Genomic DNA, 144,179 nt, shown 5'->3' on the forward strand with positions numbered 1-144,179 from the left:
AAAGTAAATATTGTAAGTCCAACTAACAAAGATTAGAGAAAGCATGAGAGGGGGGAGATCAAATTTACAATTCTAATTACAATCTAATAAATATTTAGAAAATTGCATACATTGGGATGTGAGGCTGGGGTCAGATTTAGGGCCTCATTAAGAGGCTGGCGGTCCAAGGACTGCCAGCCTCGTGGTGAAGGTTGGACGGCCGCAACTGTGGCGATCTGACTGCCACATTGCAACTCTGGCGGGCGGACCTGCCAGGGCACTGCCGTCCCCGTCGGAAACATGGTTCTCGATGGGTCGCAGCGGCCGGAGTTGTAACCAGCCAAGGCGGTGCCGAAATCAGCCCCACCTGACTGATTACAACCCCACTTTCCGCTAGCCTTTCCATAACGGGGACAATGGCATGGGCAGTGCAAATGCCCCCCTGCCGACCACCGTCGGAATGTGTACAGTATAACAAACATTGTGGAAAGTGCATACATTGTGGTGGGTGACTACAGAAACTCTGTTGGGAACCTTCAGGATCTCAGTAGGATACCTGCAGAGTCTCTGTTGAGTACCAATCTAAATTCTTCTGGGTGCATGCAGGAACTCAATTGGGTACCTGCGGCAGATTATGAGTTTGGTGGTCCGAGAACTGCCAAACCCACAGTGGCAGTCAGATGACTGCACTCCTGGCAGTCCGACGGCCAGATTACAACCCAGGCAGTCGGACTGCCAGGGGACCGCCACCACCGCCAGGATCATGGATCCCGATGGGTTGGTGGCGGTCAGAGTCATGATCAGAAGGTGACTTCTCTACCTGCTCCTATCAGATGCTGAACATGAGTGAAAGAATTCAGGTAACATTACCACTTGAAAAAACACATATGTTCATTGCCCTAAATCAAGAGGCTTTTCTGATAACCCTGCCAACAGACCATAACACCATAACCCACAACCTGGCCCAGTGCGCCTACACTAATTTGGGAAAAATAAAATCTGACCGAAAGACCACCAATAAAAGGTTTGGTGCAAAACTGGCAAAACTTTAAAAAGAATGTTGTCTGCTGGACAAAAGTGCCAGTAATTACTGATGGAGGAGGATAACACACGCTGTAAACTATAAAGAAGGGGCTACCTCAAAGTTATTAAAGTCATCAAAAGGGCATATGTTGCCAAATATAGCCACAAAGTTCCAAACCAAACAAAACAACTCTTAATATTTATCATAAGATGACCAACCTCATTACTCTAAAGCCATCACATTTCACCGGCTATCAACAATATAACTACGTTATGATACTTCTTGAAAACAAAAATGTGGCGTAATGGATCCTATGCGGCGGAAGTAGGGAAAGCCATTGTCACACGCAGTGGTGCCGATGAGGCCACTGCCATGCTGATCATGACCTGATTTTCTGCTAAGCTTTTCATGGCGAGGACCCTGCCGTGAAAAGCTTGGCAGAAAGGCAGGGAAGGGGCCCCAAACAGGGCCCCAGGGTGATTTTGCCCATTGGGCCCTGTGGCTGGGCGCACATATAGTGGCCCCCTATGCCTGCACTGTCGGTGCACACTGTTTGCCATGTACAACATTGTGCATGGCAACAGTGTGCCTGAGGTGTATCTGGCACTGCAGTGCGGCAGCATGTGCTTCAGGCTCACTTTATGAGCCAAAGCATACCGCCACAGACACTACTGCCAGCCCGGCGGTAGTGTTGTAATGCGTGGGTTGGGAGGCCACTAACTTAGCAGCGTCTTCCTGACCGCCAAACTCAAAATTGGGCCCTTAATCTCCCCATGCCTATCAAAAAAATGGATGTGTCCTTCTGTAACGTAACTGGTGCTCGTGTACCTTTGATACCTTTGGGTCGAGTTCACGTTATATAAAACCGCAAAATAAAATCCCTCAAAATTCCTACCTCCCACAAGGGCTTCTTTCACTGCATTCCACTCCCTGGACAATGCCCAGGTGTTAGCACTAGCATAAGAGATCAAAGCATCTACCATGGCAAACTGAGCCATGCCCTGTAGCAGATATAAAGCATGTCTTCTGAAACGTCAGTTCCTAGTACCAAAGGTATTAAATACTTCCCTGACAAAGATAATACTCCTTAGTTAGTTGAAGTATGATAGTATTATGCATCTCTTGGAAAAAACAACTGCAGACCTGCACGACATCTCCCATCTCCAACCCACCCTTACCAAAAGAAATCTTAGAGAAGAATGTAATAGGCCAGTTGCAAGACAACTGTGAGAAAAGACATCCCTTACAAGTGAACAGAAACTGCACTTGCGTTTCAGGCTCCTTAAGATGCTCACTGATAAACTACCAAGGGTGCAAACTCAGGCAGCCAAACTATGCATCAAATAGTGGAAAAAGTGATCAAGCTAAAACAACCCTAAAAATTCTTCATGGAATGCAGGTTAAATAGAGGATACAATGCCACAATCTCTGTAACTTCCAAAATCCCCTATATCCTTATCAGGAATCTACAATCAGTCAATGAGCACCTTTTCCAACCACACACCTAAAATTCACAGAAACAAACAGGCAAATCACCAGGTGTCCACAGTCTAAAATTCTGGAACTTCTTAAATCCAACCTACAGAGCAGAACTCAATCAGCTTTGTTTCAATTAGCTTTTAAAAATAAAACCATTAAATACAGTACATATGCTGGGATCAACAAGCAGCTCACTAGAAGACTACAAATCATCCAGAACTCGGCTGCCAGAGTCATCCTCAACCTCCCACATACAATGCACATCATACCACATCTCAAGGAACTCCACTGGCTCCTGATACAAAAACATCTTCAATTCAAACTCCTCCCACAAAAATTCAAGGCACTAGACAACTTAGGACCCACCTACCTGAACAGTTGCATCTCCTTCCACCAACCACCCCAGACATCACCACTCCGCAGGACTCCTACTCGCACACAGCCCATGCATACACAGAACCAGATAAGTAGGACAGGTGTTCTGTTACATCTCTACTAAAGAATGAACAGCCTTCTAGTCCACATCAGAGCATCCTTCTCTCTTCTTACACTTTACAAGAAGCGCAAGACCCGACTTTTCAAATAACCAACCTACCCTAAGCAGTGCTAGGCACACACCTGCTCAGAGCCAGGATACCCTTAATGGGAGATAGTGAGCTTTACAAATACACATTGCAAAACATAACAAAATAATATTTGACTAACATTTTGTTAATCCTTAAGACTTTGTTCTTTCCAGACTCCTACTTCTCTCTCTCTCTCTCTGACTCCACTATGTTGACATGGATAGCCCTTGCTCTTTTACTTAATACCTCGCTTTACAACCCTTCTCAGGGCATCCAGCCGACATCCAGGTAAAGGGTGGCAAGTTAAAAGTATCTTCCTCTGTTGTCTTCCATGTTTGAGTCTGGACTGGGCCTTGGGTTATAACCCCTGTCCTTTTGCCCAGATCAATATCTCCTGCCCCTTCCTCTTCACTTAATCAATTACTTTCCTCCCACAGGCATTTGGAGACTGCAGCACTATCAACAACAGTGTATCTAAATAAATTAATAATCTTAGAAGCCCCACTGAACCACCAACTTAACATCAAGACCGTATATAGTATTTTCTGGTGACTGTACAACTCCTCAGGATTGGGATCTCAATCCCCCCCTGAGAAGATTCTATACATTATGAATTGGTGAAATATCAATACCTGGGCCAGTAATTGCAAAATCAGAAAGTTTAGCATCCACTGCCACCAATTGTCTTGGGTGCCAACTTGCGGGAACCGTAGTCATATAATCAACACAGATTTATCTTTCCCTGTAATGAAATCTTCTATTTTTCAAGAGAATTTACCTATGAATTCACAATGATCGCCAATCGAATGGTATGTATTTAACAATGAATTGGTGTGTTGTTTGCGTTTGCCTCGATGCCTAGTGACTGTATATATTTGGTGTAATGCTCTGAAGCTAACAAGAGGGTGTACTGGGATAGTTCTCTTTCTCCCATTTTTATTTTCTCACACAGACGGTCTCCTGGGCCTGATAGGCCTTCTCTGACCCTCCAGCCTCACGACCCGCTGCAAGGCATCATGGACTCCAGGGTAGAATCCATCCAACACTTGCTGCTAGTATAAGAGTGCCTCTAGCTGATTGCTCGTCTCTCAGTGCTTGGTAGACTCCACAACATACTCTTTAGTGGTTTAACAATGCTTCCAATGAGTTGCATATCTCTGCTGCTTGGCAGACTCACTTCATGTTCCTTGATAGTTTAACAGTGCCGCTGTGGGTTGCTAAACTTTAACCCCTGGGTATGCTACATATAATACTCCCTTGTGGTTTAACAGTATGTCCAGTGGGTCTGCCATCTCTTGCTTCTTGGTGAATTAAGCTTATTTCTTGGTAGTTTAACAGGGGTATGCTCATCTTTCACCCATAGGTAGACCCCCCATAATACGCCCTGCTAGTTTAACGGTGCTTCGAATGGGTTGTTCATGTCTTACTGCTTGGTAGATTGCACGTAATGCTCCTAGGTGGTTTAACAGTGCATCTGGTAGTTTAAGAGTGCCTACAAAGGAGTGAGTGCCTTCCACCCCACATAATACTCCCTAGTGGCTTAACAGTGCCTCCTGTGGGTTGCTCACTTGTTCCCTATTAGGTAAACTCCAGTTAATACTACCATATGGTTTAAAAGTGCTTCCAACAGGTTGTTCCTTTTTGTCAACACCAGGGCAGTGCGCGCTCTACGGGCGACTAGAATGCAAAAACACAGCACTCTCAAGATAACGTAATGTATGCATTGTTGTTGTTGTTTAACCTTTTGCATTGCAGAGTTCAATCCTGAAGACTTATTTTTAAGGTGCTTATGAATACTGTTCATTTGCAATGTATTGCTGCAGGCTTTCAGAGTGTGTCAGGGTGTGGTCCCTTTCCAGGGCCTTCTAGAAGCTTTCCCTGCAGCATGCCTGGGTGTGGTTGTGGGCTAGGCCAAGACTCTATAAAAGGGAGCCAGCCCAGCTCCACGTGCTCACTATTCAGAGGTCCCGGTGCAGCGCAGCACCAACTTCCTGAGCTCCTGTTCTGGTGGCCTATTCTGATCTTCCAGGCCTCTGCCCTTCATTCTTCATTGGTGATCCTTGTTCAGGGCGGTAAGACGGAGGTTGGGCTGGGCCCCCGACTCCGTTATCGAGGACGCTCGAATTCTTGGGCCTAATTCTTGCATGATTAACAAATTACTCTTGTGCGTGTGAATGTGCGCTTGGGCGTTTTGTGGCATTTGCATGCTGTTACTCGAATCGGCAAGACGCGCAATTCTTTCTCCGTGTTTAATTCATGTTAATCATTGTGCGCTACCATTTCTTGACAATTACATGGTGGCCTTCGAATCGGCAAGACACGCGATTCGTTCTCTAGTGATTTAACCCTTTGTATTCATTGCACGCTACCATTCCTTGGCATTTACATGGTGGCATTCGAATCGGCAAGACGCGCAATTCTTTCCTCGTGCTTAATTCATGTAATTCATTGTGCGCTACCATTCCTTGGCAGTTACATGGTGGCATTCGAATCGGCAAGACGCACGATTCTTTCCTCGTGCTTAATTCATGTTGTTCATTGTGCGCTACCATTCTAAGGCATTTACTTGGTAGTACTCGAGTTGACAAGTCGTGTGATTTATTTCTGAATTTATGTTATGTTATTCTTGGTGCAGAATCTTTCTATGGTGTTTACTACCGATGTAAAAATCTGCAATGTGAGCAATTCATGTTCCAACATTTTGAGAGAACAAAAAAGACCAGAGTTTTAGATGTAATGTTGTGTGTTACTAGTATGTATTCTCAAAAAGGATTCATGTGATGGTTCAGAACTTATTCAGATTGTTTTCCTGATTCTCATTGCAAGAGAAAGTACTTGAATTTGAAAGTTTCTTTTAACCCCTCTTGATTCCCTCACAGGTATCCAGTCATTTTGAAGCCTAGTCATTTTAAGTCTAATTCTTAGGTTGCTCATGTTTTCAGAATGACAATGCTTAGAGTCATAGCCTAGTATTGATTTCATGAGATTTAATTTTAATGTTGTGTGTTTTAACCTTTTGCTTCCTACAGGTCTCCTTCCCAGCTGTTCCCTTCCTAATCCCCTTTTCCCCACTTGGACTCTCTTAGACTCTGTGACAAATCTAATCATAGTATTGGAGCTGTCTTCTGGTGGAAGTGTTGGGAACGTGCACAGACCCCGAGGATCTGGTAACTCTGACAGAATAGTGAGCCCACAAATTATTATCCTCCTGCTTTGTGTATGTTCTCAACATGGCCACACTGGACGAGCTAGTCAAGGCTATCACCCAGCTCCAGGCAGAGGTGGTATCATCAAAAGATTTGGCAACTAGCCTAGCTGAGAGAGGGAGTCAGTTTCAGGATAAGGTAGAGAAGAAGGAACAAAGTCCCACAGGTGTGTCTTGACCAGGTACTTCTCCTCAGACTTCTGGAAGTAATCCGACAAACATTTCCATCAATGTTCCTTCAGCCATTCCTTTAGCTCCCCCAGAACGTTTCTCAGGTGACCCCTTGAAAGCACAATCTTTCCTGGTTCAAGTGGAACTGCACTTCACCTGCAGACCACATACTTTCCCCGATGGCCAGTCCAAAGTAGCTTTCTTGTTATCATATCTGTCTGGAGATGCAGCTACCTGGGCAATTCCTCTTGTGAGTAAAGATAGTCCCCTGTTGTACAACTGGAGAAATTTTGTTTGTGAATTTGAGCAAGTTTTTGATCGTAGAACTGTAACACTGTCAGCAGATCGTGAATTATTAGACTTACGCCAAGGGAATCAGGACTTTGGGGGTCATTCTGACCCTGGCGGTCCGAGACCGCCAGGGCAAAAATGACTAAAGCACCGCCAACAGGCTGGCGGTGCTTTTTTCCCTATTCTGACCGCGGAGGTACCTCCGCGGTCGCACCACCGGGGCCGGCGGTTTCCCGCCGTTTATGCCCCGGCGGGGATAATCCGCCAGGGCAGCGCTGCAAGCAGAGCTGCCCTGGGGATTATGACCCCCTTACCGCCAGCCTGTTTCTGGCGGTTTGCACCGCCAGGAAGAGGCTGGCGGTAAGGGGTGTCCTGGGGCGCCTGGGGGCCCCTGCACTGCCCATACCACTGGCATGGGCAGTGCAGGGGCCCCCTAACAGGGCCCCGGCCAGCTTTTCACTGTCTGCATAGCAGACAGTGAAAAGCGCGACGGGTGCAACTGCACCCGTCGCACGGCCGCAACACCGCCGGCTCCATTAGGAGCCGGCTCCTGTGTTGCGGCCTCATTCCCGCTGGGCCGGCAGGAATGTCGGAATGGGGGTCGTGTGAGTGCGGCCGCATTGGCGGCCGCATGGCGGTTTCCACCTGGCGGGCGGCGGTAGCTGCCCGCCAAGGTCGGAATGACCCCCTTAGTGTCATATTTAGCCAACTTTAATCGGCTGGTCGCTGAGACATCCTGGCCTGAAGAAAAACAAGCGGCCTTGTTTTAAAAGGGACTCAAAGAGGAGCTAAAAGATATCTTAGCGCAAATCGACCCGCAACCTACAGACTGTTAAGAATTAATGAACCTTGTCTTGAGGCTTGATCATTGTTTAACAGAACGAAAAGGATCGCGCAAAAGGACTGAAAAATATTATTGGCATGTTCATGATAACAGAGACTCAAGAACTCTGAAAGAAAGAACGCCAGAACCGATGGAAATTGGAATCATCAGGAGACCTTTGACCAAAGATGAAAAGGACCTACGCAGAAAGAATGGGCAATGTCTCTATTGTGGGCGCAAGGGTCATTTTGCCAAAATTTGTCCCATCAAACCAAAGAGCAAGCGAGGTCCAGTACAGAAGGTTGCAGCCAATTCACCAGTCGAGTCGGAAAACTAAAGCACCCAAGATGCAGAGAAGGGTTGCTCTTGGGTGTCACCATGGACCCTTCACAATCTAGACATCTTAAACTGGGAATAAGAGTTCAGGTTAAGAAAAATACCTATCTCAAGAAGGCTCTAGTCGATTCTGGGGCTACCGGGAATTTTGTTGACGCCCAATTGGTTCGTGCATGGGGAATCCCATGTATTGAAAAGAAGACCCCAGAAATCATCCAGGCAGTCGATGGAAAACTGTTGACTGGAGGTCCGGTACCTCTTCAGACTGTCCCCTTGTCAGTGATTTGTGAAGATAAGAATCAAAGAAAGAAACATAAAGAGAAAATCATCCTTGAGGTGATCCATGCTCCCCAATATGGGATCATCCTTGTTTTACCATGGTTAACTCATCACAATCCAGAGATTAATTGGTCAGAACGAAAGGTCGTGTTCTCATCTGCGCTATGTAAAGAACAATGCCTCCAAAAGATTCAAGTATCAAAAGTTTGCAACTCTTACATAGCTACTTCCGCGGAGAAAGAAGTTCAGCTGCCCAAACAGTATTCATCTTACAAAGATGAATTTGATGAGAAAGAAGCAGAGACCCTACCTCCTCATAGATCCTATGACTGTCAAATTGATCTAGTCCCAGATGCGATACTTCCCAATTGTCATGTGTATGCCCTGCCAGAACATGAAAATCAACATTTACGAAAATACCTAGATCAATTTTTGGAGAATGGTTTCATTCGCCCCTCTAAGTCTCCCGCAGCTTCTCCTTTGTTTTTTGTTCCGAAGGCGAATGGAGAACTTCGAACTTGTATCAACTATAGGGGATTGAACAAAGTCACCATCAAGAATAAGTATCCTTTGCCCCTAATTCCCGTCTTACTGGAACAAGTAAAGAAAGCAAAAATCTACACAAAGCTTGACCTTCGAGGTGCTTATCATTTGGTCAGAATGAGAGAGGGTGATGAATGGAAAACAGCGTTCAAACAAGATATGGCCTTTTTGAATACACCATCATACCTTTTGGTCTGTGTAATGCTCCAGCAGCATTTAAATTTTTCTTGAATGACGTTCTTAGAGAGTACCTTGACATATTTGCCATAGTCTACATCAATGTCATTTTGATCTACTCAGACAATGAAAATGAACATGTCCATCATGTCAAGAAAATTCTTGCAGCCCTTCGAAAGCACCATTTATATTGCAAACTATCCAAGTGTGAATTTCATGTTACCACAGTTGAGTTTTTAGGTGTTATCCTTACCCCTCAAGGTATGGTGATGGCAGAAAAGAAAGTAAAAGCCGTATCTGATTGGCCCACCCCAAAGACTGTTTGTGATGTACAATGTTTCCTGGGGTTCGCAAATTTTTACCGGAGGTTCATCAATCATTTCTCCCAGACAGTGGCTCCAATTACAAGGCTATTAAGAAATAAAGAAAAATGTGGATGGTCTCCAGAAGCTGACCAAGCCTTTTCAACTTTGAAGGAAGCTTTCTCCACTGCCCCAGTCTTGACTCATCCTGATGTGGATCGACCTTTCATAGTGGAAGCTGATGCTTCAGATGTGGCTATAGGAGCAGTCTTGTCGCAACGAAACAAAGACACTGGTCAACTTCATCCTGTAGCTTACATGTCTCGGAAGTTGAACAAAACCGAACAGAACTATGTCATTGCGGAAAAAGAGCTTCTGGTGATTTGTGACGCCTTTAAAGAATGGAGACATCATCTGCTGGGTGCCAAATATACTGTCACAGTATATACTGATCATCGCAATCTTCAATTCATAAGTTCCGCCAGACTTTTGACTCCTCTGCAATTACGCTGGATGCTGTTTTTTGCCGAATTTGATTTTGTGGTAATCTTCCGGCCTGGTAAAGATAATTGCAAAGCTGACGCCTTGTCCCGCCAAGAGTCTACCACGTTGCCTGCAATTCAAGCCTCCAGAGCTATCATTGCTCCTGACAAGGTCCTATGTATCATAAAAACTGAAGATTTCTTTGAAGACATCCGCAATTCTTTCACTGTTGAGAAATGGCAACCATGGGCACAAGCAGACCCCAAAAGGTCAATCAAGCAAGGACTACCCTTTCATGACGCTCGTTTGTTCGTGCCCACTACCAAACTTCGCAAGATAGTGTTTCATTGGTTGCATGTTATACCTACGGCAGGTCACTGAGGAACCAGGAAAGATAGAATCCCCACCCGGAGTCTCCTTCCCAGCGGTGGAGGGACACCCTAGTCCTCAGGGTCCGTTTAGCAGAGAGTACACAAATCAAGCGGAGTCACTAACTGGAGGAATAAAGAGAAGTTTATTACATGGATTATAGCTCGAGCTAATACAGAGTCCCAGGACAGTCAAGTGACTATCCTACGGAGGCTGCCCCTTCACTCTGGGGCACCCAACCTTATATACACACAAAACTGCTTAGTCAGAGGACAACTCCACCCCTAGCGTATTCAAGGTCCTCTGCAGCCTTCAGAATATTTCAGGGATACACATGTGCTGGGAGAAGGTACAGATGCAGCTGGCAGGAGGTGGCAACGACCTGTACGAACCTGTTCTGGCAGTTACTGATTAAGCACAAAAATTCTCGTAACTACGGTTAGAACAAGTAAATTACAGCGATAAGCAGATTGCAGCCCAAGGCTGCGAGCACAAGGTCAATCATCAAAGTTCAGGAGGTTTGTCGAGCACATGGCAACATAATAAAGATAAACAGATGCCTAGCAGCTATGGTGTATGATTAAGTTTATATACATTTTCTCATCACCCCGGTACTCCTGAAACTCTTGAATTAGTCCAACGCTATTTCTGGTGGCCTACCCTAACAAAAGATGTAAAAGCAATGGTAAACAACTGCGAAGTCTCTGCTCGCACTACAACAAGTCATTCAAAACCGAAAGGGTTGTTACACCCACTCCCAACCCCAAGTCGTCCGTGGGAGCACATTTCTTTAGACTTTATTACCGGTCTGCCAGTGGTTCAACAGCAGTCAGTAATTCTGGTGGTAGTAGATGGTCTCACGAAATATGGACATTTCATTGCCTGTAAGAAATTGCCCACCTCTAGTGAACTGGCAACTATTTTACTGAATAGAGTGGTTCCTTATCATGGACTACCAAAAGTGATCCTCTCCGATCGGGGGTCGCAATTTGCCTCCAATTTCTGGAAAACATGGTGTAAAACACTCCAAGTGACATCTACGCTATCTACTAGCCACCATCCTCAAACAGATGGTCAAACGGAGAGAATAAATCAGACCTTGAAGCAATACCTACGTGCTTACGCTGAAAAAGCACTTCATTCTTGGACATCAATGCTCTGGTTAGCTGAGTTAGCCTACAATAACTCATTCCACACTTCTACTGGCGTCACACCCTTTTTTGGTTTGTTTGGCTATCATCCTGACACCTTGCCCATCACAATCCAGCAAGAAAGTTCTCTTACTCCAGCTGTGTCAGAAACCATTCAACATCTGCATCAAACCCAGAAACTGATTCAACAGCATTTAGAAAAAGCCAAACAAAAATACAAAAAGCATTATGACAAGAAACATTGTGAGGGACCGCAGTATCAACCAGGTGACAAAGTGTGGCTTTCCACAAAACATATAGACTTCAAGAAAAAGCACATGTTCAACCCCAAATGTATAGGTCCTTACACTGTCCTTCAGCAAATCAATCCTGTGACCTATAAACTCCAATTGCCAAGATCATTACGGATTCATCCAGTGTTCCACACTTCCCTCTTAAAAAAGGCAGTCCAGAAGGTCCGCCCTCATCCAGCTCCTGTTCTAGTAATGGGGGAAGAAGAATACAAAGTCAAGAAAGTGTTGGATTCTAACCTGAGAGGGCGTAACCTATGGTACTTAATTTCATGGAAAGGTTATGGCCCTGAAAGTAACTCATTAGTTTCCGCATCTGATATTCATGCTCCAGTACTTATGAGGCGCTTCCATTATCTCAATCCAGACAAACAAGGCCCTAGAGCGCGTCTGGGAGAGGGGAGTACTGTCAACACCAGGGCAGTGCGCGCTCTACGGGCGGCGAGAATCCAAAAACCCAGCACTCTCAAGATAACGTAATTTATGCATTGTGTTGATATGTTGTTGTTTAACCTTTTGCATTGCAGAGTTCAATCCTGAAGACTTATTTTTAAGGTGCTTATAAATGCTGTTCATTTGCAATGTATTGCTGCAGGCTTTCAGAGTGTGTCAGGGTGTGGTCCCTTTCCAGGGCCTTCTAGAAGCTTTCCCTGCAGCATGCCTGGGTGTGGTTGTGGGCTGGGCCAAGACTCTATAAAAGGGAGCCAGCCCAGCTCCACGTGCTCACTATTCAGAGGTCCCGGTGCAGAGCAGCAGCAACTTCCTGAGCTCCTCTTCCGGTGGCCTATTCTGATCTTCCAGGCCTCTGCCCTTCATTCTTCATTGGTGATCCTTGTTCAGGGCGGTAAGACGGAGGTTGGGCTGGGCCCCCGACTCCGTTATCGAGGACGCTTGAATTCTTGGGCCTAATTCTTGCATGACTAACGAATTACTCTTGTGCGTGTCAATGTGCTTGGGCGTTTTGTGGCATTTGCATCCTGTTACTCGAATCGGCAAGACACGCGATTCTTTCTCTGTGTTTAGTTCATGTTAATCATTGTGCGCTACGATTTCTTGACAATTACATGGTGGCCTTCGAATCGGCAAGACGCGCGATTCCTTTTTCCTGTGATTTAACCCTTGATAATTATTGTACGCTACCATTCCTTGACAGTTACATGGTGGCCTTCGAATCTGCAAGGCGCGCAATTCATTTTCGTGTGCTTAACCCTTGATATTCATTGTGCGCTACCATTTCTTGACAGTTACATGGTGGCCTTCGAATCGGCAAGATGCACGATTCGTTCTCTAGTGATTTAACCCTTTCTATTCATTGCACGCTGCCATTCCTTGGCATTTATATGATGGCATTCGAATCGGCAAGACGCGCGATTCTTTTCTCGTGCTTAATTCATGTTATTCATTGTGCGCTACCATTCCTTGGCAGTTACATAGTGGCATTTGAATCAGCAAGACGCGAGATTCTTTCCTCGTGTTTAATTAATGTTATTCATTGTGCGCTACCATTCCTTGGCAGTCACATGGTGTAGGAGGCTGGCCAGGCTTGTAGTGGGTACCAGAGGTACTTACACCTTGTGCCAGGTCCAGTTATCCCTTATTAGTGTAGAAGAGGTGTTTCTAGCAGCTTAGGCTGATAGAAGGTAGCTATGGCAAAGCAACTTAGGCTGAACTAGGAGACATGTAACGCTCCTACTATACCAATGGTGTCATATGTACAAGATCATAAGAAAACACAATTCACAGATATACTAAAAATAAAGGTACTTTATTTTTATGACAATATGCCAAAAGTATCTCAGTGAGTACCCTCAGTATGAGGATGAAAAATATACACAAGATATATGTACACAATACCAAAATTATGCAGTAATAGCAAAAGGAAGTAGTGCAAGCAGTGTAAAATTACAATAGATTGCAATAGGAGCACATAGGTATAGGGGCAACACAAACCATATACTCCAAAAGTGGAATGCGAACCACGAATGGACCCCAAACCTATGTGAGCTTGTAGAGGGTCGCTGGGACTGTAAGAAAACAGTGAGGGTTAGAAAAATAGCCCACCCCAAGACCCTTTAAGGTAGGTGTAAAGTGCACCTAAAACCCCCAGAGAGCACAGAAGTCGTGATAGGGGGATTCTGCAAGGAAAACCAACACCAGCAATGCAACAACAGTGGATTTCCGGACCTGAGTGCCTGTAAGACAAGGGGACCAAGTCCAAGAGTCGCGACAGTGTCGAGAGTGGGCAGGAGCCCAGGAAATGCCAGCTGAGGGTGCAAGGAAGCTGCCACCGGATGGAAGAAGCTTGGTGTTTTGCAAGAAAGAAGAGGACTAGGACCTTTCCCTTTGGAGGATGGATGTCCCACGTCGTGAAGAAGCTTGCAGAGGTGTTCCCACCAAGAAAGACCGCAAACAAGCCTTGCTAGCTGCAAGGGTCACAGTTAGGGTTTTTGGATACTGCTGTGGCCCAAGAGGGACCAGGATGTTGCCACTTGGATGAGGAGACAGAGGGGGCGCCCAGCAAGTCAGGGAGCCCTCACAGAAGCAGGCAGCACCCGCAGAAGTACCGGAACAGGCACTTAGAAGAGGAGTGAACTGGAGTCCACCCGAAGTCACAAAAGGGAGTCCCACGACGCCGGAGGACAACTCAGAAGGTTGTGCACTGCAGGTTAGAGTGTCGGGGACCCAGGCTTGGCTGTGCGCAAAGGAAATCCTGGAAGAGTGCACAGGAGCCGGAGCAGCTGCAAATCACGCGCTACCCAGCAATGCAGTCTAGCGTGGGGAGGCAAGGACTTACCTCCACCAAACTTGGACTGAAGAGTCACTGGACTGTGTAAGTCACTTGGACAGAGTTGCTGAGTTCCAGGGACCACGCTCGTCGTGCTGAGAGGGGACTCAGGGGACCGGTGATGCAGTCTTTTGTTGCCTGCGGTTGCAGGGGGAAGATTCCGTCGACCCACGGGAGATTTCTTCAGAGCTCCTGGTGCAAGAAGGAGGCAGACTACCCCCAGAGCATGCACCACCTGGAAACAATCGAGAAAGCCGGCAGTATGAAGCGATACAAGGTTGCTAGCAGTCGTCTGGCTACTTTGTTGCGGTTTTGCAAGCGTCCTGAGCAGTCAGCGGTCGATCCTTTGGCAGAAGTTGAAGAGGGAGATGCAGAGGAACTCTGGTGAGCTCTTGCATTCGTTATCTGAAGAATTCCCCAAAGCAGAGACCCTAAATAGCCAGAAAAGGAGGTTTGGCTACCTAGGAAGGAGGATTGGCTACTAACAGAGGTAAGAGCCTATCAGAAGGAGTCTCTGACGTCACCTGCTGGCACTGGCCACTCAGAGCAGTCCAGTGTGCCAGCAACACCTCTGAATCCAAGATGGCAGAGGTCTGGGGCACACTGGAGGAGCTCTGGGCACCTCCCCTGGGAGGTGCAGGTCAGGGGAGTGGTCACTCCCCTTTCCTTTGTCCAGTTTTGCGCTAGAGCAGGGCTGGGGGATCCCAGAACCGGTGTAGACTGGCTTATGCAGAGATGGGCACCATCTGTGCCCATCAAAGCATTTCCAGAGGCTGGGGGAGGCTACTCCTCCCCAGCCCATCACAACTATTTCCAAAGGGAGAGGGTGTAACACCCTCTCTCAGAGGAAATCCTTTGTTCTGCCTTCCTGGGCCTGGGCTGCCTGGACCCCAGGGGGGGCAGAAACCTGTCTGAGGGGTTGGCAGCAGCTGCAGTGCAAACCCTGAAAAGGCAGTTTGGCAGTACCCGGGTTCTGTGCTAGAGACCCGGGGGATCATGGAATTGTCAGGGTGACAATTCCATGATCTTAGACATGTTACATGGCCATGTTCGGAGTTACCATTGTGACGCTATACATAGGTAGTTACCTATGTATAGTGCACGCGTGTAATGGTGTCCCCGCACTCACAAAGTCCGGGGAATTTGCCCTGAACAATGTGGGGGCACCTTGGCTAGTGCCAGGGTGCCCACACACTAAGTAACTTTGCACCCAACCTTCACCAGGTGAAGGTTAGACATTTAGGTGACTTATAAATTACTTAAGTGCAGTGGTAAATAGCTGTGAAATAACGTGAACGTTATTTCACTCAGGCTGCACTGGCAGTCCCGTGTAAGAATAGTCAGATCTCCCTATGGGTGGCAAAAGAAATGCTGCAGCCAATAGGGATCTCCTGGAACCCCAATACCCTGGGCACCTCAGTACCATATACTAGGGAATTATATGGGTGTACCAGTATGCCAATGTGAATTGGTGAAATTGGTCACTAGCCTGTTAGTGACAATTTGGAAAGCAGAGAGAGCATAACCACTGAGGTTCTGGTTAGCAGAGCCTCAGTGAGACAGTTAGGCATCACACAGGGAACACATACTATAGGTCACAAACTTATGAGCACTGGGGTCCTGGCTAGCAGGATCCCAGTGACACATAACAACCACACTTACAACATAGGGTTTTCACTATGAGCACTGGGCCCTGGCTAGCAGGATCCCAGTGAGACAGTGAAAACACCCTGACATATACTCACAAACAGGCCAAAAGTGGGGGTAACAAGGCTAGAAAGAGGCTACTTTCTCACACAACCCCCCCAAACGAAGGACAATAAGGCTAACCTTGGCCAGCTGAGTCTTTATTGTCTAAGTGGTGATAAGTGGAGAGTAGCTCTGCAATAGACTGGTTACTCCCTTTATCATCCACTATATGGTTACTTCCCTGTGGGGATGTAAACCACCCTGTTTGAAGTTTTTTAGCTAACCAACAATGTGAAGATATATTTTCAGAGTTCCTATCAGTAAGTTTTAGTTTAGAACAGTGGGAATTGTCCACTGGACCTATTTCTAGTGGTGAGAATGCCAGACAGGGATGCTGTCTCAGTAAAGCCATAGCTGGGCAAAAACTTTGTCCATATGGCTGTAAGAGAGAACAGGGATTCTGTTTCTCTTTAGTTGGAGCAGGGCAGGGATGCTGTCCTATGAGCTCCACACTAGGGCAGGGCTGCTGTCCTACGTGTTGTGAGGCAGTGCAGGGTTTCTGCACTAAAGTTTCTCTGGGAGGGTTGGAGGGATGCTCCATGTTAACTAAAATGGTGCCCTTTTTCTCACCAATATTAGTTATCCCACAGAGAGGTACTTTCACCTCAGGGAGTACAGCTGTGCCAGCTGATGATTCCCTTGGTACAGGTGCCACCCCAGGGCAGGTTTCTCCCACCACAGGAATGGTATCCTGAATGGCAGGGTGGTTAGGGGATACTGTGATACCCTTTTTACCTGTTGTTGGAGAGGGATCCTGAGTTTTCAGGCCTTTTTCTCTCCTTTGCTTTTTCCTTTCAATAGAAATGAGAGGAAGCAATTCCTCAGGGATACCCAGCATGGCTGCATGGGTATAAAACTCTACCTCAGCCCAACCTGAGGTCTCTAGGTCATTACCTAAGAGACAGTCTACAGGTAAGCTAGGTGACACTACCACCTGCTTAGGGACAGTAACTCCACCCCAACTAAGCTGAACTATAGCTAAGGGAAGAAACTTAGTGGAGTTATGGACATCAATAATCTTGTACTGTTGTCCAATGATGTGTTGTTCAGGGGGCACTAGGTTTTCAGTCACCAAAGTGATACTGGCACCTGTGTCCCTGTAGGCATGGGCCTCAACACCATTTATTGAAACTGTCTGCCTGTACTTATCCATTGTAAGGGGACAAGCAGTCAGTGTGGCAAGGCCAATGCCACTAGGTGTGACAGAAACTGCCTTGGGACTAACTACCCCAGTTTCTATGATGGACCCATAAGTGAACCCAACTACACCCTTAGTTTGACTGTTGCCAGCAGTCCCACCACTATTACCACTACTGCTAGGGGCATTAGAGTTTGATGTATTAGTGGTGGTTGACTCAGGGGGTTTACCTAGACAGGACTTATCCCCTGGCCTATGGCCTTTATTTTTACACACAAAGCACCAAGGCTTTTTAATGTGTGTATGTTGTGAAGAAGAGGAGGAATTTGATTTATCCCCACCCCCCGAAGAGTGTTTAGGATTTGAAGAAGGATCTTTGGTTTTACCCTTATCCCCATGCTTATCTTGAGATTTCTCACCATCTTTCTTCTTGCCATCCTTGTCACCCCCTACATGAACTTTTCTGTTCACTCTTGTTCTGACCCATTTGTCTGCCTTCTTTCCCAATTCTTGGGGAAAGGTCAGATCTGAGTCCACTAGATATTGGTGTAACAAGTCAGACACACAGTTATTCAGAATATGCTCTCTCAGAATAAGATTATACAGGCTTTCATAGTCAGAAACTTTACTGCCATGTAACCACCCCTCCAAGGCCTTCACTGAACAGTCAGCAAAGTATATCCAGTCTTGTGAGGACTCTTTTCTGGTGTCTCTGAACTTAATCCTGTATTGTTCAGTGGTTAAGCCAAATCCATCCAAGAGTGCATCCTTCAAAACTGCCAAATTGTTAGCATCACTTTCTCTAACAATAAGGAGCCTATCCCTACCGTTTCCATTGAAAGATAGCCACAATATAGCAGCCCACTGCATTTGAGGGGCCCCCTGTACCATACAGGCCCTCTCAAGTGCAGCAAACCACTTGTTGATGTCATCCCCCTCCTTGTAAGGGGGAACTATCTTGTGCAGATTCCTGGAATCATGCTCTCTCACAGGATTACTATCAGGAATACTGCTGCTGCCACCATGGGGTCCTAACCCCAATCTCTGTCTCTCCTTCTCCAGGTCTAGGGATTCCCTGTCTAGAGCCAGCTGTTGCTGTTTAAGCTTCTGCCTGGTCTCTTCCACTCTCAACTTTTTAAGTTCCCTTTCTAACATGTTGTCTTCAGGGTGGGTGGGTTGGGAATGCTTGAACACTGAGGATAAATTGGAACCAACAGAGGGAGATCTGTCCCTAACAGCTTGGACTCTGACAACCTGGCCTCCAGGAATAAAAACATCCCTACTATGATGGGAGTTCCTATTACTACCAGCATTGCTCTGAGGTCTGCTGAGGGGCAGATTTGGAATAGAACCCTCTATACCTCCCTCAAGGGGTTCCCCTGAGTCAGAGTGTGAGCTATCTACTAACTTCCCAGTTGAAGTGCCAGCTAGGGACTTATCATTCTCAATGAGCAGGTTAAATAGAAATTCTCTTGAAGGGTTCTTTCCTATCACTAAACCTCTATCAATGCAGAGACTCCTTAGGCCAGAGGTCTTTAAACTGGGGGGCGGGCCCCCCAAGGGGGGCCCCAAGTGATCCTAGGGGGGCCGCCAGACTCCGGCCAAAAGAAGCATTATACAGATAACAGGCCTTTGTTTTAAGCAGAAGCATGTTATTGCATTTAAAAAAGATAACAGTACTTAACAGCAATGTTTAAATAGGCTTAGACATATTCAAAAATTGCCATCTTTATAAAATAATTGTGAAAAATTCTGAGGTGGGGCCCAATGATTTTTATTTTCCAACTGGGGGGGCGCGGCATGAAAAAGTTTGGAGACCCCTGCCTTAGGCTCTTAAAGTTTAAATTGTCATAAGTTGTATTGACCATTTTAAGAGACGTTCCTACATCAGACATGATAGAAGAAGGTTTAGAGACAGTGAGAAGAGAGAAAAAGTTTCAGGACTCTTTAAAGAATAGAAAAAAAAACGTTTTTCAAACTTTTTGGAAACTTTTAGAAGCTTAGGAGTACTTTTCAGCACTTAGTAGAAAGTGTAAGAGGAGAAAAGCAAAACTTTTTGGTTAGGTGTACATACACTGAACTTGTTTTGTATATTATTCTCTTATGAAAAGTACAAAATGACAAAGTGGTAAGTAGTTACAAGTACTTATCCCATTGCTGCACAACCAATGTAGGAGGTTGGCCTGGCCTGTAGTGGGTACCAGAGGTACTTACACATTGTGCCAGGTCCAGTTATCCCTTATTAGTGTAGAAGAGGTGTTTCTAGCAGCTTAGGCTGATAGAAGGTAGCTATGGCAAAGAAGCTTAGGCTGAACTAGGAGACATGTAAAGCTCCTACTATACCACTGGTGTCATATGCACAATATCATAAGAAAACACAATACACAGATATACTAAAAATAAAGGTACTTTATTTTTATGACAATATGCCAAAAGTATCTCAGTGAGTACCCTCAGTATGAGGATGAAAAATATACACAAGATATATGTACACAATACCAAAATTATGCAGTAATAGCAAAAGGAAGTAGTGCAAGCAGTGTAAAATTACAATAGATTGCAATAGGAGCACATAGGTATAGGGGCAACACAAACCATATACTCCAAAAGTGGAATGCGAACCACAAATGGACCCCAAACCTATGTGAGATTGTAGAGGGTCGCTGGGACTGTAAGAAAACAGTGAGGGTTAAAAAAATAGCCCACCCCAAGACCCTGTAAGGGAGGTGTAAAGTGCACCTACAACCCCCAGAGAGCACAGAAGTCGTGATAGGGGGATTCTGCAAGGAAAACCAACACCAGCAATGCAACAACAGTGGATTTCCGGACCTGAGTACCTGTAAGACAAGGGGACCAAGTCCAAGAGTCGCGACAGTGTCGAGAGTGGGCAGGAGCCCAGGAAATGCCAGCTGAGGGTGCAAGGAAGCTGCCACCAGATGGAAGAAGCTTGGTGTTTTGCAAGAACGAAGAGGACTAGGAACTTCCCCTTTGGAGGATGGATGTCCCACGTCGTGAAGAAGCTTGTAGACGTGTTCCCACCCAGAAAGACCGCAAACAAGCCTTGCTAGCTGCAAGGGTCGCGGTTAGGGTTTTTGGATGCTGCTGAGGCCCAGGAGGGACCAGGATGTCGCCACTTGGATGAGGAGACAGAGGGGGCGCCCAGCAAGTCAGGGAGCCCTCACAGAAGCAGGCAGCACCCACAGAAGTACCGGAACAGGCACTTAGAAGAGGAGTGAACCGGAGTCCACCCGAAGTCACAAAAGGGAGTCCCACAACGCCGGAGGACAACTCAGAAGGTTGTGCACTGCAGGTTAGAGTGTCGGGCACCCAGGCTTGGCTGTGCACAAAGGAAATCCTGGAAGAGTGCACAGGAGCCGGAGCAGCTGCAAATCACGCAGTACCCAGCAATGCAGTCTAGCGTGGGGAGGCAAGGACTTACCTCCACCAAACTTGGACTGAAGAGTCACTGGACTGTGGGAGTCACTTGGACAGAGTTGCTGAGTTCCAGGGACCACGCTCGTCGTGCTGAGAGGGGACCCAGAGGACCGGTGATGCAGTCTTTTGTTGCCTGCGGTTGCAGGGGGAAGATTCCGTCGACCCACAGGAGATTTCTTCAGATCTCCTGGTGCAAGAAGGAGGCAGGCTACCCCCAGAGCATGCACCACCTGGAAACAGTCAAGAAAGCCAGCAGGATGAAGCGATACAAGGTTGCTAGTAGTCGTCTGGCTACTTTGTTGCAGTTTTGCAAGCGTCCTGAGCAGTCAGCGGTCGATCCTTTGGCAGAAGGTGAAGAGGGAGATGCAGAGAAACTCTGGTGAGCTCTTGCATTCGTTATCTGAAGAATTCCCCAAAGCAGAGACCCTAAATAGCCAGAAAAGGAGGTTTGGCTACTTAGGAAGGAGGATTGGCTACTAACAGAGGTAAGAGCCTATCACAAGGAGTCTCTGATGTCACCTGCTGGCACTGGCCACTCAGAGCAGTCCAGTGTGCCAGCAACACCTCTGAATCCAAGATGGCAGAGGTCTGGGGCCCACTGGAGGAGCTCTGAGCACCTCCCCTGGGAGGTGCAGGTCAGGGGAGTGGTCACTCCCCTTTCCTTTGTCCAGTTTCGCGCCAGAGCAGGGCTGGGGGATCCCTGAACCGGTGTATACTGGCTTATGCAGAGATGGGCACCATCTGTGCCCATCAAAGCATTTCCAGAGGCTGGGGGAGGCTACTCCTCCCCAGCCCATCACACCTATTTCCAAAGGGAGAGGGTGTAACACCCTCTCTCAGAGGAAATCCTTTGTTCTGCCTTCCTGGGCCAGGGCTGCCTGGACCCCAGGGGGGCAGAAACCTGTCTGAGGGGTTGGCAGCAACAGCAGCTGCAGTGCAAACCCTGAAAAGGCAGTTTGGCAGTACCCGGGTTCTGTGCTAGAGACCCGGGGGATCATGGAATTGTCCCCCCAATGCCAGAATGGCATTGGGAGGACAATTCCATGATCTTAGACATGTTACATGGCCATGTTCGGAGTTACCATTGTGACGCTATACATAGGTAGTGACCTATGTAAAGTGCACGCGTGTAATGGTGTCCCTGCACTCACAAAGTCTGGGGAATTTGCCCTGAACAATGTGGGGGCACCTTGGCTAGTGCCAGGGTGCCCACACACTAAGTAACTTTGCACCCAACCTTCACCAGGTGAAGGTTAGAAATATAGGTGACTTATAAGTTACTTAAGTGCAGTGGTAAATGTCTGTGAAATAACGTGGATGTTATTTCACTCAGGCTGCACTGGCAGGCCCGTGTACGAATAGTCAGATCTCCCTATGGGTGGCAAAAGAAATGCTGCAGCCCATAGGGATCTCCTGGAACCCCAATACCCTGGGTACCTCAGTACCATATACTAGGGAATTATATGGGTGTACCAGTATGCCAATGTGAATTGGTGAAATTGGTCACTAGCCTGTTAGTGACAATTTGGAAAGCAGAGAGAGCATAACCACTGAGGTTCTGGTTAGCAGAGCCTCAGTGAGACAGTTAGGCATCACACAGGGAACACATACATATAGGCCACAAACTTATGAGCACTGGGGTCCTGGCTAGCAGGATCCCAGTGACACATAACAACCATGTAGGAAGTTGGCTCTGTATGCACTATTTCAAAGTAAGGAATAGTATGCACAGAGTCCAAGGGTTCCCCTTAGAGGTAAGATAGTGGCAAAAAGAGATAATACTAATGCTCTATTTTGTGGTAGTGTGGTCGAGCAGTAGGCTTATCCAAGGAGTAGTGTTAAGCATTTGTTGTACATACACATAGACAATAAATGAGGTACACACTCAGAGACAAATCCAGCCAATAGGTTTTTGTATAGAAAAATATCTTTTCTTAGTTTATTTTAAGAACCACAGGTTCAAATTCTACATGTAATATCTCATTCGAAAGGTATTGCAGGTAAGTACTTTAGGAACTTCGAATCATCAAAATTGCATGTATACTTTTCAAGTTATTCACAAATAGCTGTTTTAAAAGTGGACACTTAGTGCAATTTTCACAGTTCCTAGGGGAGGTAAGTATTTGTTAGGTTAACCAGGTAAGTAAGACACTTACAGGGCTTAGTTCTTGGTCCAAGGTAGCCCACCGTTGGGGGTTCAGAGCAACCCCAAAGTCACCACACCAGCAGCTCAGGGCCGGTCAGGTGCAGAGTTCAAAGTGGTGCCCAAAACACATAGGCTAGAATGGAGAGAAGGGGGTGCCCCGGTTCCGGTCTGCTTGCAGGTAAGTACCCGCGTCTTCGGAGGGCAGACCAGGGGGGTTTTGTAGGGCACCGGGGGGGACACAAGTCCACACAGAAATTTCACCCTCAGCGGCGCGGGGGCGGCCGGGTGCAGTGTAGAAACAAGCGTCGGGTTCGCAGTGTTAGTCTATGAGAGATCTCGGGATCTCTTCAGCGCTGCAGGCAGGCAAGGGGGGGATTCCTCGGGGAAACCTCCACTTGGGCAAGGGAGAGGGACTCCTGGGGGTCACTTCTCCAGTGAAAGTCCGGTCCTTCAGGTCCTGGGGGCTGCGGGTGCAGGGTCTCTCCCAGGTGTCGGGACTTTAGGTTCAAAGAGTCGCGGTCAGGGGAAGCCTCGGGATTCCCTCTGCAGGCGGCGCTGTGGGGGCTCAGGGGGGACAGGTTTTGGTACTCACAGTATCAGAGTAGTCCTGGGGTCCCTCCTGAGGTGTTGGATCGCCACCAGCCGAGTCGGGGTCGCCGGGTGCAGTGTTGCAAGTCTCACGCTTCTTGCGGGGAGCTTGCAGGGATCTTTAAAGCTGCTGGAAACAAAGTTGCAGCTTTTCTTGGAGCAGGTCCGCTGTCCTCGGGAGTTTCTTGTCTTTTCGAAGCAGGGGCAGTCCTCAGAGGATGTCGAGGTCGCTGGTCCCTTCGGAAGGCGTCGCTGGAGCAGGATCTTTGGAAGGCAGGAGACAGGCCGGTGAGTTTCTGGAGCCAAGGCAGTTGTCGTCTTCTGGTCTTCCTCTGCAGGGTTTTTTCAGCTAGGCAGTCCTTCTTCTTGTAGTTGCAGGAATCTAATCTTCTAGGGTTCAGGGTAGCCCTTAAATACTAAATTTAAGGGCGTGTTTAGGTCTGGGGGGTTAGTAGCCAATGGCTACTAGCCCTGAGGGTGGGTACACCCTCTTTGTGCCTCCTCCCAAGGGGAGGGGGTCACAATCCTAACCCTATTGGGGGAATCCTCCATCTGCAAGATGGAGGATCTCTAAAAGTCAGAGTCACCTCAGTTCAGGACACCTTAGGGGCTGTCCTGACTGGCCAGTGACTCCTCCTTGTTTTTCTCATTATTTTCTCCGGCCTTGCCGCCAAAAGTGGGGCCTGGCCGGAGGGGGCGGGCAACTCCACTAGCTGGAGTGTCCTGCTGGGTTGGCACAAAGGAGGTGAGCCTTTGAGGCTCACCGCCAGGTGTGACAATTCCTGCCTGGGGGAGGTGTTAGCATCTCCACCCAGTGCAGGCTTTGTTACTGGCCTCAGAGTGACAAAGGCACTCTCCCCATGGGGCCAGCAACATGTCTCGGTTTGTGGCAGGCTGCTAAAACTAGTCAGCCTACACAGATAGTCGGTTAAGTTTCAGGGGGCACCTCTAAGGTGCCCTCTGGGGTGTATTTTACAATAAAATGTACACTGGCATCAGTGTGCATTTATTGTGCTGAGAAGTTTGGTACCAAACTTCCCAGTTTTCAGTGTAGCCATTATGGTGCTGTGGAGTTCGTGTTTGCCAGACTCCCAGACCATATACTCTTATGGCTACCCTGCACTTACAATGTCTAAGGTTTTGTTTAGACACTGTAGGGGTACCATGCTCATGCACTGGTACCCTCACCTATGGTATAGTGCACCCTGCCTTAGGGCTGTAAGGCCTGCTAGAGGGGTGTCTTACCTATACTGCATAGGCAGTGAGAGGCTGGCATGGCACCCTGAGGGGAGTGCCATGTCGACTTACTCGTTTTGTCCTCACTAGCACACACAAGCTGGCAAGCAGGGTGTCTGTGCTGAGTGAGAGGTCTCCAGGGTGGCATAAGACATGCTGCAGCCCTTAGAGACCTTCCTTGGCATCAGGGCCCTTGGTACTAGAAGTACCAGTTACAAGGGACTTATCTGGATGCCAGGGTCTGCCAATTGTGGATACAAAAGTACAGGTTAGGGAAAGAACACTGGTGCTGGGGCCTGGTTAGCAGGCCTCAGCACACTTTCAATTGTAAACATAGCATCAGCAAAGGCAAAAAGTCAGGGGGCAACCATGCCAAGGAGGCATTTCCTTACACAACCCCCCCCCAAACGAAAGAGGATGAGACTAACCTTTCCCAAGAGAGTCTTCATTTTCTAAGTGGAAGAACCTGGAAAGGCCATCTGCATTGGCATGGGCAGTCCCAGGTCTGTGTTCCACTATAAAGTCCATTCCCTGTAGGGAGATGGACCACCTCAACAGTTTAGGATTTTCACCTTTCATTTGCATCAGCCATTTGAGAGGTCTGTGGTCAGTTTGAACTAGGAAGTGAGTCCCAAAGAGGTATGGTCTCAGCTTCTTCAGGGACCAAACCACAGCAAAGGCCTCCCTCTCAATGGCACTCCAACGCTGCTCCCTGGGGAGTAACCTCCTGCTAATGAAAGCAACAGGCTGGTCAAGGCCATCATCATTTGTTTGGGACAAAACTGCCCCTATCCCATGTTCAGAGGCATCAGTCTGCACAATGAACTGCTTAGAATAATCTGGAGCTTTTAGAACTGGTGCTGAGCACATTGCCTGTTTCAGGGTGTCAAAGGCCTGTTGGCATTCCACAGTCCAGTTCACTTTCTTGGGCATTTTCTTGGAGGTGAGTTCAGTGAGGGCTGTCACAATGGATCCATATCCCTTCACAAACCTCCTGTAATACCCAGTCAAGCCAAGGAATGCCCTGACTTGAGTCTGGGTTTTTGGAGCTACCCAGTCCAGAATAGTCTGGATCTTGGGTTGGAGTGGCTGAACTTGGCCTCCACCTACAAGGTGGCCCAAGTAAACCACAGTTCCCTGCCCTATCTGGCATTTGGATGCCTTGATAGAGAGGCCTGCAGATTGCAGAGCCTTCAAAACCTTCTTCAGGTGGACCAGGTGATCCTGCCAGGTGGAGCTAAAGACAGCAATATCATCAAGATAAGCTGTGCTAAAGGACTCCAAGCCAGCAAGGACTTGATTCACCAACCTTTGGAAGGTGGCAGGGGCATTCTTTAAACCAAAGGGCATAACAGTAAACTGATAATGCCCATCAGGTGTGGAGAATGCGGTTTTCTCTTTTGCTCCAGGTGCCATTTTTATTTGCCAGTACCCTGCTGTCAAGTCAAAGGTACTTAAGAATTTGGCAGCACCTAATTTATCTATGAGCTCATCAGCTCTTGGGATTGGATGAGCATCTGTCTTGGTGACAGAATTGAGCCCTCTGTAGTCCACACAAAACCTCATCTCTTTCTTTCCATCTTTGGTGTGAGGTTTGGGGACTAAGACCACTGGGCTAGCCCAGGGGCTGTCAGAGCGCTCAATTACTCCCAATTCCAGCATCTTGTGGACTTCCACCTTGATGCTTTCCTTAACATGGTCAGACTGTCTAAAGATTTTGTTTTTGACAGGCATGCTGTCTCCTGTGTCCACATCATGGGTACACAGGTGTGTCTGACCAGGGGTTAAGGAGAAGAGTTCAGAAAACTGTTGTAGGACTCTCCTACAATCAGCTTGCTGTTGGCCAGAGAGGGTGTCTGAGTAGATCACTCCATCTACTGTGCCATCTTTTGGGTCTGATGGCAGAAGATCAGGGAGAGGTTCACTCTCTGCCTCCTGATCCTCATCTGTTACCATCAACAGATTGACATCAGCCCTGTCGTGGAAGAGCTTAAGGCGGTTTACATGGATCACCCTCTTGGGGCTCCTGCTTGTGCCCAGGTCCACCAGGTAGGTGACCTGACTCTTCCTTTCTAGTACTGGGTAAGGGCCACTCCATTTGTCCTGGAGTGCCCTGGGAGCCACAGGCTCCAGAACCCAGACTTTCTGCCCTGGTTGGAACTCAACCAGTGCAGCCTTTTGGTCATACCAAAACTTCTGGAGCTGTTGGCTGGCCTCAAGGTTTTTGGTTGCCTTTTCCATGTACTCTGCCATTCTAGAGCGAAGGCCAAGTACATAGTCCACTATGTCCTGTTTAGGCTCATGGAGAGGTCTCTCCCAGCCTTCTTTAACAAGGGCAAGTGGTCCCCTTACAGGATGACCAAACAGAAGTTCAAAGGGTGAGAATCCTACTCCCTTCTGTGGCACCTCTCTGTAAGCGAAAAGCAGACATGGCAAGAGGACATCCCATCTCCTTTTGAGCTTTTCTGGGAGCCCCATGATCATGCCTTTTAATGTCTTGTTGAATCTCTCAACCAAGCCATTAGTTTGTGGATGGTATGGTGTAGTGAATTTATAAGTCACTCCACACTCATTCCACATGTGCTTTAGGTATGCTGACATGAAGTTGGTACCTCTGTCAGACACCACCTCCTTAGGGAAACCCACTCTGGTAAAGATACCAATGAGGGCCTTGGCTACTGCAGGGGCAGTAGTCGACCTAAGGGGGATAGCTTCAGGATACCTGGTAGCATGATCCACTACTACCAGGATATACATATTTCCTGAGGCTGTGGGAGGTTCCAGTGGACCAACTATGTCCACACCCACTCTTTCAAAGGGAACCCCCACCACTGGAAGTGGAATGAGGGGGGCCTTTGGATGTCCACCTGTCTTACCACTGGCTTGACAGGTGGGGCAGGAGAGGCAAAACTCCTTAACCATGTTGGACATATTGGGCCAGTAGAAGTGGTTGACTAACCTCTCCCACGTCTTGGTTTGTCCCAAATGTCCAGCAAGGGGAATGTCATGGGCCAATGTTAGGATGAACTTCCTGAACAGCTGAGGCACTACCACTCTCCTAGTGGCACCAGGTTTGGGGTCTCTGGCCTCAGTGTACAGGAGTCCATCTTCCCAATAGACCCTATGCGTTCCATTTTTCTTGCCTTTGGACTCTTCAGCAGCTTGCTGCCTAAGGCCTTCAAGAGAGGGACAGGTTTCTTGTCCCTTACACAGCTCCTCCCTTGAGGGTCCCCCTGGGCCTAAGAGCTCAACCTGATAAGGTTCAAGCTCCAAAGGCTCAGTTCCCTCAGAGGGCAGAACTTCTTCCTGAGAAGAGAGGTTCCCTTTCTTTTGCTGTGTTGTAGTTGGTTTCCCAACTGACTTTCCTGTTCTCTTGGTAGGCTGGGCCATTCTTCCAGACTCCAGCTCTACTTGTTCACCCTGTGCCTTGCATTGTGCTCTTGTTTTCACACACACCAGTTCAGGGATACCCAGCATTGCTGCATGGGTTTTTAGTTCTACCTCAGCCCATGCTGAGGACTCCAGGTCATTTCCAAGCAGACAGTCCACTGGGATATTTGAGGAGACCACCACCTGTTTCAGGCCATTGACCCCTCCCCATTCTAAAGTAACCATTGCCATGGGATGTACTTTTCTCTGATTGTCAGCGTTGGTGACTGTGTAAGTTTTTCCAGTCAGGTATTGGCCAGGGGAAACCAGTTTCTCTGTCACCATGGTGACACTGGCACCTGTATCCCTCAGGCCCTCTATTCTAGTCCCATTAATTAAGAGTTGCTGTCTGTATTTTTGCATGTTAGGCGGCCAGACAGCTAGTGTGGCTAAATCCACCCCACCCTCAGAAACTAGAGTAGCTTCAGTGTGGACCCTGATTTGCTCTGGGCACACTGTTGATCCCACTTGGAGACTAGCCATACCAGTGTTACCTGGATGGGAGTTTGGAGTGGAACCTTTCTTGGGACAGGCCTTGTCTCCAGTTTGGTGTCCATGCTGTTTACAGCTATGACACCAGGCCTTTTTGGGATCAAAGTTTTTACCCTTGTACCCATTGTTTTGTGAAGAGGCTCTGGGCCCACCCTCCTGTGCAGGTTTTTGGGGGCCTGTAGAAGACTCTTTACTATTTTTAGTTTTGGCTGTCTCATCACCCTTCCCCTGGGGAGTCTTTGTGACCCCTTTCTTTTGGTCACCCCCTGTTGAAGTCTTGGACACCCTTGTCTTGACCCAATGGTCCGCCTTCTTTCCCAATTCTTGGGGAGAAATTGGTCCTAGGTCTACCAGATGCTGATGCAGTTTATCATTGAAACAATTACTTAACAGGTGTTCTTTCACAAATAAATTGTACAGCCCATCATAATTACTTACACCACTGCCTTGAATCCAACCATCTAGTGTTTTCACTGAGTAGTCAACAAAGTCAACCCAGGTCTGGCTCGAGGATTTTTGAGCCCCCCTGAACCTAATCCTGTACTCCTCAGTGGAGAATCCAAAGCCCTCAATCAGGGTACCCTTCATGAGGTCATAAGATTCTGCATCTTTTCCAGAGAGTGTGAGGAGTCTATCCCTACACTTTCCAGTGAACATTTCCCAAAGGAGAGCACCCCAGTGAGATCTGTTCACTTTTCTGGTTACACAAGCCCTCTCAAAAGCTGTGAACCATTTGGTGATGTCATCACCATCTTCATATTTTGTCACAATCCCTTTTGGGATTTTTAACATGTCAGGAGAATCTCTGACCCTATTTATATTGCTGCCACCATTGATTGGTCCTAGGCCCATCTCTTGTCTTTCCCTTTCTATGGCTAGGAGCTGTCTCTCTAAAGCCAATCTTTTGGCCATCCTGGCTAACAGGAGGTCATCTTCACTGAGAGCATCCTCAGTGATTTCAGAAATGTGGGACCCTCCTGTGAGGGACTCACTATTTCTGACTAACACAGTTGGAGACAGGACTTGAGGGGTCCTGTTCTCCCTATTTAGGACTGGAGGAGGGACATTGGCCTCCAAGTCACTAATTTCTTCCTCTGTGAGGTCATCATCAGAGGGGTTGGCTTTTTCAAACTCTGCCAACAGCTCCTGGAGCTGAATTTTGGTAGGTCTGGAGCCAATGGTTATTTTTTTGATATTACAGAGAGACCTTAGCTCCCTCATCTTAAGATGGAGGTAAGGTGTGGTGTCGAGTTCCACCACATTCATCTCTGTATCAGACATTATTTTGCTAAGAGTTGGAAGACTTTTTAAAGAATCTAAAACTGTTTCTAGAATCTAATTTCAAACTTTTAACAAACTTTTAAACTCTAAAAGACAATGCTAAACAGGGACTTAACACACAAGGCCCTAGCAGGACTTTTAAGAATTTAGAAAAATTTCAAATTGCAAAAATGAATTTCTAATGACAATTTTGGAATTTGTCGTGTGATCAGGTATTGGCTGAGTAGTCCAGCAAATGCAAAGTCTTGTACCCCACCGCTGATCCACCAATGTAGGAAGTTGGCTCTGTATGCACTATTTCAAAGTAAGGAATAGTATGCACAGAGTCCAAGGGTTCCCCTTAGAGGTAAGATAGTGGCAAAAAGAGATAATACTAATGCTCTATTTTGTGGTAGTGTGGTCGAGCAGTAGGCTTATCCAAGGAGTAGTGTTAAGCATTTGTTGTACATACACATAGACAATAAATGAGGTACACACTCAGAGACAAATCCAGCCAATAGGTTTTTGTATAGAAAAATATCTTTTCTTAGTTTATTTTAAGAACCACAGGTTCAAATTCTACATGTAATATCTCATTCGAAAGGTATTGCAGGTAAGTACTTTAGGAACTTCGAATCATCAAAATTGCATGTATACTTTTCAAGTTATTCACAAATAGCTGTTTTAAAAGTGGACACAGTGCAATTTTCACAGTTCCTAGGGGAGGTAAGTATTTGTTAGGTTAACCAGGTAAGTAAGACACTTACAGGGCTTAGTTCTTGGTCCAAGGTAGCCCACCGTTGGGGGTTCAGAGCAACCCCAAAGTCACCACACCAGCAGCTCAGGGCCGGTCAGGTGCAGAGTTCAAAGTGGTGCCCAAAACACATAGGCTAGAATGGAGAGAAGGGGGTGCCCCGGTTCCGGTCTGCTTGCAGGTAAGTACCCGCGTCTTCGGAGGGCAGACCAGGGGGGTTTTGTAGGGCACCAGGGGGGACACAAGTCCACACAGAAATTTCACCCTCAGCGGCGCGGGGGCGGCCGGGTGCAGTGTAGAAACAAGCGTCGGGTTCGCAGTGTTAGTCTATGAGAGATCTCGGGATCTCTTCAGCGCTGCAGGCAGGCAAGAGGGGATTCCTCGGGGAAACCTCCACTTGGGCAAGGGAGAGGGACTCCTGGGGGTCACTTCTCCAGTGAAAGTCCGGTCCTTCAGGTCCTGGGGGCTGCGGGTGCAGGGTCTCTCCCAGGTGTCGGGACTTTAGGTTCAAAGAGTCGCGGTCAGGGGAAGCCTCGGGATTCCCTCTGCAGGCGGCGCTGTGGGGGCTCAGGGGGGACAGGTTTTGGTACTCACAGTATCAGAGTAGTCCTGGGGTCCCTCCTGAGGTGTTGGATCGCCACCAGCCGAGTCGGGGTCGCCGGGTGCAGTGTTGCAAGTCTCACGCTTCTTGCGGGGAGCTTGCAGGGATCTTTAAAGCTGCTGGAAACAAAGTTGCAGCTTTTCTTGGAGCAGGTCCGCTGTCCTCGGGAGTTTCTTGTCTTTTCGAAGCAGGGGCAGTCCTCAGAGGATGTCGAGGTCGCTGGTCCCTTCGGAAGGCGTCGCTGGAGCAGGATCTTTGGAAGGCAGGAGACAGGCCGGTGAGTTTCTGGAGCCAAGGCAGTTGTCGTCTTCTGGTCTTCCTCTGCAGGGGTTTTTCAGCTAGGCAGTCCTTCTTCTTGTAGTTGCAGGAATCTAATCTTCTAGGGTTCAGGGTAGCCCTTAAATACTAAATTTAAGGGCGTGTTTAGGTCTGGGGGGTTAGTAGCCAATGGCTACTAGCCCTGAGGGTGGGTACACCCTCTTTGTGCCTCCTCCCAAGGGGAGGGGGTCACAATCCTAACCCTATTGGGGGAATCCTCCATCTGCAAGATGGAGGATCTCTAAAAGTCAGAGTCACCTCAGTTCAGGACACCTTAGGGGCTGTCCTGACTGGCCAGTGACTCCTCCTTGTTTTTCTCATTATTTTCTCCGGCCTTGCCGCCAAAAGTGGGGCCTGGCCGGAGGGGGCGGGCAACTCCACTAGCTGGAGTGTCCTGCTGGGTTGGCACAAAGGAGGTGAGCCTTTGAGGCTCACCGCCAGGTGTGACAATTCCTGCCTGGGGGAGGTGTTAGCATCTCCACCCAGTGCAGGCTTTGTTACTGGCCTCAGAGTGACAAAGGCACTCTCCCCATGGGGCCAGCAACATGTCTCGGTTTGTGGCAGGCTGCTAAAACTAGTCAGCCTACACAGATAGTCGGTTAAGTTTCAGGGGGCACCTCTAAGGTGCCCTCTGGGGTGTATTTTACAATAAAATGTACACTGGCATCAGTGTGCATTTATTGTGCTGAGAAGTTTGGTACCAAACTTCCCAGTTTTCAGTGTAGCCATTATGGTGCTGTGGAGTTCGTGTTTGCCAGACTCCCAGACCATATACTCTTATGGCTACCCTGCACTTACAATGTCTAAGGTTTTGTTTAGACACTGTAGGGGTACCATGCTCATGCACTGGTACCCTCACCTATGGTATAGTGCACCCTGCCTTAGGGCTGTAAGGCCTGCTAGAGGGGTGTCTTACCTATACTGCATAGGCAGTGAGAGGCTGGCATGGCACCCTGAGGGGAGTGCCATGTCGACTTACTCGTTTTGTCCTCACTAGCACACACAAGCTGGCAAGCAGGGTGTCTGTGCTGAGTGAGAGGTCTCCAGGGTGGCATAAGACATGCTGCAGCCCTTAGAGACCTTCCTTGGCATCAGGGCCCTTGGTACTAGAAGTACCAGTTACAAGGGACTTATCTGGATGCCAGGGTCTGCCAATTGTGGATACAAAAGTACAGGTTAGGGAAAGAACACTGGTGCTGGGGCCTGGTTAGCAGGCCTCAGCACACTTTCAATTGTAAACATAGCATCAGCAAAGGCAAAAAGTCAGGGGGCAACCATGCCAAGGAGGCATTTCCTTACAAACCACACTTACAACGTAGGGTTTTCACTATGAGCACTGGGCCCTGGCTAGCAGGATCCCAGTGAGACAGTGAAAACACCCTGACATATACTCACAAACAGGCCAAAAGTGGGGGTAACAAGGCTAGAAAGAGGTTACTTTCTCACACATGGTGGCATTTGAATCGGCAAGACGCGCAATTCTTTCCTCGTGCTTAATTCATGTTGTTCATTGTGCGCTACCATTCTAAGGCATTTACTTGGTAGTACTCGAGTTGACAAGTCGTGTGATTTATTTCTGAATTTATGTTGTGTTATTCTTGGTGCAGAATCTTTCTATGGTGTTTACTACCGATGTAAAAATCTGCAATGTGCGCAATTCATGTTCCAACATTTTGAGAGAACAAAAAAGGCCAGAGTTTTAGATGTAATGTTGTTTGTTCCTAGTATGTATTCTCAAAAAGGATTCATGTGATGGTTCAGAACTTATTCAGATTGTTTTCCTGATTCTCATTGCAAGAGAAAGTACTTGAATTTGAAAGTTTATTTTAACCCCTCTTGATTCCCTCACAGGTATCCAGTCATCTTGAAGCCTAGTCATTTTAGGTCTAATTCTTAGGTTGCTCGTGTTTTCAGAATGACGATGCTTGGAGTCATAGACTAGTATTGATTTCATGAGATGTAATTTTGATGTTGTGTGTTTTAACCTTTTGCTTCCTACAGGTCTCCTTCCCAGCTGTTCCCTTCCTAATCCCCTTCTCCCCACTTGGACTCTCTTAGACTCTGTGACAAATCTAATCAGCGTATTGGAGCTGTCTTGTGGTGGAAGTGTTGGGAACGTGCACAGGCCCCAAGGATCTGGTGACTCTGACACTTTTGGACTGTGCATAATACTACTAGGTGGTTTAACCGTGCATGTGGTGGTTTAAGAGTGCCTCGGAGAGAGTGGGCATCTTTAACCCTACATAATACTCCCTAGTGGCTTAACAGTGCCTCCAGTGAGTTTCTCACCTGTTCCTTCTTAGGTAAGCATCAATTAACACTCCCTTACGTTTCAAAAGTGCTTCGAACAGGTTGTTCATTTCTTGTTGCTTGGTAGACTCCATTTAATACTCTTAGGTGGTTTAACAGTGCCTCCTATGGGTTGCTCACTTGTACCCTATTATGTAAACTCTAGTTAACACTCCCTTATGGTTCTTGTTGCTTGGTAGACTCCACTTAATACTCCTAGGTGGTTTAACCATGCCTGTGGTGGTTTAAGAGTGACTTGAAGGGAGTGAGCGTCTTTCTCCCTACATAATACTCCCTGCTCCCTCTTAGGTAAATTCCACTTAATACTTTGCGGTGGATTAACAGGGCCTCCAATGTGTCGCTCACCTGTTCACTCTTGGGTGGTTCTAATTAATACTACTTGATGCCTTAATAGTGATGCAGTGGATTGCTCATCTGTTGCTCCTGGGTAGACTACATTTAATACCTCTTGATGGCTTAACAGTACCTCTAACGGGCTGCTCATCTGTCGCTCTTGGATAGGCTCCGTTTAATACTCCGCATGCACGTCAAAGTCAGTTTCTATGCATGATAGTGCCCATCCAAAGTAATGCCACTCCCTGCATGTTCATCTCACACTTTTCTGCAACACCTATGCTTGTGCCCAGCAACAGTGCACTGTGTGTCCACCATGCCATCAAGCGTCACACACCGCACTCAACATAGTCCATTTGGTCCTGTCCACAAACAATACCCTTTCAACCATGAACTCCAAAGTGCATCTAGGAACTCGATGAACAAGGGGGCACTTCATAACATCACCAGGGGTGTCAAGCTCTATGTAAATAATGCTATCGGACAACCCAGAAAAGTGCTTTAGGAAAGCACCTTCTATAGGCAAATACAATATAGTGCAATTGGACGGGCAAAAATATTCAACTTTTCTCACCAATGTCAAGTACAGCTCTATTTTTTATTCATTCACACACTAATTAATTCTGCTTCTGGGAAAACAAAGTGTGAAAGTGGAAAAGATAAGTGAAGATTGTGAGATACAATCTGTTCACCTGAAGTTACTTCACAGTTTGTGTCCAAGAAAGGCTTCCTTCTTTGGATGTCTTTAAAAAGAGCCACCCACATAAATAAGGCTCTTTAAAGGAAACAGATTGTTCGAGTGAAAATGGAACAAAGGCGCTTGGCAGAGCAGCTGTTTTGGGAGTAAAGAGCGCTTCCTGTTCCTCTGGAGCGCCTCATGTGCGCGGCCTCCTGGCTGTGTGAGGCGGCTCCCCTGTCACCGGCGGCCAGCCGACTGATCTCACTAACCGGGGCTTCTGTGTAAGCCGAGGCTAAACAAACACAGATGGGGCTCAGTGTGCCGGCACCAGCGAGGCTGCCGCAGCCCAGCGCACCCGGGGCTGCAGATGACACTGACTGCGCAGGGGGTGGGTGGGAGGCGCAGGGCTGGGACCGGCTCTTGTACAGCTGAACTGACGGACGGGCCTGGAACACACCTCTCCTGAGGGGCTGCCACAGACCACTGACTGCTCACAGAGTGGTGCTGGCACAGAGCTCTATCCCACTCCACCAGAGGACCAGGGTCCTGCCTCTCCTGGATACTGCCACAGTCCAGCCGGGACCACTGACTGCTTGGAGTGGTGGTGCCACAGAACTGTCACCACTGAACCAGAGGACGAGAGAGAGGGTCCTGCCTCTCCTGGATACTGCCCCAGTCCACCCGGGACCACTGCCTGCTTAGAGTGGGCAGAGCTGTACCCCACTGCACAGAGGACGAGTGAGAGGGTCCTGCCTCGTCAACACCTCTTCCAAGGGGCTGCCACAGTCCAACCCGGGCTGCAGGGGACGCTGGTTGTTCGGAGGGCAGGGACGCCGAGTGCCACAGGCAGGGCTCTTGGTCTGAACACTTCTCTAGGGGCCGCGGCCACAATTCCGCTGGGTTCAGGGGAGGTGCAAGGCACAAAATTGTGGCACTGCTCCAAAACAGGGCGAGGGACCCTGCACCCCTCTCTGGCGCGGCTGCCACAGGGGCTTCAGGGCGCCTCTCCACACGGGCTGCTGCGTTGGACGCTGAGAGATAGTTCAGGGGCTGGGAGGCACCGAACTCTATCTCTGCTGCAGGACGAGGCAGGGAGCCCGCAGCAGCTCTCCAGGGAGCCGGTAGCATGAGGAATCTGCAGGTGATGGAGGACGCGGCGTGGGGCAGCCTCGTCAAGGAGGTGAACGGCATCAAGAAACTCAAGCGGAAGAACAAGGAGGCAATGAAGCAGATGCACGGCTTGAAGCGCTGCAGGGCGGCCCTCAAGGTGGTCCCACCACCCGCCGAGAGACCCCCCACCTCGGACGAGGACGCTCCCCAGCTCAGGGTGGTGGCCAGCAGTGTCAGGACTGATGCTTCCTCGGCTGCGCTGGACCTAAGGAACGGGGCTTTCCCCCCGGCAGCGGGCATCCCCTCACGCCCCTCCGGCTGCCCTTCCCAGAGGAGGGAGCCCTTCATGAGCCCGGCTGCGCTGCACGGCTTCGAGCCGCGGGGCTTCGCGGAGCAGCAGCAGGCTCTCCAGTCCCGCATCGTCTTCTGTCCCCAGCGGCCCCCGGAGGGGTCCTACGCGCCTACATCCCACGCGCAGCATCAGCACCAGGTCATGTACAGCCCTCCCAGTCCGGACTCCAGCAGCAGCATCTCCCCGCGGAGAGGCGGGGACGCAGCCGCGGGGGCCCCCACCGAGGTCCGGGCCATACAGCAGACCCGACGGCTGCTGGCCAATGCCCGGGAGAGGACGCGGGTGCACACCATCAGCGCCGCCTTCGAGGCGCTACGGAAGCAGGTATGGAAACAAACAAACGAGAGTGTGCTAGCCTAAAACAAACCTGGGTAATGCACAGACGCACAGAGAGCACTCCTGAGTGTAACACACTGAGACCCTTAGCAAGCTCCACACCACAGCGAGCATCCTTGAGTACTAGGCACACAAAACCATAGCAAACTCCAGCTCACAGCGACCACAGGCGTACATAGCCACAGTGAGCTCAAGACCACAGCGAAGCATCCCTGTGCTATGGACAATGGACCATGGTGCCACAGAGAGCACTCATGGTTGTAACACACAGGCTCACAGTAAGCTACAGCGAGCATACCTGATAGATGGGCACACAAAACCACAGAAAACTCCAGAGGACAGGCGCATATAGCCACAGTGAGCTCCAGACCACAGCGAGCATCCTTGTGCCATGGACAGTGAGCCATGATGCAACAGCGCGCTCCAGACCACAGCGAGCATCCCTGAGAGATGGGCACACAAAACCACAGCAAACTCCAGAGGACAGGCGCACATAGCCACAGCGATGTCCAGACCACAGCGAACATCCATGCGCCATGGACTGTGGGCCATGGTGGCACAGCGAGTGTCTCTTGGTGATAATCACAATAGCCACAGCAAACTCCAGACTCTCAGAGAGAACCCCTAAGTAATAATGACACAGCAACCTCACCGCAGCGAGCATCCACACTTCATGAACACACTGAACCACAGCAAAACTAGACCACAGCGACCATTCGTGTACGACAGGCAGCGACACAAAGAACCACAGCAAGTATCCCTGAGTATACAGCAAACTCGAAGCCACAGCGAGTATCACTGAGCGATATTAAAATTAGCCGCAACGAAAGTCAGACCACATCGACCATCCCTTAGTTATTGACACACAAAGTCACAGCAGGCCAGGCCATGGCGTGTATCTCTTTGTAACAGGGACACAGATCCACAGCAAATATTTGACCACAGCGAAGATCCCTAAGCGATGGGAACACAGCCACAGCAAAAACTAGACAACAGTCAGCACATCTGTGTGGTAAACACACGTTGCCACGGAGCAACAGACCAATGCATGCATCCCTTGCTTAACATACATAACCATAGCGAGAACCTATGTGGGAGCCACAGAGAGCCACACGAATACTGGTTTCCATGCATTCACGTCTGTATTATACACATACAGTCCACGGCCAGCCTCTCTGCCCTTTACACAATGAGTCCACAATGTGAACGAGTTATAGTGAGCGACTGTAATGAGCGTGCTTTAATGATGTTTGAGCGAGTGAGCTATTGAAAGTGAATTCGATTGTGATCGTGCGTTAGTGAGTAAGCAACACAGAGCGAATGAACTGAACTATTTGTCGATTCACTCACTTCCTGAATGGGAAGGCTAATAGTTTGGAAGTGGTCGAGTTAGAGATCCTGCGAGTGAGTGAATGATCAGGTGGGTGAGGAGCGGCGAGTTAGTGTGAATGACAAAATGTACGATTTAGCATGGAAACAATTCAGTGAGTGAGTTCATCAAAGATAGTCCGAGTAAGAGAGCAAGTGAATGATTATATGAGAAAGAAAATACGCCAGTCAGTGACAGTGATGGCGTAAGTGACTAAAGGAGTGGGCTAATTAGTAAGTCGATGTGAGTGCAGAATAACGAGTGAGTGAATGAGTGAAGAAATGTGAGTTAACGAGCAAGTGAATGAGTCAGTGATCTGAGTGGAATTTGATACCCACTGCAAAGTGAACCACCCTAAACCTTCTATTGAAGTGGGCAATGCACGGGGACAACATTAAAAAGTGAACCATGATGAAAGAGGGTTTTGACTTTGGTCTGAGCAAGAACAACTGGAGCTACCAAGAAAAAACATGTGAGGCCATTCTTAGGGGACATGTTTCTCAGTTTCAAGTGTATCGCTCTCCAAAGAAACTGCGGAGCTGTGTGGCAGTGTGTCCCTCTGCATAGTATGTAGCGCTTCCCATGCCCCGTGGGAGGCCTTAAGCGCTTTCTTGACCGTTAAGTAACAACTTAATAATAAAAGAATAAAAACTATTACACAACTCTTTTTAGGCAGATGTTAAGGAGAATGCTGAACGAGTATCTCTGATTTTGTTTTACCCATATTCAGAACATGCTCAGATAATCAGGGCCACTGGAATTATGCGGCAGGTGAGGATCAAATTATGCGGCAGGGTTCACTAAATTATGCATCAAGAAAAGGCAAATTATGTGGCACAATGCGGCATGCTTTGTGATAGTATTACTTCATTGTATCGAAACAGTGTCTGAGCGAAGTTTTCGCTGTATCAGTACCAGTTTAACACCCAAATACAGTAATAAGCAAATAAAAGATGATCAGTCAACCATTGTGCAGGGCCTTCCACTGCGCGGTAACACGTCTTGCCACATTTTAGTAAACTTTGATCCCTATGAGCTAGAAACACTTTTTTTGTTAAAATCTGCAGATTATGCAGCGGGTGGTGGATTATGTGGCAAATGCGGTAAAACCATTTAAACGTAGTAAACGCATACTTCCAGTGGCCTTGCATTTAATAAGGTTTTTATGCCATACATGTAACATGATATACGGGCGGGTTTCTCCGTCACAAACGCGATGGATATCCCGTCCACCATATTGCGATCTCCATAGGCTATTATGGGCTCAAAATACGGCGGACAGGATATCCGTCACATTGGTGGGTTGAGTAACCCCATCTGCCAAACTCTAAATCAGGCCTGATTTTGAGTTTAATACAAAACTACAATGGTCCATTCGGAAGGACCTTTACTTTGAAAAGCCAGAGTAATCAGCTTGTACTACTCTTCAATTGTCGTCACACCTCCTTTCTAGCTAGAGGTTGATCAAAATATATCAATGCAGCTCAATATAAGATATCTTGAATCTCTATCATAACATATACACACAAAAATCATAGCAATGCAAACATTTCTTGATTATTATATTTGATTGAATAATACAAATAAATGATCAATACATTGTTAAACAAGGTTGCCCTGTGATAGAAAATATCAGAAAAAACAGTGTTTAAAAAAAAAGTGCTCATTAACAAAATGAAGAACAAAAAAAACCTTAGATATATTGAAATCAATATATAGAAGCCTGTTTGCAACAATTCTCATTTGACATAAATGTAATATCATCTATAAAGGGGTAAATATCTTAATCATCATTGCCCTTTGGTGGTCTAATTAGCCAAACCAGGCTTAATACATGCGTCAACGCTTCGACCCGGCTCAAAGGAAAAAAGGCCAGTGCTCGGCTCAATGGCGGGTACTACATTAGAAACTGAGGGTACCACGCCTCCATGACAGCAAAGTACCTGACAGCAGACACTAATTGGCCATAGCACCGGCAACAATGGAGCACTCAACAGCAGAAAATAAGGGGCAGATTTATGCACCCCTTAGTGTCCCCCTATCGGCACCATGTGTGCACCGTTATTAAAATACGGCGCACCATGGCGGTAGTCAGGGGGAATGGCATCATAATTTTTGACGCTAGTCTGGTGCTTTGCAGGATTAGCGTAAACAATTATGACGCTAATCCTGCAAAGCACTCAGAGGCCAATTGAAAACAATGGGAGCCTCTTTTTAATGCCTGTTTTTAGCAGCGTTAAAAATGGGGATAAAAATGACGCAAAGAAATCTCTTAAATTTCTTTGCACCATTTTTTCAGCCCCTCTAGCGCCGGAACCCCCCCATGAATACATTATGCCTGGCGCAGGCATAATATGGTGCAAGGGGTTAGAAAGTGGAAACATTGCCCCACTTTGTAAATATGCTGCTACATTTTTGACTTTCCAATGCCACATTAGAGTAAAAAAAATGACGCTAATGTGGCATTGGAATGGCGCTACGAGCTCATAAATCTGGGCCTAAGTGTTCAAAGACTCAGTGACAGCAAAGTACCTAATCACAGACACTAGGGGAGCAAGCCTTAGCAAAAGCAGAGCACTGTGAAACGGAAAGTGGGGTGCAGAGGCTCAGAAGCTGCAAAGTAAACAGCAGCACACCACATTTTGTGGTTGAAGAAAGCTGCAGTACTACTGTAACCTGAGTTCTCTTGTAGGACGTACTCACAGTTGCAGACTTTTTGACCAATAAGGAACCAGCTTTCTTCATAATCGTTTATGAACAAGCTCAGCAGAATGTTCCATCACAATTGGCTAACTGGGATATCTGTGGATTGAGATATGACCTGTGATATTATTACAATGTATGACCAAGCCGCAGACTCAGCTGTAAACCGAGAAGACAGCCATTGTTAATGAAGAAGCGGTTGTCATGCTTGTGTTCAGAGGCCAAGGCCCTGCTGCGGTATTCCTATAGCCACATCCGGTCAACAGTGGGGTCATTTCCTGCAGACGCAACTACTTTGTGACTTTTAAGAGTTTAGAAACTCTTCCTTCGTCTGAGGACAGTTTAGTCCATTTTGCAGTTGGTTGAGTATTTGGCAAATGTTGCAACTTCATAAAAGTTACAACTTCGAAAGTATTCACTTTACCACTCCCAAAGTTGTAGTTTTTCTCGATTATTCATTTCACTTATGTCCTTACTGATAGTGCTTAATTTGTAAAAAAATAAGTGCTGGTTCCCACGCTTTTCTCATAAGCCGACCGGTGTCACTGCCGAATGCTGGGGTTGGTGAATATGAAAGCCATCTACTCTTGATTCCACCTCATGCCTCCAACCACCACCCTACACTGCCTTCCCCGTTATCGTACTCCTGCAGGTTCTTTTTCGTCCATGTTTTTCCCCCTTTTTACTGTTTTGCTGTATTTTCTTACTCCTTGAGTTTTCCCTCTGCTGTCTTATCTTGGTCTGGGTGTACGTCTGATGTAAAAAAAAGTGCGGATGGGCCCCACCTGCTCGAATTAAGCACTGCTTAGTGAACACTAACAAAATGATTCTTCATAGGATATACAGAAAACAAGATAAGCCCTCATTCCAAGGGTCGAGGGAACCCCTATAAACCTGAAGCAGAGTTTCAGGACAAATCTGGAATTGTAAGTGTTAATACTCCACCTCCAGTGTTCTCCTCCTGTCACACCTAGCTCCCAAGCTTTCCATCAGTCAGAAGCTGGTGAATTTTCAAGTAGAAAACAGATGAAAAATGGTGATTTAACTCAGGAATATGGTGCATTAACTATGATTCTGTGCATATCAGCATATTTAGTTTTAAATATAATGCTACTAAAATGTGCAATGAAAACAATGACAACCAAAACACCATGGCAGTAAGTACATATTGGTAAGTATAGATGTACTTTTCTTAGCTCCATAGCTACTTACCTTGAATATATATATATATATTGTCAAGGTAGATACATTTGAAGCAAAGTAGAGTGAACCTATAGTTTTACCCATGTGTACTGACCGTGTCAATATTTTGATTATCAATATATTTGCTATTTAAATCTTAATACTCTGGTACCATAGCTAATCCCTTTAGTAGTTCCATCTTTCTAAAGGCAGACTCAGCAGACAACTCAGCATAAACCCACAGCAGTAATTCTAGCTGCGGGAAGCACAATGCGATATTGGGTCCTACCTTACTTTGGGATTCTGAGGGCCTCGTTTACAAGAATCTGACGCATCGTCATTGATGCGTCATATTTCTTAAGACTGCCGCTCATCTCCTAACAATGCTTTAATGTACTGTATTTACAAAACAGAGCTTCATGGCGCATGTTTTCACAGATGCGCCAGAACTTCTGACACATCTGTTGGTGCTAAACCTGACGCATTGCTGGAGTTGCTTCGGTAAACTGATGCAATTCCAGCAATGCAAGGAGAGTCCCATCAAAAAAAGCCCTGCTTCAATTTTACATCTGCTCTGAGCATGCAGTAACATTTTGATACAGTGAAGTTGTGGAATGATGCAGTGAAAAGTAAATTTCACTGAGTCAGTTCTACGTGGCTTTTTCCGTGGAACACCTGTCCTGCTTACATTATACCTGATGCAGGTAAAATACGACGCAGAGCTTTACAAACTGACACACTGGGGCCAATGCATCAGTTTGTAAATATGGAGCAGTGTAATGCACTGCTAGCGGTGGTGCAAAGGTCTTGTAAATGAGGCCCTGAGTGTTGTCCTTCAGTTCAATGCTGTTATGAACACAAAATCTCTGCAAAAGTTAAACTTGTAGTGGACATTTCTACAGAAGTTTACTATTGTGCATAGAATTATCTCATAATGCAGAAAAATCATTAGCTTGGGTGAAGGCAACCAGGAACCTTCACACAGTTCACAAAGAATGAAAATCAGTAACTTTGATAAAGTTTGCAGGTGAAATAAAAGTTGTTAGACGTATTCTGCTAACTTGGTGTCTTTTTGTAGTCTTAAGAACACAGCAGGGGTGGATGTAGACATTTGTTTTAAAAAAGTATCAGTATAAAGGTTTTTTGTTTAAAGAGGTCATCTGGTGAATTATGTCACAATAGGTACTATTGGGGTAACCCAAGAAGACGTCATCAAACAAAGGAACATTCTAAAATGCTTATTGCTGATGAAGACTCGGTAAATACCACTTATTTTGTCTTGGCTGGATGTCACCTTCAAGGGAATCCCCTTCTCTGACTTAGTGGGACACCTGTCACTGACCCTAGGGAAGTGCATCCCAGCTCTCTGCTGGGAGAGCTTTGGAGGTCATGTTGGGAAGCAGGCTTAGAAACAGGGGAACGCCCACTGCCTGCTTCTCGTCCTTTATCTGATTCATATGATTAACGAGCAACACAAATATTTGTGCAGAGGGGAGGACTAAAGCAAGGCCAGGGGTAGCCAAGATATTCACATATTCACAGACCAACTGCTGCGCTGTGCTGGCTGTAAAAAGTTTCCACGTGTTTCTGCCTCATACCCCAATATGACTTAATTTCTCCCAGAGCATGGATCCCTAGTAATGCAGACAATTTGAAAGCGTTACAAATGCTTGTAAAAGAACACAAGCTTCTGGGAGCACATTCGGCAACAGAATACACAACAAAGACTGAATTCAGGAATGATCAATGAGAATCTGAGCACTAACAGCCAATTCCCAGGGATTGCCCATATTCCATTAGGGGTGTCATGGTGTCCGAAGGTGATTCCACATCCTAAAGTTACTGACACCGTGGACTCTGTCAGTTTGGGTGCTAAACTGCTGCACCAGAACTTCCAACAAACATGGACTGAGGGTCCAGTGAAAGAATGATCTCACAAAAATTGGATCAACTGTAGGGATCTGTGCCTGACCCCAAAGTTACCTCTGCTGGGGCCATTCTGTCTCTCATTGTAATGAGGTTGATAAAATCACTCACACTGAGGAGGGTGATAATAAGCTACTGTGACATGGCGTCAAGAGACCCCTCAGTTCTTACTAGTAACGCTGAAAGCCTTGGCTTTGGAGTGGACTCCACTCACAGTTACCCACATTTCAAGCACTTTATGTCTCCCTGTCTCCACAGCAGGCAGCCGAGCCTTGTCTCCCAGGTGGCGACTGGTGCCATTGTTCCCTAGGATGGGGTTTCTTACCTGTGTGTGACTGTATTTTGCTTAAAACCTTGAAAGCGTCTCATGGTGTGTGAGATAACAGCTTAGGGTTGCAGAATAAGAGGGTAGGTCTTGTTTGCACCTATCACAGAAGATGATTCTGTGGAACGGCCAAACAATATGTGCTTTCCCTTGAGCTGTTAAGCACCTTGGGCCAATCGTCCTGACCAGTCGCGGTGCGCAGAAGGGGCAGGGTGGTGCACCGGGGGAGAGTTTAGGGGGCAGGGGAGGGGAATAAACATTAAAATAATGGGAAAAAAAACACTTACCTGCACACCACCGCTCCGCTCCTCCCTCTCCTCTGCCTCAGGCAGGCACAGGCTCCCAGCCTGCCCTACAGCCAATCCTGAGGCTGCTCAGAGCAGCGTCAGGATTGTCTGGTAGCGCCCAGCCAGGATGGTCCCAGGCAGACTGGGAGCCTGTGCAGCACACTGTGCATGTGTGCTTGGACAGCCCAAGACAGCAGGCCAAACACACACGCGCATTGAGAGGAGTGCACAGTGCACTCCCCTCATTCCACATGGCCCCACCCCTTTCACAGCAAAAGGATAATAACCGTAGTTTATTATCCTTTCGTTGTGAAAGGTTTGCAGCTTCTGCTGCTCATAGGGGGCGATGCTCCTCCACCTTAACGGAGGAGCCTCCTCTAATCCTGACACATTAAACTTTGGTTGAACATTTCTGCTACAGGTTAAGAGTGAAACACTCTAGTAACCCAGTGGCTTCCTTGACCTTCAACCCGCATCCAAAGGAACCAATTAGGATACACTATGGGACCAAAAGTCCAATTAATTTATAATTAATATTAATGTTATTCAGGTTAGTATGGGTGTAGATAAATGATCATCCATACAGATTTGCTGGTGGAAGATCTGTGATACAGGTTAGCATGGGTGTAGATGGCTATCCTGGATTACAGGTTAGCTTGTGAGGAGATGGCTGACCTGCAATACTGATTAGCTTGAGTGTAGAAGGCTGAGCTCGTATTCAGGTTAGCACAGGTGTAGATGGCTAACCTGCTATACAGGTTTCCATAGGTGTAGACGGCTGGCCTACGATTCATGTTAGCATGAGTGTAGATGGATGAGCCCATATACAGGTTACCATGAATGTAGATGGCTGACCTGCTGTACAGGTTACCATTATAGGAGATAGCTGACCTCGTAAACAGGTTAACATGAGTGTAGATGGTTGACCTGCTATATCGTTTCACATAGGTGTAGATGGCTAACCTATACAGGTTAGCATGAGTGGAGAAGGCTGAGCTCGAATACAGGTTACCATGAGAGTAGGTGGCTGACCACCCTGTTAGCATGATAGTAGAAGGCAGACCTCGTATACAGGTTAGCATGAGTGTAGATGGCTGACTTGCTATATATATTTGCAAAAGTGTAAGTTGCTGGCTTACACTGCAGGATAGAATGCGTGTAGATGGCTGACCTTGTATACAAGTTAGCATAAGTGCAGATGGCTGACCTTCTATAAAAGTTAGCAAGAAAGTAAATGGCTGACCTGCGATAAAGGTGGCATTATTCTGCATGGATGTCCTCCTATGTAGGCTACTCAGGATCTTGATAAATTATTTGCATTTGAGGGATGTACATCGATAATCCGTAGCACCTGTAATTAAATAAAAGATAGAGATTGGTGCATGACTTTATTGTTCATCAGTCTCTAGCCTCGTTATAACCTGAATTCTGGGTGTGTTGGGTACCAAATGTTTTGCCAGCTGTAGTTTTAAGCACAGGATGCACATACAATATCAGCAGCACATGATTTTTAAGCCTTTCTGGAATCCCAAGAAGTCTAATATGTAGAAAGGTATTCCGGTAAGCGAGGCCATGAGCTTGGAGGGTCCTCTCTCCAAACCCCTGGTAAATAATCGAGTGGAAGGGGAGTAGGTTCTGAGAGCCTAAAGTTAGGTGTCTATTCAGCAGAATAAATGATCATCTTGCATTGCCTTCACCCGTGAATTAATGAAACCACCCCAGAAAGTTGGTTCTGATTCCCTACGTGCAATTCAGATCAATTCCCATAGTCTTGCGCCATATTCCTGTGTCTGTCATTCTGGAACAGTCCGTCCATTTCTCTGCTGTCATCGCTGAACTGCTTCGCATGCAGCTGGGCGCCCTTGGCGTAGTGTTGAAACCGATACCGTTCTCCGGGGACTGGTCATCCACGAGCGCAAAGCAGCAGTCGTAGGCATGAACACAGATATAGAGTCCTCACTCTCGTCTCTCCCGCTTTGGAAAGGAATTCTGGTCCTGAACCCTAAGCCCAAAAATAGAGCACCACGGATCCAACAAGCATTTGCAATGCAATAGGTGTTGCATTTGTAAGAGTTAGAGCAATTAGTGTTGTAAATGACAATGTCTTTTACTTATGTGTTTTGGTTTGGAGTGTAGTGGATGCAAGCCAGGTGCCACGGCAACCCTCCCAGGCCTGTCACTGGAGGAGAGAGGACACAACAAGGTCGCCATCTTTGGAGTGTTTTTGTCTCATTCCTACAGACTGGCTGTGATATTATACACAGGACTCCAGAGGGTGATGTGGAAGCGCTCTGCGCCTGTAACAGCGACTGGGGGGGTATTCGAGGTGGGACCTCTTCAAACAGGAAGCAGTGCTATTCGTGCACTGTTTTAGACAGTGCCTCTGGAAGTGGCATCTGCAAAATTGCAGTATCTATTAGGGGGCTGATAAAGCCATGACACCAGTGAATTCTGAAAGGAGGAAGTAATGGAGGTTGCTCCACTTTTGTGCCATAAGATATGCTGTGCCTTGTTTTAGCTTCTTTGCGCTACAGGGTTAGGAAAATGTCTGCCTCTACTAACTGAACTCTATTTGAAGAGGCCCAATTTACAACCAAGGTTAGCATTTACCAACGACATCAAGTGATTTTGGAAAGGCAGGCCCAGGAATTAATGAAAGAGATGGGCGTAGTTAAAGCCAGCAGAATAGATTACAACATGTTAAGAAGAGCAGCGCTTGCGCGCTGTATGCTCCACCTAAATAGGAAATGATAATACAGCCCTGTTCTTTTGCTGACATTTATCCAAGGAGATGTGGCTAGATATGCAGGTCATGTTGTCTTCTGAAAGAGCTGCCAAAGGCATGGTATGCTATGTAAGGTCTCTCTTATATGGCAAAAAATTTGCACTACTGTGAATTTAGTCATGGATATTAGTTCCCTAAGGGATGAGGAACCCTCAACATGGTGGGTGAGGATTTGTTATGCCTTCGGTAACTGGTATCCCTATCAATAGTTTTTACAGACTACTAGGGATGGACTAAATTGTTTGAATTTCATACTATGGGGGGGGTGGTTCAGTCTACTTCTCTTTGCAGAAATTCATCTTGTTCTCTACCTTTTAGTATGATTATGGCATTCTGGTGCCACTTATGGGTGCTAACTGAATGTATGTATGTAACAGTGAAGTACAAACCTCGCTAGAGAGCAGCCGACTGCTGAACATGGTCAGGAGTCCAGAGATACTGTTCAAAATTAATTGCAGAGGCCGAATATGTGCGTATGATGATTTTAAGCGAGTTGGGATGTAGTGTTCTTTGAAAAGATGAGCTTTCAGCCCCGTCTAGAATTGCAGGAGAGGTTGATGGTGGTTGTGTTCCAGATGATTCTGGGCTAAAAAATGGGGAAGGCCTGTCTTCTGTATTTTTTGCATTTTTTTATTATCTGTTCAGGCAATGACCTGGCTTTTAGTGCATCACTCTCCTGTTGGAGTGGTTATCTTCCTGGGCAGGTAAGTAGGTGTGCTGTTTCTGGTGATTTTGTAGGTGATGCAGCTGGCTTTGATGTGGTGTGGGCTGTAAGTGGCCTGCATCATGGACCTGAAGTGCCCCGCAGATCCAATGCAGCACTTTCGGAGTTAAGAAGATACGGTGGAACCTCTGATGAGAGAGGATGCAATGAGCATGGTGTCTTTCAAGGGAGCCAGTGTAGCATAACAGAGGCTGGAAAGAAGGGCATTGCTTTCATCCAGGTGAAAAAGGACTATGGTCTGGATTAGTGCATCACCACAAACTGGCTGGTTATTCAAATACAGCAATAAAACTGATTTATTATTTTATAGCATAATGCTGCACACCAAGCAAAGTTGCTGTACTACTTTGTGCTAGGTAGAGGAAGCCTGACAGTGCCATCTTTACTAATGTATGGACCCGCTGCCCTCTTTCGCTGCACTGGTGCACAAACAGGCTTCCTTGCACCACACACGCACCTATGCACCTTAGTACAAAGGTGTGCGCATTTTGTCTAGTATAGGCTTTGAACTGGAAGTGTACCATGCCAGTAGAGAATACTATGCTTATACTAACTTTAAAACTTTTCACATATTGGATGTTTACGGTTCAGTGCAGCACATATGCACTTTTTGAAAAGTTAAGAGACATGAAAACAGTTCTGCTTGCTAATGCCTGCTTGCCTGCTGTTTTTCTGGGTGCAAAGCCCCGTACAACCATTTTATTAGATGGGGCTTTGCATCAGAGACCATGAGTGGTTGTGTGCTGTGTAACACAGTAAGGCAAAGCAGTGCAGCGCTTTGTGCCTCACTTTTACAGTAACTCTTGAAAGCAAATACTTTATCAAGACGTTACCTGGTTTGCATCGCTTTGCATGACTTTGCACCAGCACACAGTCTTGATAAATCTGCCCCTGAATTGGTTTCTGCCCAAATGCATTTTGTTCTAATTCGCGTTTAGACTCCATGTGGACGTGTATACAATAACACAATGGTCGTATTCAGAAATCATTTTCATACTTCCATGTGCCAGATATTTGCACACTCCATGAACAATGTATGTTGGTGTGTTTTATAAGGAAAAAGTCAGCTGCAAACGCATGTGGCACCACCTCCATGTAAAAATGCTCTGTCACCCCCTATCACTGTCAATTGGTTTGTAAATGTAGTGTCATGAGTGTCACATAGTTATGCAATAGGAGTAATGGATCAACTATTTTTCTAGTAAAAGAATGGTACCCTGCCTAGAGAGTCTTTCAGAGGAAACATGAAAACAATGGAAGCTATGGAAGGCTTCTGGAATCAAAATGTCTAACAAGGGCTGACCTGAAGTCCTGGCTGTGACCTTGCAATGCCAGTAAAGATAAGAGAATCTGAGAAAAACAGAATGCAGCTTCTTATCAGCACTAAAGTTAAAAATGCAACCCATCTGACTGTCCTGCACTTGGAAGAGTGTGACGTCCATTTCAACAAAGGCTCCCCCTGGGCTTCTCACTATGGACAATGGTTGCTGCCTGTCTGTGACAGTCTGATAGATGCTGACCCCATGGCAGCCTCAGTCCCCAGCATGCTATGGGTAGCAATGTGCCACCTGAGCCTCTCCAATCCTGGCTCTTCACCAACCTGGCATGTGGGCCTGCTGGAATGAAAACTTGGGACTCTTGGCAGGTCAGAGAGTGAAACCCAGCTCTCAGTGCCTCTCGCTTCAAGCAGTGGATCCTCTCCGTAACCTTACCCGCTCTTCTCTCCGCGAGGCCTGGTCGTCCAGCCTGCATGCCCTTAAATGCAGACAGGAATGTTTGCAGCGGGCGGTTGCGCAGCGGCCTTAGATCAGACCATCTGTCCAGTTAGTCCTTTGCCACCTGTTTTAACTCACCCCCTGTATGGAAGGTGACTCATTCCTGTGACATCAACGTATGTAGAGTGTGGTGGAGGTGTAAAAAGTGGGGATTGCAAGACACGCTTACATCAACCTTCTCCCGGGCATGTGCAAAAAGACAAAGGGCCTGATTCTAACTCTGGAGGACGGTGTTAAACCGTCCCAAAAGTGGCGGATATACCACCTACCGTATTACGAGTTCCATAGGATATAATGGACTCGTAATACGGTAGGTGGTATATCCGCCACTTTTGGGACGGTTTAACACCATCCTCCAAAGTTAGAATCAGGCCCAAAGTGTCAAACTTGGGTCTGGGGACACTGGGTGTAGTTCTCAAGCCAGTTTTGCAACTGAACATACCCATAACTCTGGCTTACAGTAGTTTCAATGTATCACTTATGGTATGCCTTTTGCATGTCTACTATCATCCACATGCAGTGAGGGTGCTGACATCAGTAGGAGATGCTCTAATCGACCGGAAGTAAAGTCATTCATGCCAGCTGTTGTTTTTGAAGGTAGAATATAGTACACCAGTCCGCTTTTTCTCTTAGCCACAATAATTTCAATTGGAAATGTCTGCTTTTATCCTCTATTTATAAATGTTTATAGCTCTGCATGCCTCCTTTTTAGTGACTTCAGAGCACTGGTTTAGGTACAGAAAAACAGAGGAAAAACTTAATGAAAAGAGGGAATGGGGGTTACAGAGTTATCAGTGAAGGGAGAGTTCTGGTTTGATATTCTTCAATCACTGCACATACAGAGAACCTTATTGCACGCCAGAGTAGAAGTCGGCTTGTGAAGACGTGCTATCAGTAGAATATGTGATACAGTCCTTCTGTAGGACGATTGGGTCAACCTTACAACAAGTTGTGGGTGAAAGTTCTTGGTCTCTGATGGTTGAGTCCTGAGAGGGCTGTACCAATCATTTGCACATCTTCTGACTTGGTAGGCAAGACCACTGAAACAAGTTAGTTCCACTTTCCTTGAAAAGGAGACCCTATACAAAAGATTTTTGGTAAATTTAATGTAAAACCTAATTTCTTCTTCTTACTTGTCAGGTTGCTTACTTCTTGAGGTGTGCACATAACCCAGACAGTTCCTATCAGGGTTGGAAAGCCAAAATCATCTTCAGATCTATACGCTTCCTTTTTCATTTTAAGCCTCTCCCCTTTAACACCTTATGTGGCTAAGTGTCCTTCTTTGTTTCTGTAACCAAGCTACAGACTTCTCCGACTCAATCACTGAGAGGAAGGAAGGGTTGCAAGCTATGTGCTGAGGAAGGAAAGATTTTATGTAATGAGTAAACTTACTTAGTGCTCCTGCATCTCTCTCCTTTGTGACTTTGCTTAATAACAGTGCATATCAAAATGTGTTTTGCACTATGTTGAAACAGGAGTAAAGCTGCTGCTTTACTCCTGTTTCAACATCGTGCAAACTATATTTTGTCAGGTGCACACAACATTGCAATACAGCACGACTGATGCATTTTGCCTAGGGCAAAATTGCTAGAGTCCTTCATGAGACACCACCCAAGAGACTGATACCTCTACACTAATTTCTGATGCATTTTCTACCTGCTGCTTGTAGTTGTTATTAAAAGATTAAGAGTTTTACATTGTCTACATTCATGAATCTACCATCACTTAGCGGATATTGATATATAGGTTTTGAGTGCCTTTGCTCTCTTACCTTCCAATACGTCGTGTAGTACATCACAATTTTAGGACTGAAATGTGTGAACTGATTCCAAAGGGGTTAAGGCTGTGATGGTGCAATAAGATGGAAAGTAGAAAGTAACTGGGGGGAACCTGGAGAGTGGAAAGTAGCGAGCAACTGGACTGAACCTAGAGAGTGGAAGAAGACAGAACTGCCTCTGGAAAGATATATGTGCAAACTTTGAAATAGGTCAATAGGTCCGGTCTTGTCACTTGTCAAGCTAGTCTGCTAGTTATTTTTTATATTTAGTTTCAAACTTATGCCACAAATATAAATAGAAAAAGGAAAAACTGCAGCCACATAAAAATGGCTGACATAGGCTTGCAATAAAAAACATAAGCCATTCACTAATGTGGCAATTTCACTAGTGATATTTTTTTTTAAAACAACCATTTCAGTTGTGAATCGCATTTTATTATTAATTGTGAAAAAGCCTAGAATAAATCACACATTATCAAGTGCTCAAGTTGCAGGCAGACAAAATGTTACAATGTCACTAAAGCATTTTATAACATCCACTTTGAAAAGGAAACAGAGCGTAAATCACCATCTAACTGGACACCTGAAGCACTGACAAAATAAATAGCCAGCATTTGAAGTTAATATATAAAATACCTCAAATAAAAGAAGATTTGAACCGGATTTTTCACTTTACAGAAATTAACCATTTTGGGTGGATCTGAACAAGGAGTGCAAGCTTTATCTGGTGACTCAAAGTGCAAAGAACCATTTCCCTATGCTGTATGCTGTGGTGGGTGGAAGGAAATGTTAATCTCAAATAAACAGGCCAATGGATGAAGCCCACTGACCAAAAGTCTCTCAGTGTACATTATGTATGAATATTTAGAAAAACAATAATTTGCTGAGATAGCTAAAACTGTGGCAAAGGCCAGACCTAAAAATACCTTTGAAAATGTGCTTATGACTGGGATCTTTACTGGTAGCAGGACCAAAAGAAGGTAAAGATATTATGCAAGAGTTATTGTGTTTGTGTTGTTCAGTGATAGACACTAAAAATTCAAAAGGATTTAGAACCTGTCGAAGAAATCTGCACACCAGCTGATGGGCAAGTATTTTATATGGAACCTGGTGCTGACCACACATCTAGTAACGACAGGCCAAGGTATTACAAGGTAACAGAAGGAACATTTGAATATTGATGAAGAGGACCAATATATACTGTCAAAATGGGTTGTCTATTCTCTTGATGGTCAACTAGGGCTTGTGATGATCTTTCACTTGAGAAGCTCCATATCACTTTAGCACCAGTTTATTCAGCATATGCCATGGATTCGTGTTAATTAGGCTTTTAGTGAGGTTGTCCATCCAGTTAGTGATCTTTACCTAAAGGAATGCAAGCATTTTTATTGTCTTTGTAATAAATATTTGTTAAAGGAAAGTGTAGGCGTCGGTGATTCCTGAAAGGCCCCTGAGTTGCCATATTATGCATGTGGAAGCAGCTTTAGTCAAAAGGTAGGCAGTGAAGGGCTGGGGTTTATCTGCAAATGCTACAACAATCCTCTTCCCTGAAATAATTTCTTGTGTAGCTTTTCACTTTGGAAAGTTTAGAAAATGTTACCATAACAATAGTTATACATATCATTAACCAATCAGCATTTGGGGCCAGGGCAGAGTCATATCTTACAGAACATGTGGTGGCCTCCAGTAGACTTCAGTGGCCTCCAGTAGACAGAGCAGTGTCTTAGACAATTCAGGGCATTATCTAAAAATCGCGCAGAGGCAAGCACACTTTGGTGTGGGGTATGAAGGATTGGAATAATTACTATGAATGAGTGTGTGCCAACATGGACTACATCCACTCAAAGAGCTCTCTATACACCCAGCAAACGCAGTGAGGTCTTTCTACAGTGCAGAGCAGTATTTTAGGAGATGAATCATATTGAAGTGTCACATCTTCTGAGTACATAAATACCTGGGCATTCCCACATTAGTTATGCACCACGATTGCAGCATAAATTACAAAATGTAGTCCTCATAGCCTAGGAAATTGACAGAGATCATAGTATGGTCAGAGGGAACACAGGGAAAAATGCTGCAATGATGAAGGCATTTCATCATTGCTTTAGGGGCTTGATGAGCCGATAGGTGAAAGTCACCCAGACCGGAATCAGCACTGAGGCAGGAAACAATATTTCTTGTAAAAGTGTGATTTGTTGCTGAGGAAAAATACTGCACCTGTGTGCTCGGTTGGGCTCTTAAATACTTATAATTTCATGCATGAGCTTCTCTTCAGAGATAATTGCAAATGCAATGTCTTTTGATGCAATACATTTGGAAAATTGTGCTGCAGAATTAATAATTTGCTCCACAAAATACAAAAAAATATTGAGAGAAGAAGCTCCCGGGGGACTGTCTTATTTGCTTCCTTGGTCCAGCACAGGCTGTTATTAAAACATTTTCTAGGGCTTCCAGACCTTCCTGTATCTTGTGATGTGTGCAACCCTTTTCTTGTTCAACATTGTTTCTGGTGATCTGGATTTCCTCTATTTAACTCCTGTTTAATATATTTCCTATTATTTAGAATCTCTCGTAAGTTGACTATTTCCTGGGCCATGTCACTCACTATGTACATTATTGTTTTTAGAATGATAATGTACATTTTATATTAGTTTCAATTAAATAGTAGACTAAAAGTAGTGTGGGAGGCACAAATCGATCACACAACAAAAAGTGAGGTGGATAATCCCCCAAAGCAAGCTGAATGTTAGTCTGAATTCCACAATTTGTTTATGGGTTGACTGGGCTAAGGTTTTAAGCATTATTTGGTCATGCATAGAAGTAGATATGTTTTACCACATGTCTTCAGATTTGAAGCGTACAGCGTACAGCAATAGACAGAACACAAAATGTTCAGGATGTTTTGCTGGAAATTATCACGTTGGAAGCAATATCATAGGAGTGAATAGAGCTCCACCATAATTCACCATCCATCTCAACATGAAAGGGTTGATGGAAAATTTTAAGTGAGTGATGTATTAAATCAGACCTATTTGAAATTGGACACTTGTATGAACCTTCGGGAGTTCTTTCTTGGCTTGTTACTCAGCACAAATAACAGAGACAGCTCAGTAAAACCAAATGTTCCAATGGACGCATCTGAAGTCAGCCAACTATCATCCCTATGGGAAGCTAACATACTTTTAACTCCCCGTGCAAAAATAAACCACGAGAACTAGAAGATCGGGAACTTCAGTAGAATACTATGGACCATTGCACGGCCAAGTCACGGTCAAATGTCCATCAGGAAGAATTAATGCTGGCATTAGGGAGAAAAATGGATGCTCGACTCCACCAAGTGAGGTTGAAACAAAAATAGCTACTAATTTGAATTCAATAGTCAGCATTGTTTGTGGTTCTGTTTGCTGCCTTCCAAAACGTGCTTCCAGAGGTTGAGGAAATTATAAAGGATTTTTGGTCGGAAAACCCTTTTTTCCAAATAAATGTCTTGCTGGGTATGTTACGAGTTTTTTACACGGTTGGTGTACTTACCTGCTGCTGATAACTCTTTAGCAGACTGGCTCCTGACACGTTGGATATACATTTTGGAACACACTGATAACCCTTCCAAACAGAGGTCTCTCTTGCAAGGCTTGCCCACTCTTGGTACTACCCTCACTTGTGCAGTATCGCTGTAATCATCTCCCCTCCCATCATCCCATACTCCTTCATCGAGTGCTTACAAACTATCTTTAAAAGCTAAGCAGACAAAAAGTTATTGAGTGGTGCTTCTATCCAGACTTCACTTATCAGCTCTAAAGACCCAACACTCACTTGCAAAGTGTTACCAGCCCATCCTCGCTTACCACCACGCTCACTTGTAAGGTGTTACATAGCTCCACGTTCACTCCCAAGGTGGAACCACTTCATTGTCACTTGTAAGCTGTGGCCACCCATGCTCACTTAAAAAAGCGTTATCATGTCACCCTTACTAGCAGAGACACAGAAATATGACCCGAATGCCCCCAGTAGGCCCCCACCCCAAAAATCCCACCAAACAAAAACTGACAGAGTACGAGTGTCTTAGCATTGGAAGAATATTTATTAAGAATACACGCCTTTAGTACATACTGTGCAAGATTAGTTGAATCACCTCTGAAAATTAAAAAACAATACATCATCAAAAACACACCCTGTAAGTCAAAGTCATTACTCCAAATTAATCTACTCAGGGGGGTTACATAAATACCCCCCCAGGGATATGGCGCAAGCCGGAAGTGACGTGCTCCATGCGCCGAGCGGGGCGGAAGTAACCCAGCAGCAACGCCGGACGGGCGTATGAAGCCGGTGGCCGCGGCGGCACCGGGTCCTAAAGCCGCGCCCCCCCCCCCAAATGGGGAGGCGATCTCGCAGATGTTCTCAAGCAGTTACCTATTTGGGCGATGGCAAGTGGAAACCAGGCATTTACCTGATTTGCACATAATGCCAAAGATTCCTTCTGCCTTGCACCACAGCTAGTATAGAGTATTCACACAAGGATTGTGAATGGACGTAGAGAATAGTACACAGATATCACTTTTTATTTAATCTTTTATTTCTGTGTATAATGTTTGCAATAAAAATTCAATCAGCATTTCTTGCTCAGCTTAGAATACATTATTCCCATTTAAAATACATCAGGACAGGTGCTCCCCGTAGGACGTGGTGGTCACTGTTACCTCATTTCTTTTGCAGGTGCCGTGTTATTCGTATGGCCAGAAGCTCTCCAAACTGGCCATCTTGAGAATAGCCTGTAACTACATCCTCTCGCTGGCCAAGCTGGCAGACCTCGATTACACAGTCGACCACAGCAGTATGAGCTTCGCCGAGTGTGTGGAGCAGTGCACGCGCACCTTGCAAGCTGAGGGCAGGTCTAAGAAAAGGAAGGTAGGTGCACACCTTGGTAAAGGACATTTAATCCAATGTACTTTATATGACTGCATGTTGGGGTTAGGGAAAGATATAATTAATTAGCATTTGTTGATCTTTTTCCTCTATCTGAAATACGAATTTATTCATTCATACAATTTGCCTAGAAAATGTGTAATTTACATACTTAATATAATCACTTTTTCTGTGTATGCACGTTTGAGGCTGCGTGTAAAGTATGTGTTTTATAAACTGAGTCTGGTATAAAATCCAGTACCACCCAATTCTGCAGTAGTGTAGTATTGGTTTCTGTGCTAAGTGCAGGTCTTTAACAGCAGAAGGGTGACAAGGAGCCTCCATAATTCAGGAAAACATGCTTTGTCATGCACACATCACATGGGGATTAGAAATGTGCAAAGACGCTCTGGTTAGTGCTGCTTTGCAACTATCTCACATGTGCCACTAAACTTGCTCTACCCGTGGGGTGGACAACTTTCACACCACATCACATGCTTGTCTTCATGAGTTTTAGGATGGTTTCTGCAGGCTGCCCACAGAGATCAACGTCATCATACAGACTCACTGCTCTGAGCATGCTCAGTGAGGGGGAATCATATGTTCCAAAATCCAGTTAACTAATGACACAAATAGGTGGAGCAACAGCCTGGGTCATACATCTCATTTCACCCACCTTTTGACTGGTGACACCTACCCTAGAGAGGGCATACACCCACTCACTTGCTAGCATCCTAGCATCCCTTCTTCACCCACCTTGCAGATGGATGTAACAGGCTCAAAGCAGAAGTGCCATATAAGGAACATTTGTGGCTCCCACCAATTTGCATATAATAACTTGTCTTTTGTGGAGTGCTTCATGGGTTGTAAATAAGAAATGTTACAATTTTCCAATTTATGGCACTCATTTTACTGAGCTTCAGGAGGACAAAGGACTGACTGGGCTTTAGCCAAGATTCAAATTCGTGACCTGCCAAGCAGCATCTTCTTCAAGGAGTCAGCTCAGCTCATTGAGCTATTCTTCCAGCATGCTTATCATCCTTTCACAGCCAGGGAAGAATGGAGCACAACAGGGCCCAGGAATAAAATTAACACTACTTTGTTAAACTTGGCATGCACTTGAATCAATGTTTATCCACTGTGAGTTAAACACACGGGAAAATAATGTCCTACATTTGTTTATAAAATAGTGACTCTCCTGCTGAAGTTGACAGTCTCGCCAAACTGCTACAAAAGATTGCGAGGTATGCAGTGATGCAATTCTAAGATTAAATGCCACCACACCATCAATGTGGTGTATACACAGGCAGTGGGTGTAGCAATGCTGATGGGGCCTGGATTAGAACTAGAAATTTAGAAATATTGGCTAACCATCTGCAACTGGACTATACTCAAGCCACATCTATCCGATACTTGTCTTCAAGTCGCTTTAGGGTGCTCGACTTCTGCATTAATGCTCGCGTAAAGAGGTCATGCGATTACATTTCACACAAAGTGAATCTGAAGTTTCCTTCTGTCTACAAGTATATACCAGTTGCCTTCCCAACACACAATCTTTGTCACCTGCTTCCAACGGCAAGATATAAGTCAGGTATGTTGGCCATGCCATCTCCGCGACCCACAGCCAACGCTGTACGAAACTGCGACTCATTTCCATTGTCAATAAAAAGGCAGACTGCCAAGTTGGCTCTGGGGTTCTGTAAACAAAGACACATTCACAGGCCCCAACATAAGACTTTGAGGCTAATCTCATTTGTAGAATCCCGTGCTGCTTTGGGTTTTAAGCTCGGCTTAGAACATCATTCCGCAAGAATGGGAGAATTGCTATGCACTAGCTGGAAGCAATTGTAGCTGCATTTGCGCTATTGTAAGAGATGCTGTCTTTAGCATGGCCTCTGAGAAGGAGAGAAGCAAAGGGAAACTGAGTACAAACCTACCATTATCTTCATTTATGCATACACGTTGTGTGGTTTTCTGTGATACAGTGAGCGTGATTCACAAAACTTTAAGCAGTCTGCACCCCCTTGAAAAAGTTGATTTGTGGTTAGAATTCTTGATTACTGACTCCGGATTTGGGGAGTTCTTTGAACACAAAAATTAGTTTCTGCTACAGAACAGCTGACTGTATTACAGACTTTCTATAGTAGTAAGTTTAAGGTCAGGGATAGGAACAAGGGTTTTCCTAAGGGACAGGTAGGTGTTCACAATTGGGAATGTGGTGAAAACCTACCAAGTGGTAACTTTGTGGGTAACATAAATATTCACATTTCACATTGAGTTTTTCACCCAATTCTTGCACTTAGGTTTTGAGCAAACAATGTTGAACGTAGAAATCTGGTATGAAAAGCCTTGAATATCCCCATATATTGATGGGATGTATAAGAATACTTTTCTACACATGCAAAACAATTTTCAGTGTGAGGGAAAAAAGACAAAAATATCAAATGTAAAAATCACCTTTCTGCTTTACTCACTTTGATGAACTTTTAAAAATACCAGTGGGACAAAGCATTATTGACACTTTTGACACATCTTGTTGTAGACATGCTGTGCCCTGCGAATGTCCATGAATTATGTTTGTATGGCAGGGCAAGCACATGCCTACAGTAGCATTTATTTATCCAACTGGAGAATCAAAGTTCATATTTCCCACTGGACTCTCGATCATAGTGGTGTAACGCAGGCTCTTGCAGCCCCTGGGGCGCTTGGGGGGCGGTGAAAATTCAGCCGAAGGCAAATGAATATCTGTAAGATATAGGAGACTCGGGGAATCTCATCCCATTCTGCAGGGAATGAGACATCACTTTGTGTTATGCCATTGCTCACTTATCATTCAAAATTCATGCAATAGCGTTGCTACCTGTTCACAGAAAGTGTTTTGATGCCTCGTTTGTGGTAGGAAGCACTACATATAAATTCAGCGGGATATCTACAAGGAAGTGGCGCAGGGCAGCACAGCAAGTGTCCTTGCTGCGTTGCCCTTTGCCACACAGAAAGGGCAGCAATGCACCGTATTTAGAAGATACAGTGCACTTCTGTCCTTATCCCAAGTGCGGGTGCACAATTTGGTGCCTAGCTCCAACGCAGACACACTTGTAGCATGGTGCAAGGGTGCCTGCATTGCATGCAGGATTATTTTTGGTGCAGGAAGGAGCACCTTCCTGCACAAAAACAATGCATGGAGGCGTTTTCCTCTTTCTATGTGTGATGCAGAATACAGCACACATAGAAAATGGAAAAAAAACAGGAGAAATAAAGATATTTCTCCCTGTTGCACGTGCCCTGGGGAGGCGTATGTTTTTGCTGCATTCCCAGGTTTACAGATCCTTGTAAATCTGGGAATGCGTCAAAACCCATGGGTGTTGCGTGAGAAAATCAACTGCAGTGTCCACAGAGCTCCCTCCGACGCAGCATTAGGCAACACAGCACATACACCATATCTACGAGGCCATGAAAAGCCACGCAAAGCCACATAGACATGGGTCTGCACTCTGCACCACCAAAACATCAAGAAAGTGATGCAGCAACAGCGCAAGGGGCTTGTAACTAGGCCTGAGTTTGTATCTCAATCAGATTGTCTAGAGCAGTGGCCTCCAAACTTTTTAATGCCGCGCCTCCCCAGTTGAAAAATAAAAATCATTGGGCCCCCCTTCAGAATTTTTTACAATTATTTAAAAAAGATGGCAATGTTTAAATATGTCTAGACCTATTTAAACATTGCATTTAAGTACGGTTACCTTCTTTAAAAATGCAATAACATGCTTCTGCTTTAAACAAAGGCCTGCTATCTGTATAATGCTTCTTTTAGCCAGAGACTGGCGCCCCCCTGGGATCACTTGAGGTCCCCTAGGGGGGCCCGCCCCCCAGTTAGTAGACCTCTGGTCTAGAGTGTGAGAACTTGAGGGTGTGTCTACAGTCCAACATGTATTGTTAATCACAGACCACCTAAGAAGTTTAGCTTTACATAGAACATTACACACAGAGACACTAGGCACTGATATGCCACATAATTAGTGTCACCATGCTCAGAAAACAAGAAACACCATGCAGCACCCTACAACAGCAAACATAACAACAGAACTCTGCTTATGGAGCCAGTATAGTCTTATGCTATAAAGTCATTGTAAATTAACCCTACTGTCAGCCACCAACCGGGCAATGGGCACCCATATCAACTGAGGAGACACATAAGGCATTTAGTACAGTTTTCCAGTCCCAGCCAACCTCACAATTTATTAAAACTGACACACTCCACCACCTGACCGCAGAATACCACAAAACAAATCCTTTCCCAGTCTGCAGTGGAACAGAATGCGCCCATGTTATGTGAGGACCGGTTCGGTCTTCATAGTGTGGGTAAACATTGTCAGTTCCAGACAAACCCTATCCTTGTAAGGACCGGCGCGTTAGGAGGACCGCGCCCCATAGTTGGTTTAGGTAGTTTTGAGCGAGTGCATTAAACAAGCATTTGCAATGCAACGGGTTGCGCATTTCTCTGAGTTAGAGCTATTAGCTGTTATAAACTCCCAACCGGATTTTTCTTGCCACATTAAATGGGAAAAAAAAGCGCGATTGCGCTGCTACAGGTCACTCGTAGTGAAACCTATCGGCAAAAGTGCAATTATCTACGTAACCGGCAAAAGTGCAATTAACTATGCAACAGGGAAGCGCGAATGCGCTGCTACAGTTCACTCGTAGTGAAACCTATCGGCAAAAGTGCAATTATCTACGTAACCAGCAAAAGTGCAATTAACTATGTAACAGGGTCGATGTCATGCAAAGCACTCGACCTCTGCCAAGCGAGATCGCGCTGCGAAAAAAGATAAAAAGTAGTCCACAAACCAGACGGAAAACAGCGAGCCTCGCATGTTTTCAGTACTTCGTCGCTGTGCTCGAGGAGAGATAACCACTGGAAAAGGCATGACTTATGCATGCCTTCCACTAATGAAAGCAAGCAGATTTTAAAAAGCAAGCCCACGAACCAATGAAAGACACAGACGTGGCATGGACGGGCCTCCGAGTCCTTTTCTATCTACTAAAGCGTCTCGCAAGCGATACGCATGCGCAAGTGCATGCGACGCAGACTCGACCCTAAAGAGTAAAAGTGCAGTTATATTTGCCTCGGTCCGCTTTATAACCTTCCCTACTATCAAAGTGTGCCTTGAGTTAGAATAGTAAATAGACACTTCACTACTGTCAATTGCCGGTCCCCAGGGATGTCCATTACTAGTGCAGCAGGTGCAGTAGCACCGGGACCAGGTGTGGGAGGGGATGACCACTGCTTCACAGTTATGGATGTCTTTTACTACCTAAATGGGCCCTGGGGGGACGGGGGCATTTGCCTTGTATAGGGGCCCATAAGGCCTTTTCCTCGGACTACGCTCCACAACAACAACAAAACACTATAACAGGACAGCTAAGGAAGGCTGCAAAAATGTAAAAAGCAAATGAGCATCGCCCAGAAACAACCCGAGTCCAATTAGAGATGCATTCGTGCAGGTTGCTTACTGTAGGGCTGAAGCAATTAGTGCGAATCATCATCAAGCAGGGCTCGGAAGGAAGCCGAGTGTTCAGCCAGCCTTCCTCTGCAGAAGTGCCGGGTACATTAAAGGGCTGATTGATGTCTCTCTTAGGCTCCTCGTGACAAAAGGCCTTCTGTAAACTTGGGTTGAACTTCCCTCGGCATCCTAGACCCGTCGTCAAGGGCGGCCGTAAATCACCCTGACTTTAATGGCTGCATAGGTGACTGGCAGGGGAGTTGCTTTGTGTTCTGGTTTCCTTTGTTTTGACACTTTTTTTCTGGCACTTCGTGTCTTGTTTTTCTAGCGATGCTGCATAGAGCCGATCTCTTTTTTCTTGGAAGTGTTTTGCCTCAGTACTGAAACTCTTAAGGCTTAATTTGTTTTTAGTTGTTTGCAAGACTGAAACAGTGTCTGAGTCTATGAAGAGACGCCCGCATCCAATGTTTCTTACGGTGATGCATCGTAGATTTTACTAATCTACTACCAATTTAACTCTAATCTCTCGCTACAAAGCGCTTCAACGCCTCGTCAGGGTTGTAAACGCTATACAAACACAATGTACAATTACAGTTAATGACCTCATCCTGCCCTCTAGTTCAGTTTACTTATGCAGAATTGACTGCACTTTCACACCTAAACTCCCCCACCCATATTTCTCTTCCAAGTAACCCACTGTGGGCCTCAATAACATGTCCCCCTCTCTAATCTCCCCGCCCTACACCCCCTCCCACGGTATTCCATTTCTACACCATTATTTATTTAGGTAGTCACTTAGCTGGCTTATGACCAACCGCACCTCCTTCACAGCTGTACAGATAACAGATCATCATGTACAGTGCGTCCCTTCCGTTGCTAAAAAGGCCCTCCGCAGAAGGGGGTGCCAGACATTTAGAGCGGGCTCAGGGGCGTATCTACCAGTGGTGCAACAGGTGCAGTGGCACCCGGGCTCAGTGGCCCGAGGGGGGCATTGAACCCCAATAATTGATGCAGTTTAGTACCCCAACAGCAGTCAAACGGGGCATTTTCTTCGCTTGCCCAGGGCTCCTGGCATCCTTGCTACGCGGGAGCCGGTGTGGAGGGGCCGTGTCTCTCATTGGAGGGAACACACTTGTAAAACATTGTGCTGTCAACTTGAAGTATATTCGACTGGATTTTATAATTGTTATTATTAGCAGTCCTGCAAGATTAGGTTGCTTTTGGAGAGTGAACAACCCCTTTAAGCTTTTTTTCCATGAGAATAAAATGAAATTTCATCCCTGGGCTGCCAGCCGGGCCTTGCGCATTTCATCTTTCCAGCTGTCCTCGCTCAAGAGCTGCTGCGCTCCGTCCTGTTCACGGGGAACCCTGTTTCCCCCAACATCTGCCCTGGTTTTGAAGGGGTCCCTGGCAATGGCGGGGCTCTCTGGGGGTAGCCGGGCTCGCGGTGTGGCCGCCCGGAGGGCGCCGCTTCAGAGAGCTGTCGCCAGCAACCTGGAGCCCCGCTCGCGCCACAGATGAACCGCAGGTGGCTCGCGCCACCGGCCGCCGCATGTGGGTCTCGTCACGAGGCGGGGAGGGGGAGGGCCGCGAGAACACTTTTGATTGTGAAGAGGCAGACTTCATGGCACCAGCCCTCCCCGCGCTCCCTCCGCCCCCTCGCCCAGGAGGGAGAAAGAGGCTTTTTTTCACTGTAAATAAAGCAAGGCATTAATAGACAAATTGCGTGACAGGCGGGTCAAATGGACGTGCAAAGTGATCCCTCGGGCTTTCTATTTTTCCTAGCCCTTTTATAAAAGGGCTGCATACTTCCAGGCCCACGAGAACCACGACCGCAGGTAGCCGAAAGGGCACCTTATATTACCATGCCAGATTGGAGCTTGCAAACCGTCCTCGTCTAAACTTTCCCCTGTGCGCTAATGTACGCCTGTCAATAAACGTAGCTGTTCCGTACCCCCTCCACACCCTAAATACACCCTAAATATTTCAAGTCACCCGCAGTGCATACCCCTGAACTCACCCCCAGCTGGAGGGTGGGATCCACCGCAATCACTCTCAAAGCCAGTGAAATACCGCCCATATAGACTCCAGCTGGAATCTAGGGCCATATGTACGAACACTTTTTCCCATAGACACAGAATGGGGAAAAACCTTTGCTACATCTGGCCCCTAGTACTTTAAATGGGCTGCTGCTGTCCGGTACTGAGTACCTGCACTTCTATCATTTGAAACGGAGAGTACCTGCACCTCTCAGCACTGCTACTATACATCTGGAGAGTACCAGCACTTCTTGGGGCATACAGGTACTCTGAATAGTGAGTCCCTGCACTTCTATATTTTCAGATTAAGCACTGAATTCGATCACCCTCCAAAGCCACTGAATGTCACCCTTCATGGAGGCTGCAAAGGTTGAGAGATCTGCTGAATGCCTTTGAGTCCACCATTCTCAACCTTCCCGCCTTTTCGTCAATGTTTGATGCCCTGGTTCGCTTGAGGCTTCTGTCATTCATTTCTAACAGACCTACTGGTCTTTCGCACTTGGATCTGGTACCCAGATGGATTATTTTAGATTAGACTGGCAAAGGCTCTCTCTCCAGGGTTTACCCACTAAGGGTTTGCGGCATTGTTCAAGTGGTGGAAAGTGGCTCAAAGCATCACCATAGCCTGCTGGCGCAGCGCCACGTGAACACCCACGCAACCTTTAGTAAAACTACATTCCATACGCCTGTCAAGCTTCCAAGAAGCTTTCTACAGACTTTCCTTACCTTGAGCTGCTACCTGCTACTGTAAAGTGACGATCAACAAGTCTACCAACAGAGGCGGTTTAAGGCATGGGAAAAGTGAGCAATTGTCCAGGGCCCTGACCTTCCAAGGGTCTCCTGTGAGAGTGAACTTTCTGTCCAGCACACTTCTGTGTATTACAACATGGCAAAGTCATGTCGGGTACAGTTGCAATTAAGCCTATTTACATTGTCAGTGGGATTAACAATACAGGAGAGAGAATATCGACTGAGCGGGTTGGGTTGTACTACGTGGCGCTACAAGCTGAATGTTCATAATCAGAACTTGTATTTATCTGGTATGTCATTCTGCACTTCCTCTATGTCTAAGTACCATCAATAACAGCTGTTACTATTATGCAAGTTAATGCACAATCAATTTACTGACCTCAGAAGGATAGAAAGCTGAGTCAGCCTCGTTGAGATTCATACAAACGACATACAGATCACTGCAGTGATAGTGGTGTATGTTTCCCTCCCTTGTTGCATGGGCCAACTGGTCACTAATATGGTGAAGGAGTGATAAGCACAGATCTCAGAACAGATATGTGCATTAATGCAGTCCTAAAGGAAAGTATCACCTTTACCAGTACCTGAGGTCCTACCCCAGTTTGCTTTTCATAATTATGGCTGTTTACGGTACTGTGGCCTTTCACTACTCAGTCTGAAGTCTATATAAAATTATCTACTAAAGATAGTTGCACATTTGGACGTATGTGCCATTCACCTGCTCATGCTCAGTCACTACAACATGCTTCAAAAATGCTTTGTTGAGGATGCTGGGAGCTTGAAATTACTGACTCCCCAGTGCTTTGTGATATCACTCATTTAGGTACAGCAAAGTATGGCAGCTGGTGCCCCTTGGTGCCCCTGGCATTGCTCTTGCAACTGCCGGGATGAGGTGCCATTAGGGCAGCAAAAGACTCTGACAGCCCATTCACTGTTCATAGTTTCCATTCCTTGCTCTTCCCTTCTTCCCCACTCCCCTCTTACAAGCTGGATACTGTGTGGGCCAAGAGGGCCACCCTGTGATATGATCAGAAGTCAGTGTTGATGGCACCACTTCCACCTCCCCTGATATTTTGGTCAATCTGCATCTCTGGTACCAGTATGCCTCTAAGGCACTTTACAGCCTCTGTTATCAGCAGTTCAATTGCACATTATTCACAAGGGTCTAGGGTAATCACAGCTTTCAATTATCTGTTCCACAATTATGACCCTAACCTATGATGCGAAAGGGCAACTAACACACACCACCATGTGGACAATGTTTCTATCAGCACATGTCCTTATAACCTTTCTAACGCAGGCAGATAACATGGGCATCCCCCCTCCCTGCCTGATGTTAGTGATTCAAACCCTCATTTGAAATAGAATGCAGCCAAATAACAGTAGTTTGTGCCCAGCTTTGATTTATTGTGATTGACTGCCAATCGAATCATTCCATATATTGTACTAAAGTTATCGAGTGACCAGTTGCTTATATCTAGAAGAAAATAACAAAACTTATGCCTAGGCATGAGTCCACAAGGTTGATGGGACATCATGGTTTATCTGTGTTCCCACAATGGTATCTGTATGTCCCACAAATTCCAACCAATGACTAATTCCGGCTATCTGTGACGTCACCTGGAACCCCTATGTGCAAAACAAGTCCTTTGTTGATAAATGCACACGTGTATACGTTGCTGCTCTGGACTGCAAAGCCAAGGTACTAACCAACGGGTAATATGAAGGATCCTCTTCTGTTTGCCCTTCAAGCCTCGTTCTGAGCTCACAGTGCTCCCAACCTTCTTGTCAGGGCCCTTGAATTTTCACTTGCATGTGCACAAATGTTGTGTGTGGATGCCTTCCGGCTCCACACTGTAGTGAACTCCTAGCAGCTAACGTATGTAGAGTGCACACGTGTCACACTTTGAACAAGATGCAGAAGACAGGACTCTGCAGTCAAAGCTTCAAGCTAAAGGGTAACCATGATTCCACATTCTTCTGTAAAGAGGTCATTACTTTCCAATAATAAGTCACAATAATAATAATGTTCTTGATGTCTTAGAAGTAGATGCAGCTGTTGAGCATCTTTCACTGCAGCTGTTCTTTTCTGTTTGATGCCTCACCCTTCTCCCCAAAGATCATCCTTTCACTGAATGTTGTTAGGCATTCCAGCTGTTTTACTGACTCTCTGTAAAGGCCATACTTGCCTTAATATAAAGATTATGTGATGGAGAAGTTGAAGTCCGTGCTCAGCTTTCTCCATCGTCTATGCTACGTAAGCAGATGAAATGAGTACCTTATGTGCCATACATTGATTACTTCATTCAATTAGTTGTAAGTAGTACCAGTATTATGTTATTATTTATTGAGTTTGTTCACTGAGGTTTCTTGGCTCTGCAGCAGGATATAACACATATACATACAGATAGGGCTGCAGAGATTAAAATCATAGGTTATAAAGGAAAGGATATGTAGGAAGTTGGCTCTGTATGTGCTATTTCAAAGTAAGGAATAGCATGCACAGAGTCCAAGGGTTCCCCTTAGAGGTAAAATAGTGGTAAAAATAGATAATACTAATGCTCTATTTTGTGGTAGTGTGGTCGAGCAGTAGGCTTATCCAAGGAGTAGTGTTAAGCATTTGTTGTACATACACAAGACAATAAATGAGGTACACACACTCAGAGACAAATCCAGCCAATAGGTTTTTATATAGAAAAATATCTTTTCTTAGTTTATTTTAAGAACCACAGGTTCAAATTCTACATGTAATATCTCATTCGAAAGGTATTGCAGGTAAGTACTTTAGGAACTTCAAATCATCAAAATTGCATGTATACTTTTCAAGTTATTGACAAATAGCTGTTTTAAAAGTGGACACTTAGTGCAATTTTCACAGTTCCTAGGGGAGGTAAGTATTTGTTAGATTAACCAGGTAAGTAAGACACTTACAGGGCTCAGTTCTTGGTCCAAGGTAGCCCACCATTGGGGGTTCAGAGCAACCCCAAAGTCACCACACCAGCAGCTCAGGGCCGGTCAGGTGCAGAGTCCAAAGTGGTGCCCAAAACACATAGGCTAGAATGGAGAGAAGGGGGTGCCCCGGTTCCGGTCTGCTTGCAGGTAAGTACCCGCGTCTTCGGAGGGCAGACCAGGGGGGTTTTGTAGGGCACCGGGGGGGACACAAGTCCACACAGAAATTTCACCCTCAGCGGCGCGGGGGCGGCCGGGTGCAGTGTAGAAACAAGCGTCGGGTTCGCAATGTTAGTCTATGAGAGATCTCGGGATCTCTTCAGCGCTGCAGGCAGGCAAGGGGGGGATTCCTCGGGGAAACCTCCACTTGGGCAAGGGAGAGGGACTCCTGGGGGTCACTTCTCCAGTGAAAGTCCGGTCCTTCAGGTCCTGGGGGCTGCGGGTGCAGGGTCTCTCCCAGGTGTCGGGACTTTAGGTTCAAAAGAGTCGCGGTCAGGGGAAGCCTCGGGATTCCCTCTGCAGGCGGCGCTGTGGGGGCTCAGGGGGGACAGGTTTTGGTACTCACAGTATCAGAGTAGTCCTGGGGTCCCTCCTGAGGTGTTGGATCGCCACCAGTCGAGTCGGGGTCGCCGGGTGCAGTGTTGCAAGTCTCACGCTTCTTGCGGGGAGCTTGCAGGGATCTTTAAAGTTGCTGGAAACAAAGTTGCAGCTTTTCTTGGAGCAGGTCCGCTGTCCTCGGGAGTTTCTTGTCTTTTCGAAGCAGGGGCAGTCCTCAGAGGATGTCGAGGTCGCTGGTCCCTTCGGAAGGCGTCGCTGGAGCAGGATCTTTGGAAGGCAGGAGACAGGCCGGTGAGTTTCTGGAGCCAAGGCAGTTGTCGTCTTCTGGTCTTCCGCTGCAGGGGTTTTCAGCTGGGCAGTCCTTCTTCTTGTTGCAGGAATCTGATTTTCTAGGGTTCAGGGTAGCCCTTAAATACTAAATTTAAGGGCGTGTTTAGGTCTGGGGGGTTAGTAGCCAATGGCTACTAGCCCTGAGGGTGGGTACACCCTCTTTGTGCCTCCTCCCAAGGGGAGGGGGTCACAATCCTAACCCTATTGGGGGAATCCTCCATCTGCAAGATGGAGGATTTCTAAAAGTTAGAGTCACCTCAGCTCAGGACACCTTAGGGGCTGTCCTGACTGGCCAGTGACTCCTCCTTGTTTTTCTCATTATTTTCTCCGGCCTTGCCGCCAAAAGTGGGGCCTGGCCGGAGGGGGCGGGCAACTCCACTAGCTGGAGTGTCCTGCTGGGTTGGCACAAAGGAGGTGAGCCTTTGAGGCTCACCGCCAGGTGTGACAATTCCTGCCTGGGAGAGGTGTTAGCATCTCCACCCAGTGCAGGCTTTGTTACTGGCCTCAGAGTGACAAAGGCACTCTCCCCATGGGGCCAGCAACATGTCTCGGTTTGTGGCAGGCTGCTAAAACTAGTCAGCCTACACAGATAGTCGGTTAAGTTTCAGGGGGCACCTCTAAGGTGCCCTCTGTGGTGTATTTTACAATAAAATGTACACTGGCATCAGAGTGCATTTATTGTGCTGAGAAGTTTGATACCAAACTTCCCAGTTTTCAGTGTAGCCATTATGGTGCTGTGGAGTTCGTGTTTGACAGACTCCCAGACCATATACTCTTATGGCTACCCTGCACTTACAATGTCTAAGGTTTTGTTTAGACACTGTAGGGGTACCATGCTCATGCACTGGTACCCTCACCTATGGTATAGTGCACCCTGCCTTAGGGCTGTAAGGCCTGCTAGAGGGGTGTCTTACCTATACTGCATAGGCAGTGAGAGGCTGGCATGGCACCCTGAGGGGAGTGCCATGTCGACTTACTCGTTTTGTCCTCACTAGCACACACAAGCTGGTAAGCAGTGTGTCTGTGCTGAGTGAGAGGTCTCCAGGGTGGCATAAGACATGCTGCAGCCCTTAGAGACCTTCCTTGGCATCAGGGCCCTTGGTACTAGAAGTACCAGTTACAAGGGACTTATCTGGATGCCAGGGTCTGCCAATTGTGGATACAAAAGTACAGGTTAGGGAAAGAACACTGGTGCTGGGGCCTGGTTAGCAGGCCTCAGCACACTTTCAATTGTAAACATAGCATCAGCAAAGGCAAAAAGTCAGGGGGCAACCATGCCAAGGAGGCATTTCCTTACACAACCCCCCCCCAAACGAAAGAGGATGAGACTAACCTTTCCCAAGAGAGTCTTCATTTTCTAAGTGGAAGAACCTGGAAAGGCCATCTGCATTGGCATGGGCAGTCCCAGGTCTGTGTTCCACTATAAAGTCCATTCCCTGTAGGGAGATGGACCACCTCAACAGTTTAGGATTTTCACCTTTCATTTGCATCAGCCATTTGAGAGGTCTGTGGTCAGTTTGAACTAGGAAGTGAGTCCCAAAGAGGTATGGTCTCAGCTTCTTCAGGGACCAAACCACAGCAAAGGCCTCCCTCTCAATGGCACTCCAACGCTGCTCCCTGGGGAGTAACCTCCTGCTAATGAAAGCAACAGGCTGGTCAAGGCCATCATCATTTGTTTGGGACAAAACTGCCCCTATCCCATGTTCAGAGGCATCAGTCTGCACAATGAACTGCTTAGAATAATCTGGAGCTTTGAGAACTGGTGCTGAGCACATGGCTTGTTTCAGGGTGTCAAAGGCCTGTTGGCAGTCCACAGTCCAGTTCACTTTCTTGGGCATTTTCTTGGAGGTGAGTTCAGTGAGGGCTGTCACAATGGATCCATATCCCTTCACAAACCTCCTGTAGTACCCAGTCAAGCCAAGGAATGCCCTGACTTGAGTCTGGGTTTTTGGAGCTACCCAGTCCAGAATAGTCTGGATCTTGGGTTGGAGTGGCTGAACTTGGCCTCCACCTACAAGGTGTCCCAAGTAAACCACAGTTCCCTGCCCTATCTGGCATTTGGATGCCTTGATAGAGAGGCCTGCAGATTGCAGAGCCTTCAAAACCTTCCTCAGGTGGACCAGGTGATCCTGCCAGGTGGAGCTAAAGACAGCAATATCATCAAGATAAGCTGTGCTAAAGGACTCCAAGCCAGCAAGGACTTGATTCACCAACCTTTGGAAGGTGGCAGGGGCATTCTTTAAACCAAAGGGCATAACAGTAAACTGATAATGCCCATCAGGTGTGGAGAATGCTGTCTTTTCTTTTGCTCCAGGTGCCATTTTTATTTGCCAGTACCCTGCTGTCAAGTCAAAGGTACTTAGAAATTTGGCAGCACCTAATTTATCAATGAGCTCATCAGCTCTTGGAATTGGATGGGCATCTGTCTTGGTGACAGAATTGAGCCCTCTGTAGTCCACACAAAACCTCATCTCTTTCTTTCCATCTTTGGTGTGAGGTTTGGGGACTAAGACCACTGGGCTAGCCCAGGGGCTGTCAGAGCGCTCAATCACTCCCAATTCCAGCATCTTGTGGACTTCCACCTTGATGCTTTCCTTAACATGGTCAGACTGTCTGAAGATTTTGTTCTTGACAGGCATGCTGTCTCCTGTGTCCACATCATGGGTACACAGGTGGGTCTGACCAGGGGTTAGGGAGAAAAGCTCAGGAAACTGTTGTAGGACTCTCCTACAATCAGCCTGCTGTTGGCCAGAGAGGGTGTCTGAGTAGATCACTCCATCTACTGTGCCATCTTTTGGGTCTGATGACAGAAGATCAGGGAGAGGTTCACTCTCTGCCTCCTGATCCTCATCTGTTACCATTAACAGATTCACATCAGCCCTGTCATGGAAGAGCTTAAGGCGGTTCACATGGATCACCCTCTTGGGGCTCCTGCTTGTGCCCAGGTCCACCAGGTAGGTGACCTGACTCTTCCTCTCTAGCACTGGGTAAGGGCCACTCCATTTGTCCTGGAGTGCCCTGGGAGCCACAGGCTCCAGAACCCAGACTTTCTGCCCTGGTTGGAACTCAACCAGTGCAGCCTTTTGGTCATACCAAAACTTCTGGAGCTGTTGGCTGGCCTCAAGGTTTTTGGTTGCCTTTTCCATGTACTCTGCCATTCTAGAGCGAAGGCCAAGTACATAGTCCACTATGTCCTGTTTAGGCTCATGGAGAGGTCTCTCCCAGCCTTCTTTAACAAGGGCAAGTGGTCCCCTTACAGGATGACCAAACAGAAGTTCAAAGGGTGAGAATCCTACTCCCTTCTGTGGTACCTCCCTGTAAGCGAAAAGCAGACATGGCAGGAGGACATCCCATCTCCTTTTGAGTTTTTCTGGGAGCCCCATGATCATGCCTTTTAATGTCTTGTTGAATCTCTCAACTAAGCCATTAGTTTGTGGATGGTAGGGTGTAGTGAATTTATAAGTCACTCCACACTCATTCCACATGTGCTTTAGGTATGCTGACATGAAGTTGGTACCTCTGTCAGACACCACCTCCTTAGGGAAACCCACTCTGGTAAAGATACCAATGAGGGCCTTGGCTACTGCAGGGGCAGTAGTCGACCTAAGGGGAATAGCTTCAGGATACCTGGTAGCATGATCCACTACTACCAGGATAAACATATTTCCTGAGGCTGTGGGAGGTTCTAGTGGACCAACTATGTCCACACCCACTCTTTCAAAGGGCACCCCCACCACAGGAAGTGGAATGAGGGGGGCCTTTGGATGCCCACCTGTCTTACCACTGGCTTGACAGGTGGGGCAGGAGAGGCAAAACTCCTTAACCATGTTGGACATATTGGGCCAGTAGAAGTGGTTGACTAACCTCTCCCACGTCTTGGTTTGTCCCAAATGTCCAGCAAGGGGAATGTCATGGGCCAATGTTAGGATGAACTCTCTGAACAGCTGAGGCACTACCACTCTCCTAGTGGCACCAGGTTTGGGGTCTCTGGCCTCAGTGTACAGGAGCCCATCTTCCCAATAGACCCTATGTGTTCCATTTTTCTTGCCTTTGGACTCTTCAGCAGCTTGCTGCCTAAGGCCTTCAAGAGAGGGACAGGTTTCTTGTCCCTTACACAGCTCCTCCCTTGAGGGTCCCCCTGGGCCCAAGAGCTCAACCTGATAAGGTTCAAGCTCCAAAGGCTCAGTTCCCTCAGAGGGCAGAACTTCTTCATGAGAAGAGAGGTTCCCTTTCTTTTGCTGTGTTGCAGTTGGTTTCCCAACTGACTTTCCTTTTCTCTTGGTAGGCTGGGCCATTCTTCCAGACTCCAGCTCTACTTGTTCACCCTGTGCCTTGCACTGTGCTCTGGTTTTCACACACACCAGTTCAGGGATACCCAGCATTGCTGCATGGGTTTTTAGTTCTACCTCAGCCCATGCTGAGGACTCCAGGTCATTTCCAAGCAGACAGTCCACTGGGATATTTGAGGAGACCACCACCTGTTTCAGGCCATTGACCCCTCCCCATTCTAAAGTAACCATTGCCATGGGATGTACTTTTCTCTGATTGTCAGCGTTGGTGACTGTGTAAGTTTTTCCAGTCAGGTATTGGCCAGGGGAAACCAGTTTCTCTGTCACCATGGTGACACTGGCACCTGTATCCCTCAGGCCCTCTATTCTAGTCCCATTAATTAAGAGTTGCTGTCTGTATTTTTGCATGTTAGGCGGCCAGACAGCTAGTGTGGCTAAATCCACCCCACCCTCAGAAACTAGAGTAGCTTCAGTGTGGACCCTGATTTGCTCTGGGCACACTGTTGATCCCACTTGGAGACTAGCCATACCAGTGTTACCTGGATGGGAGTTTGGAGTGGAACCTTTCTTGGGACAGGCCTTGTCTCCAGTTTGGTGTCCATGCTGTTTACAGCTATGACACCAGGCCTTTTTGGGATCAAAGTTTTTACCCTTGTACCCATTGTTTTGTGAAGAGGCTCTGGGCCCACCCTCCTGTGCAGGTTTTTGGGGGCCTGTAGAAGACTCTTTACTATTTTTAGTTTTGGTTGTCTCATCACCCTTCTGCTGGGGAGTCTTTGTGACCCCTTTCTTTTGGTCACCCCCTGTTGAAGTCTTGGACACCCTTGTCTTGACCCAATGGTCCGCCTTCTTTCCCAATTCTTGGGGAGAAATTGGTCCTAGGTCTACCAGATGCTGATGCAGTTTATCATTGAAACAATTACTTAACAGGTGTTCTTTCACAAATAAATTGTACAGCCCATCATAATTACTTACACCACTGCCTTGAATCCAACCATCTAGTGTTTTCACTGAGTAGTCAACAAAGTCAACCCAGGTCTGGCTCGAGGATTTTTGAGCCCCCCTGAACCTAATCCTGTACTCCTCAGTGGAGAATCCAAAGCCCTCAATCAGGGTACCCTTCATGAGGTCATAAGATTCTGCATCTTGTCCAGAGAGTGTGAGGAGTCTATCCCTACACTTTCCTGTGAACATTTCCCAAAGGAGAGCACCCCAGTGAGATCTGTTCACTTTTCTGGTTACACAAGCCCTCTCAAAAGCTGTGAACCATTTGGTGATGTCATCACCATCTTCATATTTAGTTACAATCCCTTTAGGGATTTTCAACATGTCAGGAGAATCTCTGACCCTATTTATGTTGCTGCCACCATTGATGGGTCCTAGGCCCATCTCTTGTCTTTCCCTCTCTATGGCTAGGATCTGTCTTTCCAAAGCCAATCTTTTGGCCATCCTGGCTAACTGGATGTCCTCTTCACTGGGGCTATCCTCAGTGATTTCAGAGGTGTTGGTCTCTCCTGTGAGGGAACCAGCATCTCTGACTATTATTTTTGGAGTCAGGGTTTGAGGGACCCTGTTCTCCCTAGATAGGACTGGTAGGGGGGAATTGTCCTCCAAGTCACTATCCTCTTCCTCTGAGTTGCCACCCTCAGAGGGGTTGGCCTTTTCAAACTCTGCCAAAAGCTCCTGGAGCTGTATTTTGGTAGGTTTGGGGCCCATTGTTATTTTCTTTATTTTACAGAGTGACCTTAGCTCCCTCATCTTAAGATGGAGGTAAGGTGTGGTGTCGAGTTCCACCACAGTCACATCTGTGCTAGACATTTTGTTTCTAAAAGTTGGAATACTTTTAAGAATCTACAACTGTTTCTAGAATCTAATTTCAAACTTTTAACAAACTTTTAAACTCTAAAAGACAATGCTAAACAGGGACTTAACACACAAGGCCCTAGCAGGACTTTTAAGAATTTAGAAAACTTTTCAAATTGCAAAAATCAATTTCTAATGACAATTTTGGAATTTGTCGTGTGATCAGGTATTGGCTGAGTAGTCCAGCAAATGCAAAGTCTTGTACCCCACCGCTGATCCACCAATGTAGGAAGTTGGCTCTGTATGTGCTATTTCAAAGTAAGGAATAGCATGCACAGAGTCCAAGGGTTCCCCTTAGAGGTAAAATAGTGGTAAAAATAGATAATACTAATGCTCTATTTTGTGGTAGTGTGGTCGAGCAGTAGGCTTATCCAAGGAGTAGTGTTAAGCATTTGTTGTACATACACAAGACAATAAATGAGGTACACACACTCAGAGACAAATCCAGCCAATAGGTTTTTATATAGAAAAATATCTTTTCTTAGTTTATTTTAAGAACCACAGGTTCAAATTCTACATGTAATATCTCATTCGAAAGGTATTGCAGGTAAGTACTTTAGGAACTTCAAATCATCAAAATTGCATGTATACTTTTCAAGTTATTGACAAATAGCTGTTTTAAAAGTGGACACTTAGTGCAATTTTCACAGTTCCTAGGGGAGGTAAGTATTTGTTAGATTAACCAGGTAAGTAAGACACTTACAGGGCTCAGTTCTTGGTCCAAGGTAGCCCACCGTTGGGGGTTCAGAGCAACCCCAAAGTCACCACACCAGCAGCTCAGGGCCGGTCAGGTGCAGAGTCCAAAGTGGTGCCCAAAACACATAGGCTAGAATGGAGAGAAGGGGGTGCCCCGGTTCCGGTCTGCTTGCAGGTAAGTACCCGCGTCTTCGGAGGGCAGACCAGGGGGGTTTTGTAGGGCACCGGGGGGGACACAAGTCCACACAGAAATTTCACCCTCAGCGGCGCGGGGGCGGCCGGGTGCAGTGTAGAAACAAGCGTCGGGTTCGCAATGTTAGTCTATGAGAGATCTCGGGATCTCTTCAGCGCTGCAGGCAGGCAAGGGGGGGATTCCTCGGGGAAACCTCCACTTGGGCAAGGGAGAGGGACTCCTGGGGGTCACTTCTCCAGTGAAAGTCCGGTCCTTCAGGTCCTGGGGGCTGCGGGTGCAGGGTCTCTCCCAGGTGTCGGGACTTTAGGTTCAAAAGAGTCGCGGTCAGGGGAAGCCTCGGGATTCCCTCTGCAGGCGGCGCTGTGGGGGCTCAGGGGGGACAGGTTTTGGTACTCACAGTATCAGAGTAGTCCTGGGGTCCCTCCTGAGGTGTTGGATCGCCACCAGTCGAGTCGGGGTCGCCGGGTGCAGTGTTGCAAGTCTCACGCTTCTTGCGGGGAGCTTGCAGGGATCTTTAAAGTTGCTGGAAACAAAGTTGCAGCTTTTCTTGGAGCAGGTCCGCTGTCCTCGGGAGTTTCTTGTCTTTTCGAAGCAGGGGCAGTCCTCAGAGGATGTCGAGGTCGCTGGTCCCTTCGGAAGGCGTCGCTGGAGCAGGATCTTTGGAAGGCAGGAGACAGGCCGGTGAGTTTCTGGAGCCAAGGCAGTTGTCGTCTTCTGGTCTTCCGCTGCAGGGGTTTTCAGCTGGGCAGTCCTTCTTCTTGTTGCAGGAATCTGATTTTCTAGGGTTCAGGGTAGCCCTTAAATACTAAATTTAAGGGCGTGTTTAGGTCTGGGGGGTTAGTAGCCAATGGCTACTAGCCCTGAGGGTGGGTACACCCTCTTTGTGCCTCCTCCCAAGGGGAGGGGGTCACAATCCTAACCCTATTGGGGGAATCCTCCATCTGCAAGATGGAGGATTTCTAAAAGTTAGAGTCACCTCAGCTCAGGACACCTTAGGGGCTGTCCTGACTGGCCAGTGACTCCTCCTTGTTTTTCTCATTATTTTCTCCGGCCTTGCCGCCAAAAGTGGGGCCTGGCCGGAGGGGGCGGGCAACTCCACTAGCTGGAGTGTCCTGCTGGGTTGGCACAAAGGAGGTGAGCCTTTGAGGCTCACCGCCAGGTGTGACAATTCCTGCCTGGGAGAGGTGTTAGCATCTCCACCCAGTGCAGGCTTTGTTACTGGCCTCAGAGTGACAAAGGCACTCTCCCCATGGGGCCAGCAACATGTCTCGGTTTGTGGCAGGCTGCTAAAACTAGTCAGCCTACACAGATAGTCGGTTAAGTTTCAGGGGGCACCTCTAAGGTGCCCTCTGTGGTGTATTTTACAATAAAATGTACACTGGCATCAGAGTGCATTTATTGTGCTGAGAAGTTTGATACCAAACTTCCCAGTTTTCAGTGTAGCCATTATGGTGCTGTGGAGTTCGTGTTTGACAGACTCCCAGACCATATACTCTTATGGCTACCCTGCACTTACAATGTCTAAGGTTTTGTTTAGACACTGTAGGGGTACCATGCTCATGCACTGGTACCCTCACCTATGGTATAGTGCACCCTGCCTTAGGGCTGTAAGGCCTGCTAGAGGGGTGTCTTACCTATACTGCATAGGCAGTGAGAGGCTGGCATGGCACCCTGAGGGGAGTGCCATGTCGACTTACTCGTTTTGTCCTCACTAGCACACACAAGCTGGTAAGCAGTGTGTCTGTGCTGAGTGAGAGGTCTCCAGGGTGGCATAAGACATGCTGCAGCCCTTAGAGACCTTCCTTGGCATCAGGGCCCTTGGTACTAGAAGTACCAGTTACAAGGGACTTATCTGGATGCCAGGGTCTGCCAATTGTGGATACAAAAGTACAGGTTAGGGAAAGAACACTGGTGCTGGGGCCTGGTTAGCAGGCCTCAGCACACTTTCAATTGTAAACATAGCATCAGCAAAGGCAAAAAGTCAGGGGGCAACCATGCCAAGGAGGCATTTCCTTACAGGATATTATTATTAAAAACACAATTATGTTTTCTCCTATTGTCAGCAAATATTCCAACATGATGTCATGCAAGCAACACAGGTGGAATGGCTTTTTGGGAAATCAGGAGATTTCGCCACATGCCGAGCCTTTAACAGGGCCATGGGCACAGAAGCAGAGCCAGTCAAAAGCTTTACCTAATGTGACTGGTTGTGACCGGTCCGCTGGGACTGGGAGGGGGCTCTGTGTCTTGGTAACTCTCCAGATTTTAATATCAGCAGGTCCACCCCCAGATGTAACCCCAAAATCTGAAACTCCTTATGATAGTCCTACAATTTAATTTCAGGAATTTTGGAATACACCATTTTAGGAATTATGCAACCAACGTGGACTGTTTCAACCTCATGCACACAGCAAAGCATTATAGCTACTTACCAAGCTAGCAACACTGTCTAGAAAATGATATGCATAGAATGAGATAGCCAATAGGACTGGGTTTAATTTGTAAACGTAACACATGCCATGTCAGCCAATTAACGCAAGACACATGAGAGGAAGGCATTAGGGAGGACAGAGAAGACTTTATTTGAATAGTTTTTAGGGTTGAGCCTGCGAGTGCATGTGTTAGGACCCGGAGGCCTCCATGTGACCCCCACTCCCCCCTCCGAAATACACAATTTGACAACTAATAAACGTTGGAAGATTTTATTCAAACTTCAAGCATCTCATAACTTTTCAAGCATATCAAATTTTACATCTATACGTCATGAGCATTATTGTGACCATAAATCAAATTCTGACAGGATCCCTTCCTGTCCTGAACCACCATTGGACCACACAGGTGACCCATCTATCACCTGTATCCCTAGGAGGGGCGGTTACCCTGCCTACAACACTGTACCTTGTCCTCATGCTTCGGGTTCCGCCCCCTCCTCCAAACACCAATCAGACTCGGGGTGTAATGGGGCGGCCAAGGGCTGGAGCCCCATGTTCCCCCCAGCGATCTGAGCTCCCTTACCCCTTGATCTGGTGTGTACATCCGTTGGTTGGCTCAGAACTTCAGGATCCCATCCCAGGTGTCCTCCCGGGGGCCCCACCTTGGGGACCCCCCCTGTTGCTTCTAGTCACATCTCAATCTCCGCCACGAGGGCGACCAGGGCCCAAAAGGTCCTTCGCCCTCCCCACCATAAAACAAACCACGCGCAAAAGCCCACATGTCGTAAATGAATTGATCGGTCCCTGCATCAGATAGGTGTACCTGGTGGAACATGTGTGAGCCCTTTAATAGTTTGTGGGGGATGTTCCATAGTCGCCCTGGGCCCGGGCAAAGTTTTGCCATCTCGGCGTTCAGCCGTCGTACCGAAACGTTGATAGTTCTTGACTTGATCCCTGCACCCCATTTCCGACGTGGCACCATGTGTGACCATGCAATCGCAGCATTTGGGAATACCTTTGCCAATTTAGTAATCTCTAAAAATGCTGTTTCTCTTAGCGTCTTGCGGCCCAACTGCACCAAATCGTTGCCTCCTAAGTGAATAATGACAAGATCCGGGGACTGCAGCCCCGCGGATCCCTTTGCCTCATTGACCAACTGTTGTAGCTGAGTGATGCCCGCACCGCCAATTCCACACCAGCGGAACGCCACACCTTGAACCATCGCCGGATTCGACCCACGGAGCTGTTGCACCCGGTGCGCCGCCCGACGAATAAATGAATGCCCCAGTACCCAAACTACACGTTGAGACATTGTACTGAAATGAAAAGAAAAGAGTGTGAGGCATTCATATACAAGCACAGTGCTACCTTTAGACCAATTCCGGCCTAATATACCGTTTGTAACACTCAGAAGACCACCGGCCGATGCCTTTCACTGTGGTGGCCCCCAATCCGGCACCTGCCGCTAATGTGGCTGCCCCTATTCTAAAAGAATGGGAGGAGTAACCAGATTGTTCAACGCCTAAAGACTTCAGAGCCAACTTGAAGATCATCAAGAATTGGTAACGCGATAAGCAATCCCCGTTGATGTGTAAGAACAAGGCGGACGAGCTAGCCCGCGGGCGGACCTGGAGGTAATTATTTATAAGCAGTACTGGGCATAATGATGACCCAGGTGCGGCCCTGAGTGAGATACGCGCCCCCTTCTGCAGCTGGTCCGTTTTTGATTTGCGCAAGACTATTGAAAGGAACCCAGCGCCGGACGTAATGTCGCCCCATTGTAGCCCACCCGCATGGTCGCCCTTGGCTGCGCCCACCAATTCGCTGATTCGGAAGGCCCCGTAAAAAGCCACCGCGAAAGCCGCGGAGAATAAAGCAGCCTCTGCGGGGGACGAGCATATGCCTGGAAGTGCGCCCAGTATGTTCCCGAGCAGGGGTGCGGTAATGGGGCGCCTAGAATCCGCTCGAACACGAGCCACCCTGGCCCAACCTGCTAAGGCCCTATTTATAATAAATGTATTCAAGGGTGCCTCGAGTTGTCTGATCTTTGCGAAGAAGCGTATCGCCGACAAATAAGCCTTTGCGCACGATACTGGCCGGCCTTGGGTTTTTAGATGTGAGAGGAAGGCACAAACCGCGAACTCAGTGAATGGTTCAGAGATCTGCTGTGACTGTAAGAAACGCCTGTAATTATAAAAATCATTCTCGTAAGCTTTCTTAGTACGTGGTGCTAGAGATGTTGCTACTAAGTCGGGGAGGGCGGGGCACCAATTCTCCACAGAGATTCTGGGAACTCCGACATCTTCTCCATCGCCTGGGGGTGATACCGCAGAAATTCCTGCATTAATGAGCGAGACAGAGCGTCAGCAGCGTTGTTATGAACCCCTGGCACATGTTTAGCTCTGAAAGTAATGTTGTGTTGTAAGCATGATAAGATCAGGTGCTTCAACAGGCGTAGGACCAGCGGGCATGAAGCCCCTTGGCGGTTAATGACTTCTACTACTGCCATGTTGTCAGACCAAAAGATTACCACCCTGTTTTTCAATATCTCCACCCAGATATTTACCGCTACCACGATAGAGAATAACTCCAAGAAGGCTATGTTCTTGGTCCATCCTTTGCTAACCCAATCATCGGGCCAATCCGCTCTGCACCACCGGGGGCCCAGGATTGCTCCAAAACCTACGCTACCAGCTGAATCAGTGTACAAACCCAGTGTTGGGCTGGAGATTGCCTTTTTGGGCCAAATGACCGCGCCATTGAAATTTTTTAGAAAAAACTTCCACAACCTCAGGTCTCCCCTAACTTCTGCAGATAGCCGGGTGTGGTGATGTTTTTCAACCAGCCCGGACATTGAACGTGCAATGGATCTGGAAAAGGGGCGGGCCATGGGGATGATTCTCAATGCGAAATTTAGCTGGCCTACCAGCACCTGAAGCTGGTGTAGGGTAACTCTCTCTTGCGACGACATCACATGGATGGATTCCTTGAAAGCTACCAACTTCTCCTGAGGCAAACGACACTCCCCGGCCACTGAATCGATTTCAATTCCCAGGAAAGTGATGCACGTAGTGGGACCAGCTGTCTTCTCGGGGGCCAAAGGAACCCCGAATTCCTCAAACATTGCGATCAACGCCTGGAGTGCCCACCCGCATTTGTCAGACCCAGGGGGACCCAAGATTAGGAAATCATCCAAATAATGAATGACATCGCGGTGACCAGTGCGAAGTGAGAAAGCCCATTGGAGAAAGGTGCTGAATTGTTCAAAGTAGCTACATGATACACTACAACCCATGGGCATGCATTTATCATAGAAGTATTCCCCCTGGAACTGAAAGCCCAAGAGATGATAATCATCAGGGTGGACTGGAAGAAGACGGAATGCTGACTCAATGTCGGTTTTTGCTAGCAGGGCCCCTTGGCCCAATGCCCTTAACTTTTCCAATGCGTTGTCGACTGATGCATATCGGACAGAGCAAAGCTGGGGATCAATGGCATCGTTAACCGACGACCCCCGTGGGGCAGACAAATTGTGAATCAGCCTGAACTGCCCTGGTTCCCTCTTGGGCACTACTCCCAAAGGGGAGCACATAAAGGCGGATAAAGGTGGTCTTGCAAAGGGGCCCGCCAGCCTCCCCAGGGCCCGCTCCTTTGCCAGCTTCCTGGCCACCACGCCAGAGTTCTGTGACGCTGATACTAAGTTTCTACAGTGATTTACTGGTGTGACATTGGAGGCAGGAATCCTGAAACCGTAGGAAAACCCGTGAAAAAGTAACTTTGCGGCATCTAATGCAGGATAAGCCTGTAACCATGGGAGCAATGTGTTTCGTCTAATAGGAGAAGGCAGAGGGTGGTCAATTTGCTGGCTTACTTGAATCCCTGCCCCTCTCTTTAGACTTCTTGATACACTTAGTTTCCGGGTGGGAGGGGTGTCCGCAGAAGGAACAGTTATGCCTGAACTTACACGACCCTGCGGGACGTGAACACCCGTTTCGGTTGAATGCCCAGCAAGAGCCCTTCCTCTCGCTATGGGCCTGAGTCCGAAAGGGCTGCCTCCCAGCAACCTTGTTGTTAACGCATTCTAGCCAGACTTCAACCTCCGTTTGATCCCACCCGATGGATGGATCCTCCACCCTAGCCCAGCGGAAGTCCCTGTCGTATTCTAACCAAGCATACCCCCCGTAAGTGTGCTGGGCCTTCAATATTTTATTTGCATAGTATATCAAAGAGGAGGCCAACTCCGGTTTTTTCTCCAACCAGACTGACATGAATACATTAAAACCCAATAACCAATTAGTGATGCTCTCTTCCACTCGGGGTTTCCTCTCACCAAAGAATGTAGACTTGGGTTCTTTATCTTTTGGCTCAACCTCCCTCCTTTTTGCCCTTATTAATGAAAAGATATCCACAAATTCCCCTTTCCAGATCTTCTCCTTAACCTCTGCGGCAACGTGTGCTGTCAGCTTACCTGGTCTGGATAGCACCGCATCTGATGTCCCTTCCTTTGTAGAGTTATCTTGAACCGGAGCCTTGCTGGGCCCAGGCTGGACATTTTGAACTATGGGAGGTGATGCGACGACCGCGCCAGGTGTCAGGGTGACACTCTGGCTAAGCACAGATACCTGTGAGTTCGTTGTATGTGCAGCTGATAGCGCATCCACTTGCCGCTTTAGCTCATTTAGTGTGTTCTGTAAAGAATCCTCCGCCACCCACGGCGTTGTAGGAGGGGGCGAGTTAACAGGTGGTGTGCTAATACTGGCTAACAACCTGGATACTTCAAGCAATGTTTGCCTGGATGGGTCCTGTACCGGTGCAAGAAGCTCGGGAGCCTTAGAAGCCGGGGGGGGTACAGGCAGTGCCGTAGCCACTGCTGCGGGCAAGGCTATCCCCGTTAAGGGGGCGGGAGGAGCCCCTGCCTGCTCCGCGGGTGCCAAAGAGGCCAAGGATTTGCGGATATCCGCCAAGACCCCTTCTAACCCTAGTACTGGTGTAGTGCCCTGGGTCACGGGGGATGGTGCAGCAAATGGTGCTGGAGGTTCAGGTAGGTCAATATGCACCGATGGACTGGCTGCTGCAGTAGGGGCAGCTACAGTGGGTGGCAGCGAGGGAGAGACTGGAGGCTGCGCTCCGCCCCTCCTCGTGCGCTTGACTGGAGGGAAAGCTGCGCTTGGAGCTACGTGGGACCGCTTAGGGCGGCTGCTCTTAACCCCACCAGCAACATGAACGGGTGCCCCCATGACCTCGCCTGCTTCCTCTCTGCCTAATTTTTCCAGGACCAATCTCAACAACTGAGATAGCTCTGGATCATTCCCACTTCTTTTAGGGGCGCACGCCTTCCTAGGAGCCATGATTGAATGTAAGATGCGAGGATCCCCCCCTAATCTGAAAATGTCCAAAAACCTATCTATGTATATATATCCTTTTTTTTTTTTTTTTTTTTTTTTTTTTAAACCTGCAACAAATGAATACAGACACAGTTAACTATTATAACAAGTAGCGCAAGTAAAACAGGTCAAGAGGAAACTGTATAACCCCTAATGGCTCCCCCGTTTTAAATCAACATTACCACTTTTGACTCACACCAGGGCTTGCGGCGTTTACATTGACATAATACAGTAGTAGCAAAATATTCCCCAGCGAAGCAGCAAAACACAGTAATAACTCAAGATTGAGATAACCCAAGCACAAAACCAAATTTCTAGGCAGACTGTGATGCTCCTCTAAAAACTGACATTATGAGTGGCAATAAACAAATGCGACAAAGGTAAAATTAAAACGAACAAGAAATGGTTCCAAACATGTGTGGCATAACACAATTGCTAAAAGTCTCCAATTGTTAAGCAAAGTATCCTGAGTCTCTGGTGCTTAAATACCTTCTATGCCCCCACGTGGTCCCCCGACTGCAATGCCGCCCTGATGCCGGGGAAACCCTCCTAGCGCTGCTGGCTTAATTGGATAAAAAAGACCCTGGCTCTGTTCCAGGGCCAGCAGTGCACCCCTTCCCAAGGTCAAGCGCAGCACTCCAGCCCTCCAGGAGGCTGAAAATCGCGCCTATTACGCGCAGCAAATAACCACGCAGCTAAAACCCTTGCCTCAAAGCGCCACGCGCTGAATTAAAGCCCTACCAGCTAGCCCCACGCGGCGCAATTACTTACCGAAACCCTTACGCCGACGAGACCTCCACAACGCGGCCCTGGACGCAACCTCAGGAAATCCTTGGAGTCGGGGAAGACCGAGGATGACCTCACCGATGGACCAGGAGCACTGCCGTCACCGAAAACTGATCGCGGGATGCCAAAGAATCCTCCCGAGGACGAAACAGCCAGCAGACATCAATCGCGGGACCCCGCTCCCGTCCGGCCGCCGCGAAATCTAGAAGAAGGACTTGCCTTCTTGGGGGGGCTGTTAAATAGCCCCCCCACCAGTTCGCGGCGGCCAGAACCGGTCGGGGCCCAACGTGGACCCAACGTTCGTCGAGGGGAAGACTTCCGCCCCCGGGCCTCGCGAGGCCCGGGGGCGGAAGTCCGCCCGGCAAACTGCGCACCCTAGGTGCGCAACAGAGGGGAGTGCCGGGGCCACGTAGCCCCCGACTCCTAACGGGCCGCGCCCCCCCACTTTGGCGGGGGCGCTTTACCCTAGCGCATGCGTATCGCTTGCAAAACTCTGTTGTGTACGGTAAAGTGCTTCGAGTCTGCCTGTCGCCTTCCATTGGTTGCCTTGCATGGCACTCTGCTTTACAGACTTGTAATTTGTCACTGCATGCTTGGCATAATTTCCGTTCCTCTGTGTGGAGCAGGGACCAAGCACTGATTGATTCAACTTAGTCAGTGCCGTCTGCTGCTCCCGACCTGATTGAGGTACTATTTTGTTCTTTTTAACTTCAAGTGCCCTGCAAACAGAAGGTGTGGGACTGTCAAAAATCTGCCCAGCAAGACAAACAAAAATGCAAAGTTTTATTTTTTGATAGGTCACTTTCTTTTATTTTGCTAAATCATCTTTTCTCACTTTGCACTCATGTTTTCTTTTGTTTTTGCTCGTGGTTGCTGTTCTCAAAAGATGACAATTATCTTGTTCTAAATATTGCAAAGCAAAATTGTTTCTTTATTATGTGTAATTTCTGAAATGAAGCTTTAACACATAATCATGCAGTACACCCCAATCCACCCCACTACAATCAGCCCGACCTAACCCCACACAATCCACATCCCAATCCAATCCACTCCACTCCAACCCGCCCCACTCCATTCCTCCCAACTCACCCCAATCTAATCTGCCCCACTCCAGTTAACCCCACTCCAATCCAAAACAGTCTTCACCACTGCAAAACAATCTGCCACACTCCAATCCAAAACAACCTTCCCCACTACAATCTGCCCCACTCCAATCCAAAACAATCTGTCCCACTCCAATCCAAAACAATATGCCCCACTCCAATCCAAAAGAAAATGCTCTGCTCCCATCTATCCCACTCCAATCTGCCCAGCTCCAATCCAAAATAATCTGCTCCATCCAATCTAAAACAATCTGCCCAACTTCAACCTGCTCAATCCAAAACAATCTTCCCCAATGCCATCTCCTGTACTCAATCCTAATCAACCTGCTCTGCTGCAATCCAAAATCATCTGCCCCACTCCAATCCAAAACAGTTTGCCCCACTATAATTCAAAACAATCTGCCCCACTTCAATCCGCCTCACTCCAATCTGTCCCACTTTACTCCAAAACAATCTGCACCACTCCAATCTGCCAAACTACAAATCCAAAACAATCAGTCCAACTCGAATCTGCCCCACTCCAGTCTGCCTCACTCCAGTCCAAAACAATCTGTCCCACTCCAGTCCGTCCCACTCTGATCTGCCCCACTCCAATCCAAAACAATATGCCCCACTCCAATCCACCTCGTCCCATTCCACCCCATTCCCTCACTATTCACCCCACTCTAATCCACTCTACTCCCATCCAATCCACCCCACTCCCATCCAATCCACCCACAGCAGTCCAATCCAATCCAGCCCACTCCAATCCATTCCACCCCACTCCAATCCACCCTAATACAATCTGCTCTACTCCAATCTACCCCATTCCAATCTGTCCCACTCCAATCTAAAACGATCTGCCACACTCTAGTTTGCCCCACTCCAATCCAAAAACATCTGTTTCACTCCTAATTTCCCAACTCCAATCCATTTCAATCTGCAACATTCTAATCTGCCTCTCCTCATTCTGCCCCACTTTAATCCAAAACAGTCTGCCCCACACCAACCTGCCACTCCATCCTGTCCCACTCCAATCCCAAACAACCCACTCGAATGCAAAACAATCTGCCCTACTCCAATTCACCCCACTTCAATTTAATCCACCCCACTCCATCCCAATTCATCCCACTCCAATTCACCACAATCCACCCCCCTGCTATCTAGTTCAACTCACCCCAGTAAAGCCCAGTCCAATCTGCCCCACTCCAATCTAAAACAATAGGCCCCACTCCAATCTGACTCACCTCACCCCAATCAATCAACCCCACTCCATCCCGGTTCACCCACTTCAATCCACCCACTCCCATCCAATCCACCCTACTCCCATCTACTCCACCCCACACCAACCCAATCCAATCCACTTCACTTCAAACCAATCCACTCCACTACAATCCAACCCATCCCAATCCAATACAACCCACACCTCTCCAGTCCAAATAATCCACCTACTCCAATCCACCCCACTCCAATCAAGTTCACTGTTACCCAATCCACCTCACTCCAATCCAATCCACCCACAACACCCCAATCCATCCGACTCCAATAAAATCCACTTTAATCCACCCCACTCCAGTCCACATTAATCCACCCTACTCCAGTCCAAATCACCCCAATCCAAACCACCTTAATCTACTCCACTCCAATCCAGATCACCATTCTCCAATTAATCCACCCCACACTAATCCAAACCACCCCACCACTTTAATCCACCCCACTCAAATCCAATCCACTCCACTCCAGTCCCATCCACCTCGATCTACTCCACTCCACTCCAACCACTCCACTCCACCTCACCTGACTGTAATTCACCCCACCCCACTCCAATCCACCCAACCCCAATCCATCCCAACCGTATCCAATCCACCCAAATCAAATCCACCACACTCAATCCAATCCACCCCACCCTAATCCACCCACTCAATCCAGTCCACCTCATTCCAACCAAGCCACCCCAATCTGATCCTCTCCAATCTGATCCACCCCAATCTGATCCACCCCACTCCAGTCAACTCCACTAGAATCCAATTCACCCACGCCACCCCAATCCACTCCACTCCAATCAACCCCTCCAGTACACCTACCCCAGTCCACCCCACCCAATTTCAATCATTTCCACTCCAATCCACCCCACTCTATCCCAATCCAATCCACCACACCCCAATCCAATCCACACCAGCCACCTCACCCTACTCCAATCCACCCCCTCCAATCTACCCCACTCACTCCAATCCACTACACTCAGCTCCAATCCACCCCATTGTATCCCAATCCACCCTACCCCACCCCAGTTCAGTCACCCCACCCCAATCCATCCAGCCCACCCCTTTCCAATTCAATCCACTCACTCCATACCAATCTAGTGAATCCCACCCACACACTCAAATCCAGTCCACCTCACTCCAGTCCAATCTAATCCACCCTACTCCACCTCACTCCAGTCCACTTCACCCCACCCCAGCCCTAACACTCCAGTCCAAACAACCCACCCCAATCCAGTCTAAACCACCCTACTCAAATGTACCCCAATCCAATCCACCTCGCCCCATTTCAATCCACTACTCTTTAGTCCAATCCGCCCCACACCAATCTGCCCTTCTCCACTCAATCACTCCACTCACCCCAATCCAATCCACTCACTCTACTCCAATCCAATCCACCCCACTACCTCAATCCACTACAACCCACTCCACCCTATTCTATCCCAAACCACTCTATGAAGCTCTCTGCCTCTGAACCACTGAGCTCTACTCCCCTCTACGACACTCTACTCCCCCTACTCCACTCTACGACACTCCAACAAATACACTCTACGACACTCCACGCCACTAACTTTTACACAGCAGCCACACTGGTGTGCAACATGGCAAAAAACACTGCCAAAGCCAATAGCTCTTCTATAGGCGAGACCTATTGGCTTTGCCAATGGATATTTCCTCATGTAGTTCAATGCAACCATACAAGAGGAGGTAGAAGGACACATCCAAGTTGCCAGTAGGGTGAGGTCCGAGATGAATGCTATAACGGGCTGCATCTAGAAGTAATTGATAAAGTGTAAAGTCAATGGCTGAAAGGTCTGATGGAGAAAGTAATTGATTGAAGGGGGCTGATCCAGATCCATCCTATGCATATTGTTAGCAAAGTGGTCTTGTTGGCAGTCAAAACCCAGGCCTTAAAATCAGGGATTAAAAAGAACCCGCAAGAGTGCTCTAAACAGACGTGACGTCTGAGTTGGTGGAAGAAGCGTGAGCTGCAATCCACACCAGCCAGCCTTGTTACTTGGAAAACCCGCCATTCTGCAGCGCTGGTGGCCGGCTCCTACAAAATGTTGGGCCCCTTCATTTATTATTTTTTTTTTGTGCTATTTTTTTATTTGTATTAAATATTAATAGTCCTTAAATAGGCGCCGTGTCTTTCTCTGCGCCTCCTCTTGGCGCTGACTGAGGCTGCAGCTGCCGGGCCCGGCCCCCTCTGCGGCGCTTTGTTTTTGATCAGGTCCTGTCATGTCCCAGGCAGTCCGCGAGAGCTGGGCCGGGCTGGCCCCCTCCCCCCGGGCAGGCCCAGACTCCAGATGTTCAGGGCGCTCGTTGGGAAGTCCTGCTGGCGCCACTGAGGGCAGAGGGCAGGGGAAAGGCACGCGAGCTGGAACCCGAAGCACTCAGTCACCGCGGGATCTGGCACATTCCCCAGCTCTCTGCTGGCGCAGTCCCCAGCCCTCTCCTGGCCATCTGTTCCAAAAAAACACTTCCAGGGCCTCGGCGGCAACACTGAGAGCAGCTGTTCTCCAGCAGGAGGAAAGGCCCCGCGAAAGGATTCTTTGTGAGAGGAAACTCGCTGATGAGGAGCAGCGCAGCACTCGGAGTCCAAATAAAGCGGCGAAAACCTATCGCTTAGAAGCAGAGGCGCAGCGCCTGTCGCTGTCTGTATGTGCCAATGAGCGCCTAGGCGTCAGTCCCCACCACATAAATACAGAGACAGAGCACATGTCTATATGTGCCAATAAAGCGTCTACGCGTTAGTCACATCACATAAATACAGAGATACGGGCCAATAAAGTACCACATGAATACACAGCGCATTTCTATATGTGCCAATAAAGCATCTGGGCGTCAGTCACATCACATAAATACAGAGATACGGCGTCAATAACTTACCACATAAATATAGACACAGCGCATGTCTATATGTGCCAATCATCTGTGCGGTAGTCACATCACATAAATACAATGATACAGCGCATGTCTATATGTGCCAAGAAAGAGGCTGGGCGTCAGTCACATCACGTAAATACAGAGATCGGGCGTCAACAGGTTACCACATAAATACACAGGCCAATAACGTACCACATGAATACACAGTGCATGTCTATATGTGCCAATAAAGCATCTGGGCGTCAGTCACATCACGTAAATACAGAGATACGGCGTCAACAGCTTATCACATAAATACACAGACAGCGCATGTCTATATGCGCCAATAAAACACGTGGGCGTTAGTCACATCACATATACAAAGATACAACGCATGTCTATATGTGCAAGAAAGCAGCTGGGCGTTAGTCACATCACATTAACACAGAGGTACACCGTCAGTAGCTTGCCACATAAATACACAGACACGGCGCTTGTCTATATGTGCCAAGAAAGTACCCGGGCGTTAGTCGCATCACATAAATACAGAGATACGGTGTCAACAGCTTACCACATAAATACTCACACTGCGCATGTCTGTTTGTGCCAATAAAGCACGTGGGCGTAAGTCACATCACATAAATACATAGCAACAGCGCTTGTCTATATGCGCCAATAAAGCACCTTAATGTTAGTCACATCACATATACAAAGATACAACGCATGTCTATATGTGCAAGAAAGAGGCTGGGCGTTAGTCACATCATCACATAAATACAGCGATACAGCGTCAATAGCTTGCTACATAAATACACAGACAAAGAGTGGTTCTATATGTGCGAGCAAAGCGCCTGAGGTTAGTATCTTACCACATAAATACAGAGATAAAGCACGTCTCTATGTGCCAATAAAGCTGCTAGGGTTAGTATCTTACTACATAAATAGTGAGATAAACAACGTCTTCACGTGACAATAAAGCATCTCGGCAGTAGTAATTTATCACTTAAGTGCAAACTGTACGTGGCTGTATGTGCCAATAAAACATGGGAGGGCGTCAGCAACATCACGTAAATGCAGTGATACAGTAGTACAGCGAGGGTTGGTCTATGACCAGATCTTTGTCATTTTTTAAATCATTTTGTAATAGCACCACAGGGGGTGCTCCCACGGAATCAACCATCCAGATATATGTAACTTTTTTGAGGGTTAACGTGTTCAAAGTTCTCAAAAATGGCGAAACGGATTTATACTAACTGCAAAAAGCACGCTTTCTGACTAAAGTTCAATTTTTTTACCACATTTGGTGTAATTCTGGTTATCCATCTTTTTCTGTATTGAGAAGCAAATATTCCTTAGGGAATTAACATGGGAAATCGCACTTATGGGACCCCCTATTTTTTTGGCCCTTGCTAGACGGATCTTGGCAAAACTTTCCATGGAGGAGCAAAGGTGCTCAAACTTTATTTCCGGGAAGTTTCGGGCATATGCGTCAAACAGCACCAAAGTTACTAAAAGGCAAAAATGCTCTTCCTACAGAAATTCTGACTAACCTATAACTACACAGTCTTGACAGATATACATAAAAACAGTACATTGTAATAATGTGAGCAAATATATGGGCCCTGTTTACAGCATGGCAATATTGTGAAGAGAGATGTGCCTCCAGGGGCGGCTCCTCTGCTATCGCGGAGGAGTGTCACCCTCCTCCCCCCGCCAGCAGCAGCAAAACATTTACAAGAAAACAATAATAAACTATGTTTATTATCGTTTTCTTGTAAAAGGGGCAGGGCCACGGGCAACCACAGGGCCGAGGGGGAGTGCACTCCCCCTCAGTGCGCATGTATGTTTGGCCGGCCATCTCGGGTCAGCCAAACACACATGCGCACTAGGCTCTCTCCAACCTGGCACTGTGGTGCCGGGTTGGAGACAGCAGGCCGAGACTCTCACTCTGTCTCGGAACGCCCTGGCTGGGCACTCCGTCCAATCCTAATGCTGCTTTCATGCTGCCTGCAGCATGAAAGCAGCATTAGGACTGGATGCCGGGCAGGCTGGGAGCCTGTGCCTGCAGTGGAGGACTGAGGAGCGGATCAGAGCGGTGGGATGAGAAAGGTACATTTTGTTAAAATTATTATATATACATTTTTTTGTCATCCTTCCCCCTGCGACGTGCCACACCACCCCTTTTTCCTCCCACGAGCTACCACTGTGTGCCTCACACAACTGGAATCCCCGTGCACCTACTGCATCACATCTGGGAATCTTCATTCACACATCTGGAATCCTCAATTGCTTGGCTGTAGCACATCTGGGACTTTGCAGTCACACCTTTGGATTCCTCATTTACTACGACCCAATTGAGAATCTACATTTATGTAACTGGGCCCTCTTTCCCTGCCTGAAACATCTGAGAATCCCAATTCACACAGCTGGCATTATCATTCGCTTGCTGCGAAACACCTGGCAGTCGCATTCACACAGCTGGGACTCTCATTTAGTGGCCATGAAACATCTGAAAATCATAAACCACAAGGCTGGAGTTCGGATTTACACTGCCTAATCCCTCATCAGACACCAAACATTAAACACCTAAGACTCTGCATTGCAGCACCCCTGAGAAACTTAAAATCCTTGCTCCTAACACATAGGTGGCTAACTGAGAACTTTGGCAAATTAAGAATATATATAGCGTCAGAAAGATAATCCAAGCTTTAAAATCATCCTGCAGCAAGTAGCCCATGAATTTCCAAGCTGTAAGTGAGCAAATAGCCTATTAATTTCTAATCTGCAGGTGGGCGTCTGTTTATAGCGGTACCTTGCTTGAATGAATGGCTGAATAATCTCATACATGTTTCTGAGTGAATTCGCCCAGTGATGCTCCTAGCTTGGCCAAGTTGATGTTTAGACACATCTCTCTGAAGCCCATTCATCTTCCAAACTGTATCTAGAACTGACCAAGGATGAACAATGTTCTGCCAAAGGTGGGAGATGCAGGGTGAATAATGAACTTTCAACAAAAAGAAACTAAGATTGCAGATATTCCTATTCTGGTTTTGGAAGACACAGAGCTGAAGGTGCACCTCTACAGAGAACGTTGAATCAGAAGGAAGTAATAGTCCACTTCTACTCCCAGATCCCATCTTCATCTGCAGTCACTGATTGGAGGAATCTTTGCCTTAGACCAGTGGTTCCCAACCTGTGGTCCAGGGACCCCTGGGGGTCAGCGAAGCCTTCTCAGGGGGTCCGCGAGAGCCTAGAAAATTAAAAAATATGAACAAATATTGACAAATTTGGTCCCCAGCTTCCAGTAATGACTCAGGCGGGGGTCCCCGGATTCTAATGATGCATCATTGGGGGTCCCTGGGTTCCATTAATGTTAAAGTGCAAATACCACATACATTCCTATATACCTGACCTCTACTCCTTACATCCATGTGTCTACAATACGTTTGGTTCCACCGGTCATGAGCAATAGAGAAGCTTCTGATTCTTAATTATTAGCAGTTGCTTTAAGACAAAAAAGTAAAATGATGCAGAACATCACACAGAACTTCGGTATTGTGAATATTACACAATATTTGCAGAATTCCTAAAAACAGGACAAATCCACTTGTGCCATTTTTGCCGCTTGTGTAAGCGGGAACGAGGCAAACTGCTTTTCTTGAAAACAAAAATCATGCATCATTCAAAATGAGATTTAATCTACCTCAAGTCATTCTTTCCTGTACTAAATGACAAGAAATTCAGAAGATAGATTTTCCCCACTCTGAATTTAAATAGGCCTTGATTACCAGATGCACGGTACAAGTGAAGTGGCAACTCTGCATCGCACCATTCATCCTGCGTGTGCCCTATCTACTTCCATGTCTTTTCATGCACTTTAACTCCAAGTCCACGACCATTTACCTCATGCCCCTCAGTGCCCACCCGCCTGTGTCCCATGATCACAACCCATTCCCCCCATACTTAGCTTGCCTATGGCACTCCTTGCACATGCTCGCTGTGACCAAGTACTGCCCTGTTTTCTTGCTCGTTCCTGGTGCCATGAAGCCATTGGTGAATGTGCACTGAATACATTCCTTTTATGAATTCATGCCCATCTATTTCATGTGACTCCCTGTCTGTTTCAACCCAACTGCCTGTGCCCTCCGCTGACCCCTGTGTTAATTTACCTCTGCCCTTGTTCTTCTTGTGCCCATGGCCTTTTTGTCTCCTTGCTAATTCCCTCTTCCACATCCACACCCATATCTACCTGTGCCTCCTTATATGAGTCCTCATTCAAGCTTGCCCCTTTTCCCTCTGCCATGTTCTTCCCTACCCGGACACCTCTGTGCCCTTTCCTTGGACATCTATCTCCTCTGCCTCCTCACTTCCCCCCTCTCATCCACTATGCCCTCTGCCCTCATCCTCACTGCCTACCTTCCCAAATATATCCTTTTCCAATATCCACCTCTTCTGCATGTGAGGGAAGCTTGCATTGCTTCTGACTTTGTGGCACTGGCTGTGGTGTCTTACTGGAGCTGGAGAGACCCTTTTCACTGTAGTGAACTTCAAACGGTTGGGTGTCTCAGTGCTTGCAGTCTGTGCTCCATTTGACACAGCAGGAGAATGCACAGTCACCTCCTAAGCGCCAGTCTGACTGACCCTGGTGAGCCACTCGCCCATAAGTTCAGAGCTCAGTTACAGACCGAGCAGGTCTCCTTACACCATCTGCTGCTGCTGCAGAATGTGGGAGTCAGGCTGCTGACATCATCTGGCAAGTAACGCAGCACTCTACTAGACTCATAAACAGGGCCACTGAAATTATGCGGCAGGGGAGGACCAAATCACGCAGCAGGATTTATTAAATCATGCGTCAAGAAAATGCAAATTATGCGGCATAATGTGGTAATTTTTGTGACAGTGTTCATTATTTTGTCATTTTACACATAGTTAACACTATGTGGGCTAAAGTTTCGCCTCATTAGTGCCAGGCTGACACCCAAATACAGAAATAAGCAACAGAAGGATGACCAGTCAACCCTTGTGAAGGACCTTCTACTGTGCGTCAGCATGTGTTACTGCATTTATAGTGACTTTTAATCCAATTGAGCTAGAGGCACTTTTTTAATCTGCAGATTATGCACCAGATGCTGGATTAAGCAACTGTGGCATATCTGTTATTATGCAGAAAATGTTGCAGCTGCAACATCACATAATTCCAGTGGCCCTGCTCATAAATAAATATAGTGCTCCCAAATTGCACCATTATCCGGATGGCTTCTTCTTTCTGCAACCAACACTGCCTGCCCAGGGTTCTGAGTTTGCCACAAAATCTTAAGGAAGACTGACTATGCCTTAAACTGCATATGTCCTTACAATAGTTTCTGAGGTAATGAGACACTTTGTGAACACTGCACTGTTTTCAAGATTTGTGGTTTTACTTCCGATCACATTACACCACTGAAGAGCTTCCATCAACGTGGACAATCAGGCGTAAAAAATGTGTTGCTCATTCAAACACTCATAAATTTGGATTTATTAAACAGTGCAGTGTTCACCGACAGACTGGACAAAAAGACCTGGAACTCTTCAGCATCGTCAAGGAGTTCTCCAACCCCAGCGCCAACGCCAACGCCGTCACGCCCTCACAGGATCTGTGCGAATCCCTCGCCACTTTCTTCCATCGCAAGATTAGCGACCTCCACGACAGCTTCGGACACCAGACCCAACCATACACCACCGAACCGGCATCCACGGCCATCACCCTCAACAACTGGTCCCACATCAACACGGAAGAAACCAAATCCATCATGAACTCTATCCACTCCGGCGCCCCTTCGGACCCCTGCCCGCACTTCATCTTTAACAAAGCCGACGACATCATCGCCCCGCACCTCCAGACCGTCATCAACTCTTCTTTTTCTTCTGCTACCTTCCCCGAATGCTGGAAACACGCCGAAGTCAACGCCCTACTAAAGAAACCTACGGCTGACCCGAGCGACCTAAAAAACTTCCGCCCCATCTCTCTTCTGCCTTTCCCAGCCAAAGTAATAGAGAAGACCGTCAACAAACAGCTGACCACCTTCCTGGAAGACAACAACCTGCTCGACCCCTCACAAACCGGATTCCGAACCAACCACAGCACTGAAACCGCCCTCATCTCAGTCACTGACGACATCAGAACCCTGATGGACAACGGTGAAACAGTCGCCCTCATTCTGCTCGACCTCTCGGCTGCCTTTGACACCGTCTGTCACCGCACCCTAATCACCCGCCTCCGCTCCACCGGGATCCAAGGCCAGGCCCTGGACTGGATCGCCTCCTTCCTCTCAAACCGTTCCAAAAGAGTTTACCTCCCTCCGTTTCGCTCAGAACCCACCGAGATCATCTGCGGCGTACCCCAAGGCTCATCACTCAGCCCGACACTCTTCGATGTCTACATGAGCCCCCTCGCCAACATCGTACGCAAGCACGACATCATCATCACCTCCTACGCCGACTACACCCAACTTATACTCTCCCTCACCAAGGACCCCGCCAGCGCCAAGACCAACCTACAAGAGGGTATGAAGGACGTCGCAGATTGGATGAGGCTCAGCCGCCTAAAGCTGAACTCTGAAAAAACGGAAGTCCTCATCCTCGGCAACACCCCGTCCGCCTGGGACGACTCCTGGTGGCCCACGGCCCTCGGCACCGCACCGACCCCCACAGACCACGCCCGCAACCTCGGCTTCATCTTGGACCCTCTTCTCACCATGACCAAGCAAGTCAACGCCGTGTCCTCCGCCTGCTTCCTCACCCTCCGCATGCTCCGCAAGATCTTCCGCTGGATCCCCGCCGACACCAGAAAAACCGTGACCCACGCCCTCGTCACGAGCCGCCTGGACTACGGCAACACCCTCTACGCCGGGACCACAGCCAAACTCCAAAACCCGCCTGCAACGCATTCAAAACGCCTCGGCCCGCCTCATCCTCGACATACCCCGCAGCAGCCACATCTCCGCACACCTGAGACACCTGCATTGGCTCCCTGTCAGCAAAAGGATCACCTTCCAACTTCTCACCCACGCACACAAAGCCCTCTACGACAAGGGACCGGAATACCTCAACAGACGCCTCAGCTTCTACGTCCCCACCCGCCTCCTCCGCTCCTCTGGCCTCGCACTCGCTGCTGTCCCTCGCATCCGCCGCTCCACGGCGGGTGGGAGATCTTTCTCCTTCCTGGCGGCCAAGACCTGGAATTCCCTCCCCACCAGCCTGAGGACCACCCAAGACCACTCCGCTTTCCGGAGACTCCTAAAGACCTGGCTGTTCGAACAGCGATAACCCCCCCCTTTTTCCCCTAGCGCCTTGAGACCCGCACGGGTGAGTAGCGCGCTTTATAAATGTTAATGATTTGATATGATTACAAGAAACTTTAGGACCAGAAGTTTCTAAAGTTTAGTATGTGTTCCTCCCTCAATGCGCCTATTATTCACACATTCTGGGTGGAGTCTCTGATGAGAGAATAAGAACCCAGAACCGAGCTGGGGTTGCAGCCCAACTCTGTTCACGAGCATGTGCAACTACGAGACATGCTGATAGTTACTTACAGAGCAGTTTGAGTTCAATCGTATTGCAGCTGTGGGTGTGTACCCGAATCGGGATTTCAAGTATCGCACACATTTCTATCGTTTTCCTTTGTGCAGGAAAACACTGCAAGATTCAGAGGTCTGCAGTTTGTAACGTTGGAAAACATGCAATATTCTCCAATTTGTTGAGCAAGTGTTCGATCTTCCATTGAAGTATCCACTGGTGGAAAGTCCATCAGCGGAATTATCTCCGTCTCATATACAGTATTATGGAGTTAATTTAGCATAATCAGCAAAGGATTTGACACATCTTCTACAAATCAGAGGGTCTTCAAATTCACCTTCAAGCTGAGTTTAAAGAGGCCATTGGTGATTGATGTCACAGTAGATCTCAAAATCCAAGATGACGTCATCAAACAAACTAACATTCTAGAATACCTATTGCTGCTGAATGTTAGAAAGGCAGGCCTGGGCAAAAAACATGCTTTCTTCTTTATAATGGACACTAGGTAATAAGTGCCTCATTTACTAGGATATGGCATAGGGCTTAGCGCTACAAGCCTTTCAGCTGTGCTGCACTACACCAACAAGTATGCAAGATATAGTGCATTCCTGTCCTTTCCCTCTGTGCAAGCGCAGAAATAGCTGCTGAGTGCCAACGCAGGCACCCTTGCACCATGGTGCAATGGTCCCTGCGTTGTTGATGCGATAGTTTTTGTGCATGAAGGTCTCAACAATCAATGGAGACATTTTCTACTTTCTTTCAGAATGCAGCACACATAGAAAGAGGAAACAGCACGGAGTAATAAAGTTATTTTGAGAAGGAATAAAGTTATTCCTCCCCTCGGGAGGCGTACAGTTCTGACGCATTCCCATATTTACAGATTCTTGTAAATCTTGGAATGTGTCAAAACCTATGGTGTTGCATGGGAAAACCCACCGCAACGCCTATGGAACGTCTCCTTGACGTAGAGTAAGGCAAGGCAGCACTTTGTGCTGCCGTGCCTTACTCCATATCTGTGAGGCCACGCAAATTCACACAGGGTGGCTTTGCGTCACCTCATAGATATGATTGAGAGGCCTGCTTCACCGGAGCATCATAAAAGTGGATGCTTCGGCCACGCAGGCCTCTTGTACATGGGGCCTTAACAGTGGTAGGAGAGCCAAGGCAGAGCTGGGAAGTAATTCTGCAGTCTGCAGTACTGGGGTATATCGGGGGCCTCATTCCCTATTTACAATACAGAGCTCCATGACACATGTTTTCACAGATGAGTCAGAAATTCTGACGCATCTGTTGATGCTAAACTCATGCATTGCTGGACTAGCATAAAAAAGAGATGCTACTCCTGCAATGCAAGGAGGCCCCCACAGAGAAAGCTCTGCGTTAAATTTATGCTTGCTCTGAGCAGGTGGTAAAATTTTGACGCAGTCAAATATTGTAAATTTCTTCAGTACTGCGTGGCTTTTCCCGTAGGAGCACCTACCCTGCATAGATTATACCTGACGCAGGTATCATGTGACGCAAGGGTTTACAAACTGATGCATTGGGCCTAATGTGTCAGTTTGTAAATCTGGAGCAGTGTCAAGCGCTGCTTGCGTCACAAAAAATTATGCAACGGTGGCACAAAGGGCTTGTAAATGAGATCCGGGATGTGGTATTACCTCCCAATATCAGGCCACTCACACTGAGGGCTCCGAGGTGCTAGTTGTGTCTTTATCTACATATCAATGGTGATTATTTTAAAAATGTCAACGTGTTCTATTTGAGGGTAATTTCTGGTTAATATGAAACATTCTATTTTCAGTCTGAGTGTGATTGAAAAACACGAATTCTAGTATAACATTTTTATTTTTGTTTTTCAGGAATGAAGTGTGCCAAGGCCGACCGAAATGAACTCTGAAACAGGGGTTTTCCCTCTTCTGTGAAAATAACCTTGTGACACTTTTCTGATAGACATAATTTAAGGCTGGCATTCAGATGCAGGACTTCTGCTCTGGGAGAAAAAAAAAACTTGGTTCTCCTGTGTTTTTCTGGTTTCAATCCAGTGATCTTTGAAGACTGTGTAATTTATTTAGCCCTTGTTTCTTTTTTTGCAACTGGCTCAACCTTACCTTCAGTCCGGATAATCATGAGTTGCTGCTGTGCCAAAGCTTCGACAGGGCGCCTAGACTGACACAAAAGTGCCTTGAAAAGTATTGTGGAAAATCCAAAGAAACAACAGAAGCACTGACTGCTCACTTCCGTCTCCGTTGGGCAGCTACACACTTTGCCTTCTTTTAAAGGTTTTACTCGGGCTGACTGACCCAAATATTCTCACCTCAAGTGTGTTTGAGTAGTATTGGAAATTGGAGGCAACTGTAGGTATGAAACCTTTACGCACATGCACCTAAGAAGGACTTCCGGTGCATAAGGTCACAGAGGGCCTTAAACGTCATCTTCTTAATCAACAAAGCATTGTTTTAGGATCCTTTAATTGGCATTGCGGGGTTTGATAAAGTTAAAAAAATGATACTGTCTCGATTGTAATGTAATAAAAATAACTATTGCCGTTTTGCACATGCCCGAGGAGACTGTGGCATGGTGGTGAGAAGGACAAGTGGCTTTAGCGCCTGTTCATGGGCCTGAAGGTCACAGATTCAAAACCTAGCCAGACCTACTGGGCCTTTCATCATTCTGAGGTTAATAAATTGAGTACCATTGAGCAACGCTGTAATAAGTGCCTATAGTCAATTTCACAAATGATTGGTGGTATTAATGCCACCTTTATTTCACTTCAGAGTGAGAAGCAAGACATGTCTGAAGAGTTTTGTAGTGGAAATGGATAAATAAAGCACATGATCTTACTTTGTAGTTTCACAAAAGTGTCTATTTACTGGTGCTATACATAACAGTGAAAATACCAGCATCCTATGCTGGTTAGTCCAAATTGTTTAATGGTGTACCTCCGTGCTTAATTTGTGCTTGTTGTTTCCGGTGCTGAGCACCAGCACTTATTTTTGAGGGCCGGGCGTATTCTTCTGCCTCAACCATTTGCTGTGAGCAAAAGACACATATGGGAATGACGGAGGAAGTGAAAAACGAAAAAGCGTCACAATGGGAGAAAGCAGAAAGCTGCAAGAGTGAGCAGAAGGGGCATGGAGTGGCTTTAAATGGATTGAAGAGGCCCGAGATGGCTTCAGGATTACGCTGCCTCATTATTCCGTGCTCGCACATTTAAATGCAGCAGCAGCGTGTTTTAAGAGGAGGGCTGTGGGCACCGACATGTTATTATTTACAAATTAAGCACTGATGTACCGGCTTTCCCTCAATGCTAAGCATTAATGTTGAGCAATAAAAGACGACACCATGAGATGCTATCCTAATAAGTGCCTTTTTAAATTTAGGGCTGTTCTTGAAGTTTTATGAGAACCTCAAAAAAGTGCACTAATGGAGAACAAAAACAGAAACTTACCATTTTGTGGCTAATTTACCAACAAAATAAATGACATGTCCACACATGCTGTAATGCTTTCAGAACACCTTGTCCATGGAGCCAGAATGTTCTACATTTCTCAGAGAGGAACAAAAAGAGAAAGATTTGATTGCTGGAGCAGAGGGACTATTCCAGCCATTAATTGCTGTTTGTTTTAGCATTTTCAGTGGCACTCCTACTGTTGCATTGCTCGAAAGAGTTAAAATAATTGAATGTGTAATAGCAAAAAAGACCTACCTGTCAATATCACATTGCTGCACTTGAGCCTTTTTTAAACTGATAGCGAACTTGAAAATTGATCAGAGAGCACTTGCCTTAGTATGACGGACGGATTATTGTTTAATTAAACAGATTCTTCACATACAATGGATTTCTTTGTAGTTTTGTCAAGTCAAACATGTACGCTAGAGCAGTAGTAACTGATCATGCAATACGGATTAACTTTGAATTTGATGTCACCACCCATAATGCTATAATAAAAGAATAACATGTGATTCTTGTCTATAAAGTGTCAGTATTATGCTGTGCAAACAAGGACTGCAATCCCTATGTGCATTTGCCAATGCTTGGATCAAGTAGACGTATCGGAAGCAGGGCAACATACATGCATGTAATTTTGTAACTGTCTAGTAGTAACCTTCAATTGCCTTACTGTAAATTGAGTAATTGCGTTTACGGAGGGTTGTCTAGTTTTTTTGTGTCTCTCAATCATGACTCATCTCCTGGGGACAACATGACCTTGATATCTATTGGTCTACTGATTTTGTTTTAAAGCAGTTCCCAGAACCTAAGGTGAAGCCAGACAGGCCCATTTGAAAGTTTGGAGGGGCTGGGTCAAAAAGTCCTGTGGGTCCGTAAACCTAATTCAGTTGTTAGGTCTCAGCTCTAGACAGCACGCATGCGCTGTCTTGAAGAGAGACATGTTGTATCTATTTTGTGGGCTTCAGCCAGCCCATAGGCTTCTATTTGCTGGCTCTATTGTCGCTCCATTTTTTGTTCTCCCCCTTTGTCCATGGGATTCAAACGTTATGCTTTTTCCAGTGCTCATCCCTGCCTGAGAGCATGGATCAATTACTCCTAAATATATACAGAGACCATTTTAGTGCATTGTTTCAGAACCACTTTTTTATACTTTTAAAAGCGCTTTTCACAAGCCCTCCTTTTTTTTTTACTCACATCGTTCTCAGTGGCAACAGTTGGGCGAACCTGTTTGGTTTGTTTTCCCTTTCTGTTATCATATGTGAGTTGGGGGTTCAAACTGATCCTAGGGTTGCTTGTTTTGGGCAGTACATTGTGGCTCTTTACAACACAAGGTGCTCAGTGTCTGCTCGAAAAGCCGTCTCCCTTGAAGTCTGTCATGCCTGCCCCCCACCTCTGCTCAGAGCAACCACCTCTGGCCTGCACTTCCTTGCGAGAAACTGCTTCCTCCTAATAAAAAATCATTTTCCCCGGCATCTGAAGGGTTACCTGTCTCAGCTGGCCATGCCTCATATATGCGTATCCGTGTAGTGTGTGCACCTCATCGGTGGCACTGCCACTGCACACCACCCATTTGTTTTCCACCCCAAGCAATGTACCACTGTGAATATCACCACTACCGCCAAGACCAATTCCAAAAGCACCAGAATAACACCAGTGGAGGCCGTGCATTGATTCTATGTCCACCACCCACTTCTCAGACAGACAGAGAACCTTTTATCTCCCGCACTGGCCACCCAGCAGAGAAACAGCAGCAGCACTATCGGGGCTGCCATATCTGAGAGCAAGGAAGCCTGTATTGGAGGTTCTGCTTCCTCCCTCTTATTAAGCTTCCTTCTTCCCGCTTTGTTCGTTGAGCGCCAGAGGTATGGGCCAGACACACACACTGAGCAGCAGCCTTTTTACCACTCCATGTGCTACCCTCCCCTGCCTGAAGTCATTCACCCTCCATATTCCCCCACCGGCAAAGCTCAGGTGAAGCACCCTATGCACTGCACATGCATAAAATCAGTGGCCACATCAGCCAGGCAACATAATAAGGGCCATATTTATACTTTTGACGCAAAACTGTGCCGACGTCGCAAGCGGGAAACGTGCCGTTTTTTGACACCATAGCGTCAAAAAGCAGCGCAAACACAGAAAAATGTGCTAAGGAGAGCGAAAATGGATCCCAGATGCTTGCACAGACTCCAGGAAGATGACAACAGACCAGGAACCAGCCAGGAGGACCCACACAAGACACAGGACACAGAGAAGAAGAAAAGAAAGTGTCGCTTCAATGCAGAGGAGCAGGAAATTCTGGTGAAAGAGGTGACAGAACACCAGCACCAACTGTTTGTCACCTCAAAGTTGCCAATTAGTAGGAGAGGCAGTATGGCAATAAATTGTTGACAAGATCAACAGTGTGGCAGAAGTACGGAGAACAGTCATCGAACAGGAAGGCAGTACTGCAGACTGGAGGTGGGAGTCCAGCACCGCAGGAGGCCCTGGACCACATGGAGGAGATGGTGGCAGCCGTCATCCCTGAGGAGATCGTCACTGGGATTCGAGGACAGGAGAGCGCAGACTACCAGGAGACAACACAGATGCAGGGTAAGTTGCATGGAGAATTAAAATGCCCAAATGTATACTGTAAGCGGGGGGCTGGACATACCTACTACACAATGCATGGAAGTCATGATATTAAGGGAGTGGCATGGGTAAAGGGGCACGGCACAGGTGCATGGGCTGTACAGAGGAAACCTGGGGCACAGTCAGAGGAGGAAATGGAACACTGCTAGGACCATCAGTGCAATCCAATGTAGCACACAATTCCCAACATCAGCAGTATACATTACCAATGCTGACATCCGTATCGTGCCATACCAATGCCATACATAGTATATGCTAGATCTCAGCAACATATAGGTGGATGTGAAATATCAGAGACTGGTGCAGTTGCAGAATGTTAAGTGCGGTGCTAGTGCCATCAGAACACCCACAGCCAGTGAAAGGCCTCACCATGAGAATGGAAGTAGACGGATGGTTGAGTAGGACAAGAAGGTGGCAATTCACAATTTGGCCAGAACCAACACCTAGAGGATCTGATGCTGAGAAGTCCACAAACTGACCACAATACATGTGACATGCAGGTGGGGCATAGGCCTGGGAGAATGCTAATATGAAAGACAGGAACAATGAACAGGAACCCGGATCACAATGTGAAAATAATCGGAAGGCAGGCACGTCACATTACAAATCCCACAACACAGACACACTAATTGTACCATATTTCATTGCAGAGTACGATGGATCTCCTGCGGATATGCCTGTCCAGGACTACCCTGATGACATGGATGACGAGCTGACAAACATCAGCCAGCAGACCCTCCAAGATGTGCTTGGAACCCTCCAGACCCCACCTTCAGTCACAAGGAGGAGCACAGAACTAGCAGCCATCACAGAGGGCCCACCCACCACCCCAATTGTACGACCTGCAAGCTCCAACACAGCTGAGGATTCTGACTACACTGGCACCAGCTTTGAGAGAACTGTAGTTGGAGTACAGTGGGAGCTGGCCAAGGAGGTGCGGGTGGGGATGCAAAATATGGCAGCCAGCCTAGAGGGGGTGCGTTTGTGCATGAGGTCAACTGAAGAACAGGCAGCAGCCATGCAAGGGCGAACAACAATCTTGAAGGAACTTGAAAAAAGGTTAAAGGAAATCAGCACAGCTGTAATAGAGTTGACCCAACACCTACAACAACAATTCTGTCAACACGTGCACAAATGCAATATTGAACCCCTCAGGGCCGACCTGGCTGCCTACCACAGTGATGTGGCTGCTATTCTTAAGAACCAGCAGCTCCTCCTTGCTGCAGTACTGCCCTTAATAGCCCCACAGTTGGCAGCTAACGGGATGTCTGACTCCACGTCTTCAAACACTGAGGTGTGCGTTGCCCTTCCACAACCACCACCACCAAGGGCAGAGGAGACAACACACACATCAGAAGATGAAGACGTGGAACAGATCACCTTCACCCCTAAGAGTACCCAGTAGCACTAATCCCTGCCACATGGCCACCTATTGCCAAGGTCTTGTGCTTTGTAACATGCCAGTCTTGCAACAACTGTATTCAAGCACTGTTCTTCAGCCCACTGTTTATCTTGTCACCCTGCCCTGTGATTGTCTCTCACTAACTCATTGGCAAATCCTGTCCCTCTGCACTGTCTGACACTTCACACCAGCATGTCCAACGACATGTCCTTTTGCACTTGTGTAGGATCATAATGGAAGATGTCACAATAATGGACTCACAATCATGGACAATGTACATATTGTACTACCGCACTTTAAATTAAATAGCACTTACACAACAACTTTGTCTCTGTGTAATGTGACACATCAACCATGACGTAGATCAGTGATGTTTACCTCAGGTCAATGATTATTGATTGTCAATACATCTGACCTGAACGAATGTTGGCTGATATCTATGCACAGTGGTCTGGATTGTACCATCATCTGCCCTTCCTGAGGGTTATTTGAGAGGAAAATAGAAACTATACACCATAATGCTGTGTTGGACAGAATAATGCTTCCTCAAGGGATGTCTAAGCCAGAAAATATTGCCTTCAAATTTTTCTTCAAGCCAAAACATACGTATGTGACATTTGACCCAAATTTTGCATAACACACACCATACTGCATGAATGGATGTGTATGAGTTTACATACAAATATCTCACCGAGCTGAACATTGTAACAAATGATAGGTGCGAGTTATGAATACCATACTACATGAGAGCATACTAGCACTCACCTTATAAGGATTCGCTTGGACATCAGGCTGCAGGCAGACTTAACACAGTGTCCTCAATACCAAATCTGGTAGCAAAGTATGTGACATTCAAAACATACATCAAAAATTAACCACACTCTGGGATCCATAGTAACCGTGAGTGGTGGGTGCAATGGATGGCAGAATCGTAGCAAAGTAGCTTTGGTGTAGCTGCCAATGTAACAGCTCAGTTGGGATTTGGTTGCAGCATGGGACACAAAAGATAATACAAAAGAGACACTGTTCACTCATGCCAAGGCCCTGATCTCCAAGCATGTGACACATACGGTAAAGGGTTACTTAAATATTTATTCAACAGTAAACACAGAAGCTAAAACCGGGGGAAACACCTTACCTAACCTAACCTATTTTAACTACACATTACCCACAACTGGCCCTAACTAACCTAAGCTAAACTTACTCATCACATTTAACGAAACGATCTAAACATCAATCCCTCACCCCCCTTATAAGACAGGACACATGGAGGACAACATACACTAACCTAAACACATACTATCTTATGCTAAACAAATATTTTTTTTTTTTGTAATGTTTTTTTTAAAACCCCAAAACCCCAACATCATCCCCCACACACCCACACACATAATAAAAAACAGATATAAAAAGTATCATAGCCCCATCCCCCACCCACTACTACTAACTAAACTAACAGCATATACTTACCTAACACTAAGCCCTCTAAACCCACTAATTAAAAGAACCAGGAAAGAGGAGGGAGGAGAGGGAATCATGGCTGAGGATATATTGTCTACAAGTTGGCCCTTCGCAGGGTCTTTTTTATGGCACGCACCCTCCGATTTACATGTGCCACCTCCTGCTGCAGCCTGGTCATTTTCCACAACATACGGTCCAAGTTCCGTCGCATCTGTTGAAAAGCTGCTGGGTCTATGACTGCAGCAGGGGTGGTCTGGGTGCCAGTGGAGGAAGTATGTGCCCTTGTCGGTGCCATGTCTGTAGGAGGAGGTGCAGGTGGTGCTGTGACAGGTCCTGGAGCGCTGGAGGTTGACGGTCCAGCAAAGGTGCCTGCTAATGTTGGTGCCAGTGGTGGTGCTGGTGGTGATGGCTGTGATGGACACGGAAATGCCCCCTTCGGCAAATGCCCTCCACACTCCGGAGGCTCTTTCATGGCGATAAAGCCGTGCCATGTTGCGGAACCCTGACTCCACATCCAGAATGTGGCGGTAACGCATCGCCCTGCGCTGAAACTCCCGAATCTGGATGGGATTCATATTGGCAGCTGTTAAAACAAATAGAAAACCAAACATTAGGTACTTCATTGTGTGATAGGGCTCCAGAAGTAAATCAGACAATACACCTAATGTACCAGAAACAGGCCATATCATCATACAGATCACTGATTGTCCCTGAGGAAGTACAGGCCAATGCAGCCTACACATGTCCTTTCAAACAGCACAGCAATACTCTAAAAGATGGGTAACAACTTTAATGACTTATGCATCATTGTTCAGCCATTTGTCAGGTAAAAAAATGCTGCAAGTCCTCCACCACTGACAGGCCAACTAATTACTATGTTCTTGATGACAATCAAGGGCCACAAGATCTGCGAGTTGTAAATGGAATTGCCAGGATAGAATGCAGTTGCTAATCATGACTGGGTATCCTAGGTTTGGACAAGTGACTTACAGATTTACATGTCTGTGTACTAAAACTTGGATCATCAGTCCTAGGTACACTTTTCACAACCCTAAGCCTGTGCCTGAGGGTGGGAGGCAGGCAACAAATACTTTCAAACAACAAGGACACCCAGGAAGCTTTGGCCAGCTGTATATGGGTTTGGGCAGCCCACCACAGGTAAGGAGGAAGTCCAATTAGGATACAGCCAAACCTTGGACAATCCCATCCACACTTATGTTTGGAAATGCAGACCATTGTCAACATCATTTCCTACCAGTAACACATGACTTACAACAAGCAGATAGATGCAAGCACACATCTGGCCATGAGCTGCATGCACACCTGGGCCATTGTACTCAAGTGCCTCATACTCGTAGCACAACATGTGGAGCTACATGCTTCTAGGAAGTCAAACATACAGTCAAACAGGTTCATTAGTGAATAGGGAAGCTGAAGTCTGTGGGTAAGACTTTGGCATCCCTATTCTGTGAGAATCAGGGTCTAACCTGCTGACTAAATCACAAATATGGTCCTCTGCTACATTTTCTGATTTTAAGTTTTATCCACAAAACTCATCCGTATTCACATGGCCGTGCCTACAGGACTTACCTACAATCCCAAATTATGACAATACGCTAATGATTGGCCAACTCAAAGATGGGGAAAAAATGATACTCCACTCAAGGAACATGTCCAATCATTGACTAGCGCATCACACCTTGTTATGTGTCCAAGACACAGGAGTCAATCACACATCATCAGCAAACACAACACAGAACAGAAATATCAACACTTACTGGAGATGTCTGGGTCCACAAACCGAGCCACCTCTCCGATAGTGCAGGGGGCAGGTCCACCTGTAAGGCATGGAAGGGAGAAATGTGCTCAATGTCTGTGCACTGTGCAACACTTCCAAATACAAATACTATGTGTAATATTAACTCAGAAAGTCAAGACTCTCAGACATGATGATACTGCATCCTACATACCACTGCAAACATGTACAGACCCGGGGACTCCAGTGAGTGATACACACATATCAGCACACATGCAGTGGCCCTAACTATCATGTGGTAGCAAACATGCTACATCATTAGTTAGCAGACTAATTCATGGAGTGTATGCCTCTCATCATATGTATCCATGAGAGACATGCAGAGCCACTTTCCTGGAGAACTGCAATACCAGTCACCCAGCTATTGTGACTAAGACCAATTAAAAACACACAGGTACAATGTACAGAGGGCCAGGGACAGTTGTTAGCCCTCAATTTGTATAATTAGCTTCATTTTATGTGCCACAGCTATGGTAAGTTGCACCAACCATAGAGATATGAACCTGTGTGCATACCTTTCGGGATCCATCCCAAATTTAATTGTGGCACTACAAAGTCCTAATATCAGTCTATGATGTTACCTGAGGTCAGCTATAACTTGTTACGTATGTGTCAGACTCCAGTTCAGACATGTATCCGAAAACATTGAGGAACACAATATTTCTTGAAAAAATCTGGATTTAAAACATGTTTCCTGATACACTCACAGACCATGCATGAAACATATGTTAGAGCCACATTTGCATCATGAATTTACGTGAAGGCAGCACTAATTTACAGGTTCCTGTTGTGTTTTGGAAGTTAGTCTAGCTGTTGCGTCAACAAATGACAGTAATGTGTAGGAATTATTGTATATCTCACAGGCAACTGTGGCCCATATTTATACTTTTTTGGCGCCGCATTTGTGCCGCTTTTTGACTCAAAAGCAGCGCTAACTTACAAAATACAATTGTATTTTGTAAGCTTGCGCCGCTTTTGCGTAAAAAAATGATGCAAATGTGGTGCTAATAAAGTAGAAATATAGGCCTCTATGTTTAACTTGCATTCCACATGTTCAAAAACATTGCCTGCAGCATATGAACAAATCAGCTACTGTCACTACAGAACATTTAAATGTGCACATTACTCTGATTTGTACTCACCAACAGGGCCACCAATCACAATCCCCAGGTGGTCCAGCAGGTCTTGCTCCCGGGCAACCAGGTCAGCCCAACGGTGTTTCAGCTGGTGGTCGTTGTGCAGTGTGTTGTAGATTTGCTGTAGATCGTACAGGACCTTTGCCCAAGGTGCCTCCTTGCCTCTGTGTGATAGCCCCGGACCACACGGCCACCTGCTTCAATCATTAACAGTAGGAAGTGGCACACCAGCCAAATAAAGCCACCCAGCTTCTCCTCTCCCATCCTGCCAAGACGAGGCCTACTGAACATGCTTGCACCAAAAAAAGGGAATAAAGGGGTACAGAGAAGAATTGAGGGAAAGTAGGACAGGGAAATGCAAAAAAATTAACAGAACACAGCCCAACTATCCCCAAACTAACACTACCCACAACAGACTCCCAACAGTACAAAGACAAATGTGGACACCAGAAACGACCAAAAAAACACTAACACAGGATACCACAGACACTTAGGAAACAAAAAAAGACAATTTAAAGACCACACTGGAGACAAATTCACAAAATGTACAGAGAGACAAGTCAAAACACAGCCACACAGTCAGGAAATATCACAGACTGCAAAGTGAAAGTGAAAGTACACCCACTGTACCAATTCTGTAAACAGGATATCCTATTACATCACTTCCTGCCTCAAATGCGGTGTGTTTTTAATATTATGCATCAAAATATTATAACACTTACAGTCTGTGCGTCATTTTTTTTGACGCACATGCTTAGAAATAACCTCGCAGCCATATTTTGAAATATGTTTCAGACTTAACCAATTTCAGGGGGTACAGTGTGGGAATTACCGCTCAGGGACAATGGATGTTTCCTAGCAATGAGCGTCATATTTCGACGCATATGCGTCATTTTTTGACGCATGTGCATCTTTTTTACGCGTATGCGTAAACATTTCTGTCTTTGACTGGGTTTGGGTCATTTCTCATTTGTAATAGTACATGACAGGTACAATACAGAGATAGGCTGATTGCACCAATATTGTGCATTCCAGTGTATGGGCACATGTGACAGATCATACTACTGCGGACCATGATCCTCTACTTGTTGTACCGGATTTGCACTCTTCACTGACGCAATAGATGGCCAAACGTGTGGAATACAATTAGTTATTACCCAGTTTGGGCATGTTTTGCGTCAAGAGAGGATAGCAAGGCGACGCAACTCAATACAGTAACTCAATGCCTATGTGTCAATGTGTGTGATTTGGCTCTTACTATTGTAGTTGTCCCACTGTGTGAACATCACAAGACGCGTTTTTGCAAATCTGCTTGTATGCATGTGGAGTCAATGTGTCGAACCATCAGATGCTATTCAGTGTGGAAATGAGAGAGGAAATGTGTTTGTCATACATGTAGCAACAACTGCTGTGTGCACTTCCTAGGTTTTTTGGAACATAAGCACCACCAATTACAAAGCATGCACAGGATAGATAGCAGACCGTTGATCATGGCAATGTTCCAATACTAAGCCAGCACATGTCCTGGAATGTTGGATACTACTTCCTAGGCACTTGTTTGTTTACTCCCCATGAGTCAGGCATGGGATAATGCTATGTGGGTACGGTGTTTGTGACACCGAGTCCCAAATACAATCCACAAATGTCATGTCACGCCACAGTTGGAGTCACATAAATGAGCCATGTCTCTTCTGTGGCAGTGGAGGACCAGCAGACCAAGCAGCACGTGTTCACATATTTCCAGTGCTAAAATGCACAAAGGTGTCCGGTTCAAGTTTGTGGGCCAATGTTTAGCCCGTATCATTATTGGGGTCCATATTGTCACAGTTACATGCAGGTCTAGTCATGAGCCTGTGGAGCCATTTCCTGCATCTACAAAGTATCCTTCACAGCTAAATTGAAGGAAGGCCAATGAGGAATTGAGAACACACATGGGGATAGTCCAGCTATGGCACTGCGGATGTGTTATGAGACTGACAACAGGGCAACCTTGGTGTGCTGACAAAGTTAATGGATCAGGAATTTTAAGCCGGCAGGTTTCCTCACAACATTTGTACACAGGTTGGCCTCTAAAATTCCCACTGCATCTGGGAACATCAGTGCCTCTGTGCTGATTAATCTCACAGCTATTCACCACGCAGGCCCCATCAATATGTGGGGGGCAATATGAATCAGCGTGTGGACTGTCAGGGTCCTAACATGTGTTGGCATTTCATGCACATTATCTGACGTTTTTTTGTGCTGGAGGCACCATACCCAATCCATGCATACAGCCATGGTACACTGTCACTCATGCATACATGAAACCCAGACACGGGATGGGCCATGATTAGGCTATTTGGAGATAAGTTCCACCCAATGGTACGATAAGTAAACTAATTATACTATACAATGTATTTGAGTATGCATTGTAGACCCACCTGACACAATAACCGAGGAGGAAAGTGAGGGCTGGGAAAGCAACTATGATACAAATGTAGCCACAGGAAACCTTTATGGTAACGCAAAGACAGGAACCAGTCAGGCTAACAGGATGCAGGGTCAATCAGGATCAATAAATTTAACAAAGCAAATACACAGTGAACAGACTGAGACTGGACAAAGGTGGAACAACACTGTGGAAAATGAAAACTGTGTTTGTCCTGTGTGTTGGAAGGTAACACAATAACCCAAGGGATGTGTTACACAAGTGATTTATACGGCAATGCATAACAGTGTTATGCATAAAATGGCATCTTCTATGCTGTTCCAGGCAGCTGCAAGGGCAGTGCACGTTCAAATGGCTGGTCTGCATGGAGGTGCTCACAGGTGTGTGCAGCTTCAGTCTCTCACAAGTCCTGTAGGTGAGAATCAAGATCAAAGGGCCAACAGTACCTTTCACATGGGAAGCAATGTACAGGTGATTACACGTCCTACAGACTACAAGGCAGTGCATTATTTAACCAGAAGTCCATGCAGACAGAAGTACAATGACTATGGCATACCATACTAAAGAGGGAGGCACACTGGATTCACATTGTGAGTCTGGGTGTGTGTAGAGGAGGGATTATCTGGGTACACATATTACCTTTCCAGGGACCTCTGAAGAAGGGTGGGGTGAGACAGGGAACATGGGTGTGGCAGGACTTAGGACCTGGGCTGCCATGTGTAGGGGATGTCTTGTGAGCAATGCTAGTCATACATGGGGCACTTGTGCTATCAATTTGCTGCTTATATGGAAGTATTGTCACACATACTCCTTGCAAAGATAGCTGATGTAACACTTACTGCTGTCAAGGGTCTGGTCATACCTTCTTGTCACCATTTCAATAGCCCTTTCACTGCCTCATGTATGAAGCATTTTTTTCCGTTATTGATTGATGGTGTCTTAGTTGTGTGCCATATGCTGCGATGAACCATGTTGCCAACATGTATGTGTGAAATAGCTGTGGTCCTCTGCTATTTCCCTTCAAATGTGAAATGTACAGGATATATGTCATTTACAGTGTGTGTGAATTTGGCTGTACATTCATACGCATAAAAATTGATGTGGATTCTTCTGTATCCTAATCTGTATTTCTTCGATGCTCCATGAGGCTACACTCTGATTCTGATAGATAGAGATAATGTTATGCAAAAATGATTATCCAGACCATGATATAGTGATTAGAATAGGTGTTTATTGACATATGGTAAGACAGTGGTGATGGATAAGTAGAGTTAAAAGAAATTTTGGACAATACGTTGTCTCCGACGCAATCCTGCATCTGCGTTTGGATGGTCCCCCTCATGTTGATGGACAGCATCCTCCTCTTCCTCCTCTTCAGGCATTTGTGGGTCGGGTTCATATAGGGGAATGTTCCTTCTTACACATATGTTGTGCAGGATGGCACAGGTCAAAATTATTTTGCACACCATTTCAGGTGAGTATAGGAGGCTGCCTCCGGTGATGTCGAGGCACCTGAATCTTGACTTCGGGATGCCAAAGATCCTCTCGACTATGGTGCGTGTCCTCCGATGTGCCTCATTAGAGGCCCGCTCTGCTGCAGTGCTTGGGTTTGCAAATGGGGTAATAATCCATGGCTGGATCCCATACCCCTGATCACCTGAAACAGAAAATGAGTGAGAACATGTTGATGTAGCTTGCACCATGATTATCACTTTGCATGGCAGTTGTTCTCTTGTGTTGTCTGTGACTCATCTGTCTTTGTGTTATTGTGTGGAATCCTCGGCTTCTAGGATGTCCCATCAGCATTGGGTTGTTTCCTTATCTGAACGGGTGTTTGATCTGATTAACCGGTTGCCACCAGTATGTTTGTAGAGTTGCAGTACATTTTGTACTCCCTTGCATTATGTCATGTGAAAGAGGTGTCCCTGTGTCTTAACTGGGGATGAGATGATACTTCCATACACAGAATTAATTCCACAGTGGTGGTAACACGGTTGTATCTATATACCCTGGACATCCCATCCAATTTCACATATGCAATAGAATTATTTCAACATCAGTGAGACCCTTAGATTTGGCTAGGGGACAATGTACAACACATCTACGTACATTGTCAGCACTGACATGTTGACAATTGACTATGCAGAAATTTCACATGTGTGACAAACTTTCAGCAGACCTATTTCTCCGCCCTTGCCAAGTCGACTCAGGTTGTAAGGTGTACCTATACATCTGAACATGTTCTAGTTCAGCTGGCTAACTTGGTTGTGAGGTTGTCATTTTGAGTGTCAGAAGGTCCGTATGCCTGTACATATGTTGTGTGTGTGTGAAATTGTCTCAATCCGTATGTGTAGGAATGTGCATTTAAATATTGTCCCATCAATATGTGTTCTTCGCACAGTCCACTTGCTTATTGGTAGTGGGCAATGTGAGAGCAGGAGTGATGTGAGAGATTGGTACAGCCTTAATGATTCCATGTGACCTTCATTGTAGTCATCATCATGCTATGTGTGTCATGGTGTTTGACCTGCAGCATAACACATTACACACCCCTTACACAGTACGTATTGGTTGAAAGGGTGTTTGATTGAGTGTTATTCATGTGATATTGAAAGATTAATCTTCCAAGTTGTACTGCCAGTTGAGGCCATGTCATTGTCACTGTGTTGTTTTAAATTGTTCCCTTGTGTCTGTGGAGTGGCATCTGTTGTTATTTGGTACTGTCATTTGTCCATAGGTCTATATCCAAATGGGTCAGGATATCACACATGCCTAGCAGTGTCACAACCTCAGTGTCTTCCTGGCCACGTGTCGATGTAGTGGTGTATGTGTTGTGTGTCCCAGAGGATTGCTGTGCTGTGTGTATATAAGTAGGTTTCTGTACTTACCAACAAGTAGGCCATTTCCATGTCATCCATCCTGGAAGTGTTGATTGATGGTGAAGTGCCGGAAGATGAATGAATCATGTACACTCCCAGGATACTTTGCCACGATGTTGGTGATCAAACCCCGGTGATCGACAATGGCCTGCACATTGATGGAGCGTGTGCGCTTCCTGTTGCGGTATAGATGTTCGGTTGCAGCAGGTGGCACAAGGCGTAATGTGTGCAGTCAATGGCACCAAGCACGTGTGGGAAGCCATTAATTTGGTAAAACCCCTGTTTGGTCTCCTGCTGCTTCTGCTGTGTGTTGGAGAAGCTGATGTGGCGGGGTGTGAGGGTGATGATGGCATCCAATACCTTGGGTAGGAAGGCGGAGAATGAGGGCTGTGAGATCCGGGCAACCAGGGCACCCGTGGTTTTTAAGGAGCCACTTGTCAACATGTGGAGTACAGCTAGCAGCTTGGTTTCTGGTGGAATGGTACGGGGTGTCTGCAAGCTGGGTGCCAATTGTGGCTCAGTGTTGCGCAGCAGCTGCTGAATGGCTTGCCAGTTGAGGCTGTACCTCTGGATGATGTCTTGTTGGCGGAGTCCCAGAAGGGCTGTCCTGGTGCAGAATATTCTCCTGCCTTCTGCGTTGCCTTTGGGGTCCCTCCTGGTGTTGTGGAAGCTGCTGTTGTTGGTTCTGTGCTCTGCGTCTGCGTGCATACTGGATGAAAAGCACCTCCATGTCTTCCTTTTGGAGCTCTGCTGTTGCTTCTGTGTGTTTTCATTAAGTACAGGTGTGTTTGACCCAGGTGTTATTTTTTTACGCAAATCGGCCTGTGCGTCATTTTCTGCCTCCTGGCCGTGCGGGATTTTTGCACGCTTGGATAAATATGGCACACGGGTGTTTAAGTCATTTTTTGGACGGGAACGCCTACTTTGCATGTCATTAAAGCAAGGCGGTTTACCGCATCCAGAAAATGACGCACACAGCAGAATTTTGGCGTCAAAGTTTAAATATGGTGCACGGTTTGCGCTGAATGTGCGTCAAATATTTTGAGGCACATTCAGCGCAGAGTATAAATATGCCCCCAAGTGCGCCTATTTTTAAAAACATTGGCTTTCATTCTGGTCGCCATCATTTACAATTTTGGCCAGTCGTTGTTTAGTTGATTTATATAGCAATAAAAAGCCTCTTGTTTTGTTCTAATCACATCTACTGCATCCTGCTTTGAGTGACAGCAGCTATAGGGAGAGGAGCGACCAGGCAGCCAGTAACAAATAACCATTCGACATTCTAAGCCCTTTGTTGGGTGCACATGTAAAGGAGATAACATTCCTCCAATCCTGTACAAGTGCTAGTGTCCTATTGCTGGGTTTCAAAACGACCTCAGTAAAAGAACAAGCAGTGGCAAAGCCAATAGGTCTCAGCGATCCGAGAGCTGTAGGCGTTGTCAAGGTTAATGCATTTGTGTACGGCTCTGGGGCTGGTTTTGTTCATATACATAAATGCATTAACATCGCCAGAGCAAATAGAGCTTGGCTTAGAACTGTTGGCTTTGCCAATGCTTGTTTTCTAAGGAATTATTTGGACAAGTCAAGGCAAATGGAGCGTTTTGAAACAAACTGGCTGATTAACATTGGCCTGGTGTAATAGAATTGAAAGGGTTCATGAGTCTACCAGCCTCTCCCAATCAATAACATTATTGTCTAGCCATAAAAAGGAATTCTTCAAGAGAAGAAGCTTGTATCTGTCAACCTGTTGAGCTATGTTCATCTTGAACAGCTAATGGTTGCTTGGCGTCTATGAAAAAATACTTACCAAAAGTCATAGGTTACCCTGGATCTGCTCCAGGGTTGTTCAAGAAAGTTATATGCATGAGAGTTACTTTCCACCTGCAATTAAAATTATAATGAAACAATTTATGATGTTTAGTTTCCAGGTAACAGCAAATTCTAAAGCACTTGTTGCTATGTGGAAACGTTTACTGTGGTTGAGATCATTTAAATATATTAGTTGTCTTTACCGTAAAGAAAGACAAATTAAAAAAAAAACTGCACACATTGTACTCCATGTGAAATTACTGAAGGGAGCTACCTTTGTTTTGAAGCAATTAGGAATTCACAAAATGGCCACAGTTTTCGTGAAAAACTTAGAAACCTTACAGGACTTCTCTAGGAAAGGTCGGAGGATTAATGACATTCACAAATTGGCTGGGACAACAGAGTGAAAATCTTTGGGTGCAGATTCACAAATATGTTAGTGAATAAGACCACCATGTTTCAAGCCTCTGTATTTCATCTCAAGAACTAATGCATCATGGGAGTTGTGGACTTGGTTTATTTCTACTGAATCAAACAGACTAGGACATCAGATAGCACTAATTTTTAGCAAAATAGCATCAGGCTTGGAACTTGTTCCGCTACGTCAAGCAAGAGGGGAGGCAAAATCGTTGTGTCAAGGTTAAATGTACGGGCAAAACAGATGGCCCATATTTGATGTGTAAAGTTCATGCTTCTCTATTTTTGTGGTTGGTGAGATTTCTGTGATCTGTGGTTCCTCTTTCTGGGATTAAAATCAAACCAGTATAGAGTAGCAATCAGCTTCACTAATATGGCACACTTGGTTTGTAGTGTGAATCTTTTCTGGATTCACATGCTGCGCATTATCCCACCATCTAGTAGTTGGGTCCGGAATTGAATATTTTCTTTCTCTTATTTTTTTACATGGGTGTTGTCGTCAACCACCATTTGTAAATGGTTTCAGTACTCGAAGGTCCCAGCGCCAGGCTTAGGGTGGCAGACAGCAAATGGTGCTCCTTTAGAGTCACTGATGGTGAAGCTGAGCGCGCAGCGCCAGTGTCATAACTCCATGGTAGACCAGATCTTCAGTCTTTTTTTTTTACTAGCGTTCTAGTGCTTAGAGTGCTAATGTTCTGAAACAGGTTAGCCATGTCACACCTAGAGTGACGCTAGTTCAAATCATGCTATGCGCTTCTTTATAAGTATTTTAATTCATAAAATAGCAACCTGTATGTAAATTGCACTGCAGACTTTTTAACTTTTAAATTTCACAGGTTTTTAGACAAGGAGTGAATCTTTTAAATTTGGTATTGTGGGGAATGTAAATTGTACTTGACACAGGGCAAACACAAGGGAAAAGGAAGAACTTTTATCTCCTGACACAGCGGTTAGCCTTTCTATATCTGCCTTGGTCTGCCTATTTAATGGCGACCACATTGCGGACACGCCGCAGAAACACCGGAGGCGTGCCTAAGGCAAGTTCGTCTGCACCCGTCCGCGCCCGAACGGCCCAGGGGCTAGGGATGCTGCATCCCTGAGCTCAGGTCTCCTCAGTTATTCCTCCTCCGCCTTAATTGGCTAATGCCCTTATAGCTAGAACAATTGCAGGCATTCAATAGACATTCAGGGAGAGCAGTGGAGCTGTAGGCACTGTTCGTTTCACCTCACTACTAGTGATTGCCCCCTCTCCGTGTCACTGAGGATCACCAGGAGCTCAGAGGGGAACTCTTCTGATACCTGTACTTTGAAAGAAAGTTTCCTGGAAGGAGGACTTGGAAGAGTTTTTAAGTTTTTCAGCCTAAACTGTCGGTCCCTGGGTAAACACCACCAAGACTTATTTGACTTGTTAACCAACTATAACCCAGACGCAATGATCCTCACAGAAACATGGCTGAAAGAATCATATGGCCCAGATATCATAGCAGCCTTCCTGCCTGGATACTGCATGTTACATCTTGACTGCAAGGCCAAAAAAGGGGGCGGGATTGCAGCCATAATAAAAGATGCATTTAGTTGTTTAACAGAGAAGCTTGAAATCCCAGATTGTGAAGCCATGAGATTTTCTATATCTTTAACCAAAAATGTTACTATGTCAGGCACCTTCATCTATTGTCCCCCCTTGGGGCAATTATTAGTTGGGTTTCAGAGCTAGTAGAGGAATTGTCATCTACCTTACTCAAATGCACCAATTTTACGGTGCTGGGAGATTTAAACCTCCATCTGGAGGATTAAACAATGTGGGCATGTCCTTAATTGAGGCTTCTCAACTTAAGAACTAGATTTGATTAATCATCTTCTCACCCATATAGTGGGTCACTTATTGGACCCCATTTTCTCGAACCTAGGCACCATTCAATAACTTTGCCTTTACCCCTTACATGTTCAGATCATTTTGCCATCCGGTGTTTCTTCTCATATAATTTGCACTCATGGGGTAAGTTTAAATGGCCCACGCCTTACGTGCAAAGTTGGTCTAAGCTAGATGTTCAAAAAATGGAATACGCTGTTAGAAGAATCAATGCCTATTTTAGATAATTCAGTAGATGATGCAGTGCAGAAATTAGATAACTGGCTTAGAACCTCTGCAGATAGGCTGGCACCCGTGAACGAGAAGAACCAGGCTAGATCCCTACCCCCGGCTTCTTAGTTCATCGACTCTTTATATAATGAGAACAAAGACGGTAAAAAACTAGAGAGAAAGTGGCATAAATCCTATCTGCAGAGTGATAAGCTAATTTATAAAAAACGCTTTAAGGATATATCAGAAAAATTGTAGACTTGCCAAGACCACTTACTTTACCAAGAAAATCTCAGAGTGTCCCAGGACACTATGATATGTAGTGAAGTCACTTGCAAGTTTGTCAAAGCGAACGCCCAATATCTCCCTCTCCCAATCAGAATGTGATGAAGTAGCTGACTTCTTTATCAATAAAGTTGAGACCATTAGAAACACCTTTTTATCTACCTGAAACACCTATGAACGCATCGATACCCTCAGCCTTAAAACCTTAATAACTCATTTTGAGCCTATGAAACTATCACATGCACGGCTCACACTATCAACCTTGAAATCTGGATCCCCATTAGATCCTTGTCCCTCTGATATCTTATGTAATAGTCTTTAAGGTCAGTGCAAGGGAAAAGTAACCTAGACTTCCACGGCATGTAATCAACTTTAAAAAAATTTGAAACAATCTCTATGTACTATAAATGTAAAACAAGCGAGGTTTATTATCCACATATATTTTATATCATGTTGATTCAGACGATTAACAGTATAAATCCTGTCATAACATGTAATTTACATTTGTTTGGGTAAGTGCTCCTAAAAAAACAGTGAAAGTGCTGAGGTGCAAGTGAGTAATGGTGATATATACAAGTAGTGCAGAGTGTGGTAGTATGCAAATTATCGACTTCCAGTGGCTCCTAAAATCCAGGAGGCCCTGGAGTGTCACAAAATTTCGATTTGTCTCATCCACTCTTTGGAAATGTGTCGACGTTTCGACCCCGTATTCGGGTAAGTCAGGAGGGGGTCATCATCAGGACAGGGAAAATTGCATTGGAAGCACCTACACATTTGTATACCACAATCAGGAGCTGTCAATGAGGACACAAATTTCTAAAGTAGCTGCCACTTGCTTCGGCATTTTAAAATGGCTAAGTAATTTTTTTTACTGTATTCCTTGACAGCCCAGTGCACTGTCGTCCAGGCCTTAATTATATCAAGCCTGAACTACAGAAATGTCTTCTACCTTAGTGTGACAAAAACCTTTTTAAATTGTTTACAAATAGTTCAGAACACTGCAGCACGTCTTATGCTTCACCATGCAGTTATCTAGCTTGGCCACTTTACTGAATTCCCTACACTGGCTCCCTGTGGAAAAAAGGGTGCATTTTAAAGCACTATGGGGCTCATTACGACCCCGGCGGTCGGCAATAATGTGGCGGTAGTACCGCCAACAGGCTGGCAGTACTTACCGCCACATTATGACATTGCCAATGTACCACTCCATATCTATCTCCAGCCTAGCGGCCACCATTGAGCCACCTACAGGATTATGACCCCGCCTACCGCCATGGTTTTCGTGGAGTTCGCAATGCCACGGAAACCATGGCGGTAGGCCATATCAGTGACAGGGAATCCCTTCCCTGTCACTGATAGGGGTCCCCCCACCCCCACCACTCCAGATTCCCACTCACCCCCTTACCTCTCCAAACCCCCCAACCCCACCTACATCCACGCCCTCTTCACGCATACACACACTCATTCACACATACAGACACGCATGCATACATCCAATCACACACACATCCTCAACCACTTCCAAACATGCACGCAGACACATTTCACAACATACACGCACTCACATGTCCGTACATGCACACACGCAAGAAACACCCACATTCACACACACACATACATTCACACCCCCACACACACACACAACACCCACCACCCCCTCCCCTGTTGGAGACCCGACTTACCTGGATCCAGGGGGTCCTCCGGCAGTAGACGGGACAGGGCGCTGCTACCGCCAGCAGCGCCACCAGCAGAACACCGCCAGGCCGTATCATGTGTCATGATACGGCTGGTGGCGGTCTACTGGCGTGGCGCTGCTGGTAGTAGCAGCGCCACCTTACAGCCATCCACCGGTATGGCCACAGCTGTTTTTCCGCCATTCTTATGGCGGAAATCCGGCTGTGGTCATAATATGGCGGACGGCTGGTAGCCGCGGCGAGGGTGTTTTGGCGGCCGTCACCGCGCAGTAGGCGGTTTTTACCACCGTGGTTAAAATGAGGGCCTATGTTTTATGTTTAAATGCCTCCACAATACTGGCCCCCTTACTTATGTTAGGGAATTACTTACTATGTACCCCAAAGCACTCTTCAAACTAGTCAACAGAGCTTAGCTGTTGTCCCCAGAGTGAAGAGGGCCCTTCAAGGGGGCTGCTCCTTTCTGGTCCTTGGACCTAAGATATGGAACAAGCTTCCGCTACGTCTGAAAGAGTGCAAAACCTTTTTTGAATTTCGTAAACTGCTAAAAACTTGGCTGTTCCCAATGATATAATCTGGGGAGTTGGTTATGGATGGCTGTCATTCTGGGTGAGTGCTGGGAAACCCAATGGGTAGCCATGCGCTTAATAAACTATGGAATCAATCAATCAATCAATCAATCTTGTTGTGTACTTAAGTCTCCAATGGTAACTGGGTAGAGCTGTTAAAGCTTACTCAGTATAGTATAGGTGTTAGCACTAGTAAATTATGTCACTGTGATCGCACACAGTAAAAGTCAATGTCCAATGAGAAGGGAAGTTGAAAGGAAATGTCTGAGGAGCTCTAGAGACCCAGAATTAAATCCACACGTATTCTAGTGCCTAAAGCCGGTAAACCACTAAATTAGCCTTTATAGCTTCACTGCAGCAGTACAGGAAGTGATTCCAGTCACTTGTAACCTGCTAGCTTAGGATGGGACCCCGACACTCCAGTTATGCCGATGATCAATACTATAATTCAGAGGCCGCACCCAAAGCTGAAGTCGTTAGCCCACAAGCTCCTTTAGCCCAACAATGTACTTATGTCAAGAAAAAAAAGCGGGTACTTTGACAATTGTAAATTAACATTTATTGGTTAAGTGGTTGTTCCTTGCCAGTGTTGGTCTGGATGAGAACTTACAGTTCCCAGTCAGTTAACCACACCTTGACTGTGCTCTGTTGCCTTTGTCGTAGAGGCAGCTCCAATTCATAAGGCAAGGTTCTCCCTGCCACTATGTACTATGAGTACAATAGGTACAGATGTAGGGATTCACCTACGTGAGTAAACCACCATCTTAAATAGAATTGTATGCACATACATGTCAATCATCCCAGGAGGTTGGGGGGTGTGGGAGGGTTGGCAACATGAAAGACCCCAGTTAATGGGACTGCCAGGATTTTGCAGATGTGGCCAAGTAGGCTCTTCTCTTACGGATTGCGCTGGGGTCAATAGGCCTCTCTCTGACCCAGTGACGTAGGTGGTAATCGGGCCTGTCCCAAAGGGTGCAGATAAAACTGTTTGTACAGGTCATTACCAAATCTGTTTCTCCAATCCACTATGGAAGGTTAACAAGTTGAGTGTGCCCATCAGAGGTGAGTACTGGGGACACAGCAAAAAATATGAAGCCAGATCACCTGTGATCTCACAGCATACAAAATTATCAAGGTGTCACCATTTACTGCACTGTACAGGTGTTGGCATCCTTATAGCAAGGGAGATGAACAATCACCTTTTAAAACCCTGAAGAGTAGGCACCTGATCCTCATTCACAGCTAATTCTCACAGGCGGTGACCAACCCAAACCCTGCTTCCACTTTAGACATCAGACTTTCTATATTCAAGATATATGAATGGTGAGCATCTATACTGGGTTTTATGGTTCTAAACACAATAAGGGGCAGTTACTATGTCAATAAGTTAGCTGTGTTGATTGGTCGACACTGCTAGAACACATATACATGCTAGGGCCTGTAGAAATGTGCTATGGTGCTCCATCTGCTGAGCTGCCTAGGACTGGGAATGGGAAGTGCAGACTCTGACCCGGAAGGAAATATTGTAGAGGAGAAACCTACACACTCGAATTGTTGGCCCGGAAGTGATTTTTTTGGGTTGGAATTCATTAAATCCTCTTCTAAATTGTTAAGGATCGTCCCTACATGAACGCTATTGTGGCCTAAAAAACTGTGCACCAAAGACAGGCTTTAGTTTATCGAATGTCCTGCCTGGCCAAGGCGCCACAAAGACCGCAAGCTTGTGTTATGTGCGCACACAGATACCGCCTTTCACTTGCAACATTTTAGATGGACTTCCCGTCAATGTTTTCACAAATAAAGGCCTGGATCCCGGCCTCGGAGATAGTTGGCTGCCTTATCAGCTCAAGGGCGCGAAACAGCATTCTTCTCTGTCAAATCATTTTGCGTGAGGCACTTTGGTAGGAAACCAGCTGGCGGTGGAAAGTGTGTCCGGTAGCGACGCCTGGTTAATAGCAGCTGGCTGTGTTTGGAGACCCAAAGGCCCGCTATCATAACACAGCAAGCTAATGAGCCTCCGCTCGAGGAACTGAAACACAAACCAAACCACGGTGGTGATGGGGGAGAGTGAAGGAATCTACGATGATAGGTGGAAAAAACAACCAACAAGGACCTATTTAGTGCTGCAACCTAAAAGGAAAACAAACCAAGAGTTGTTTTTCTGAATTTGCAGGTCCACTTTATAAGAGACTTACCAATTGAGCAAAGTGGTAGCCGCGTTTTTTCTTGGACTATGAGACCATGGTGTGCGCATAACGTTTCTTTACCATAACTATAATAACTGAAGCAGTGCTTAATTTGAGCCTGTGGTTTCCAGTGCGGGGCACCAGCACTTATTTTTGAGGCCAGCACTAAGGAGCAGGTTTGAGAAAAGTGGTGCTGCACACAGTGCAGTGTCACTTTTCTTTCGTCCCTTAGTGCCCCCCTATTGTCACCATGTGTGCCAACATTTTGGCACTAACCCTGAACAGTACATAGGGGCCCACTGTAACCAATGGCGTGCCCCCTTTTAACGCCTCCTGCGAGCAGGTGTTAAAAGTAGCTGCAAAAAATGACACAGTGGAATCTCTAAGATTCCACAGCGCCATTTTTGTGGTCCTCTTAATGAGGGAACGCCCCCTTTGCATACATTGTTCATGGGGCATGCATAATGTGGTGCAAAGGGTTACAAAGTGGAGCAACGCATGCATTGAGCCACTTTGTAAATATGGCGTGGCGATTTTTGAACCCTAACGCCACATTAGCGTAAAAACAATGACACTAATGTGGCGCTAGTGCTTCTTAAATCTGAACCTTAGTTTTCTGTATCAGGCATTTACTGCAAGCAAAAGACACATATGGGAAAGGCAGAGGAAAAGAAAAACGAAAAAGCGTCACAAAGGGAGAAAGCAGAAAGCTACAAGAGTGAGCTGAAGGGGCAGGGAGTGGCTGTAAATGGATTAAAGAGGCCTGAGATGGCTTTAGGATTACACATTTGCACATGGCACATTTAATTGCAACAGCCGCAAGTTTCAAAGGAGAGTTTTGGGTACTGTCACCTTTTTATTTACATATTAAGCACTGAAGTGAAGATCCATGTATGTTAATAGAGTATCATAAATAAATGAAACCGCACAGGTTTTTTTGTGGGAGCATGAACTTTGTTGCAGGTTTGTTAAACAGGTTTGGGTTAATTTCCAGGCAGTCGTTTTTAGGCAGTGACAAGGTGACCTAAGCTGATTGCCCATCTAGATTACTATGCACCAGGTATTGTTTTGTCTTTGCTGTTTTCTTATTAGATTATAACTTGCAACCATAGTCCATAGTCCAATTTAATGTACCTCCTGATTCTCATATAGCGATGCCAAACCAGGGCTCAATATTTCAACTGTGCCTCAGGAATATGAGGGCACCATTGCTTTCCTCCCAGGCTCTATCTTCCACCCCCTTTGCCACGCCCTGTAACTCTTTATGCAAACTTTGCATAGAGAAGACAAGACAAAAACATACACAATCACAGTAGAAATAGATCAGAAAGACTGTAAATGTAGGGTAGGTGATAGGGTGAGTTTCGCAAGAAAATCTCAAGGAAGAAGTCATCTTCTCTGCAAGATTCAAAACAACCTTGTAAATCCCATCCAGGACTACTCGGGAAGTGATGCTGTAGGGGTGTGGCGTCTCTCATAGTGCATGGAGATGCTGCAGTTGGGTCAACTCCTGCAGGTGGGATAGTGGTGTAGGCTGGTGGGTCGAGTGGCTGACCCAGGTACTTCGTCCCATTGTGATGCAGGCATTCTTCCTGCTCTATGGCCATATCCCCTGTGGACTGGAATACACAAGGGACATGTGCCTCTATCTCTACGGCCTGAGAACAGCAGGCTTTTCATGCCCCTTTCGGTAATGGCCCAGTATTGTCTTGCAGACAAACCAGCATTAACAAGAGGATTAGGAACCCAGCCCACTCTATGTTACATCTCATTATCAATTGGAGCGCCTGCTCCCTCTTTCATTTTGCTCAGAGGATCAACTTGGCCTTGATTTGTGTGGGCAGGTGTGCTTCCAGGTGTACATTAAAAGGATGAACATTTCTGTTTCTGCAAGAAGGCCTACAGCCTTTCCTAATGTGCCCTCCCAATGTTCCTTCTCACAAATTCTTCAAACCCCTGGATTAGGATCTGGTCATAAATTGACTAATAACCTGTAGACAAGAGACAATCCAACCAACTATAAATATGGGGAACAACGGCTGGAGAACAGTCTTTCAAACCAAAATCTTAGACATGATGAAACCCTAAAGTTTGGCTCAAGCACTGCAGTAGCAGCAGCAGTAGTTTATTATTCGTTGTATAGTTACTTAAAACCATTACAAAAAGAATCAGAGTCATATTCTGGATAAAAAGAATCAACAGCAACACATATCTAAAGCAGCACAAGAAATAATTTATAGCCTTGTTCCTTGTTGTATGAAGGTGACAATGATACAGTGTCAGGTAAAATTCCATAAAAATTGTTACTTTGCATGACAGCATCAGCAATCATTGAGTAACCGCTAGAATTGCAAGACTGTCGATTAACACCCAAAGACATTTTTAGTATGATAAAAGAGATTGATACATTAAAATGCAGACGAGTGAATTAAAAAACAAATCACAAAACAGACATACTTACGGGCCATACCCTCGAGTGCAATATGTAAGATGAGATGACCCTTTGGATAAAGTTCAATTGTAGCCCCCTCAATAGATTAGAATTCATGCGTGCTCCTGGAATGTACAATACTGACCTCAATGTCATCAAAAAGGTTTGGCCCCGTCTAAATACAGACCAGCTTGAGCATGGAGTCAGAGGTGGTAAGTATACAAGTGATCACTGAAAAGCAGCTTGCAGAGTCACCTCAGTTAGCCTAGTATTCGTGCAACTGGAGACACTAGAAACTGCCATATATGGAGAAAGCGTGCAACAGGGACTCTTGATTGACCCTACTATGGCATCATGGTGTCCTGCAGCCTCCGTCCAGCAATTACCATGAATTTACTGATCTGGGCCAGGTCTCTTACAGCCAGTGATGAATAAATGAGTGTCAATGCCTCGTTACATGTTCTTATACCCCTTTGTAGTAACATGGGCCTAAGATAAATCTGTCTCTGAGCGAGCAGTACAGGACAGGGCTTAGGATTCCTGGGGCAATCAGTGGTTAATTTGGAAGTGTGATTTCATCAAAAGGCCCTTCCAAGCCATAACACCACATACTGCACTCGGGCTGCATAAAATGGGTCTTAAAATCTGGTGGTTGTAATTGGCATACTTCGTAGGGTAAACTCGGGTAATAAGGGTACTGCAAAGTAGTTCTCCACCCCATATTAAATGTATCAGTAACAAATGTCATTTCTTAAAGAAGATCTTCACTGGCGTTCGCTGCAGAACATAAAAACCTCAAAGTACCATGATTATTCATATAATAGGCATTGGAATCTTCAGCCAAAAATCAACTAACCTCTCAAAATCTTCCAACAATGGCTCAACATTCTAAGTGAATTCCTCTGACATACGTTGACTAATTAGTCACCTTAAATACTTAAAACATGCAAGAACAATCAATAGCAAATAGCACTCTAGATCAGCAATTTGCTGTCTTCAGGAGGCAGAGGTCTGAATTAGATCAATTAATCTGGAGACCTAATTGTATTCCAAATTGCTCTGAGTTCAAACATCTGTGAAAAGATGAGCTCAGCATCTCACATGTATAGAATAATGGCATCTGATTGTAAAGAAATTGCATGGGCCTGCAGTCGAACTAAGATCACATCCCATAACAATACATTATGCATCAGTAAGGCCAAAGGCACTGAGCTCGGGACAAAAACCAGAGGACCTAGGTGGTACATCTGTGTGGTTCCCCTGCACGTTATCCAGACAAAAATAGGCAGTATATTTCATACCAAAGTTAATTTCCCTTAGAACAGTGAGCATGCAATGTCAGTCTACATTGTCAAAGGGGTTGTAGCCATGCAGTTTAGCTAATCCACACAGAGCAGCACTCCTCCTTGACAATCATCACCTACACATTTTGTCATCTTTTCTTAATGAGCAGTTGATTAGCCCAGCACTGCTATGATTGTGTTTTTGCATAAAAACAGTGGTCCCAAGGTAATAGCTATCTCAATCAATGTACAAATACATCAAATGATCAATGTTTTCAATTGTATATAAAAAAAGCATTAAAAACAATGTGACACAGTAGGTGTATGGTGAGAAACGTGCTCAGTGCACTCATAAAAGTGATGCACATGTGTGACAATACATGATCAAGAGTATGCATCAAGAAAGAACATGGCTCATTTTATTCTTATATACAATCAAAACGAGTCCATAGAACTAGTCAACAACGTTTTGATCATTTAGATAGATAGAATGATCATCATCAGGACTCTAGGAATACATGATCCAGAGAAAAATAGAGACCTGAAAGAGAGCACAGAAAATATAGGCTCTCATTACAACCCTGGCGGTTGGTGCAAAAGTGGCGGTAATACCGCCAATAGGCTGGCGGTAATTACCGCCAAATTATGACCATGGTGGAAAGATCTCCGATAGACACCCGCTTTACCACACTGACCTCCAGTTCGGAAACAACAGGCATCATGGCGGTAGCCGCCTACAGCCAGGCAGAAGTCAATGTTCCACCCACCGTATTAAGACATGCCAATCCGCCACCTTTTCTGGGGCGGTACCAACGACATCAAAAGCCTGGCAGAAACAGAGCTCAGAAGGGAAAGGACTCACTATTGCAGACACAGGGAACAACCACGCCGCCATGGAGCCCGAGCTGCATGTCTTCCCCATGCTCTTCTACATTCTGCTCCACCACGAGCACCAACGACGGCGAAGACGACAATGGTGAGTACAGCCGCCTAGCACACAAGGGAAGGGGGGAGGAAAAAAAGACTGACACACACACAAAACACACCCCCAACACCATACACACATATAGCTCCATTACTAAAACATTTTTACCCAGTACCTCGGATGAATAATGCAAGGACAACAGGAATTTATTAAAGTGAGTGTAATAAGATCAACACAGTAGAAATAAAAAATATGCAATGCAACAGATATATACAATTGCACAGTTCAAGATACACTGCCCAGTCGTCCTTTTGCGTGGGCCACATGGCCACAGGCCAAAGTCCAAGGCCCACTTGTCACCTGCATCAACACAGAGAGAACACTGCAGGTGCATCAGTTGGTAAATAGGCAGGCACCTCAGGGGGATGGGGGATTGGGGGGTCACCTCAGCCGGGAGATGGAACAACACCACTGGTTCTAGAGGGGGCAACATTCCCTGTGCTTGATCCTGGGGAGTGCAAGGCCACATGCTTTCAAGTGGGTGACTTGCCCACATGCTTTGAAGGGGGCAACATGCCCTGTGCTTGGTCCTGGTGAGTGCAAGGCCACAGTCTCTCAAGTGGGTGACTTGCCCACATGCTTTGGATGGGGCAACATGCCCTGTGCTTGGTCCTGGTGAGTGCAAGGCCACAGTCTTTCAAGTGGGTGACTTGCCCACATGCTCTGGAGGGGGCATCATGGCTTGTGCTCTTGATCCTGGGGAGGCTGGGGTTGGTGGGTGTCTTACCCACTGGTTCTGGAGGGGGCATCGTGCCCTGTGCTCTTGGTCCTGGGGAGGCTGGGGTTGGTGGGTGTCTTACCCACTGGTTCTGGAGGGGGCATCGTGCCCTGTGCTCTTGGTCCAGGGGAGGCTGAGGTTGGTGGGTGTCTTGCCCACTGGTGCTGGAGCGGGCTTTGTGCTCTGTGATATTGATCCTGGGGAGTGCAAGGTCACAGTCTCTCAGGATGGGTGTCATACCCACAGGATTTGCAGGGGGCAGGTCGCACAGCAGCCCATGGAGGCAGGACTACATACCTTCGGCCGGCGGTGATGGCTGCTCAGTGGTGGAAGTGGTTCTGCTGCAGCCGCTGGTGGGCGGTGGCTCCAGCCCATCCCCTGCAGCCTCGGATGGCTGCCCACTGGTGGTGGTGGTGGTGCTGCTGCTATTGGGGGGAAGCTTCAGCCCATCCTCTGCAGCCTTGGATAGCTGCCCACTGGTGGGGGTGGTGCTGCTGCTGCTTGTGGGGGGAAACTCCAGCCCATCCTCTGCAGCCTCGTATGGCTGCCCACTTGTGGTGGTGGGGCTGCTGCTGGTAGGGGGAGGCTCCAGCCCATCCCCTGCAGCCTCGGATGGCTGCACAACCATGGTCGGTGGTGGCGACTCCGTCAGAGTTCCTGCCCCAGGCCCCTTTCCCTTCCTGCCTGCTGGTGCTGGTTCCTTGGTCTTCCTGGCAGCAGCTGGGGAAGGTTCCTTGTTCTTCCTGGTAGTAGCTGGGACAGGCTCCTGGGGCAGGCTCTTTGCTCTTCCTGGCAGCAGCTGGGACATGCTCCTGGGGCAGGCTCCTTACTCTTCCCGGCAGCAGCTGGGGCTGGCTCCTTACCCTTGAGGCTGCCTGGAGCAGGCTCCTCCACCCTCAGGACATGTGCCCTGGATCCTTTCCCACCACGAGTGGGTGTGGTGACTGCTGGGACCGTGGACTAGGTGGCTGAGGTACTTGGCTGGGTTTTTGCCAACCTGGCCAGACGTGCAGGACAGGGGTCAGTCGTGGGTAGGAAAAGCTTTTTTGGGACATTGGGGCAGGTTTGGGAGTGGAGGAAGAGGGAGTGGTTGTAGGAGGGTTCTGTCTGCTGATTTTGGGTGCAGGTGCATGGGCTGGATGCTGTTGTGAGGTGGATGGCTGTTGAGTGCCTGAGTGCTTGCATTTGTGTACTTTAGGGGGGGACAGACACAGTGGGAGAGGACACAGGGGACGTATGCATAGCTGTTGTAGAGGTGTCTGCCAGTGAGGTGTGTGTTCTGTTAGGTGTGGTGGTGATGCTGGTAGTGGATGAGGATGTAGTGCATGCAGGTGTGAGTGTAGACGGAACTGGGAGGGAGGTGGAGGAGGAGGGGGGAGACAGTGGAAATAGTGGATGTTGGTATGTCTGCATCTGGATGGTGTTTGTGTGAGTGCCTGTGGGATGATGTGTGGTGCTTGTGTTTGCCTGTGCCACTCGTGTGTGTTGTCTTGTGTGCATGCTCGTCTGCCAGTGTGCTTGGGATAGGTTGGGGTTGAGGAGAATGGAATTGGGAAGAGGAAGTTGGAGGGGGGAGGGTGGAAACAGGGACAATGGCTGCCATCAGAGAGGAGGCCAGAGCCTGGATTGATCTCTGTTGGGCCGCCAAGCCAGTGTGAATGCCCACCAGGAATGCATTAGTATATTGCATCTGGGCTGCCAGCCCCTAGATGGCATTCACAATTGTTGATTGCCCTACAGAGATGGATCTCAGGAGGTCAATAGCCTCCTCACTCAGGGCAGCAGGGCTAACTGGGGCAGGGCCTGAGGTGCCTGGGGTGAAGGAGATGCCCACCCTCTTGGGTGAGCGGGCACAGGGAAACTCACTGAGGGGCTGCTGGAAGGGCGGTGCTGGTACGGGGTTGGCAGCTGTACCTGTAGCTGTGGTGGTCACAGAGGTGCTTCCATCAGAGGAGGTATCTGTGTCTGAACTGTCCCCTCCGCTCTCTGCCGTGGTGCTCCCCTCGCCCTCTGTCCCATTGGTGCCCTCACCGTCGGTGGACTCCGCCTCCTGGGTCCTGTGGGATGCAGCTCCCTCCGTCACCGGTGCCTCTGCTCTTCCACCAGATGATGCTAATGCACAAAGGGGGGAGAGACAAAGGATACACTGGGTCAATGGCTGCACCAACACCACCGTTGGCGTACACAGCACACTCACACACAGGGTACAGGCCTACACACTATGTATTGCACTACCAGTGATATTGCTAGCCAAAAAAACAGGGGGAGGGGCACACACTGCCAAATCCAGCATACCTGGGACCCATGCAGCCTTGACCAGTAGTGGATGCCTATGACCTAGGTAGCAGGATTATCACTTCTGGGCCCTAGCCACCAGGGGACCTATGCCGCAATGTCAGGCCCCACCTAGGGGCACCCACTGACACACATCCCCCACCCGGATACCACCCTACCATGCGTAAGTTATAATGATGGGCACTGTACTCACCCCCTTGTGGCTGCTGTGATGCCCTCAAGCGTCCATCCAGCTCTGGATAGGCCACCGACAGTATGCAGGCCATCAGGGGGGTCAGGGTTCGACGGGCACCCCTTCCTTATTGGGAGGCCATCCGCAGCTGGACCTCCGCAATCATCCGTGCCCAGCGCCTCAGGTCTTCCTACCGTTTCTGACAGTGGGTACTCCGCCTTCCGCATTTCCTTGGCGATGGCAAGCCATATACCCTTCTTTTGATGGGCGCTGACCTGCAGAGGGAATACACACAGGAAAATAGTATTAGTCAGATAGTCCTGCCAGTTTCACTTATGGCCCATCATACCCTTTCACATCACCATTTACACACACGTGGCCCAGCACACAACCTGTACGCTACCCAGGAGACATTCACCCACCCCCTAACACGATGCCTTCACACCCCACTCCATGCATTCATGCCACATGCATCGAGCCCACAGTGTACACCTGTTGGTCTGCAGGCCCATACAGCAGTCCATACTGGGGTACGACCCCATCCACCAATCTTTTCAACTCCGCCAAAGTGAAGGCAGGGGCCCTCTCCCCAGTCACACGAGCCATGGTAAGTTCTAGACAGAGGTCACAACAGCACATGCAGTGTAGGTCCTCTCCTGTTGAAGGTCAGGTAGCAAGTGAAGAATCAGATGGAAAATGGTGGTCATGTCCATGGCGGTGCATACCGTCACCGCCCGCATACATCACCATTGTCCACTGTACCGCATAGGGCTCCATTATAACCAATGAGGAGTTGCACGGCGGTTCCCGAACGCCTCCCGCAACGGCGCACAACGTCAGCGGAATTACCTCACTTCCACCTGTCCCTTCACACAGGACAGGCAGACGACATTTCAGGGGGGGACAGGCCCTGGATAATTACTGCGTCACTGTTTAATTTTGGATATACCAGACAATTCTCACTGACCCACTACAATTTGACAGCATGCATTGTACTGTTGTAGCCCCATTCTTCAGTTTGTGGCTGGCTTCTCACTCTTTTGTCCCTTACATTGCTACCGCTGCGGATGAATAGGAGATGGAGACATACCCCCGTGTACGGACCTCTGGTGGACTTGGCAAAAATGGAAGACAGGCACATCATCTTCACCTACAGGCTTGACAGGGCCACAATCACAGAGCTGTATGCCCAATTGTGATATCTGCTATCAGTCACCCCACTAGGATCCCCCCTCTTGTGCAAGTTCTGTCAGTTCTCCATTTCCTGGCAACTGGTTCTTTCCAAGTGACAGTGGGCTTTTCAGCAGGAATGCCACAGACAATGTTCCCAATTGAGCTGACCAGACTGTTGTCTGCCCTGATTAAACACATGTGCAGCTACATTGTATTTCCCCAGGTGGAAGATTTGGCCACAGTGAAGGCTGACTTCTATGCAATGGGACATATCCCAAACATAATTGGTGCGATTGATGGAACACATATTGCATTTGTCCCCCGTCAAAATGAACAGGTGTACGGAAATTGCAAGAGTTTTCACTCAATGAATGTACAAATGGTGTGCTTGGTGGACCAGTACATCTCCCATGTCAATGCTAAGTATCCTGGGTCGGTGCATGATGCCTTTGTCCTGAGGAATAGCATCATCCCAAATGTGATGGCCCAACTACAGAGGCACAGGGTGTGGGTAATAGGTGAGCCCTGGCTCCCACTCAGTATATGTTGGTGTATGGGTATGGTGTGGGCCATATGGGATAGTGTGTGGCTAAATGTTATCCCTCAATATTTGCAGGTGACTCTGGTTACCCCAACCTATCATGGCTACTGACCCCTGTGAGGAATGCCTGGACAAGGACAGAAGAATGTTATAATGAGGCACATGGATTGTAGAAAGAACTTTTGGCCTCCTGAAGGCCAGGTTTCGGTGCCCCCATCTGACAGTTGGAGCCCTGTGCTACTCACCCAAGAAGGTCTGCCAGATAATAGTGGCATGCTGCATGTTGCACAACCTTGCGTTGAGACACCATGTACCTTTTCTGCAGGAGGAGGAGGCTGGAGATGCCTGTGTGGCAGCAGTGGACCCTGTAGACAGTAAGGATGAGGAGGCAGAGGATGAGGACAACAGAACAGTAGTGATCAGACAGCACTTCCAATGACACACAGGTAAGACAATGTTACTTCACATTTTATTGGCATTATTTTGAAATTCTTTGGCACTGGCTTGCTGTTATTTCCCACTTCTATGCCCACTTACTGTACCGTTTGGAAATTAATTTTACAGATGTTGGTGCCTCTCAATAGCTCCTGGTGTGATCACTGCAGCCAACTACAGGTCTTTCACATGTGCTCATTTACTGTACAGTTGAATTGCAATGTTATATTAAATGTAAACATAGTTAAAAAATGTGACATACTCCGTACTTCTATATTTTTTCAAGGGTGTTTATTTAAGTGCAAAGAAAAAGAGGGGCAAGTGCAATGGGATGGGGTGATGATAGAGGAAATTCCAGGGTATAGTTCCAGTCTGTAGCACATGTGCATTGTCCATGGGGACATAGGAAGGGGAGCAATGGCAGTTCAAGGTGGACAGGGTGACAGAGTGGGACACAGGGGTGACAATCAGGAGAGTCTCATTTCCTGGCAGGGGTCTTGCCAATAGTCTCTGGCTTCTGCCTGGATCGCAGGGAACGTTTGGGGGGTGGTTCTCCTTCTGCAGGGGGAGGGGTGCTGGTGGCCTGTTGGTCCTGTGGTGGGGCCTCCTGTCCACTAGCGGCAGCAGAGGTGGAAGGCAGTTCAGATGTCTGGCTAGTGGCAGGGGCCCGCTGTTGTGAGACTGCCTCCATCATAATATTGGTCATGTCTGCCAGCACCCTTGCTTTGAATACCAGGGTGGTGTTGACGGCCTGCAAGTCCTCCTGATCCCCTGGTACTGTCCCTCCTGCAGCCGCCTGTTCCCCTGCACATTGTTCAGGATCTGGCCCATCGTCTCCTGGAAATGTTGGTATGCTCCCAGGATCTCTGCAAGTGCCTCCTGGAGAGTCGGTTTCCTGGGCCTGTCCTCCCCCTGGCGTACAGCACTCCTCCTAGTTTCCCTGTTGTCCTGTGCCTCTGTCCCCTGAACTGTGTGCCCATTGACCCCAGGGCCGTGATTGTCTTGGGTATGAGATGTGCCCTCGGTCCCTGTAGAGGTGGACACACTGCTGATTGACATGTCTTGGGGACAGAGGTGTGGGTACGCTGGGTGGGTGCTGTGGTGGTATTTCCAGATGGGGGAGGCTCTGTGGTTGTCTGTGACTGGGCTTGGGTAACCGACTGTCCATAGGTCCCTGATGGGCCAGGTTGGTCATCCAGATCCAGGCGACCAGAGTTGCTGTCATCACAGTGGGCCTCTTCTGTGGAGGGACTGGAAATTGCTGGCACCTTCTCTCCACTGACATTGGCTGGGATACCTGTGGGGATGTAAATGTTGTGTTATTGTTTCTGTGTGTGACATATTGTGCATCAGTGGATTGCCCTCTTTGGTTGTATTTGCCCTGGCAGCTTTCACTTGTGTAAGTTGGTATGTGGTGGGCTAGCTGATTCTCTCTGGTGTGCATGCTTTAGTGATAGGTGTCCATGCAGGTCTGTAAGTGGTGTCCATGCATTGGTAGAGCATGCAGGGCTTGGCATTGGGATGGGTGAGATGTGATGGTGGGGTGTGTGGGAAGTGGCGGAATGATGGGAGTGAGGGTGGGGGTATGTGATGGCATGCAGGTAGGAGGGTAGTAGTAGTATAAAGTTGACTTACCAAAGTCCAGTCCTCCTCCTACTCCGACCAGGCCCTCAGGATGCATGATTGCCAAGACTTGCTCCTCCCATGTTGTTAGTTGTGGGGGAGGAGGTGGGGGTCCACCACCCGTCCTCTGTACAGCTAGTTGGTGTCTTGCTGCAATGTAACGTACCTTCCCCCGTAGGTCGTTCCACCTCTTCCTGATATCATCCCTGGTTCTTGGGTGCTGTCCCACGGCGTTTACCCTGTCCATGATTCTCTGCCATCGCTCCATCCTTCTAGCTATAGATATCTGCTGCACCTGTGCTACAAATAAGCTGTGGCTCTACCCTGATGATTTCCCCCACCATGACTCTTAGCTCCTCCTCTGAGAATCTGGGGTGTCTTTGTGGTGCCATGGGAGTTGTGTGAGTTGTGTAGGTGAGGGTGTGTAAGGTGATGTGTTGGGGTGTGTGATGTGGGGTGTGTGGATTGTGTATATGTGTAGGTAGTGTTTGGCTCTGGTTTTGTCTGTGGTTGTGGTGTCTGTCTCATGCCAACGGTTTGTAATGGTAAAGGATTGTGGGTAATGTGGCTGTGTGTTTTATAGTGGTGTGAGCGGGTGTGTGTGCTGTGTGTATGGGTGTCAGGTGTCAGGTGTGTGTTGTTTGAATTGACCAATGTGGTGTTGTTTTTGTATATGAGTGTCCATTCTGAGCGCAGCAGTATGACCGCTAATGGTTTATCCCCATTGAATGTCCACCATGGTGATTCGTGGGTCATAGTGTGGTGGGCATTGTTCTGTTGGCGTAACGGTGTAGGTTTTGATACTGCCAGTTTATCACTGATTTTTGGACTGGCGGATTTGTGTGTGTGTGGCTAAATAGTGACGGATTGGTGTGTGTGTGTGTCATAATATGGTGAACTGATATCCACCGCCGCTGCGGTATGTTGGCAGCAGTCAGCGTGGCGGTAAGTGGGATTTACTGCCAATGTCATAATGAGGGCCATAGTGTTAGAATAGAGAAGGCCATAGTACGGGGTTCCGATGTATTCAATGAGTGGAAAGTCACTGGGCACTAATCAAACATTGATGAAGGCACCAGTGGATTCAATTCAGCCACACTTAGAGATTGAATTTGGGGGGGCGGAGATAGTGACTGGGATTAGAGTAAACCTCAAGGGTCTCAAAATTACCTCTGCAATGATTGTAAATACTTCCAAAGTTGACAAAAATTGTCAGTATGGTTTTGTTGGAGTCCAGAGGGATTGTAGTGAATCCTAGTTCTTTCTAATGGGATAACAGGAGTTAGCTTAGCCTCTGGCTTGCAGACTCGTGCCCCCGTCACCTAGTGACTTTTAACCTACTTAGCTTGCATTGTCTTAGCCCATTTAATTATTTATTCCTTCTAAGATGGCTGCCTTGTTTATAGATAGGCCACTTGTTATGGGTAACATTATCAGTGTCACTGCGCCAAGGTGTCAAGATCAAGCACTAAAGACAAACAAACAGTAGGTGTTCACACTTAGGGATTTTCCCTCTCTATACTTTCGAGGGATTGTTTATATTAATTGCCGTCCTAAGCATGTCTGTTATCTATTGTTTAGGAACACACCTACGTCAGGGGTCCCTGTAGATCTGTATAAATACATCACACTTTAGACAGATAATCAGAGGGATTCCGACCAGAGGGCATCGCCACCATCGCTGATACCGATGCTGCAGTCGTCTTGACGCTGACCCAGTCTTCGTGTCCCTGCGGAGTCTGAGATAGAGACCTCATTCCAAGGTAACGAGGGTTGGGGGCTCCTCTCATGGGCATGGGCATGGCCTTGGCAGATTAGGATTAACAAACCCAGCTCTCCTTTAGGTAGGAGGTTAGACCTTACACATTAGGGTATTAGGGCATATTACACCTCATATATCTTTTCTACGGATTGCAAGATGGTGGGGGTCTTTGTAATAACGACTCTCGTCTTCACAATTCTGTTTCTTGCATTATTCATTATCCTAATCATTGCAACCCATGCAACTTATGTTATGTTAAATAAAAACTATTGAAACTCTACTGCATATTTGTCATTGCCTGTGTTTGTATGAGACATGATATATCTGTGAGAAAAGGGTAATCTCCATTTAACCACGACACTCCCTGAGATATCTTATACTCAAGTCCATGCGTAACGGCTGCCATAAATCACCTTTTACTATTGTGTTTCTGGTGAGGTGCTGCTAGTGAGCCGGTAAGATTGGGACAACAGTTGCGACTTGTTGTAGGAAAGGCGTAGTCGCTTACAAACAAAAGTACTGTCATCCTTAAACCTGCAGTCTTGCTCAGAGCAAGAGTCCAAACTACGACATGGCGCCACCAATGATGGTGTTTAGGCACTAATTTACGGATACCCTGACTATCACTGTCTCACAGACAACAGGTACCCTAAGGACCATTATACGGAGACGTCCGTGGCCTTTGGGACAATCCTCCTCAGCTGAAAAGGTAACACCTGATTAAGCTGTAGGTTGTGCGAGCTCGAACTCATAAAAGGACTTTACTACCCATTTTGTGGTGTTCTGTTTCTCTAAACAAATATGGCAGATGCCATTGACATTCCTGAAAATGCTAGACAAGCACTAACACAACATTTATTAACGCATGGCCTTACAGATGAGGGCAGGGATGTTACTCTGATAATAGAAGCTACTGAAGCATACCAAACAGAAACATTTTACTGCTGGGTCACCTTTCCTGAGGTTGACCAAAGAACAAACACATTCCACACATATGAAGTTGCAAACGTACCTTTACAGTACCAAGCATACCAGTATCATGAAATATCGCTCACATACCAGGAGCATCAGAACTGGTTCGAAGGAGCCCTACCACATGTATTACGAAGAGTGAGGTTAGGTCCTTTAAGTAATGATGGACCTACATGGCCTATGTTTGCCACGTACACACCTCACCCAGGCATACAAAATATGCCAATAGCAGATCTACGAGTTTTATATAATGAATTAGTGGCATTATATAGACGATTAGTCCAGTTCGTAATGCGAACATTGAACACAACACCAGCGCGTCCAGCAACGCCAGTAGCTGGTGGTTATCAATTGGCTACTGGGATTAATCCACAAACAGTGCATACTATTATGGGTAAAGTGCCCACGGAACAGGAAAAAATACCTTTCTGGATTGCCCAGAAAACGAATCAGCTGGAAGCTGTGTTTCCCTATACTGGACCACAGGAAAAACATAGGTTGCTCACTATGTGCTTGCCTTTTGGGATGATTCCCTCGGTGGATGACTGTGCCACATGGGGTACAGTCTTCGCTGCCATATATACTACCACACATGGTACCCCGACACTTGCCAATTTACCGGAAGTGTTAAAAAAAATACAAAATGAGCATGGGGCTGCACCAGCCCTGGATTTGGGGCTGAAATTAATGCGTAACTTTGACGCCGTATCCTCAATAATACTGAGTAATATTAAGGGGGAAGCGGTAGCGCTGGCAATTCGCCAGCGTCTCCGGGAAACTCCACACCTGGAACAAGAGAGACAGCTACAGAAAATAATTTCCGATACCTATACTAGTATAGGACGGGATAGTTTGGCAGCCAAATCTAAGAAATTGGAGTTACAAGGTACCGCCCACAAGGAGGGTACAAAACAGGCACAAGAGGGCTCTTAGAAGCACTGGGACAAACAAAAAGATTTCAAAGAAAGAAGAAATAAGAGAGCTGATTCTCCACACCCGGAGAACTCCGAAAGGAGATATAATCTCAGAAATAGGGAGAACATTAAAACTCCAGACAGATATACTGATTCACGTCCCTCTCGTTCCTTTTAGGACGCACCAGATAGACGTAGCGAGAGAGGGGGCCGTCAAGATCGACGTCAGGAATACGTGAAAGAGAAGAAAGACTCACAACAGTCTACCATTAAAAAAGAAAAGACTCCTCAGCAAAAGCCACAGTTCAAAAAGAAGAAGGTGGCAGCACTGACAGTTAAAAATGCCAGTAAAATTAAGAACACTGTTGAGGAACAAGATGTGGGCAGTGACTCTGTTAGACAGCGCGGCAGAAGTCACGATATGTCGCCAGAGTCTGAAAGATCATCTGGATGCGACAGCAACTAGCGATTACATCGCAGTTGAAACGGCGGATGGCCGCGTTCTCCCCCCCCCGATAGGGTTTATGATTTAAACATTCAGATAGAGGGAGACGTGGAGCGCACTATTAGGGTGATATTTTGGGATGAACTTACTAGTGATATCCTATTGGCCGAAAGAGACTGGCCACCTGAACATGTCCGCAAGCTCCCGCATGGGGAAGATGTCATTTTGCCTTCTTTCTCTAATCTTGTTCCGGAAGCAGTAAAAGAAGCCTATGCTGCTGAATGGGCTTTAGCGCAGGCACCTGTGCTATATCGCAATCATGTAGGTTGGGACAAGGAGTCTCCTTGTCATATTATTCCCGTTAGGTCTACACCCCAACCGCAGCGACAATACCCTGTCAAACATGAAGCGAAGGCTCCGGTGAAGGAGATCCTCACCCAACTTGAGTACCAGGGAGTAATTGAGCCCTGTACATCTGGAATGAATAATCCGTTATTCCCTGTTGCAAAGCCAGACCATTCATATAGAATAGTCGTTGATTATAGACACTTAAATAGTCATACACGCACGTATGCTATACAAAATTCACACAGCACAGCACTGATAAACAATATGCGTAAAAAATATAGAACAACATTAGATATATCTAATGGGTTCTTCTGCCAGAATTTAGCACATGAAAGTCGGGATCTGAGTGCATTCTCATTTGGCTCACAAAAACGCTTTTGTCGTTTACCTCAAGGCTATAAAAATAGCCCAGGGCTATTTTCAGCCCATGTAACATCAATATTACATGATATTGATTCTGAGGCATTGTCCTATGTGGATGACATATATCTCACAGACGACGTCCTCGACATTCATCTTGCGAGGGTCGATCGGATCATTTTGGGATTTGCAGACCTCGGTTACAAATTCAATTTTAAGAAAAGCAAGATAGCCTTTCTTAGCGTATTATTCTTGGGATATGAGCTATCAAACGAGGGGAAGAGCCTGGCCCCGCATTTTCTAGAGAAGTGTGCTCAACTACTACCTCCAAACACACTTAAGAAATTGCAGTCATTACTGGGTTTCTTCAATTTTGGCAGAACATACATTCCAGATTATGCAGAATGCATCAAGCCACTTTATGACTTAGTTTAGCCCAATTTTTCTAGCAGACACTGGACAATTGAACACACACACATCCTTAAGGACATGCAACAGGACGTGCTAGAAGCTTAACACTTACACACACGTGACAATAAAACAAACTTGGTCATCAGAATAATTGCTGGTGCCATTGGATTTACTTATGTCAACATTAATGAGGATGACACGGTACCCATATAAATCACATTTATACTCAAATGCTGAACAGCGTTTTGCACCTACAGAAAAGATTCTGATGGCAGTTCAGATGGCCGTCATAAAAGAGAGGCCACTTGCCCAGGGGAAACGTATTATTGTTGTCTCCCCGGTGCCGGCCTTAGAGGCTGTCACCAAAGCAAGCGTTCTGAATGCTAAAGCATTACATCCACGTTAGATTCAATCGGTAACGTCTCTGACGGCCACTGATGTCGATTATATATTCGATCCAAAACTTCAGATGCAAGAATTTCTCCAGTATGAACAAGAGTACCCCGCTCCTCTAAATATCTTGCCACTAGACAGTTACCATACTGTCATATACACTGATGGTTCGGCACAACCGGCTGTAGGCACTAAACATCAATACTCGGCAGCTTGCGCAGCCGTGAGCGGAGTGATGGAAGATGGGGTTTTCCACCCTCACAATACCTACACACAGACCTTAGGGGTCTGCACAGCCCAGTTGGCTGAGCTTAAAGCACTTATTCTAGCGCTCGAACATACTGAGACAGGATGCCAGACTTTGATAGTCTGTGACTCGTATTACTGTGTCCAGTCATACAATGAATATCTCAATCATTGGAAACTGAATGGGTTTAGAGATTCTAAAGGGAACACCATTAAACACAAGGCATTGTGGGGGAGGGTGGCTGATCTTAAGGATAAGCTACCGTGTGTCCATGTAGTCCATACATTGGGACACCAACGTGTAGGAGTACATGTTACCGGTAATACACTGGCTGATGAAGCGGCAAAAACAGCAGTGGCTACGGCTTCTGTGGCTGCAGTGACTCGTTCACAGACGAGAATGGATAATGAAATATTGATTGCCGTTAATGCTTCAGCCTTAGGCAAGCCCCTTCCGAAAGGATACCCTACAAACAATACTTACCATATCAGTGCGCAGAATATTGCTTACACAACGATTCCTGGGGTTGGAAATCGAGTGATCCCCAATGAGGACCAGAGATTAGATCTAATCAAAGCAGCGCATGAGGGTGTCGCTTCTGCACATGCTGGTATACAGGCCACAATAACACTCCTACAGCAACGAATCTGGTGGCCTGGTCTATGCAGACGAACAAACCAGTATGTCCTTTGCTGTGACATTTGCCAGCAGATCAAGGGCTTTAATATCAAACGCCCACTGCAGACATCCCTCTTAGTGTCAAACAAGCAACTAACGTGTGTGTACCTAGACCATTGTGGTCCCTTACAGCCTGATGGTGCATAGATATACATTTTAGTAGCTGTAGATTCCTGTTCTAGATTCCTGTGGGTATGGCCACAGCGGACGGCTGACGCCCAGACTGTTATAAAAGATTTGCTGATCTTTATCGATACATATGCGGTAGCAGCATTCCATTTGGGCCAAGGCCCTGCATTTGCCTATAGGCATTCGGGGACACCATGGGGACGATGGGTGTTGAACTCCATTACTCCTCACCATACCATCCCAAGGGAAATTCGGTCGTGGAGAGGCGGAATTGTGAACTAAAGCAGTCCTTAACAGCTCGAGCATTAGGTTCAGGCCGCAGTTAGTTACATCACCTATATGGGGTCCAGAGAGCACTGAATAATCTGCCAAGACGGTCCTTGGGGGGACGCTCTCCATATGAAGTTCTCTTTGGGATACCTATGTATGTCCCAGATCTTGATGCCCCTGGTATTGTGGCAGCAGAAACACCATTTGACATAAAAGAATGTCTCACTGTTTTACAGGAGCTTCAACAATTTTGTGATGATAAATCATCTGCAAGTGCTGCCACCTTAGGAATAAGGGATTTGGTGAAAACTTCAACTGGCTGGATTCCTAAAGTTGGGGATCTGGTTCGTGAGAAGATCGATGTGAAGAAGGAGTTCGGTCCATCGTACAGAGCACCTGTACTAGTCTTGGGAATACAAGGCACAAGGACTGTTATCTTACCACCACTGTCTGGTTCTAAAACGAACAGATTCATCTCCATTGATGACATCAAACTAAACCATGTGGCCGATCCTTCACAGTAGACCAGGAGGTCCCTTGGGTGGTGGCCGATCCCCTCTCACTACCCAACAGGACATCCATCTACATAGTAGGATGAACATCACTACTACGGACTATGCAACAATGTCACCTGCTGTTCCAGACAACTTCTCGACCATGGGGTTGGTTCCAGTCACATCTTCAGTGACCACCCCACTTCAAGATTTAGCTGTATTTTACACAAACACATCACCGACTGATGACGTTGTCTACCAAGAGCCTCCACGTGCAGTGGACCAGAGTACACCGGCTCCTGTGTTTCCAGAGACTACCTCTGGCTATTTCATTGACATTGATGATTTTTCTTCAGATTCATCCACTACTGTGATTGACAATGTCTTGAAAAGTAGTAAGCTGTATAGATGGCTTAAAAAGAACTATTTGATATATCCATGGTACTACTTGTGGTTCTGTTTGACATTTGTTGCATTATGTTTATGGATTGGTTTTGTGACTGTTTTCTTTTTGCTTATAAATGGTCACTATATTCCTGATCGCTCCTCAGTGGAGCCTGTTGATGAAGTTTTAACACCACATCATTCTTCACATAAGGTCTGCAGAGATTTGCCCCCTGTAAATATTACAGCAATACCGATTACTGATGGGATTGTGTGGGACAAAGTTCCATTCGATATATACGGGCCTACAGAAATTATTCAAATACCATACGTGTTCAAAATTTCAATGACTGATGTAATTACACCTGATGTTGTCTCTGATGATTGGGATGTCCAAACAGTTGATTCCATGCTAACTGAAATGAAGGACTATTCCGCTTTAGAAAGTGATGATGTATAAGATTATACAATGAATTATGGGGAAATGTTCTGCTATAACAATTGGGGACATCACTACCTACACTGTGCCACTAGATACAGGCCAGTATTGAACTACACGCAGTGGGAACACTGTTCTACACCTCTGGTGGGGAGTCCAAAGTATTATAGCGATAAATTTACATACTTTTCTGGGCATGATACAAGAAAATCAGAGTCGTATTATTTTAAATTACCTCCGGCACAAATTAGGAACATTTTGCTAACTGACACAAAACTGATTTATTCAGATCCCTTTGTTTCCCGGCTCACAATTGAGGGTTACAAATACTGGAAGAGCACTATCAACTTGAAAAGTGTATGGGGAACACAAGATTGGCAAATACAGGGTGGGGAGGCTTTATTTCGAGAATGCCTGATTCCTGTGCAAATGATTTTCTTAAATGACACTATTCAGCAGACATCCTGTCTGGGGTTAGCGAAAATTAAGGATCTGAACAAGCCCAGTATCCCTACTCCGGCAAGATTTAAAGATTGGCAACACTTCCTTAATATCAGAGAGGAAAGGCTAGATGCAATGGTTAAGACTGGTACCTATAATTCTTCACTTTCCAGTCCCAGCGGGTGGTTAATATGGCCCACTGACACTAGTGAGTGTCAAGCGCGTTTTTTTGAACTCTTCAGGGTTTTTTTCAATTAACAGGCCAGACCCTCGCTTTATATTGGGTCAACATACAGGTATAGTTACAACATACAGTGTGGGTAAGCTGTGCCAACAATGGGTACAAACAAACACGTTAGCCGCGGTTAAGAAACACCTGAGCACTCTTTCTGACAATATAGACTTGCAGGATTTTCTGCTGGGTCCTAGGAAACAACGCTCAAAAAAGTTTTTATATGCTATGTACAATGAAATTTGGAAACTTTCCCAGATTGAGGCTGCTGCGCGTTTAAGGCAATTGAACAAAGAAAATTTAGAAAAGACATTAGCTGTTGTCGACAACGGCATGAATACACTGTCCAACAGAACTTATTCACTATCAAATATAGGGGGTGATTCCAACCTTGCTAGGCAGACAGTGAAAAGCAGGCTGGGGCCCTGTTAGGGGGCCCCAGGACACCCCTTACCGCCAGCCTCTTCCTGGCGGTGTAAACCGCCAGAAACAGGCTGGCGGTAAGGGGGTCATAATCCCCAGGGCAGCGCTGCTTGCAGCACTGCCCTGGAGGATTATC

General features: G+C 46.8%; 1 protein-coding gene across 1 annotated transcript; it reads left to right on the forward strand.

Moving 5' to 3' along the window:
- Window positions 1–34,821: 34,821 nt before the first annotated feature.
- Window positions 34,822–100,770, forward strand: ATOH8 (atonal bHLH transcription factor 8). The gene is made up of 3 exons (XM_069204225.1): window positions 34,822–36,507; window positions 56,086–56,277; window positions 98,667–100,770. The coding sequence occupies exons 1-3, from the start codon at window positions 35,848–35,850 to the stop codon at window positions 98,670–98,672; spliced, it is 858 nt and encodes a 285-aa protein (XP_069060326.1). The 5' UTR covers window positions 34,822–35,847; the 3' UTR covers window positions 98,673–100,770.
- The last annotated feature ends 43,409 nt before the right edge of the window (window positions 100,771–144,179 follow it).

The sequence above is a fragment of the Pleurodeles waltl genome, chromosome 1_2 (genome assembly GCF_031143425.1).
Source record: "Pleurodeles waltl isolate 20211129_DDA chromosome 1_2, aPleWal1.hap1.20221129, whole genome shotgun sequence".
NCBI classification, from domain to species: Eukaryota; Metazoa; Chordata; class Amphibia; order Caudata; family Salamandridae; genus Pleurodeles; species Pleurodeles waltl.

Bases quoted from the DNA above. Each gene is read 5' to 3' on its own strand.
- ATOH8 (XM_069204225.1), top strand. From the start codon at position 35,848: ATGAGGAATCTGCAGGTGATGGAGGACGCGGCGTGGGGCAGCCTCGTC. The intron at 36,508-56,085 runs GTATGGAAACAA...TTTCTTTTGCAG, and splicing joins TCGAGGCGCTACGGAAGCAG to GTGCCGTGTTATTCGTATGG.